Source organism: Diceros bicornis, chromosome 26, assembly GCF_020826845.1.
Source record: "Diceros bicornis minor isolate mBicDic1 chromosome 26, mDicBic1.mat.cur, whole genome shotgun sequence".
NCBI lineage: Eukaryota > Metazoa > Chordata > Mammalia > Perissodactyla > Rhinocerotidae > Diceros > Diceros bicornis.
This window is the reverse complement of record NC_080765.1, coordinates 24,872,541-25,016,719: the sequence shown is the minus strand read 5'-3', so window position 1 is coordinate 25,016,719 and position 144,179 is coordinate 24,872,541. Positions and strand designations below refer to the sequence as shown.

Here is a 144,179-nt window from a genome sequence, read left to right as displayed (position 1 = left end):
TGCGCGGCTCGGCTGAGGCGCCAACGAGCGGGCCGGTTGCTGGGCAGCCGCCGTGGGCGGTGTCGCTGAGCCGCGGCGGCGGAGCGGAGTGGCGTGTAGCCTCTCTCTGCTGCCTGCTCCCAGGCTCGCTCCTTCTCCTGGCGTCTGTCGACCCCCTCCATGTCCCCGGTGGGCACAGCACCGCGGAACCTCCACGCCCACGCCCACTAGCCTGTGGAGGCCCTCCTTCACGTCCGGTTCTTGCTCCTCGACCGACGCAGACGACGAGGGCGTGCGCGGCGCCTGCGAGGATGCTTCTGTCTGCAGGAGGTGCCTGCGGCGCGTGGGGTTGGGGGCCGCCTCCGCGGGGGGCTGGGGGCTCGGTGGGAGGCGGGCCTGTGTCTGAGGAACACGCGTGTGCGCCAGGAGGTACCTGTCAAGTCGTGCGACCGCTGTGCAGTGCACGGAGCGGGGGTTCGCTGGTTGAGCTCACGTTTACCTGACCTGTGACGTGTGCCGGGCGCGGTGCCAGCCTGGGGATGCGGTGACCCGGAGTCAGGCGCTGAACCAGCGGACGTGGTCGTGGCTCTTGGAGCTCAAGTCTTGCTGGAAGGACAGACGTGAAGCAACGATTAACGACAGTCTTGGTGGGTTATGAGAAGTGGAGGTCTCCCTCTTTTACAGGCTTGTTGAGGCACCTTCTAGTTTAGTCTTTGAATTTGTCTTTTTCTTCTTTTTTAAAAAAATTGATCAAATCTCACTGTATTTTTGTGCTATGTCCGTTTGTGTCTTAATATTTGGATTTCTAAGTCTAGGTTTTTTTTTTTAAACATCTTCAGATGCTCGTTTGGAATAATTAAATGTAGAGCGTTATGCTATAGTTTTTCTCCATGTTTTTGGAGGAGCAGAGGATAAAATTTTTATTAGCTGAAATGTTATGATTCACTTTTTCTGTTTTCTTCTTACAGAAACTTTGTAGAGAATTTGTTTTTTTTTTCTATTCCTAGGTATTTTATGGACAGGGTTCCTAGTTTGAGAGAGCCCACTTCTGTCAGTATAGTGGAGTGCAGTTTCTTTAATGGATAATGTTATTGAGAAGTGAGAGATAAATTTTGTTTGTCTTTCATTTATGCAAAATCCTTAATATTCCTTTTTTGTTTCCTTCCTTCCTTTTTCCTTCATTGCCATGTCTCTAAGGAGCACCACCTCTTTCCCATATTTCTGATGCCCCCTTGGAAGCAGTACTTCTTCAAGACTGACACCTCCAGAGCCTTTCACTTTCAAACAGCGTGCTCATGGCCAATGCTGAGAACCACCAAGTCCTAGATCTGTGTTGAGTATTTCAGCATTTAGTGATGGACTTCCTCTTTTGAGGATGGTGCTATGTGTTTTATCTGATTCCTCCTTTTATCATGAGCCTCTCCTTTTTATGGAGGCTCTTAAACCTTCTAATCCTCCACTCTCGCAAAGGCTTTCAGCAGTAGTAAGAGCTAGGTTGGAATTTGGTGTTTGTTTATGAACCTACAGGTAATTTGAAGGTTATGGTGTTGTCTTCTTGTAATGCTGCATGCTTGGTTATCTGTAGCTTTGTTTGTTCTCCTTGTCGATTCTATGATTCTTTCTCCCCAAAGAACTTCTTTTAACATTTCTTGCAAAGCAAGTCTACTGGTGACAATTCCCTCGATCCTCAATTTTTGTTTGAGAAATTCTTTATTCCCCTCACTTTTGAAGGATAAGTTCACGGAGTACAGAATTTTAGGTTGGTGGTGTCGGGGGAAGAGGGAGAATCTCCCTCTGCCCTTTCCCTTAAGGTTCTTCTGGCTGGCCAAATAATCAACAAGACAGGTTAGCAGGAGAAAATAATACCAAGTTTAATAACATGTATACATGGGAGAAAACAGGGACACTGCGTTTCTCCACAATAGCAGAAATTCTCGCCTTAAATATCATTTTCAGCCAATGACAAAGGAAGGTTTTGGGGGTGGGGGGAGTCAGTTACAGGAGATTACCACTAAAGCACAGTAAACAAGAGTAAGGTTTATTATACAGCCCCAAGGCCTCATCTTCCACATTGATAAGTTACTAGAAATGAGCTCACCCCCCCTTTTTCTCAATACAGAGAGGGAGATACCTTTACAAATGGAGACTTCCCTTGTAAATGATTGTCTGACAGCTCCTCGCAGGGCCATCCAAAGAATGTGGCCAGAGAGACAGGACTCCCGATAAGATGGGCTTGTTGGTGCCTTTTCTATTGTAACCTCTATCCTAAATTATCTTTTATAGCAGTCATGATAATAACCCCTTCCTAAAACAGATTTTTTGGTTTTAAATTCTTTAGGCAGTTTGGGAGGGGAAACTCAAATATTTTTCCTGAGCTCTCTGAGTCCTTATTGTCTTCAGCTCGAAATAATCCGCATACCAGAGTGGTGCTTCCTGGGGCAGCTTGCCCTGAGCACCATCAGTGGTTTTCTTGTTTCCACACTTCACTCCACTCTCTTGCTTGCAGGATGTTTTGGATTCAGGGAGCCGTCTTTTATCTTCCAGACCCTGAAGGCTCTCCTCGAGTTTTTACAAGTATCTATTTTCCCCTGCCTTTCCAACACATAATATTATTAGCATTTTTTTGTTTTCTCAATGTGATGGTTGAAGATGGTATTCCATTGACAATTTCATTTTTAATTAGTGAATTCTAACATTGTTGCATATTGGTCATCTGTGTATTTCTCAGTAGGTTGTTTATCCATATCTTTTGCCAGTTTATTAGTTAGGTTTTTGGAGCTCCTTCTTCAGTACTGATATTAATCATTTGTCTATTGTGTATTGCTGATGTTTTTTTCTGAGTCTGATTCATCTTTTAACTGTGTTTATAGTATTGTTGCTAAATGGAATAGTGTATATTCTGAGTCTCTGCACATTACTGTAAATCTTTTTGTTTTTTGGTCTTCACTCATGGATAAGAGATTGTCTGGCTATAGAATGCTTGTCTCACAACATTTTACCCCTCATCTCTATCCACACACATTGCTCCATTGTCTTCTAGAATTGCAGATGAACAGTCTAATGCCAATATGACCTTTTTTTCTCTTTCTTCCTAGATGCCTAGAAAATTTTATTTCTTCTCTAAATTCAAAAACTTTCTCAATATGTGTTATGGTAATATTTTTTCTCATTAATTTTTCCTAGTATATGATATGTTCCTTTTTTTGTGTGTGTGTGTGTGAGGAAGATCAGTCCTGAGCTAACATCCATGCCAATCCTCCTCTTTTTGGTGAGGAAGACTGGCTCTGAGCTAACATCTATTGCCAATCCTCCTCCTTTTTTCTCCCCAAAGCCCCAGTAGATGGTTGTATGTCATAGTTGCACATCCTTCTAGTTGCTGTATGTGGGACACGGCCTCAGCGTGGCCGGAGAAGTGGTGCATCGGTGCGTGCCCGGGATCTGAACCCGGGCCACCAGTAGCAGAGTGCGTGCACTTAACCGCTAAGCCACGGGGCCGGCCCCAGATATGTTCCTTTTGATGATTGGGGCCTTCCTTGAGTTCTGGAAAGTTTTTACTCACATGTCTTTAAATATTGTTTTTCCCATTTGCTCTGTTCTCTCCATCAGACATGCCAATGATTCTTATATTGAAAATCTGTGGAATCTTCTGACTCATTATTTTCTCTCTTTTCCTTTATCCTCTTCTTTCTGAAAGAGTTTCTCAAGAATGGCTTCAACATTATTGATTTAATTCCCAGTAGTATAAATTCTGATCTTGATTGTTTCTAAGCTGCAGTTAATCTCAAAGGAAATTTTATTCTTTTCAAAATATTTCCTCTTTATCTATCTCTATCTATTTCTGTCATGCCAGCCTCTCCCTTTACAGCTCAGTCTCTCACCTTATCATATAATTTTTCACTTCTTGTTTCTTAGGGCAAACAGTTTACTGAATTTTATAGAGAACGGAAACACAACAGAAGCTTTCTAAAGTGTGCTTCTGTTTCCTCTGATAGAACTCTTTCGAAGACTCTTATTCTGACTCTTAATAAGGACAGCAGGTGGCTCTGTCTTAGTCCAGGGAGCACTGGCTATCAGAGCCCCTCGCCCTAGCTTCCTCAGTGCACGCTGGCCTGACTTCGAGCTGCCAGCACTTCTCTGCCTGGGGACTTTCCTCACTGCTGGAGACTCCTTGGCCGCCTGTGTGACAGGCTGAAGTGTAGAGACTTGCTGTCCTCAGGAGCATCTTCAGCTAGTACCCCAGCTGCCTCACCCCTTGGGTGGGAGAGCTCTGAGGGGCGTGCTCTGCCCCGGCTGCCAGGGCTCCCTGTGGACAGAGCTCCTGTTGCCCACAGTGGTGGGTGTCCTGAGCGGGGGCCCCCGCAGTGGTGGGCAGCTTGATAGTAGCCATAACTAGCCGCCTTCTCTTCCTTCTCCCGCTTCCCAACCCCCCTTGCCTTTGCCTCCCAGATAAACTGCTTGCTCCAGAATCCTCTCCAGGTCTGCATCTGGCGCCGCACAAGCTGAGGCATCCGTGGCCTAAGCATACACACATGTCAAGCCTTGTCTTGGCTCTGGAAGACCTGCTGGAGACAGTCCCCTGGGCCGTGACTTAACAGGTGTGAGGCTGCTTCTGTGACCTCGCATCTGTTCACTGCAGTTTGGAATGTCATCCTGTTCCTGGTTCTCATCCTTGTGGGCAGGAAACCGGAGGGCTGCGGGCCACTCTCAGCTGCCCGGTGCCCCACCCATGCTGACGCCAGGACCACGTGTACATACAGGCGTCATCCACCCCAGGGTTCTGCCCAGCCCCTCTCTGCCTCTTTTCCCCACATCATTCAGGGCTCCTTCTGCTCTAGGACTGGTGATGATACTCCATAGGGTGCAAGGGCATCCTCTGAATGTGCCATCGTTGGTTTAAGTGGGACTCTGCTGTGTGTTGCTGTTAGTGTGTGAGGTTGGGGCCAGCTTTGTCGTGGGTTCACTCAACAAACGTTCCCCTGGAGCCTGCTCTGCTCAGTGCATGAGGACGCTGGCTCTGGGCCTGCAGATGCGTCATCTACAGATGGCAGCTGCCCTCGCACTGTAGGTCTGCCCTTGAGCAGTCGCCCAGCAGCCTAGCGGCAGGGAGCTCACATTCTCCTATTACACCTTCAGGCAGGCGGTGAGAGAAGCAGCTTTACTGGTCAGCTCCTCTGGGCCAGGCCTGTGCCTTGTCTCCTTACAGCATTCTTGGGGGCTAATTGTTACTATCATTCCCAATCTGCAGATGAGGAAACCAAGGCTCCTACAGGTTGAGTGACTTCTGAGGTGACTTGGGGCTAGGGCTGGGGCTGGGACCTGGAAGGTCTGACTCAGGGTCCGTGCTTGTTCCCTGGCGTGTTGCAGCCTCTCAGACACGGGACATGCCAGAATGATGGGGCTCCTGATTTGCTGCATTGCTGCACCTCAGCCATTTCACAAGGAGCCTCTGTGTTGTCTTGGCACTGGGGACCCTACAGTGAACCTAACAAATCCCTTGTCCTCACGGGGGTTTCCTCCTAACGAGGAAGACAGAGACAGTAAACAGACATCAGGAAGACGGGATCAGGTGGCCCTGAGGGAAGGCTACCAAGTGGGTGATGGAGGAGAGGCTTTGAGGAGGAGTCTGTCTATTGCTGGGTAACAAATGGCCCCAACACTTGGCAGCCCACAGCAGCAAATGGTTATTGTCTTGGCCTCTGTGGGTCAGGAACCCAGGAGCAGCGTGGCTGGGTGGTTCTGACTCAGGGCTCTCTTGAGGTCTCTGTCAGGATGTTGGCTGGGGCCACATCTTCCCAGGGGCTGGGAAATCCACCTGTCAGCTCACATGCATGGCTGCTGGCAGGAGGCATCAGGTCGTCACCATGTGGGTCTCTCCACAGGGCCACTCACAGGCAAGGTAGCTAGCTTCCCAGGGGGAGAGATGGAGATGGAGATAAAGATTGAGATACACACACGTACACGTGCACACACACACACACGTATGCACGCACGCACCGCCCCTGCCTGCTTTCCTTCCGCACGGCTGTGATGAAATGGGAAACAAAACAAGGAACAAGCACCTTCTCCTGCTGCTCCCGGGCCGCCCTTCCTCACCGTCCGTGGCTTGCTTTCCTTCAGGCTTCCTGAGAATGGCCTTGGAGAGTCGTCCAGCTGACAGAGGGCTGTCTGCACCTTCTCCCTGTCCCCCTGGGGCAAGGAGACAGCACAAGTTTCCGTTGGCCATTCTGGTCTTCTGTCACTTGCCCACAGAGGGGCAGTGTGGTGGGCACTGATACCTGCTTGGAATTGCTGGACAGGGAGTCCAGTGTCCTTCTAGAACAAGGGGTTTACGTTCAGGCAGCTGGAACACACATCGCTGGGAACTACCTGCTCGGGGTCTTATTTGCTGCTGGCGAGAGCACGGGGGAGATTGGGTGCTGCCAGGGGAGGCCGGGCAGTCCACCTGTGACAACGGGCCTGGATGTTCGAGGAGCAAAATGGGGTCTCTCTCTCCCTTTTTAAAATAATAATCCATTACTTTGTTGAACCATTGTTCATTTTTTCCATTTTAAAATTGTGACATACACACAAGACACACAAAATACACTTGCATACATATGTATGTGTGTGTGTGTATACAGTTTAAAGATTCATGTGGTATAGACATCTGTCTTCACCACAAAGTCAGTAAGTGGGACATTTCCAGAAGCACTTGTGTCCCTCCTGACAGGAGCCCCTCTCCCTGGGGGACCGATGCCCTGACTTTTGTGACGGTCAAGTCCTTGCTCAGCCTCACAGTCTCACTCTCCGGCAGGCACCTCTCCGCTGAGGCGTTGTGTTTTGCTCGTTTTTCTTCATTCATGTGGATTGTGATGCGTGCCGTCTTGGGAGACTGGCTGCCTGGGTGACTCACTCTGCTGCTGGGGGCAGCCAGGGCGCGTGCGTTCCCGTGGCTGGTTAGTCTCCCTTGTGTGCATGGGCCACATTCATCCATTCTCCTGTTGAGACATGCTGGGCCCATTCCAGCGCGGGGCTCCGGGAGCACACGGCCCCAGGCTGTGTCCCCCACTTCACTGGCCTTTATGAGTAGGAGCAGAACTTCTGGGTCAAGAGGTGCCCTTACCTTTGTGGGCAGTGCTGCTGTCTCTTCCACGGTGGAGCACTTGTGTGTGCCAGGTCCTGTGCTGAGCTCAGGGAGGGGCAGCGTTCTCCCGGGAATCTCAGCAGCAGACTGGCCTGTGCTGTGGCGGAAGGGCAGGCTGCTTAGACAGGGATGAACAGGGAGGGAGGCCTGGCCGAGTGTGTGGAGGGCGGTCAGAGATCCCCCCGCTGCGTTAGAGACACGGTTGCTGAGAGTGACCGATGGTCAGACGTTAACTACGTGGAGTGTTCCAGGCAGGAGGAGTGTGTGCAGAGGCTTTGAGGTGGGGGGTGATCCATCAGCTCGGCTGCCACAAGAAAGTGCCACGGGCTGGGCCGCATGAGCAACAGAATTCATTTTCCCACAGTTCTGGAGGCTGCAAGTCCCAGGTGAACGTCTGGCAGGGCGGCTTCCTGGTGGGACCTCTCTTCCTGGCTGGTGCCTTCTCTCCATGTCCTCACGTAGTGGAGAGAGAGGTCTCATGACTCTTCCTCTTGTGAGGGCACTAGTCCTGCCGAGTCAGGGTCCCACCCTTATGGCCGCATTTAGCCTTTAGCGCCTCCTCACAGACCCCATCTCCAGACACAGCCACACTGGGGGTTAGGGCTTCAACATATGAATTTAGGGGCCCGCAACCATTCAGTCTGTAACGGGGGTGAGGGGAATTTGAAGAACTGGAGCGTGCGTGGACCAAGGGGTCAGGTGGTGGTTTAGGTATTGGTCCTTGTGTAACAAACCACCCCTAAACTTAGTGGTTTTAAAGAGAATCGTCATTTATTTACTCAAGATTTCACAGTTTGGGCAGGGCCCAGGGGGACAGCTCCTGTCTGCCCTATGTGACGTCAGCCGAGGCCTTGCTCACAAGGGCTGGCAAGTTGGTGCTGGCTGACAGCTGGGCGCTCAGCTGGACTGGTGGCCAGGGGCCTTGGTTCTCCTCCACGTGGCTGCGTGGCCTTCCTCACAGCATGGTGGCTGGTTTCTAAGAGTGAGAAAGCAAAAGTTGCCAGTCCTTTTAATGGTTGGTCCTGATCCTGGCAGGAGTGTCATTTCTGCCATCGTAGAAGTCACAGAGTCCAGGTATAGCTACTGGTTCATATCACAGACCTCGTCTTTTTTTTTTTTTTTGAATAAAAATGATATATATTTAAGGCGTACAACATGTTTTGGTATACAGATACATAGTGAAATGGTTGCTACAATAAAGCTAATTAATATGTCTATGTCTTTACATAATTGTCTTTTTTTTGTGGTGCAAGCACCTGAAATCTCTTCTTAGCAGGTTTCCAGTATACGAAACAGCCTTGTTAGCTATAGTCGTCGTGCTGCACATTAGATCTCTAGCCTTATTTATCCTACCTAACTGCAGCTGGGTGCCCTTTGACCGCCCTCTCCCCGTTTCCTCCTGACCTGGCCCCTACTGACCACACAGACCTCGTCTTCTCTCGGCCACATGCTGCAGGAAACATGCCACCTTTTATGTTGGGCATCACCTCCTAGGCTTGAAGCACATATTGGCCAGCTCTTGCCCCAAGACAGCACAACCTCAGATAGTTAAGACACGGAGCAGGAGCACACCAAAGCTGTGAAAGTCAGGGCCAGCTGGAAGAAAAGAGAAAAGTGGATCATTCACCCTGCTCAACAGAGAAGCTTCCCTTGTCCCCCCTTCCACAGCAAACCCTCCTAAACATAGTGGGCAGAGGGGCTGCATTTGATGATTCAGAAAGGCAGTGTCTGGATTTCATTAGCTTGGCTCACTAAGGTACTGGTGGACGCCAGGAGCTGATGGTCTTTGCTAAATGTGAAGGAAATGAACCCTGAGAGTCCCGTCTGTATCCCACCCCCTACCCCGGGGGTCCCTGCTTGCTGAGGTTATTTTTCTTTAGATGCAGCTGGTAGTAGCTGCCACGTTTCTGGTTGGCTGTTTCAACCTCCCGGAGCAGCAGGGAACTGTTTTTACCGGAGAAACCTGTGTGTGAATTCGTGTGCAGTATTTTCCCCGAGGTGAGACATTTGCGAGATCCGATGTATTCATTTTCCACAAGTGAAATTGTTACTGAACCAGAAGTGGGTTCGGTCACCCATCACGCATTAAGCCAATCTCTGACAGCGGGTGTAGTGGAAGAAAGTAGGGCAAAGTGCTGAGCAAGGAGAACGGGCAGCCAACTCCCGAAATCCCTGACAAGCTACAATCAAGGGTTTTTATTTGGGGTTTTAGGTAGGGGAGGGGGAGCATCCATGTGGCCTTGAGGGCGGAAGAAGAGGGCTGGGGATGGGCTAGGAGTCTTGTCACTCCCTGTTCCTGTCCCCCGTTTTGGTTTTCTTCACACTAAGTGGCCCGATGTGTGGTCAGCCAGTGTTGCTCTCCTTGAAATCTCTCTGTGGCTCTCATTCCCTTTAGGGCAAGTCCCAGTTCGTTAGTGGGCTTTCAGGACCCTCTGTGACCTGTCCCCCTGCAGACCTTTTCACTGCCACCCCGTCCTTGCACTGTACTCACACCGAATTGTTCAGTTTCCCACAGATACTCTGCCCATAAGGTTTACTCTCTGGGAAGCCCACAAACTCCATCAGGCTCCCCGAGATGAATCAGACGTAGATCTCGCCTGAAGAGCATGGTCCAGCTGGGAAGACAAGACAGGTACCTAACGATAGTACAGTCACATTCACAACACAGCACACACCCGCTGCTGGCAGTATCAGGACAGCGTCTTGAGGGAGGTGGCGTTTAGCAGGGCCCAATGCATGGCTCTGACCACAAGAGATAGAGAGGAGGCATTCCAGACAGAAGGAAGCTGGAGTGTTAGGCACGTACCAGACAGAGGTGGGGAGCGAGGCTGGGGAGTGGGGAGTGGACCAGCACCCCTTGTTTCTAGGACCACTTCCCACTGGTGCATTTTACTCTGCGTCTCCAAACTTAAATATCCTCCAGCTCACAGCCTGGAAAGCAGTCAGCTCTGATGATAGGACGCTCTCCTATGAGACTCTCTCCTCTTCCGTGAGCTTTGGGCCTTGGCTGCCTGGGCCCGCGGCTGCCTCTGATCTCCTTCATTAGTCGAAGCTCAGTTCCACAGGAAGGGCTTTGGGTTTTGTTCTAAGGAGCAGGGGCTCCATGAGCACGGAGTGACATGATCGACTTCCATTGGAGAAGATGCTTCTGGCTGCATGTACACAGTGGGCTCTGGGGGGAAGAGAATCTGAGTTGGTAATGGAGTCTCACCAGCGATTTGCCAGCACATCTAATGAAAAGCACCCACTGGCCCATGATTTTCAGCTGGTTCCTGAATTACGAATTACTTAATGCAATTTGTCTGATGGACAATTTTTCATAAAACATGAACTCAGGGCGGGGAGTGGTTGGGTGGTGGGAGGAAACATTAAAAGGGGTGTATCAGAGAGGTCCAGGTGGCCCCCAGTCCCATTGTCCACTCCTCAGAGCAGCTGAACACATGACTTTTAGCTGGGCATGTGGCCACCCAAGACTGCAGAGCTCCCAGCCTCCTCTGCAGCTGGGCCGGGTGTGTGACCAAGCTCTCCCTCCAGGATGGGAAGGGAAACAACTTGTGCGGCTTCTAGGATATTTCCTAGGAGAGAGAAGCGGGCCCTTCTTTCTGCTTCACCCTCTGTCCTGCTGCCGGGAGCGTGAGCCCTGAGGCTGGAGCTCCGCCCTGACCCACATTGATGAGGGCAGCTCCTCTGGGATGACAGGGCAGCAGGGAGAGGAGCCTCCTGGAGCAGCCCTGCCAGACCAGCCCTGGACTGTCTGCCTCCAGACTGAGCATGGGGGAGATGCCTGTTCTGTTTGCCACTCTCCTCTGGAGGCCCTTTATTGCAGCAGCTGAACCTTATCCTGACCAGGACAGCAGGCTTGGAGGGGACTTTCTGTGGGGTTCCCTTGGATGAGGCTGCTCCCAGGGCCACAGCTGTCTGAAGTTTTCAGCCCTCCTTTCCGTGTGGTGACAGCCAAGCTCAGCTCCAACCCACTCCCCTCTCCGGGCGCTTCTCTGGAAATCTACGTGAAGGTCGATGCCCCCAAGGAAACAAGTGTGGAGCTGGTATCGCCCAGGGCATCCTCTTGTTCTGTCCTCCCACACTGTGCACCCCCCACTCTCTCCCAAAGATGCAGCTTGTTCTGAAATAGGCTGGACTGACTCTTTCCCTGCTAATATCTGCAGATTCTCATAAATAACTCAGGGAACAGGCCGTCTCACGCATGGTATAACTTGATTATTGTTAGAAAGATGAGTTTGGAACTGACGAGTTCCCTGCTAAACTTTTAAACAAGTTTAAAAGCTGAATTTGAAAAACGAACCAAATTCTAGTCACAGTGTGAGGGCAGAGACTGGGACTCCCATCAAGCCTTGGCCTGAGCCCTCAGTCTGGGGAGACAGATGTTTAGGACTTCCTAGGGGTCTCTTGTCCATGTAATTTCTGATACGCCCTCCACTCTTATGGAGCCTCCAATTTTATGGGGAAAAGGAATTCTAATGTACTAAAAAACTTGTTGAAGATATTGTAAAAGGGTGCACAGTATATTTGTTCTTCATTTGTTTACGCTAAGCGTCTGCAAATTGTCTTTTAGGGCTGGTTTAAAATAGAATGTAGGGCCGGCCCCGTGGCTTGGCAGTTAAGTGCGCCCGCTCCGCTGCTGGCGGCCCGGTTTCGGATCCCAGGCACGCACTGACGCACCGCTTCTCCGGCCGTGCTGAGGCCGCGTCCCACATACAGCAACTAGAAGGATGTGCAGCTATGACATACAACTATCTACTGGGGCTTTGGGGGAAAAAATAAATAAATAAAAATTAAAATAGAATGTATTGGGGTCAGCCCAGTGGCGTAGTGGTTAAGTTTGCACACTCCACTTTGGCAGCCCGAGGTTCACAGGTTCGGATCCCGGTGCAGACCTGTGCACTGCTCGTTAAGCCATGCTGTGCCGGCGTCCCATATAAAGTAGAGGAAGATGAGCACAGACGTTAGCCCAGGGCCAATTTTCCTCAGCAAAAAGAGGAGGATTGGCAACAGATGTTAGCTCAGTGCTAGTCTTCCTCACACACACACAAAAAACCAGAATGTATTAATGAAAAATTTGAGGTTCAGTAAGGCCAACAGATAGGAGACGACACCATTGAGAAGATAGTTTGTTACAGTTCCCAGAGGAGGGGCACGCCGCGCCACACAGGGCCTCACGGGGAAGCACTCAGGTGGTCAGGAGGCAGAGGGAGCGGGGGAACTGTGGGCAGGAGCCTTTACTGTGGGTTCTGCAGGAAGGAGCAGCCGGGCAGGGTAAACAGGCTTAGGACTGGCTGGTCTGAATAATTTCACAGGCTCAGGGGCATAGGGGCTGTCCCAGTTGTCTGGTACCTGCCCTGGGTGATAAGGGCAGGGGGATAGTGGCCCGGAGTATGAGTGTCCGATCGAGGAGGTGGTTGGGGTGTGTGTGGACACTGGATTGGTTGGTTTGTATTTGGGCTCAAGACTGGAGGATTCTTCCTGAGGGTGGGGGGAAGGAGCCACAGGGAGGCAGGAGGCCGAGTCTGGATTCAGAACAAGGAGTGTCCTGCTTATGCACGCGGGACAGATGCTAAAGCATCAGGTTTACAGAAGCTAGAAACATGGTCCAGACGAGGGCTCAGCTCAAATGTCACCTCCTCAGTGGAGCCTTCCCTGCCTACTCCATCTACAGTGACAGACTCCCCACCCTAGTCTCCCTACCATCACCCACTTCATTCCCCTCACAGCGTTCAGGGCCTGGCCCCCTGCTCAGCACCCCACCCTGACTCTCCCCACTCAGAGGAAAACTCCTCACCGGGGCCCCCAGGCCCTGCACCATCTGGGGCCCTCCACCTCTCTCGTCTCCTCCCACTACTGTCCCCCCCAGCCCCTGCATCCTGATCCCCGAGCCCTGCTATTCCTCTGTAGCACTTCTGCCTTCTAACCTGCTGTGCTCTGCTCACTCTTTGTCCCGCTCCGCGTTGTTGGCTCCATGGGGGCAGCGGGGTTTGTTTTCTCGTCTCCTTCACTGCCCTCCGTGCCTGCAGCCTAAGTCAGGGCGGGGCATAGAGCGGGGCTCCACAAACAGCGAATGAGCGAAGAACGCTCAGCACTCCTGGAAATGTGCTTGTTTGTGGTCTGCAGTGTTCACTTGCCCGGCGCACGTCACTGAGGCCCTACTGCGCGCTGGGCCGGCTTCAGACACTGGGCACAGCAGCGGACGAAGCAGGCAGAGGTCTCCATTCTCATACAGCTGACAGCCTAGTGGGGGAGACAGCGAAAAAATAAGTAAAATATGCACAAAGTCAGGCAGTGATATGTACCATGGAGAAAAATAAAGGCAGGAAGGACGTTTGAGCAGATTCCTGAAAGTGTTTAGGGAGCAAGCAATGCAGAGGGTAGAGTGTTCCAGGCTGTGAGACCAGCAAGTGCAAAGGCCCTGAGGCAACAGTGGGCTGCATGTTTGAGAGTCTTAGTTATTAGTGTGGATTCTTAGTTTTTTCTTGAGTCTGTATTTCACTTTTGTTTGTAATCCTTGGTTTCACCTTTCTAACCAATTAACCTGAGTTCAGCAAATTCTATTCTATTCTGTGATTTAAAGTAGAAACGGGTGAATTTGGGTCAAGTCAGTATGCGTTTATTGAATGGCCTCCGTGGGCTCAGCTCTGTTAGGCATCAGGAGGCTGTGAAATCAACATGGCAGTCTCTGCCTTGATGACCCCAGTTAATGAACGTCCTCGACGTCCTCCAGTCCCTTCCACTGTCCCTCTGCCCCATCTCATCTGGGTTTCAAGCTCCAACCCTGACCCTTTGTCGCACCTTCACCCCCACATCTACCTCCTCCTAGACCTCTCTGTCTGGGTGTCCCCTGAGCTTCTTGAAGTCAGCGTGTCGCAAACTGAGTTCAGCCCTTGCCCCACAACTGCCTCCTCTCCATGAAGTCCCACTTGGTGAGGGAGCCACCACCAGCAGGATCCTCAACCCCTGGGCAGGGCTCCTCCCCACCCCGCCCTGCTGATGCATGCCACCCCGTGGATCCACCACCTTGGGAACCCAGTGACCCTCTCTCTCCCGGGTTCAGCCTTGGGCTGCACACCAACCTCCCCCTTTTCACAAACCCCCAAGAGGCTGGTACAGTTACACACGGGGACACAGAGGCGACGCACGCGGTTGTGGCTGGGAATGACAAGCAGTATCCCAGAGCAGAGGGCAGACCAGGGCTCCTGAGTGGCCGGAGCACAGCTGTTGTGGCGGCAAGATGCCAATAAAGGGGGTGAGGCTGTTGCCCCACTGCAGCCCCTCCCCGTGTTCCCCAGGGTGCCCTGTGTTTCATGCCTCGGCTTGGGCTGGCTGCCCCTCCTTGCTCTCTGTTAGGTGGGTGCCTATTCATTCATTCACTCATTCGTTCCTCATGTATTTGGTTCTTGGTCGGTGCCAGACCCTGGCTAGGTGGTGGCTCATCCTTGGAGGCCCAGCTCAGATGTCACCTCCTCCATGAAGCCATTCTTGATCCCTACTCCCTCCTGCAGCCCCCTCTGGCCTCACCTGGGACCACCCCAGTGCTGTGATCACACTCTGGTGACCTCTGCAGCCTGTGAGCTCTGGGCCAGGTACAGAAAGGGGCTCAGAAAAATGTGATGATGGCGAAAACACTGAATAGATGAAAGGATTACACACAGGCCACATAGGGCTCAAGTTCACCGTCTCCCCCTCTCCCTCCAGGACCAGGGCTCCTTCATTATCAGGAGCCTGGGGGACCTTTTCTCACCCTGTGCTCATTTAGACCATTAACAGTCTGGATTTTTTTTCAATTTTAATTTTTTTTAAACTTTGAAGACATGTCATGAGGGTATCCCTCGGTAAGGAGAAACTTAATTATCGTTTCAAGGAAGGGAATCCATCTGTTGTGTCTGAGCCAAGACAGGACAATATGGAAAGCACAGGGTGTTGAGGGGGAGCCGGCTCAGGGGCTGGGCCTCAGGGCAGCAGGAGGAGGGGAGACAGAGAGATGGATGGAGGCCGAGCTGCCAGGGCCACAGGCAAGCCAGGAGGAGGGGGCGTCCAGGGGCTTCCGCCTGTGAGGGAAGTGTCCCCCTCTGTCACATACAAGCATGTTTCTCATGCTGCAGCACACCTCCAGGCCTTTTTATGACTATCAATGCCCTACATAGGTGTTGTGTGAATAAATCACTATTTATTTATCTACCCATTCTCACATATGTGGTCATTTGTCTTGTTTCCAGCCATTTACTGGAAAACTGCTGCTATGAACACATTTGTCCATGCCTCTGGTTCACAGATGCTAAAGTTGCTCTTTGGAATATATCTAGGTGTGGAATTGTTAGATCATGGGATGGGGCATTGTTCAACTTTACAAGAAAATTTAATTTATAAGTTTAAAATTTAGTTAGTAAGTTTAATTTTGCTAAAGCGTTTGTGCCAATTTACATTTCCGCAAGAATCCTAAGGGCAGGTCACCATGGTCTCTGGACACTTGTGATCCCCTTCACTGCCAGTAGGAATGTAACAGATTGGCCCTTTTGATAAAGTAACTTGATATCCAGGGCTGTGAAACTGGTCATACTGTTTGGCTCAGGAATTCCATCTTTGGGTATTCCATCTTTTCTTTCTACAAAGAAAAGAACTCAAAATGCAGGAAAATATTTGGCACACCAAGATGTTCACTGCAGCATTGTTTATAACTGAAAAATGGAGGAGAAACTCAAAATTGAAGAAATGGTTCAGTGAAGTGTAGTAGATTGACAGTCTACTAGGTGTAAAATGTTATCTCATGGTATTGTTTCCATTTCCTTGGTTACTAGTGAAGTTAAATATCTCTTCATATGTTTATTAGCCATTTCTATTCCTTCTTTTTGAAATACCTCTTCATGCCTTTGCCAACTTTTATTGAGTTGTTTGTCTTTTCTAATTGATTTACAGGAGTTCTTAATATATTCTTGATACTGATCCTTTTTTTGTTGTATCAGTTGCAAACATTTTCTCCCACTTTGTAGCTTATCTTTTCACTTTCTTGAAGGTATTTTTGTTGAATACAAGTTTTCATTTTCACATAGTCGAATCAATAAGTCATTTCTTCTTTGGTTAGTGCTTTGGTTGTCTTATCTATTAGATCATTTTCTACCCTGAGGTAGGAAATATATATTCACTTACATTTTCTTCCAACAGTTTTAAAGTTGTGCTTTTGACATTTAAGTTTCTAATCCATCTGTGGTTGATTTATGTATGGTATGAGAAAGGCATCTATTTTATTTTTTCCACATGGGTAGCCAATTTGTTGAACAAGTCTCCTTTCCCCAGTGATCTGTCCTGTCAACTTGGTCAGATATAGAAGTGTGATATATCCATAGATTAATAAGTTTGGGCACTTTCTTCTACTTAGTTGTCACTTGTTTTATCTGTGCTGGTACCAGAGAGCCTTGTCCACGAACCGTTCTCATAAGTCTTGACATCTAGTAGAGCAAGTCTCTCCTTCTCACTCAGCTTCTTTGACATGTTTAACCTATTCTTGGCCCTCTGCTCTTTCATATACATTTAGAGTCAACTTGGCAAGTTCCACACAAAATGTTTGTTAGCATTTTAATTGGGGTTGCATTAAGTCTATAGATCAATTTGGGGAGAATTAACATCTTAATGATATTAAGTTTTTCTATCTTTCCATTTATTTACATCTTCTTTAAAGTTCTGTAGAGTTTTAAGTTTTCTGTGTACATTTCTTACAGATTTTGTATTAGATTTATTGTTAGGTATTGATAGCTTAGTTTTCTCTTTTTCTCAGAATGCATTTTTTAAATTGAGGCATAATTTACATATAATAAAATGCACCTGTGTTAAATGTACAGGTCAGTGACTTCTGACAAATGTGTCTACCTGTGTAACCACCACCACAATCAAGATATGGAACATTTTTATCACCTCTAAAAGTTCCTTGTGCCCCTTTGCCCAGCCCCAAGCCCCAGGCAATTGATAAATTATTTGTTGTCACTATAGAATAATTTTGCCTTTTAAAAAAAATGACTTCATATAAATGGAATCATAAAATGTTAATGTGTGTGTGTGTCTGGTTTCTTTTACTCCATGTAGTGTCTTTGAGAGTCATCCATGTTGTTGCACATCCTCAGTCATTTGTTTCTTTTTCTTTCTGAGTAGTAGCTTTTTCTTAAAACTTTGAGAATCAGAGTTGTTTTTTCTCTTTCCTCTACCCTTGCGTTTTGGCCAGCCCCTCACTTTCTACCTTCAGTGATTCCTGAGCACACAGTATCAGTGTGTTTTTTGGTCTTAAAAACCAAGCCTGTGCCCTCCCTCCTGCATTCAACTATGCTTCCCAGGACCCCTCTAAAGATGGTAGTGGGTGGCCGTCCTTAATCATTTCCTGACAGCTTCCTTCCAGTTAAAAGAGGGAGAACTGACAAATTCACGGCTCCTTGTCCACTGGGGAATTCTGGCCACTTTGGGCTTTGGGGACTGCTGGACTTGCTGTTGAGGAAGCCCCAGCCTCCTGCATGGGGCTCCTCGGGCCCTTCCTGGGCTTTCTTTGTCTTTCGGGACAATCCTGAGAAGACGGCCGCATCAGAACGAGGGGACTTTTACATCACGGGGGACCGAGCCCACCTGGACAAGGATGGCTACTTTTGGTTCATGGGAAGAAACGACGATGTGATCGATTCCGCAAGGTCAAGCTGTCTGCTCTTTTCTTCTCCCTTCGAAGCTTCACGGGGGAGGGGAGGTCACGTGGAGGAGTTTGTTTTCCTCTTCCAGCTACCGGATCAGGCCCGTTGAAGTGGAAAGTGTCCTTGCCGAGCACCCAGATGTCCTGGAGTCTGCTGTGGTCAGCAGCCCAGACCCCATCAGAGGAGAGGTAACCAGTCCAGCCAAGAGCATTGCCTCCTGGTTCTGTGCCTATTAGCACCCAGCAGAATAATCTGGAAGGCCCAGATTCCTCCATATCTTTCCCCTATCCAGGCACCGTAAGAGTCTGAAATGCCACCATCAGACACACATTAGTTTTGGTTGAGCATTGCCCTCATGTCTTTAGAGACGTAAATACTCTCTAGAGGGACACCATGGGAAGATACCAACACTTTGGTGACAACTAGAGACAGAACTGGGTCCAAAAGAGGCTAACTGTCGGCGGGAGATGGTGGTGGTAGGTGCAGGCTTTGTCCTCTATCCTGTCCCATAAAAAGTCCTTTTCCATTTGCAGATGAGGACATAGCAAGTGCCCCAGACATAGTTACTGATGGCTCTAACCTGGGGGGAATAGCCAACTTGAGGGATGACAGAATAAGTATCCAAGGTGACCTTGATCTATCAGAAAGATGTGTCAAATTCAATAAGCTAACTTTTCTCAGGAGAAACGCCAATTCCTTCCCAGGGGTCCCAGAGGAACGGATAGAATGGGAGAAATAAGCTCATAAACTGAACTGTGTACTTTTCAGTGGCTGTAAATCCAACGTAATCCTGAAGTTCTATGTAGCTACTTTATGAAAGTTGGTGTAACATCAAGCTACGTTCTCAGAAGCACTGGGGCCAGAGGAGTGATGCTCAGTCTGGGCCCTGGACTGCTCACAGCTGCATCATCTGGGATTCTTGTTTAAGATGCAGGTTTCTAGACCTCAAGTCAGACTTGCTGAATCCGAGTGACTGGGGATGCAGCCCAAGGAAGTTTCATTTTGACCAGAAACCCCCAGCCAAGTGGTTCTGATGCCCACTAAAATTTGAGGCCACTAATGTAGAATGAGGGAGGTGAGAATCCCATCTACATGCTGGAGAAATGACACCTGGAAAAGTATGCCTAGTTCTGCATGCCGCGAATTAGCTGGGGCTGTGACGAATGGCTGTGTGCTCACAGATAATCCATGTAAAGCATTCAGAACAGAGCCTGGCACGTAGAAAGCGCTCAGTAAATGTTTGGTAGTTTTAGAAAACATAAGAGAAAGCCCTTCCTAAAAGCCAGATCTGTCTGAACATGAAATGGTGGTGAGATGCCCACCTTTGGAAGTATGCAAGGACAGTGAACACCGCTTAACAGGATGTGTTGACAGAGTTGTATGCTTGTATGAGCAAGCAACCTCCTGGCCTTTGGACTCTTCTATTCCTACCAGAAACCATGTTTTCTTGTGCCTGAGTTTGGGACTCTTCCTCCTCCTCGGAGGAAGCAGCCTGCAAAAAAGATGTGGGCAGAGAGAGCCAAGGTGCAGCATGTCCCTCAGGATGCCTGGAATAGAGGCCGTGCAGCAAAATGTTTGCTGATTGCAGACGCTCAGACATGCAGTCTCGGAAAGAGCCTCCTCCCCTTGAAAGTGGTCTGCACTGTTCCCCGATCCTGCGTCTCCAGACATATGCCTAGTTACCTTCCTAGTCAGGAAAACCTGGACATAATGGGATTTAAGGAGTTTGTGAGGCTTCTTTCTCCAAAGTATTTGCACCCTAAGAGAAGCACGTTGGCTCCTAAGGGTGTCACTTCAGGTATGGGGACTAGTTTGGGAAATAGGTAGGAGTCTGAAATCATTCCACAAAAGCCAGTGCTCCCGAGAGTTGGTCCTGGAAAGGCAGACAACAGAAAAAAGTTGGTGTTGTCCATTTCACTGGCTGAGCCCAAGGAATTGTAGAACTTTCTTGTTGGGCTGGTGAAAGTGAGCGCTTATTCACAGGCTAGGTTAAGGAGAAAAGAGTTGTTATACAAGGCCTGATTGGTTTTTTGACAGGTGGTAAAGGCGTTTGTAGTCCTTTCTCCAGCCTACTCCTCTCATGGTTCAGAGGAACTAACCCGGGAGCTCCAGGAGCTCATGAAAAGGGTGACTGCTCCGTACGAGTACCCCAGGAAGGTAAACATCGGGGGTTCTAGGACATGATGAGCTGGGGACTCAGGAGGGCACACGCTACCTGGGCTCCCCCTCCGGGCTCGGCGCTGGGGAGATGAAGGCACAAACAGGCCCAGCAGCTGCTTCTGCCTTTTTTCCCTGTCTGTTCATGGGGCCTCCCCAAAGCACATTCTGTTCCTCCTCTAAGAAGTGACTGTAAATCAGATTCAGGGGGTGATGCTGAAGCACTGTGGGAAAGATCACGTGCTCCAGGCTCTGACTGTTTTGATTGTTGTCATTTGGAGAAAACCATGACTCATGGAGGCTTTCTCACGTAGTGGCCGAGGGTAATGAGTCTTTTCGAGACAACAGTCTTTCTGGGAAACGACGATTTCAAAATGTTTTTGTTTTTGTTTTATGGGCACTAGGTGGCCTTTGTTTCGGAACTGCCCAAGATGGTTTCTGGAAAGATCCAAAGGAGTAAACTGAGAAGCCAAGAGTGGAGGAGACGAGATACAACCCCAGAAGGGCCCCACAGGCCTCTGAAGGTTCTAAGGGGAACTGGTGGGGTCACTGCTTAGTCCGTACTTGGAGCATCATTCCTTCAACCCTGTGACATCAAAGGCTCTCGGCTTCCAAATGGGCATCTGCAGAATCACTGGATGACCCTGGAAGAGAAGAACATCACTGACCCAGAGAGCATGGTCACTGCCCAGTCTAGCAAACGTTTGGTGGCTCGACTTCCCCCTCTGTCTGGAGGCGTCTTCAGCAGCTGCCCACTGGTCTTACTTCCTAAGAGCTTGCAGCTGGCCCTCCGAGGGACGGGTCACCAGAGCGTCAGAGCACTTGTGATCTCTTTCACTGTCGGTGGGAGTGTAACCACTTGAGCCTTTTGATAAAGCCATTTGCTAATCATACCCAAGGCCATAAAAAATCGGTCATACCCGTTAGCTCAGAAATTCCATCTTTGGGAATCACTACAAAAGGAAGGATTCAAGAGATGTTTACTGTAGCATTGTTTAAAACCATCAAAACAAAATAAGGAAAAAAAATCAATATCCAAACAATAGAGTTATGATTAACTAAGTTATAGTAGATTAACTCAATAAGATATCATATGGCCATTAAAAATATGCCTTCGGGAAATCTTGAGCTATCTTAATTTTAAATCAGAACAAAAATAATATGTGAATACTGGAGAGTCACGGCTTTGAAAGATAAAAGAAAAACTGTAGATGGAAAAATGATGGGAAGGAAATACACTAAAATGTTAATAGTAATTTTCCTGGGTATTGAAAATAATGGATGATGTTTTTTTCCTTTCATCTACATTTCTTATTTTCTAGGTTTTCTCAGTAAGTATATATAACTATTTTAATGAAAAAATTATTTTAAAGAAACAATCCCGCCAAACCACCCTCTGCCTTGTGTCTGGTTCTTTCTCCACATCCTAAGTCATTGTGCCCAAATGCGAGTGTTGTATGTCCTACCCAGGAAGGACAGGAGGACCTGAAGTCATGTCCCAGGCCCAGAAACAGAAAGGATGATTCTGGGCAGCTGAGACCAGCCAGGTGGAGAAGCAGCAGATGGAAACTCAGAGTCAACCCAGTGCTGCTTACCCGACCCCAGCACCTCCACTCACACACCAATCATTATTTATTGAGCACCTACTCAGTGCTGGGCTCTGCGAATACGATCATAAGCAATAGCCAGCCCAGTCCCTCCCTGTATGGTTGGCAGCTCGGGCTGCCAACCAGAGTCCCACAGACTGGGGGGCTTTAACAGCAGGGATTTATTTCCTCAGTTCTGGAGGCTGGACGTCCAAGATGAAGGTGTTGGCAGGGTTGATTTCATTCTGAGGCCTCTCTCCTTAGTTTGTAGACGGCTGTCTCCTCCTGTGTCTTCACATGGCCGGTTCTCCGTGCATGTCTGTGTCCTCATCTCCTCTTATAAGAACTACAGTCGCATTGGGTTAGGGCCCACCCTAACGACCTCATTTAACTTACTCACCTCTTTGCAGGCCCCGTCTCTGAATACAGCCACATTCTGCAGTACTGGGGGTTAGGGCTTCAGCATATGAATTTGAGGGGACACAGTTCAGCTATGACACTAGCCTTGTGGAGTTTACGGTCTAGTGGGGACGTTGATCTTATTTGTCAAAGAATAATGCAAATAATGCCTAACTGTGATAAATGCTATGAAGGAAACACTAGAGTTAAAACATAGTTGGGGGCTGATCAAGACTAGAGGGGACCCAGGGTATCAGGAGAGGCTTCCATAAGGAGGTCCCCCCTGAGCTGGGGTTGAAGGAAAGGTGGCAGTAAACCAAGAGACTGGGGCTGAGCTTTCTGAACAGAGGATACCCACGTGCAAAGGCCCTGAGGTGGGCAAGGCGGGTCAGTGTTGCTAAGAACAGCTCACACTCGGCACCAGCTATGTCCAGGCACAGCTTTAAATGTTACCTCTCAGCCATCCTGTTGGACAGGTGCTGATAACATCCTCTTTTTACAGATGGAACAGAGAGGTTAAGCAGTTTGCTGAAGTTCACACGGCTAGTATCTCCAGGGGGTCCAGCTCCAGCGTCCACACATGCTTCGCCTTTCACAACTGATTCACGATGGCCTGGTTTCGGAATTTTGTCTCTCTCCAATGAGTGCCAGGGAAATGACAGAAATGACCCCCTTAAGGTTTCGTAGCCCTTAAAAAGAAAAAAATCGTGCCAAAGTGATTTACTTATTCTTTTTTTTTTTTTTTTTGTGAGGAGATCAGCCCTGAGCTAACATCCGCCAATCCTCCTCTTTTTTTTGCCGAGGAAGATGGCCCTGGGCTAACATCGGTGCCCATCTTCCTCTACTTTATATGGGACGCCGCCACAGCATGGCTTACCAAGCAGTGCGTCGGTGCGCGCCCGGGATCCGAACCAGCGAACCCCGGGCCGCCGCAGCGGAGCGTGTGCACTTAACCGCTTGCGCCACCGGGCCGGCCCCTACTTATTCTTTTTTTTATTGAACAAATCTGACGTAACATTGTGTAAGTTTAAGGTGTACAGTGTGTTACTTTGATACATTCAAATGTTGTAATATGATTGCCGATGTAGCGATATTTATCACCTTACATCATTATGGCACAATATTGTTGTCTATGTTCATTATACTGTGCATTAGATCCCCACGGTCTATTTACTACTCCTTACAAGTTTGTACCCTTAAACGCTAAGACTCTTATCCCGCCTCATCCCTGGGTACCACCATTTTACTCTGTTTTTTACAGGTTTAACTTTTTTAGATTCCACATATAAGTGATATCATACAGTGCTTGTCTTTCTCTTGTTCTTTATGCTGTTTATCTTTATGCATTCCTGGGCTGGGCAAATTCTCATTTTAAAGGTGGAAATTCAGAAAGGGCATTTGCCCCAGGCCGGACAGGATGGGGCGCCAGAGTCTAGGAAAACAGGCAGGTCTGACTCCACATCACTAGTGCTCTTGGGCTGGGGCTTGTCCTCGTGACATGGGGCGCTGCTGGGATTCCTAATGAGCCCCCAGAATGTCAGTTCCCTGAAAGCCGTGGCTTGGGTGGAAATGACGCCTGGGGGAAGCGGCACCTGCGGTCACTGTGCTGTGGTCATAATGCTCCCGTCTCTCAGCCTCAGATGCCTTGTCTGCAGGGCAGATGCTGTCTGGATTCCCCTCCACTCCCCTCTGGGCTGAACCAGTCTGTTCTCCCGCTGCAGTCAGAGCTCTCCACCAGGGGCCTTGGATCAGACTTCAGTCAGGACAAGCCAAGGATGATAAAGGGTGGGGGAGACCCAATCACCCTCCCCCGAGGGGCCCCACTGACACACCTGACTCCCAGCCAGCTCTCCCACGGTCACTTCAGCCCAGCTCAGCTCCAAAAGGAAAAGACAAAACTCCCAGCTGCAGCCACACCACAGGAAGCCAGCACCACCACCCAGCACTTCCCAGCTGCACCCCCAGCCCCAGACGTCATCGGTAGGTAGAGCAGCACGGATGAGTGCTACCGCTATCCTTTACTGTCGGTTTATTCTGTGCCAGGCATCGTGCTGAATGCTCTGCTGAAATCCTCTCAGTTGTTCTTGATCGTCATTCATTCCCATTCTACTCTCACGATTGTAGCTCTATCCACCGACCATCCATGCTATAAATCAGCTCACTTCTAGAAGAAAATATCTTCACCCTAAGAAATAGAACATTCATTAAAGGACACATCTGGAGTTCTGTTCGCGTTTTCCTAATACACATCAAAATAACCACAAACATGAAAACTGCTCGTCTAAAATCACCTTGCAGGTCTTGGCTGTTGTGAATAATGCTGCAGTGAACACAGGGGTGCATGCATCTTTTTGAATGAGTGTTTTCATGTTCTTTGCATAAATACCCATTGGGGAGTAGCTGGATCAAACGGTAGTTCTATTTTCAATTTTTTGAGAAATATCTATATATTTTCCATAGTAGCTGCACCAGTTTGAAGCAACCTAAGTGCCCATCAGTGGATGAATGGATAAAGATGATGTGATACATATACACAATGGAATATATGTACTCAGCCATAAAGAAAGACAAAATCGTGCCATTTGCAACAACATGGATGGACCTTGAAGGTATTATGCTAAGCGAAATACATCAGACAGAGAAAGACAAATACCATATGATTTCACTCGTATGTGGAAGATAAACACACAGATATGGAGAACAGATTAGTAGTTACCAGAGGGGAAGGGTGCTAGGGGAGGGCGAAAGGGGTAAAAGGGTACATGTGTACGGTGATCCATAGAAACTAGAATATTGGTGGTAACACGATGTAGTATATACAGAAGCCGAAAGATAGTGATGTACACCTGAAATTTACACAATGTTATAAACCAGTGTGACCTCAATAAGAAATTAATAAATTAGGGGCTGGCCTGGTGGCATAGTGGTTAAGTTCACACGCTCCGCTTCGGCGGCCCAGGGTTCGCGGGTTCGGATCCTGGGTGCGGACCTACGCACTGCTTATCAAGCCATGCTGTGGCAGCGTCCCATATAAAGTAGAGGATGGTGGGCATGGATGTTAGCCCAGCGCCAATTTTCCTCAGTAAAGAGAGGAGTATTGGCAACAGATGTTAGCTCAGGGCTAATCTCCCTCACCAAAAAAAAAAATAATAATAATAATTAATTAGTTAATTAAATAAAATCACCTTGCAAAACCCACTTTGAGGAAAACTGATCTAACTGAGTTCCCACTTTAATCCTAAGAAGAAAGGAGTATTATCTCCATTGAACAGAGGAGAAGACTGACGTGGTAAACACTTTGACATTTATTTTGCATGAAATTGGGATTCACTGGTGGGTATTGAGCAGAACTGTGACATGATCTGACCTCTGATCTATAGGAGCGAGGTGTGCAATCCTTAGAGTCCTCAAAAGGGAGTATCTGCCAGGTCTCAGTGAGGAGGCCACACTGGGCAAAGGAAACGAGGCCTTTAGCACAACAAAAGTGGGGGTCTGGGGTATCTGGGAGAAGGGCGGTCAAAGGGGAATGGGAGTGGGTGGTGATCAGGGAAGGAGGCCTCTCTTAGGAGATGAGGCCAGAAGAATGAGAAAGAGCCAACCGTGGAAAGAGAAGGAGCAGCAGGAACAAAGACAATCAATATTCCTGCCCAGGAGCTGGTAAGGAAATCTTCACGCCTTGTTCTTTTGGAAAATAGGAGAGTAGGCACAAGTATCGGAGACCTTGAGCATTCTGGCTGCTGCTGCCTAGATAACAGGGAATGGAAATGCAGCCAATTGGCAGAACTCCTGGAATCAAAGGTCATTAGATTTAAATTCTGCAACCCCCATCAAGGTGCACGTGGAGGAACTCAGAGACCAGCCTGCACAGCCTTGGAACTACTTTCCCTGGAGCCAGTGCATGGATGGAAACGATAATTACAACTGTTACAATTTCTACAGTGATTCTCTGTGTTAGGTTCTCTGTGCTAGGTGCTTAGTATTCAAGATGTCTGAGTCAAGGTTCAGTTGAAGGAAATAGAGGCTACTTGTATTAGTCAGCATTTACTGTAGTAACAAACATCCCAACGTCTCAGGAGCTTATAACCATGCATGTTTTTTCCCGTGGGTCTGTGGGTTGGCCGTGGATGTGCTGGGCTCAGGTCAGCTCACATGTGCTATCATTCTTGGACCAGGCTGAAGGTAGGCACCTATCTGGGACATGCTGCTCTCACGACAGAGGGCAGAAATGCAAGAGTTCCTGGCCAACCACACAGTCGCATCCACTCATTGACCAAAGTGTATCCCATGGGCAAGCCAGAGTCAATGAGAGGTGGATATTACTCTTCCCCAGATTGCACTGGGCAAGTCACATGGAAATGAATGGGGACATATATCCTACTACAGGGAACGGGCAAATTGTTGGGAACAACAATTCAGTCTACCACACCACTGTATTTTAAGAACAAAGGGATTTATTGCATGGAATTGGGTGTTCACAAAGCTGTCAGAGGTGCTGGAGATGTAGGATCTAGACAGGGTGTTGTGTTTTTGGAGAGTGGCACACCAGAAGGAAACTGAAATGTGCCAGTTCACTCACAAGCACAACAGATTAATTTCTCGAAGAACCTCGTAAAGCTGGGATGAATCTCCTTAAGCAACTGATGACTATACAGGAAAGACTGACCTCTGTCTCCTGTTTCCTTCATAGGTCTGACCATGCACTGGCTGTGGAGACTCCAGGGGCTTTGTATCCTGTAGGGGCTCAGATGTCCAAGCTCACTGTCTGCATTCATACCAGGCAATTGGCAGCCCTGCAGTGGGGCCACCAGGAAGTCCCTGCCAAGTTCAACTTTGCTAGTAATGTGGTGGATCACGGGGCTGGCGTGGAGAAGGTAGTGGGGTGGGGACGAGGCACAGGGTTGGACAAATTGGCTGAGTTCATTAATCACCCATTCATTCAATAAATATTTATTGAGCACACACATGTCAGGCAGTAGGATGAGCTATGAAGATGTCCACTTTCCAGGAAGGCAGCGTGGGGTGGGAGCAAGAGAGCATGAACTTGGCATAAAGACGAGCCTAAGAGACTGGTGCAGAGTGGAGCGAAAACCCTGGGCAGCTGACACACAGTTTGCCTGCACATGCTGCACGTGCTCTGTTGTGACCTCCCAGAGTCAAACAAGGACTAGTGTGTTGGGGTCATAGAGGAGGTGGCTTTGGGTTTAATAAGAGAAAATCAGCACTGACCAAAGACTGCATCAGTCTTCTCAGAAAGTTATGTGTCCTTGTCATCAAGGTGTGTAAGCAGGATGGCCGCTAGGCAGGGGTTGTCAAAAGGGCTCCAACATGAGAAATCAGAGAAAGAGAGTGATGAGGAAGTTTCTGATTTTCCTTTCCCTCCCTGGAGTTCTAAAATTCCACCCCATTCACTGCTGATCCCGCCCCTGCCTTCGCTTGAAGTTCTGTGTACTTTTATGGAGGGTGGAAGGATTCATCTTGGCTGGGATGGGGAGAGAGGTGGATCTGCCAGCATGGGCTTAAAAGAAGTCATAATCACGGTGTTGTCATGACAAAGCCTTAGTGCGGAAATCGCAAATGCTGGGCCTCTAGGCTGAAGATGGCTCATGGTGCAGAGTGTTCTTAAAAAAATTTGGTCAACATTTTAAAATTGAAAAATTTCAGATAAAAATTTAGATTTCTGGCTTTTCTGTAAAAGTAAGAGCTCCTTGGAATAATGAGGAAGGCCTTTACTACCATGACTCAAAATCCTGATTCCATAAAAGAAGTAATTTAATAAATCTACTACATAAACATCATAAAAACCTCTCCTTTGACAAATAACACTATAGGCAAAATCAAAAAACTAATGACACCCAGGGGAAAAATGTTCAACTCATAGCACAGCAGAAGAGTTAATATCCTTAACACAGAAAGAGCTCCTAGAAGTCAAGAATGAAAAGACACAACCCAATGTAAAAGTGGGCAAAGTAGATGAAAGGACAGTTCACAGAAGAGTGAACTTGAATGGCCCTGAAATGTAAGAAAAAATGCCCCACCTCACTCATGCAAATTAAAACTTCGCTGAAATAAGATTTTTTACGTCTCAGTGCAGTTAAATACAAAAGTTTGACAGTATGCTCTGTGGACAGGGCTATGAGGAAATGGACACTCACACATTACTGGGCAAAGTGCAAAATGGTACAACTCTATGGAGAGGAATTTTGAAATATCTAACCCAATTACCAATACATTTTCTCTTTGACTTTGCATTATTGCTCTCAAACTATGATATGGGGACTGCTGAGGATACCAGAGACTCTGAAATCAAAACTTTACCAAAAGAAAACTAAGACAATTGGAACCCTTGTGCGTCACCAGTGGGAATGTAAAATGGTACAGCTTCCATGGAAAACAATGTGGCACTTCCTCAAAAAATTTAAAATAAATAATTTTAAAAATTAAATAATGACTGTATAATCCAGCAATTCCACTTTTAGGTATGTACCCCAAAGAATCAGAAGCAGGGTCTTGAGATATTTGTACACCCCTGCTCATCATTATTTACAATAGCTGAAAGGTAGGAACAACCCAATGTCCATCAGTGGACGAATGGATAAACAAAATCGGCATATCCATACAAAGGAATATTATTCAACCTTAAAGAAGAATGAAATTCTGATGTATGCTACAACATAGATGAACCTTGAAGACATTATGTTGTGAAATAAACCAGACACAAAAGGACAAGTATTGTGCGATTTCATTTATAAGACGTGCCTAGAGTAGTCAAATTCATAGAGACAGAAGATAGAGTGATGGTTACCAGGCTGGGGGGAGGTGAGACTGGGGAGTTGTTTTGTAATGGGTACAGAGTTTCAGTTTTGGATGATGAAAAAGTTCTGAAGAAGGATGGTGGCGATAGTTGAACAATAATGTGAATGTACTTAATGTCACTGAACTGTACACTTAAAAATAGTTAAAATGGCAAATTTTATGTGTATTTTAACACGATAAAAAAGGAAAACAAAATAAATACACAAATAGAGAAAGGAAGAGAGAAATTAAATAAATAAACAAACAAACAAAAAATACATCAATTTAAGGTAACAGTTGCCTTCTTCACTTTCACTCTCTCACAAGTGCACAGTGGCATTTTCCAGAGGCTACACATGGGTGATCCTGCAACAAAGTAAGTGCAGAAACAGAAAATAAAATCCAACTGTCTTCTATTAAGGAAGACGTTAAAGACATTTGCAAACATGTAAAATGATGCCTCTCTTATTGTTTTTTTTTTTTGTTTGGGAAAGTATACTCACCTCTGTATCAAAATGTATCTTATTTGTGGTAATGTATAATGGTTTTATTACTGTTATTTTTAAAAGCACACATTTATAAAATTTCTCAGTTTTAATTTCTAGTACAGTAAATATTGATAGATAGAATCCATATAAATAAAAATTCTTTAGGGTTTTTAATACTTCCTAAGAACCTATAGGGGTCCTGAGATTAAAAAGCCGACTAAGCATTGGTGGGGCAATCCCAAGACTGGCATTTATTCCATGTGCTCATGTACCAGCCCAGCCTGATCAGTAGGTCTTCTCTTTCTTCAGGCTGGGAAGCGGCCCCCTGGCCCAGCCCTGTGGTGGGTGAGCAGTGATGGGGATGAAGTGATGTGGAACTTCAGCGAACTGTGTTAACTCAGCCAGCAGGTGACCGATGTCCTCTTGGGGGCGTGTGGCCTGCAGCGTGGGGACCGTGTGGTGGTGGTGCTGCCCCGAGTGCCTGAGTGGTGGCTGGTGACCCTGGGCTGCATGCGAGCAGGTTGGTAATTGAGCACCTGGACTGGGCACTGTCTCCCTTATGAAAGAAACTGATGGCAGAGAAGTGCAACCATCACCCCCTCAAAGATGCCCCCTCCCCATAGTGTGCTGTCCTTCCTCGTATGGAAATATTATCCTTCTTCCATTTATTTACGCAAACTGTTTGCCAAGCACTCTGCTAGAGGTTGCTAGTATGGGGTGAACAAAACATGGTCTGTGTACTCATGGGACTTACAGGTCTTTGGAGAAAGATAGCTATTAAACTATTAATTGCACACATAATTATTTAATCACAATTTTAACAAGTGGCATGAGAATTTCATAAGGACCTATTCATAAGGACCTATTCATGTGACCTGTAGGCCACATCCAGGCCACAGCCTGTTTTTGTAAATAAAGTTTTATTGGAACAGGGCCATGCCCTGCTCACAGGTTCTCTGGTTGCCTTTGCACGATAGTGGCAGACTTGAGCAGTTGGGACAGAGAGCGTCTGGCGCACAAAGCCTAAAATATTTACTGTTTGGCCCTTTGCAGAAAAAGTTTGACAATCTTGCTATAAAAGGAGACTCAAACTGACTAATCTGAGGGGGTCACAGAAGGCTCAGTGGAAGTGAAATTTGGGCTGAGATCTGAAGGATGAGTAGGATTTGGCCAGGAGAGGAGGCAGGGAGGAGTGCTCCAAGCAGAGGGAATGCACAGAGGGGAGGGAGGCTTGAAAATGATGAGAGAAGCTGCAAGGACGTCTGTGTGCCTGGAGTCCAGGCAGTGAGGAGGAAGGAGTGGCAGATGGCCCTGGAAAGATGAGTGGGCGCTGAACTACAGACCCTAGGGGCCGTGGTAAGGGTTCTGGCCCTTATCCACTGAGGAATGGGAAACCATGGACGGATTGAATGATGTGATCATTTTCTGTTTGTACAAGGTCACTCTGGTTGGTACGTAGACAATAGGATGAAGGAGGCCAAGAATGGGGGTGAGAAACCCAGATGGGAGACGAGGGATGATGGTGGCTTCAACCCGGATGGGGTGGTGGAGGTGGAGGTGAGTGGATGAATTTAGGAGACAATGAGGAAGAAACTGATAGCAGGATTTTTTGAGGAATGACGTATGGTAGAGGAAGAAAGCCAGGGTGATGGAGAAGTCACAGACACTTAGACAACTGGGTGGATGCGGCTCTCTTTCCCTGGAGTGAGGGGCACAGGGAGAAGCAGGAATGGGGGTGTCAGGAAAGACGACTAGTTCAATTTGTTAACTGTTGTGTTGGGGGTACCCGGGTGATGTTCAAGAAGGGATGAGGAGTTCTAGTTATAAAAATAAGTCCTGGGGATGTAATGCACAGCATGAGGACTGTGGTTAACAATACTGTATCATATATTTGAAAGTTGCTAAGGGAGTAGCTCTTAAAAGTTCTCATCACAAGAAGAAAAATTTGAAATTATGTGTGGTGATGGATGTTAACCTATTGTGGTAATCATTTCACAGTGTATACATACATCAAGTTACAGACATACCTCATTTTATTGTGCCTTGCTTTATTGCGCTTCACAGATGTTGCGTTTTTTACAAGACCCTCCACCAGCACAAAGATTACAAATCACTGAAGGCTCAGATGACGGTTAGCATTTTTTAGCAATAAAGTATTTTTTATGTGGCTCCTGAAGTGTTGCGAGTGGAAAGAAAGTGAGCCAGGGCTAAGAGCTATTTAACAGGAGGAACGTGAAATCAGCTTCATAAAAGGTGAAACATAAGTCTAGTTATTCTCCAAAAGAATAAAACAAAGTCACAAGAGTTTCTTCAAGACAGAAAACAAAAACAAAGAAAGATCAAGAGCACTCTTGCCTAAGAAAATGCATTCAGTGTCCCAGGTTTGGGAAAAAAAGCCGGGACCTAGAGCACTGTGGTGCTGCAGGACCACGGACAGTTCCAGGTGCCTTTCCTTATTTTGGTGACTGTGTGAGTCTGGATACAGGAAACTCCTGCAGGGCATTTTGTGTGTGTTGGGGGCGGGGGGAGGTTGTATTGGCCTTAGACTGTCAATGGTGTAACATTAGGCAAATCAGTTTCTCTCCTTAGACCCCTTACAGCTCTGATAACACAGAGAAATCTGGGTTCAAATCACTCTGATCCTTTGTCCCCTTGTTATTGTTATTCCCCATTGGTCACCACTACCCGACCTCCCCTCCTCCATTTACTCCCCACTGGCTGTTTGCATCGGGCTTCTCTGGGGAAGAAGACAACCCTCCCTTCCAGTTCTCTCTAAGTCATTTGGCTTCTCCAGGCCTCGTCTTCATGCCTGGGACTATCCAGATGAAAGCCAAAGACGTTCTCTATAGGCTACAGCTGTCCAAGGCCAGGGCCATCACAGCTGGGGATGAAGTGACCCAGGCAGTGGACACCGTAGCGCCTGACTGCCCATCTCTGAAAACAAAGCGACTGGTGTCTGAGAAAAGCCGGGATGGGTGGGTGGACTTTCAGACACTAATACAGTGAGTACCTACACGTCTTAGCCCAGGTTTTCACGAAAAGTAGAAAGGGCACCAAGCACTTCTGTGCAGGTGCTTTATTGGGAAAGTCCAGGGAGCAGAGTGTGGGACTGGGGAGAGTGAAGCAGGGAAGAAGAAAAAGCTAATGCAAGAGTTTATTATTGAGTCACTGCAGGGATAAGTGGGGCTTGATCTGCAGGAACCTTCTGAGGAGCACACAGAATGCCTCTCAGGATTGTCCACTAAAGGACTGAATGTTGACCCATCAGAACCTGACCCCCAGTGGTGGAGAGTTGAACTGGGGGGCATTATCTACCCCATGCTTCTGGGCTGCACATGCATGCAGAGCAGGCTCAGAGTCCCGTGCCATGGTGGCAACAGAGAAGCCCTGGGGCACAAAGTGAATCACCTGTGGTCCACACTGCAAGCGACACCATATGTGTTGAAACTTGCCCAGAGTTGTTCACTGCAACCATTGCTGGAATCAGAGGTGAGGCCAAGAGTGTATGAGGCAAAACAGAAGAGCAGGCTGAATACTGAGTTTCCAGAGTCCTCCTCCCACCTTCTCTATCCCTAAGCCAGGCTGCTTCTCAATTCAGAGGACTCTATGTGTCATTCTAGCCGTCAGTAGCAGGACTGGCTGGAAGAATGCATTTCTCTGTCACATATCTGAAATCCTCCCATTAGAGACACCTACCTTAGGAAACCCCTAGGGAGAATGAAAGCTTTTCTAATGTCATGGTCTTTAAGATAACTGTCAGAGAAGTGGACAACATGAGACCAGCTTTGACACTTGAAATCGGGACACTGGAGGAGGGGTTCAGGAGATGTGCGGATGCTTCATGGGAATGGAAGAGGGTGTACTGGGAAAACTCATACTAACTGAGCACCTTCTCCTTACCTGGTGTCATGCTAGGGCTCCAAACAACAATCAGATCAACATTTATTGAGTTCTTGCTGAGCAAGTTGCTCATTTCCTTTGTGTTACAGTTAACTTTCTCGATAACTCAATGAAACAGACAGGTATTGATCCCATTTCACAGATATGGAAAGTGAGACTCAGAGAAGTTAAATAAATGGTCCAACGTTACACAGTTAACTAAGTGCCAAACCCGAGTGGTTTTCAAGCCCAAGTCTGAGTGACTCAGAATCTCATCATCTTAACCTTTCATCAGCCCCCCTCTGAAGTGGGTTGGCTGACTTGCCCTTGCCAGCGTGGGGGAAGGTGGGAAGAGATGAGTCACCAAGACATCTGGTGTCCAGGGCAGATCTGAGAAGGTGACAGTCCGTGTCTCTGTCAGAACCATCCACCCATCACTGTGTGGAGACTGGAAGCCAAGAAGCAGCTGCCATCGACTTCACCAGCGGGACCAGTGGTCTTCCCAAGATGGCACAACACTCCCACTCAAGCCTGGGCATCAAGGCCAGGATGGATGCTGGTTAAGAAGAGCTCTTTCTTTGCAGAGAACTACACGACCAGGCCTTGAGACTTGCCTGAGCACAAATCGAGTTCTACTGGGGTGGGCTACCATCTGATGCTTCTGAGATAGACGGTTGGGAAGGGGGACACGAGGGAGCAGGGCTTAGCAAGCTGGGTATCCAGTGACCTCTGGTGGGACATTTCTGTTTCAGATAACATGGTATCTCAACACCTCTTCAGTGGTTTGAGCCACATGTCTACTAGACTGAATGATGAACGTAAAGTTTATATGCGTTTCTCCCCAGACTGCTCTCTATCTTGTCCTTTGGGGTGCTAGTAATTTGCTTTGATGCTCCGGATTCCGAGAGGGCGTTTGTGTCAGCAGCAAATTGCTTTTCAAATCCATTGACGTAGAAGCTGTAACTGGGTTAGTTAGATGAACTGAGGTCTCAGAATTTCTGGATCTCAGATCTCATAATTCAGAATGTCCTTCCACTCTACACCAACACTGTCAGTGGAATCAGGAAATACTCTGCCAAGATTGTCATGCGATAATAACAAGAGCTCTTCAGGGTCTTTTTCAGTGGATCCTGCTTACCATGTTAATTTTATGATTAAAACTGGAAAAATATTTTAATACAAAAAACCCTCAAAAACTTAAATGTCCCACCTGTGAGCCAGTGGTGCCAGAAAATTAAATTATTTAATAGAAATTATTTCATGGAATAGCTATGGTAAAATGCAGTTTCTAAAAGATGAGAAGATAAATCACTTAAATGTAACTAAGATGTTAAATTCCCAGCCCCTCCAAAATTTGGTCCTAATAGTCTATGACCCAATTTCCCTACGGAGCTGAAAGCATTAATCATCTTCAGGAAGGGACACACACTATGGAGATTCCCTGCCACAAGGAAGTTCTTCATGTCTGGCCTATATCACTTTTGCTTTAAAACAGGGCTGATACCTTTTATTCTGGCCTGAAGAAAGGGAACAAGTTTTGCCCTGTACCAGACCCTCAGCTGTGCTCAGGAAATTCATGATTCTTCAAAGAAAGAGAACCAAAGGTTTACCCAGCCAAACTTGAACTTAGCAAGGCTCTTGTTAGAATATTCACTTAGATGTCTTCCATTAGTAAACGTTTCCTGGATGGTTACCACACGCCAAAACTGTACTACATTCTGGGGATAAAGTGAATGAGACCCAATTACCTGTTAAGTCATGGGAGCTGGGGTCACACCTTCTGAATACTTGCTCTTTCTTGATACAAGGATGTGTGGATAGAAGACCTCTCCTTCCCCCTGCCTGCTCACACTTACACACACTGCTACGAGCATACACAAACACACTCAGGTCCACACAGACCTGTGTACACACACCTACCCCTCCCGACACGTATGCAAACACTCATGCTCTACTCACCCCAGCTTGCAGTCACGTATATGTACGTGTGTTTCCTCCATGTTCTCAGCATGTGGACAGACCTGAAAGCCTCTGACATAATATGGACCATCTGAGACACAGCTTGGATATTGAACCTCTTGGCCTCATTTCTGGAACCCTGGCTGTCAGGAGCATGCACATTGATCCACTCTTACCAAAGTTTGACCCACTGGTCCTTCTAAAGGTAAGAGAGGATCCAGTTTGCACCAAATGGTCAGAGTGAACCCAAGGTTTGCACACTCCAATTTATTGCAGTTTCTTTCAGTTCACCTAATTTTGACTAATCCTTGTCACACAGATGGACAGTGTTCAGTAAGCGAGATGGAAATGGTCCATGCCCTCATAGAGCTCATGGTCCAGGGAAGGAGACAGACCCATATACAGATAAAAGGAATATATTCAGGAGACAGGCATCATGGGTCATTTATTTACTCAACACGCATTTAATGGGCTCTTGCTCTGTTGTCAAGTATCAGATAGATGGTGGTGAACCAAGTGTAAAAGAGAAGAATGGAATATTGGAGGTGGTGCCATCTGTATGTGTATGTGTGTTTGTGCGTGTGTGTGTATAGAGTGCAGTCATCTTCAGTGTACAGGTTGAAAATAATTTACATATGTTAGACACTTTAGTAGTCAGCTCAGGCTCCTATAAAAAAATAGCATAGACTGGCTGGCTTAAACAACAGACATTTATTTCTTACAGTTCTGGAGGCTGGGAGTCTGAGTTCAGGGTGCCAGCATGGTTGGGTTCCTGGTGACAACTGTCTTCTTTGCTTACAGAAGGCTGCCTTTTCCCTGTGTCCCCACATGGTGGAGAGAGTGAGCTCTGGTGTCTCTTCCTCTTCTTATAAGGACGGTAATCCCATCATAGAAGCCCCACTCTCGTGACCTCATCTAAACCTAATTATCGCCCAAAGGCCCCACCTCCAAATATCACATGGGGAGTTGGGCTTCAACATGGATAGCGGGGGACACAACATTCAGTCAATAACAGACACCCATGTAACCCCCACCATCTCAAGACGTAAAACATTCCCACCACTGCAGATAGTGCTCATCCCCCTTCAGGCCATTGTCCACACCTGTTCATAAGTTATTCACTCTTTTGGCCTCTACCACCATAGATTAATTTAGCCTCTTCTTAAACTTCATAGAAGTGGAATCCTACAATATGTAATCTTTTGTGTCTGGCTTCTTTGACTCAACATTCCCTGTGAATACTGTCCATATTGTTGCACATATTAGAAGTTTGGGCTCTTCATTGCTGTATAGTATTCCATTCTGTGGCCCTATCACAATTTCGTTTTCCATCCTATTGTTGATGGACATCAGGGTGACTTCCAATTTGGGGCTATTATCTGTGAGAAGTTTTGAAGAATAAATGTGAGTTTTTCTAGTGGAACTTGATGCGGTAGCCATTAAATGAAATCTATAAACTACGTTACCCTGGGGCAACAAAGCAATGGAAATGGGCTCATTTTGCCTGCGAAGTCATGCCCTACGTTGGACTCTATTTGTGATGGGGAGTTGGGTCACTGGCATCCTGGGGCCTCCAGGTCTCTGTAGCAGTTGATGGCCCACCCCGACTTGTGTTTCGCTGGCAAAAGAGACCCCAGGAGCAAACTGAGGCGTGGATGATATCCTTAAAGGTCAAAAGGTCAGGCTTGGTCTGGGTTCTCTCAGGAGATTCTCTTCAGGTGATTCTGTCATTCTCTGTTTTAAACAAATTCTTACTCTGCCTCCTTCCAAAAAAGGATTTGAAGTGGCTTTCAAGTGTCACAAATAGAAAAAAAAAACATGAAAACAATGTAAAATTATAAAGCCTATTAGGAAAATACAGGGTGGAGATAGGGAAGAGGGGAAACTAAAGACAGTAAGGAGAAGTACAGCAAATAAGTGGATAATTACATGTTGAGCTTCCTGTAAGGCAACGCAGTAAGGGAAATGGGATGATCTTCATAACTTATACCAGTTCATCAAGGGCACTCAGAGGAAACAATTACATCATGCACTAATGTTAATCATTTTTTCTATATATTTTTGCCTAAACCATCTTTGTAATAAATTCTGCCCAAAGCAAAGCATGGATGGAGGTGGTATTGCATAACAGTTGAGAGTACAGGGTGCAAATGCTGGTTCCACTACTTGCTGGTTGTGTGACCTTGGGCAAGTTACTTAACTCTCTGAGTCAGTTTTCCCCTCTTTAAAATGGGAGTGATAATGCGAACTCTGTGAGGTTGTTGTGAGAATTCAGTGAGATAGCACAGGGCCTGGCAAGTATTCAGTACTGGCTATTTTTTAGTAGCACTTCTTCTGAATTGTCTGTAGGCAATTTTAACTTTTCAAAGCACTTTTCTACGTGAATTGTATCCCAAAAATATTTTTGGGAAATAGGGCTGGAATTAATCTATTATAAAGCTAGTCCCAGCAAGTTAAAGACTTAACCAAGACCACATAGCTGATTTGTTACAGTGGCTGATGTCTTTTCCTTGGTGACTGGAGGTTTATGTAATTCTAGAAGTGTGTTTATGGGGGCAAGTCATTACATTGGCAGGAATAGACTGCCAGGATTTGACAAAAATGTTCCAAATTTGTCCTGGACCTTTTCCCTATAATGATAGGTGGTCATTTCTCTGTCATTTTTGGCTTGAGGGTGCATGAGAATTGGGGCTCATGTGGCCTGAAATAGACACAGCAAAGAAGCTAGGATTTAAATCCGGAGCCCACCTCCACAGCTCATGCTCATAACCACTGTGCCTACCAGTTAGTTTGGCATCTGACCTGATGGGCAGTGTCAGCTGGCTCTCTCCTTCCAGGCCCTGCCCAGCTACCCAGTCAACAATGTGGTAGGAGCCCCCATCATTTCCTGGATGTTGGTTCAACAGGATCTTTCCAGGAGATGGGGCTTTAGGGATTGGAAAGAGCCTCTGGTCTATTGGCGCCTCCTCCTGCCTCCCCCACATACACACGTGCTCATCTATCTGGCCCTCTGAGCACGGTTAGCCCCATGAAGCTAACTTCATTGTCAAAGCACCTAGAATCCAGCTCTAGGCAGAGTTTGGTTCCAGGGAGGCTCAGAGGAACAATGACCTCTCTTTTCAGTTACAAGTTCCCACATCTACAGAACTGCTTCAGCAGAGGGGGGACCCTCCTTCCAGACACTCTGGAGCGCTGGAGGGCCCAGACAGGACTGGACATCTGAGAATTCTATGGCCAGACAGAAATGGTACCTGCTCCTAGAACCATGGGCTGGTGAATGTGGTGGGCTTCAAAAGGCTCTTTAATAATAAAAACATGAGCCACCATTTATCATGCACTTATTCAGTGAATATTTATTGGGCACCTACCACGGAATAGGTATTGACAATTCAGCAGAAACAAAACAGGCATAGCTCCTGCTCTCACGGAGATGACATTCTAGCAGGAGTCGGGAGAGAGACATAAGCTACTAAATATATGACATGGCAGATGGTGAGAAGGTCTGTGGAGAGAAGTCAAGCTGGTGAGAAGGGGTGAGGTGGGATGAGGGGCTGCTGTTTCAGATATGGTGGTCAGGAAAGTCCCCTGCAACGGGGTAGCGTTTCTGCAGAGACCTGAGTTTATTGAACATGCAGGCACTGTACTAAGCTGCTCAGATTGAAGTGAGGGGTGGGGAGAGGAACCCACTAGGACCCCACCTCACCTGCTGAGATACCTTCTTGGAACTCTTGGGGCCCTGTGAGCACGATGTGGATTCCCGTCGCTCTACACTATGCCACTTACCCAAACTACCTGGGGAATCCTTCCCCCCAACTCTTTTCCCCAGTGCTGCTTCTTGGGACTCTCAGGACTTCTCGCCTCCTCTCTCCAGTCTTTTACCTTACATCCTTCTATGGCTAATGGGTCCCCTGGCAGAACTCCCGAGAAGGCTCATGGCAGGGCTGTGATGTGGAAGAACTTTGCACATGTGGGGAAGGACAATGGAGTCATGGCAAGGGCTTCCAGCCTTTCAGAGGAGGCCATGTTTAGGGACTGCTCCTTTGGACACCAGCCTCTCTGTAGGATTCATTTCAGGATTCAAGCAGAGCTGGTCCTCTTATGGCAGATAATTTAATCCCATATTATTTTAAAGGACTTTTGGTGTCTGTGGTCACTTGTTAAAGTATGGCTCCTTCTAAAGGGATTATAATGTGGTTTTTAGTTCCTCTTCCCTGGGGAGTGGTCAATCAGATTGCTTTCCACTGTAGGGCAACCCCTAGGATGAGGGTTCCAGTAAAGGGGGAGCCAGGGAAAGGGGAGGGAGGGAGCCACCAAATGAGAGGCCACTTCAGGACTGTGTCAGGACCTGCTCTGCTGAGTCTGTCTTTCTTTTTCTGTGAGCTGTGAGCCTCCTGAGGTTTGCTGATCCACCCACGACTTCCCACAGGGAATCACCTGCAGAGTTTCCAAGACAATGAGAATCAGACCTGGCCACCTGGGACCCGCCATTCCCCATTATGATGTGCAGGTTTGTTAGGGGCACTAAGGAGGGAAGGAAAACACCAATTTTTCAGTAATTTAGTTATTACATTTCTCATTGAGGAAAAATAACAGAAAGTAAAGATATTAAAAGGAGGGAGGGAGAAAGAGAGGAAGGAAGACAGAAAGGAAGAGAAAAGAGAAAATTATTCATATTCTTATCATCCAGAGAAAAGTACTTTGAATAGCCAGCAAATTAGCTAGCTCATTAGTTATATAAATATATACATTTATTTATTTATTTTTATTTATTTATTTTTTTGTGAGGAAGACCAGCCCTGAGCTAACATCCATGCCAATCCTCCTCTTTTTTGCTGAGGAAGACTGGCCCTGGGCTAACATCGTGCCCATCTTCCTCTACTTTATATGGGATGCCGCCATAGCATGGCTTAACAAGTGGCGCGTCGGTGCGAGCACGGGATCTGAACTGGCGAACCCCGGGCTGCCGCAGCAGAGCGCACGCACCCAACTGCTTGCACCACTGGGTCGGACCCCTAAATATATACATTAAAAAAGAAATAGGGGTGAATCTTAACATATCATTTTGTAGCTCACTTTTATCATTGAAGAATCTTGGGTGACCCTCTTTCCGGGTCAGTTAGCACCAATCTACAGCGTGATTTTTCATGACTGCATAGTGGATAGTCTGTCTCTACCGCTCTTTATGCCTTGTGTTGGTCAATAGGTGATTTCCAAATTTTTCGCTAGTAAAAACAACACTATAACCAATATGCTGTAGCTAAAATATTGCTCCTTTCCTCTATTTCTTCAGGCTAAATCCCAAGAAATAGAATGTGTGTATGTGTATCTATGGTTATGTGTATGGGTGTATGTATCTAAAGGGTAACAATTTTTATTCAGTGTTATGTGTAATTGTCTGCTCTCCCACCCTTGACTGTGATAACCATTTACGGAGCCCTTTTTTTAGTATCTTATTTCATTCTCGTACAATCCTGTGAAATAAGCTGTCATTATCTGTCTTATAGAGGAAGGCCCTGAGATGTAGAGTTTAAGTAGCTCAAAGACAACTAACTAGTAAGGCAGCAGAGTCATCATTTGAGTTTTGATCTGTGATGTCCAGGGACGTAGGCCTCAAAGATAATGGGAGGCTATTATATTTCCTGAGCTCCTAAGGCCAGAAGAATCTTCCCAAGCTCCTCTGGTCCAGTCTCAATAAGGGGCTTCTCCTAAACCATCCCAGGCTGGTGGACTGGAAATCTGGGTTTAAAACTCTTGTCTTCCCTTGGTTTCTGGTTCTTGTTTTCAGTGACCACTAGAGTGAGAGGGTCTTCCATTTGACCAACTCAGCCCTTCCATGCTGCCATTCAAGCCATTTCCTGTTACGCAGATCAATCTGCTTCTTCCTCCAGGTCATAGATGACGAGGGCAATGTCCTGCCCCTGGTGCAGAAGGAGACTTGGGCATCAGGGTCAAGCCCATCAGGCCTGTAGGCATCTTCTCTGGCTATGTGGTGAGGAACCCCCTCTCCTCTCTCTGTCCCCTGCTGGGGATAAGGGGTTCTGAGAGGGATGAGAGGGGTCCCAAAGTTATGAACTTCCCAAGAGAGATTGGCAAGACATAGGGACAAGGGGTGTCCAGTGTCCAAGAATGGGCACTTTGCCAAGAGAAAAGATTGGCCATTCATCCCTGTCATCCTTAGCCCATCACTAAGACCCCATTTGAAGAATCATCTTTCTCCAGACACCCCTTTCCACCCCAAGAAGTGCTTCATGCCAGAAAGCTTATTGCCTGTCAACTCTATACAGCAGTGTTTTCCCAAGGGCAGCCCTGCCCCCACCCCCAACGATTGTCCCTGCTCCATGCCATTGATCTCCTTCAAAGCTGTGCTAGATGCCACATTGAAGCCACCACACAGTTGGAGGCACCCCTACCTTCGGACCTTGCAGCGTTAGAAACAGATGATTCTTGAGGCTAACTGGCTCGATTTACAGGTGAGGATGGTGAAGACAGAGATTACAAAACTCATCCAAGCCCGTTATCATTGAAAAATGGACAGGGAGGACCTCAAACACGTTAAATAATAAATTAAATAATAAATCCAGTAATAATCGTTGCTACCATTTATTGAGTGCTTACTATGTGATAAGCCCTGTCTCAAAGCACTTCACGTACGTTAAACACATTGGATCCTCCCAAAGACCCTATGAAGTCCTTGGAGACAAATTGCTTGAGTTCAGAACCCCGCTCCACTACTTACTGTATGATCTTGGGCAAGTTACTGGTCTCTCATGCCTCAGTTTCCTCACCTGTAAAACATGTATCATAATATCTCTCAGCGTTATTATGGATATCGAGAGGCATTAATGTTTGTGAAACACTTAGAACAGTGCTATGTAAGAGTGTGTTAAATAAAAGAATTGCTGTAGACCCACATGATCACTACCACTGTACAGAGGAGGAAAACCGAGCCCCAGAGAAGAGGGCACAGCCGCACTGTGTGCTTCTCCAAGCATTTCCTGTGCGCTGTCCCCTCTATCCTCACGCGCCGGAATTCTCCCCACTCGACAGATGGGAAACAGACTCAGGAGTTGGTGGGTTGACTCAAGGCTGCAGAGTTAACGCCAGCAGGGGCTGCATGGTGACCAGGAGAAAGAGTCAAGCTGGTGGCCAAGAGATTTGGCTTCTGGTCTCAGCTCTGCCAGCTGTGATGGCTGTTTGGCCTCCGACAGGCCTCTTGATCTCTCTGATCTTCAGTACCCCTATTTTCCAAATGAGGAGGCTAGGCTGTGAATTCCCTATTCTGCCTTCTAACCCAGTGACTGAACATCCAACCTGGAGCCCACACCTCAACGCTTGAACAAACACTTGATATAAAGATGCGCTAACAAGGGGCAAACCTCAGACTTTCTCACTGCTCATGAAAAAGTGCCTCAGCTGAATGAGGGGCCCGGCCACTGTAGAAATATGCACAATGCCTGGGGCCCTGGTGGCTTGCTGATGTGTCTCTAGAACTTTCAGATCTAACAGAGGAGCCAAAAAGAATGTCTAATAAACTTTGGTGCCCTTGAACAGGGTCATGGAGTGGAGCTGGGGTTGGGCTGACCATTGAAGGGAAGGCGGAATCGGTCGGGGAAAGTGCCCTAGAGCTTGGGTGAGTGAAGCATCAATATGACCCGTCAGACTGAACCCCGGGGAGCAGGTGAGAGACCCTGGGGGAATAACTGAAATACAGAGGGAAGTCCAGTTCCACCTGGGGTCTGGGGTTGACAGGTTCAGGACAAGCCCACTGTGTTTAGTTGTTCAAGTTGTAAAAGTACAACCTGCCATCTGTTCTTGGCAGCCCTGCGGCAGAGAACATAGGCTTTGCAGGCACAATGACTCTGTCTACTCACTAGGACAATCTTGAGAAGACAGCAGCCAACATTCAAGGAGACTTTTGGCTCCTGGGAGACTGGGGAATCAAGGATGAAGATGGGTATTTCCAGTTCATGGGGCAGGCAGATGGTATCATTAACTCCAGTGGTGATCTTGGCTTCTGGGCTGGAAAGGGTAACCTAGATCTTTATTCTGGCTGGTTCTAGACTTTGGGGCTGGCCTAGAGGTTGTGTCCAGTCTTCTCTGAAGGACAGGTTCTCCTACAGATACCAGATTGGAGCCTCAGAGGTGGAGAGTGCATTGATGGAGCACCCCGCTGTGGTGGAAGAGGCTGTAGTCAGCAGCCCGGACCCCATCCGAGGAGAGGTGATGGGCGAGCAGCAGCTTGCGGGTCTGCAGATTTGGGAGACAAGGGCAGTATAGAATGGTGGTTAAGAGCATGGACTCTGGAGGCTGGGCTGCCTGGGTCCAAATCTTGGCCTTGTTGGTTACCAGCTGTGTGACCGTGGACAAGTTACTTAGCCTCTCTGAGCCTCAGTTTCTCATCTGTAAGATGAGAGGTTGTTGTGATGATTAAATGTGTTAATATTTGCAAAGTGCTTGGAATAAGGCCTGGCACATAGCAAGCACCACATAAGGTCTATTATTACGGGGCTGCAGGGATTCCACTGCTGTCTGTCATTTGAATGAGAATCTGATCCCTGACGAGAGGAATGAGGAGGAATTTGAAGCAAGAGATAGAACCCCTGAGCCATGGGGTCTACAGTGAGAATAGGGGGAAGAAGAAAGACCTCCTATAATGCCAGGGTTATAGGAATAGGCCAGACGGAGTCTAACAGAGCCTGATGTGTGTGTAGGGAAAGGTTAAGGTGCAGACGTGTGGGTCAATGTCCAAGGACATTTCTGTAAGAAGTTAACCATGTCATTCTCTGGCAGGTTAGGGATGTATGGAAATCATGGGAGCCACTAGGCAAATGGGGCCCGAAGGGGATCCTCTACTGAGAAAACCCTGTGTGCCAAGCACTGAGCTAAGCTGTGCTGCATATGACTTCATTTCATTTCCCGTGAAGTGTGACAATTGGGTCTCCATTTTATAGACATGCAAACTGTAGTTTGGAGAGGTTAAACAAGTCATTTAGGCTGATGGTCCCTAGTCTTTATTTTCCTCTCTTCTCCAATATCGAATTTCTCCCCTTCACTCTCTATTGTCCTGGGGATACGAGGTGAGCCTGGTCTCAATCTGCAGTCCTACCTGTGCATCCAATAAGCCGCTTGAGAGAGAGGTGGGATCTTGGCTGTTATTATCCTTAGTTTCTCCCTTTGCCCTGCCCCGGATATCTGGAGGAGTAATTGGGGGATATATAGGTGGTGGCTGTGGTGGAAGTCTTAACACTGATTTTGCACTGTCCCAGGAGATGACGACACACTCTGACCCCTTCTCTCTTGGCCCTCATCCTCGCTGCAGGTAGTGAAGGCATTTGTGGTCCTGGGCCCACGGTTTCTGTCCCATTACCTGGACCAGCTCACCAAGGAGCTGCAGCAGCACGTGAAGTCAGTGATGGCCCCGTACAAGTACCCGAGGAAGGTGAGGCCTCTGGGCTCCCGAACTTGAGGAAGGAGGGATGGTTCTCCTCTTGTATTTCTCTCCTTCAGTCAGAGGATGAAGCCTCTAATTCCAAAGTTCTGCCTGACTATGACCAAGAAAGCCCAACTGTCCAGATTCCTGAAAATTGTCCTTAGCCTTTAAGTCACTCTGAATTGCAAGTCAGTTGCTCCTGTGGGAACAAGTTCTAGCCAATACCTGGCCTACATTCCCACTCTCTGCACTGAGGTCTTGCCATATTATTCAGGATTCTCTCAGTTGTAAGTGACAGAAATCCAACTTGAACTTTATTGCTCAACTGAAAAGTCCAGGGGTGGGTGAAGCTTTAGTCACGGCTGGTAACAGGCGTTCAAATGATGTGGTCAGGGATGTCTCTTTCAACACTTGACTTTCCTTCTTTCTGTATTGGCTTCATTTCTTGAAATTCTCTACCTTAGTAATGGCCCCCAGAAGCTCCAAACATACATTTTTAGCAGCTTAGCAAATCCCAGTAGACAAAGAGCATCTTTGGGGCCGGCCTGGTGGCATAGTGGTCAAGTTTGTGCACTACACTTCGGCAGCCCAGGGTTCGTGGGTTCAGATCCTGGGTGTGGACCTATGCACCACTCATCAAGCCATGCTGCGGCGGCATCTCATGTACAAAATAGAGGAAGATGGGCACAGATGTTAGCTCAGGGCCAATCTTCCTCACCAAAAAAAAAAAAGCATCTTTTTCCTCAAAGGCACCAGCAAAAGTCTTCAAGTTGATTCTGTTTGGACCAATTCAGGTCATGTGTTCATCTTAAACCAATCCCTGCAACCAGGGGATGGGACACTCTGACTGGCCAGTTCTGGGTCATGTGATCACCCCTGGAGCTAGCACAGGAAGGATGGGAGAGAGAGCTGCCCTGAACCCATGACATGGACTGAGCGAGGGAGGGGTGGCTCCCTGCAGGAAAATGGAAGTTCTCCTACCCGAAAAGGCAAAAAGCATAGGCTCTACCGTACCTGTTTTCAACTGTTTTCACTCTGAGGCAGAGAATTAAAGCATGGAGCTTGACACAGAAGGAGGACCTAGTTTTTGGAGCCGGGTACAAAATAGGAGCTTGCCCCAGGGAACGAAGAAAAATTTACTTTTTTGAGTCTGGGGTAGAAGGTGAGAGCAAGCACATTAAGCCTCAAGCCCCTCAGATCCTCATGTAACCCGGATGCTCTCTGATGCTTTGTCAGCACAGGCTGATTGTCACAGGTGGTTTCTGAGAAGCAGACTCTGGGAAGGAGACTATCCTGCAGAGATTTATCAGGGAGTGCTTTGGATCAAGACCTGCAGAAGGAGATGGACGGGAAGGGAGCAGGATTGGGCAGAAGGTGAAGTTGCACTATGACATAGTTTCAGTGGGGGCCTCAGCCGACCCCATGGGGAGGCCTGAAGCTAGGACAACCTTTCAGGGTCTCCTGAGGGGGTGGAGGGGATAAGGGGAGGGCCTTTATAGCCCCGTGTGGTTCAGGCGTGGATGCAGGCTGCCCTGGGAAGGGGGCGTGGCCCTGGGAGAGAGAGCTCTCCTCAGCTGTGCACTCTCCAAAGAGGCCTGGCAGTGGGGGAGTAAGCCTTTTGTTCCCGCAGGGGGATCTGGGCAGCACATTAAAGAGTCCACCATGCAGACTTTCAGCCTGAAACTGATAGAGAGGCAGGATAGCATAGTCTCGGAATCAGACTGTTGCATTCAAAATCCATATCATCACTTACTCAACAATCTCTCTGTGCCTCAGTTTCCTTATCTGTAAAATGGCGATAATGGTGTTACTGTTTCACAGGTTGTTAAGAAGAAGAATTAATATTTGTAAGGCATAAGGCACTTAGAAGAGTGACTGGCACATAATAAGCATTTAATAAGTATTTTAAAAGGAAACTAGAAATCCAATAACACCAAACATATCAAGAATTTAGAATTTGGAATTGAAACTGAGTATTTGGGGAGATTCAGTGGAAGGGTCCTATCACACAGTATAACAGTGTATTACTCAGTAGACGTGTCTCTTTTTACATTCTCTCCTCTAGAATGCCCTGGGCAGCAGGTTCCTTCCACCTCCTCCCTCATTCCAGTGACCATACTCCCTTCTTTTTATTGATTGATTGATCTTCTTGAGGTCATATTAGTTTATAACATTGTGTAGTTTCAGGTGTACATTATTATATATCAGTTTCTGTATAGACTGCATCTTGCTAACCACCAATAGTCTAGTTTTTGTCCGTCACCATACGTATGTGCCCCTTTACCCCTTTTGCCCTCCCCCCACCCCCTTCCCCTCTGGTAACCACTAATCTGTTCTCCTTATCCACATGTTTTTTTATCTTCAATATATGAGTGAAATCATAGAGTGTTTGTCTTTCCCCGTCTGACTTATTTTAACATGATACCCTCAAGGTCCGTCCATGTTGGTGCAAATGGGATGATTTTGTCTTTTTTATGGCTGAGTAGTATTCTATTGTGTGTGTGTGTGTGTGTGTGTGTGTGTATATATGTATATATATATGTATGTATATGTATGTATATATATACATACATATACACACCACGTCTTCTTTATCCATTCATCAGTTGATGGGCTCTTGGGTTGCTTCCACATCTTGGTTATTGTGAATAATGCTACAATGAACATAGGGGTGCATAAACCTCTATGGATTGTTGATTTCATGTTCTTTGTGATATGCAGAGTAGCTTTCGTCTTAGCATTAAACGTGGATCTCCCTTATGGCTTCCTTCTACCTTCTATCTACTCTCCAGGGGCCAAATAGTAAATATTTTAGGTTATACTGTCTTTGTTGCAACTGCTCAATTCTGCCCTTGTAGTGTGAAAGCAGCCAGAGACTATTGTAAATGAATGGGAGTGGCTGTGTTTCAGTAAAACTTTATTTACAAAAACAGGAGGAGGGCTAGATTTTGCCCATAGGGTGTAGTTTGCCAAGCCCTGCTCTACCCCACTGTGATCTTAACAAACTCCTTCCTCAACAAAGTCAGTCTTGCCCTGTGGAAGATTCCCACATCAGCTGCTAAGATAGTTTTTTCGTATCTGTATCCCTATTGTTATTATTTTTATTAAATCCGAGACCATCTGATTCCTAGACTGATGCCCTGGCAAGCTGAACCATGGGAAGCCTCAATGAACTGTCATCATCATCCACATATTAGGATTCAAGAGTGTTAGAGATGGTGAGGTCCTTGATATCAGACCTTCCTTTTCACGGGTGAGAAGAGTGAAATTGGAGAGATTTTATAGTTTTGCCAAGGACACACCAACAGGAAATGACTGAGATGGAATTGAAAACCAGGCTTCCTAACTCTTAGATGTCTGTTCTCTCCAGTCGAGCTTAATAACCACAGCTAATATTTTTGGGTGTTTACCCCATGCTAAGAATTTAGCCTTGGAATCTCATTTAGTCCTCACAACAACTCAACAAATTTGTTGTTATCCTCCGGCTTATTCAGTGGGGAAACCGAGTCTCCTAAAAGCCAGATGACCCGACCAAAGCCAGGCGAGTGGTAGAGGAAAGACTGGAGCCCAGAGAGTCTGGCATCAAAGCTCAGGTGTCTGATGTGTCGTGTTGTGTTCACGTACTGCTTCTCGCCTGGTCTAGAGTATGTCAGAGACCAGCTGACCGACTTTATGTCCAGTTCCAGCCATTCTCCTCTTGTCCTTGTCCCCGAGCACTTTCTGAAGCTTCTTATTGCACAGCGGGCTGCCCTGGGTGTTTTCCAGGCTCAGTCCTCACTCACCTGGAGCCTCCAGCCTCAAGAGCTTCCCTTCACCCTGTAGCAGTTCCTCTGAAATAGCCAACCCCATTGGGGTCATGGACAGCCCACCCTGCACTGATTTTTCCCAACAGATGGAGTTTGTCTTGGACCTGCCCAAGACTGTCACGGGGAAAATCCAGCAACAAGGACTGCAAGAGGTCTGGGCAGGCCGGGGCTCAGTGAGACCTGCAGGGGCCTTTCCTGTGCTTCCTGCCCTTTTCCCCCTTCCATTTCCCTTTGGGTCTTCTGTCTTCCCCTGGGGATATGAGATTCTTTATGGCAAGACATGCGTGTGATTTTTGTCTTTCCTTGGTTATGAGCTCAAAATCTTTCCATGTTGGATATTGAAAGAAGAAAAGGAGGGAATGCGAGAGAGGAAAGGAGAGGGGAACAAAGGAAAAGGAAAGAGAAAAAGAGTGAAACAGCAAGATAGAGCAACTGAGAAAGAAAAGGAGGGAGGGAAGGTAGAATGGAGGGAGAGAGGAAAGACAGAAAGAATTAGAGGGACGGAAAAGAAAGAGAAGGAAAGAAGGAAGGAAGGAAAGAAGGAAGGGAGGAAGGAAGGAAGGATAGAAGGAAGAGAGGAAGGGAGGGAGAAAGGGAGGGAGGAAGGAAGGATGAAAAAGAAAAGAAAGCTGGATAAACAGAGTCAAGCAGAAAACTGTATCCTAGGAAGGAAATGAAAAGCCAGGGCGCCCTTATCACCACTTGGACAAGACCTCCATACAGAGAGGCTTGTGTATGTGGTTGGGACAGTGGCGTCATCCCCATGTCACCCCATACGTTAGGGCATTCATGTCCAGTGGAGGGGAACCACCATGTACTGAGCATTTGCCACATGCCAGTCACTGTCCTAGCCATTTTATAAATCCTGTCACGTTTCATCTCGGTGTGGCATCTGCAGACCTCAGGTCATAGTTGTGAGAACAGTGTGATAAACTGAAACAGGTGTCCCTTCCCCTACAGCTCATGTTTGTGGTGTTGTCTGCTCTTCCTAGAATCAAGTAATAAAATCATTTTTAAATCAAGACCCTCTGGGGAAAACAAAGAAGGAGAGAGTGGCATTGGTGAAAGACAAACCACAGACTCAGTTCCTGGGGCCTCTGGGACCCCAGAGCCAGGAGTCCACGAGAGGGAGGGAGGTGAGGACCATGACGGCTTCACCACAACCCAGAGGCAGAAGGTGAACCTTCCTAGCAGACTCAAGTGAGCTGGAGAAGAAAGCAAAGGATTTCTGAGGCTCCATGACTCTTCTTAAGAATACTGAGTAATAACTACAACGATGGTAATAATAATGTCAAGCACTTGCCAAGTATCAGGCACTGTGCGAAGCAAACACGTATATTAATCCCGCTTAATGTTCACAGTCACCCTTTGATTCAGGTACTATTATTTTTCCCCTTTGACAGAGGAGGAGACTAAGACTTGGAGAGATTAAGTGATATTCCCCGAGGTCACACAGCGTCAGGTTCCCACACAGGCCTGTCTGCATACAATGCTCATGCACCCCTTCAATCTGCTTGCCTGCTCTTCTGGCCCTTGACAAAGCACTTCTCTTACAGTCCTCATTTTCAACATCCAATAGAATGTGGATATACTGTGATATATTCCTCCAGGAGTCCACTAAAATGCATCAGAGTTTTGTTTGGCCTAGTAGAGAAATGCAGTCTGCTAATCAAATAGCAAAACTTTGCTTTTAACCGACAGCTTCCAAGAATTAAAATCTGGCAGATGCTCATCCTGACACTTGCACTGCTATCTTTATCCTATAGCGAGAATGTCTTGGGTCATATCCCTTTACTCAGTGCCCAGTCCACACTCTCCTCACCTCTTCCAGGCTCAGGAATGATTGATGATGGGAACGCACACCTTTAGGGGAAGTCTGTGACCTACCTGAAGAATAGGATCTGGCTCTCCTCCCTCCGCTCCATCCCCTTCTCCAAATGGCTTGTATAAAGCTATCACAGTATTCAGCCGGTACCTTTCAGATTGGCTGAAAGGTGGCTTACTGTGACTACAATGAAATCACCACCTCTTGTCTTTTTCAGGATGAGATAAAGATAGACCACCTCATCCTGCCTGTCCTTGTCTAGTAAAAGCCTTTCTAGTCTAGGGAAAGTCCCAAGCTGGCTGCAATTATCCACAGATAGAAGGAGAAACTTCCACTGGAGAAGGGGGGTCACCTCACTTACATTCAATATTATTTCAACATCAGGTTCAAGTTGTGAAATGACAGAAGGGCTGGCCATTATATCACATGTTAAAGAGTTGAGACTTCATCTGGAGAGTAATGAACTCAGTCAACAATGCATTTCTAAATGATTACCTTGGTAGCTGAGTGGTGAATGTATTAAAGGAGAATTTGAGAAATGCTTGGAAGAATTCCTTTTCCTTGGAACCTGATGACTTGGAACTAAATAAGGCAGATGGGGTTAAGAGTAAGAAGGCACTGAAGGATGATATCTTGGTTTTTTATTAGGTAAACTGGGGTAGGTGGTTATAGTACTTTCTGAGAGGAATGGATTTGGAGGCAGGAACATTGAATTCAGTTGTGGTCATGTTTATCTATGTTATCTATGGAGTATCGAGGTTAGCATATATTTAGTAATCAGTTGGATATTTAAGTTTGAACTCAGGGGAGAGGTCAATATTTTAAATGTGGTTTAGGAAATTATCGAGAGAAATAGAGAGAGAGAGGAGAGAGAGAGAGATGGACAGAGTGCATATGGAATGAGAGGAATTGTTGGCTGAGGATGAGTTCTTGGAGAACAATATTTAAAGAGAAGAAAAAGGAAGAGAATTCCATGGACAATGTTGAGAAAGAAGACTCAGAAAAGGCAGGGTATGAGAACAGAAAGATGAAAGAGAGCGATTCAAGAGTTGGTTATCATTGCCAAGAACGACCAAGAGTCAGAACTGAAAAGGACCCATTGCATTTGGCAGCAAGAACATTAGAGAACTTGCTTCCAAAAACAAAGATTCAATAGAGTAATTAAGAGTAGAAAACTGATGACTGTGGGTTATCAGTGAGGGATGGAAAGAGATGGAGACAGCTAACGTAGTCTATTCTTTTTAATAAGCATTAATTGAAAGGGGAAGGAACAAAAGAAAATATACAGAATCAAGGAAGCAACTTTTGGAGGAGGGAGGAGTTATGTGGCAAACATTGTTTTTCTCCTACTGTCATGGAGTGAATTGTGTCCCCCAAATTTCATATGTTGAAGCTCTAACTCCTAGTACCTCAGAATGTGACTGTATTTGAAGATAGGGCCATTAAAGAGGTGATTAAGTTAAAATGAGGCCATTAGGGTGGGCTCTAATCCAATCTGATGGTGTCCTTATAAGAAGAGATTGGGACACACAGAGAGACACCAGGGGTGTGTGCACAGAGGGACAGTCATATGAAGAAGCAGCAAGAGGATGGCCATCTGCAAGCCAAGAGGAAACCAACCCTGCCAGCACCTTGATCTTGGACTTCCAGCCTCCAGAACTGTGAGAAAGTAAATTTCTGTTGTTTAAGCCACTGGTGTGTGGTATTTTGTTACAGCAGCCTTAGCAGACAAATACACCTACCCAATGGCCATTCCCCACCACCACCTCCACACCACCTTGTTCCTTGCTAAAAGAACCCAGATTTTGTTCAGAATCAGAGTGAGCGCACTGCTAGGACATGAATTATGATTGGATTAACCCAGTCCTTTTCCAGTTCTCTTCAATTAAGTCAATTAGAAAGTTTCAGTTTGCTCCTTCTGTGTCTTCCACTCCTTTGTGGTGGAGTTTATTTGTGACTCAGCAAATATTGACTCTCTGCTCATCCCTCTCCACCCCTACTCAAGGGAGGAATACACTTCTCTGAGCCATGAGGTTGAGCTTGGTGGTGTAGCTTGTCTTGGCCAATGGAATACTAGCAGGCATGATGCAAGCAGAGGTTTTGAGTGTGCTTACCTGGTTTGCCTTGATTTTTGGTGCATCTGCCACCCACCATGAGAAGAGCATGCCCTAGAGAGCCACCAGTCTCAGAAGGAAAGCCTCGTGGGGCAGACATAACCCCACCCCACAGCTGAAGCTGAGCCTCCCAGACCACCTACAGGCTTGTGAGAAATAAATGTGTGTTGGTGTAAACCGTTGAGACTTGAGGATTGTTTGTTAGGCAACTTTGCCATAGCAACAAATAACTGATAAAACCTTAATTCCTCTTTTTAATAAAAAGAGAACAGACTAGTCTCAAATATTTGGCAGGCAACTGTATCCCAATGGGATTTAATAACAATAACAATGTATACTTCCATTGTATTCATTTTTAGTTTCCTCCGTTGTGGCAGATAAAATTAATTTCTTAATGATAGTAGTGATACAGAGTTTCGTTTGGATTGATAAATTTTTTGTGCTTTAAGTTTTTAAGAGAATCAATGTAAAGGAAAATATTGAGTAAATAAGACTAGAGATAATAGCGCATGGTTATAGCACAACAGAAAGAGACAATGGAGGTGAGGCATGAATGACCGAAGTTTGAGAAACATTTGAGTAAGAATGGGCCGGGATTACAGAGGAGAAGAGAACGAACGGGACCAAAATGAAAACTCAAAAGGAAGTGCAAGTAGTGTCATCTTTCCTAAAAGGAAGTAGCCAAGGATGAGTGGGGAATGTAGTTACCTTTTAGAGTTGAAGGTTGTGAGTTTGAGGTCTTGTTCTGTTCGAGGAATGCCCTGTCCACTCTCAGCCTCAGTCTCCTCATCTGATAAATGGGAGGGATCCAACATCACCACAAGGATGCAGTAGAGATTCGTGGAGATCATGCCTGAGGAAGCATCTCACAGGGTTCAGGTAAACCACCGGGCAGGGATTAACGTTTGAGAGGTGCAGGTGCGAGGGGAAGAGACGGGGGCCCAGAGAATGAGTGCTGCCTCAGCAAGCAAGGGTGCAGTCAGGCTGGGCACAGCAGCCCAGCTGCATGAACTCTGATCGGAGGTAACCTCTTATTTAATTTTAGTTACCTTTAACTAAACCCTCAGTCCACCAAGAGAGCCAGTCTGCCCACAGAAGGAGAGAGAGGGGAACGAGTGAGCAGAGAAAGGGCATTTGCTTGGAAGAGCAGGATGTTTATGGAAAAAAGATCCAGCTTTTTGATGGAGTCGTGATTTTTTCGGTCCTTCCAGGGTCCGGGTGCTCTAAAAAGAAGAGAGCGCTGGCATAAGACAAACAGATCCCTGGGGCTGTGAGCTGGATAAAGAGCCCATCCCCGCAATGCTTTGGGAGGTCCAGATATCCCAGCAGGCCCCGCAGAAGATGAGAGAACGCAATATCTGAAAGCTGTCCTGCAGAAAGAGCCCTACAGAGGTGACAGCACCATCCTGAAAGAACCTTTGTTGTTTTCTTCTATCATTTTAATATTACTTACCTTTGCAAATTGGTAATGCCTGAAAGATATTCTGAAAAATCCGGTAAAAACCACCCCCCACTGCCATCACAGTTTTCCTCCCCAGAGGTAAATGATGCCCCTTTTTTGTGAATCCTTCCAATGGTATCTGGGGGGAAATTTGGAGGGAGCCAGACGGTAGAAGCTTAGTTGGTTTTCTCCCTCTTTACTCAGATTGTGCTGTGATTTGCACCCCATTGCAGTTCCCTCTAGCCTCCCCCTACAGGAGAGAACTCACTCTCTCGCAGATCCTTTCTTCATCTCCCCAGCAGTGTGGGTGGAACAGGGAAAGCCCCAGGCACCTCCATCACCGTGGTCCTGCCTTGTGCACGTGGGTCAGCATTTCAGCCAACATTACCCTAGAAGCCGGATGCTGTGCTGGTGTTCAGGGGCTGGTCCTCCTGCCTGGGCATGGTCACTCAGGAGGGCAAAGGCCCAGGGGCATTCCCTTCCCAAGGAGCCTAGATGGGTTCAGAAGAGCCTGGACAGCAAGCTGGTTCTGTGTGGCTCCAGAACCAATCTAGGAATAGGGAGGGTACATGGCATGAAGGCAGATCTCAGCTTGAACAACCTCAGAATTTCCTGAAAATGCAATCTTTCCGCCAGCGCTCTGGGCTGCCTTAGGAAGTAGTGAGTTCCCTCTCACTATAGAGCTTCTTGTTTGCATCAGACTAGCTGATTTCCACGTTCTCCATTTCCTCCTGGGGTTGGCACCAGTGCGATTGAACTTCTTGGGCAGAGCCAGACTTGATAATTGTGGCTCACTTGTCAGGGCAAGGGTGTGGCCTAGTTCTTACCGGCACCATCCTCTGAGATTCCCAGGCACACCAAACCAAGAAGGATGCAAAAGGAAAACAAGAGCTCAGTTGCATGTGGATAACAGCAGGTCTGTCCACCAGGTGGCTCCCAAAGCCTTGCATTCATTTGCTCAACAAATAGCTAGTAAGTGGTTGCTAGTGCTAGTATTTTACCCAGGGAGGATACTGCTTTAAAAGGAAAGTTCCTTCCCTCGTGGAACTCATATCTAGTTGTTGTGGGAGGGGGAAGGGAGAAGCAGACAATAATTAAGATAAATAAGCAAATATGGAAAATAGGGATTAGGATGGGTAGTGGTAATTGGTATGGAGAAAATTAAGCAGGTGAGAATCTAAGAGAGTGATTGCATTTTTTTTCTATTTTTATGGATAGAAAATATCTGGAGTGAAGTAAATAGAGCTTTACTGCTACTTTTGGCAGATTTTTTTTCTGACAGACTTACAACAAAATTCCACCACCATTCCTACCTGCTTGCAGACGGTTGAGTGGGCCACTGGGATGTCACGTCGGGTCATTGAGAGGCACAGAAAGGGGCCCATTTCTTGTCCACCCACACTGACTTATGGAAAGGGGTGTTTCTGTTAGGCTTACTTTCTGGTTTCCTTCATTTTTGCCCAAACAAACCAGTAATGATCCAGAAGTTACCTGACATTCACAACGAATATTCATTAATTGTGAGACATGGGGGAGGAGTGAGCAGAAAAAGAGCATTTGCTTGGAAGAGCAGGCTGTTTATGGAAATGAAGATCCAGCTTTGGATTTTCGGAAGTTTTCTCCTTTTTTTGTTGTGAGTAAGATCAGCCCTGAGCTAACATCCATGCCAATCATCCTCTTTTCGCTGAGGAAGACCGGCTCTGAGCTAACATCTATTGCCAATCCTCCTTTTTTTCCCCAAAGCCCCAGTAGATGTATGTCATGGTTGCACATCCTTCTAGTTGCTGTATGTGGGATGCCACCTCAGCATGGCCAGAGAAGCGGTGCATCGGTGCGCGCTCGGGATCTGAACCAGGGCCGCCAGCAGCGGAGCACGCACTTAACCGCTAAGCCACAGGGCCGGCCCTGGAAGTTTTCTCCTTTTTTTCATCTGCCCACAGTTTTTCTCATTGAGGCTGTTGCCTAGCGTTAAAGAGGTCACGCCCAGCAGAAGTGCATCCTCCCAGGGGGTCACCTTTTTAAAATTCTCACCAGGGCACCATAAGGGCTTAGCAGGGACCTTGCTTGTCAAGTGGGAATTTGTTGTTCTGCTGAGGTTGAAATTTGTCTTGGCCACCAGGCTGGTGCTGGAGTTTTAACAGAAACATCTGGCCTCCCATCCCAGTCTAGGAAGGCAGAGGGTTGAAGGAGATAGTTCAGAGTGAAAGCCAAGTGACTTTCATTGAGAACCTACCATATGCTGGATATTTTGACAAATATTATCTCATTTGATGCTTCAGCGTAAGCCTGCAAGAAGCAGGCATTATTATTAAGTCCATTTTGCTGCTGAGGAAACTGAGGATTGCAGATATTAAATTAAAAAGCTACCCAGTCAGCCATCTGGTAAGTGTTGGAGCAAGGATTCCAATCCAGGTCTATCTCACTCCAAAGCCTGTGATCTTTCACTAAGAACCACTGGAGCCGGAGACAAAAAAAGTGAAGTCTCGAGAAAGCAAGCCACCACTGCTTTTGCTTCCAATGATAAGTAGAGTTCAAAGTTCAAGAAGCCAGGGAAAGTGTTATGGAGTCATCAGATCAATGAAATGGCCTCACCAGCATGGGTAAGACTCCTGGTGGTAGGGCCGAGCTTGTCTGCAGTCTGACCTACTATATGCAACCCCCCCATCTACCATCACTAGCCACACACCTTTCAGTGCCGCTGGCCATTGCCTGTCACCAGGACGACTGTCTGTCTCCTACCTGCTCTCCTTTCCCACTCGCTCACCTCCCCAGAGTATTCCCCACGCGGCAGCCAGGCTGATCCTCTCAAAACATGTATCAACTGATGCTATTCCCCTACCTCCACCTGCCAACGGCTTCCGCTCTCTTAGAATAAATTCCGAACTCTTCTCCATGGCCTTCAAGGTCCTACGTGATTTGGCCTCTACCTGACTCTCTGACTCCTTGTGCTGCCTCTTTCTCCCTTCTGCTTGACACTAGACCACTAACCTTCCTTGATCCTCAAACGGACCTTCTCCTGTCTCAGGGTGCCAGGTGCTCCACTGCTTGGCGTGCTCCTCTCCCCACTTCTTCACCCGGCTGCTGCTTCTTGTCATCTAGGTCTGGGCTCAAATGTCCCTTCCACAAACAGTTCTTCCCTGATCACCCTACGATAGTAGCAGCCCTCGCCCCGTCACTCCCCATTACATCAGCTCTTTCATCTTCTTCATAGCACTTCTCACCAACTAAAAGTATCTTGCCTACTTGTCTCCTTATTTATTCTCTGTATCTCTCTGGTCAGCATGTAGGAAGCACCTACAGTTGCAAGTTTTATGAATAAATGGATGAGAACAAGAGATTCTAAGGTGGCCGATACAGTGATCTCGCTAACCTTCCGAGTTAGATAGGAGGAGTTATGTCAGTGACACAGGTGAGGAAACAAGTGACTTGCCATCAAGTGGCAGAGGATAAGCTTGCAGCTCATCCTTTGTCTCCAAAGCCCAATTCCTTCTAACCACATGGCATTATTGCCTCTGAGTACTCTTCTAGGAAAACTGAAGACATCAACTTGCCAGCCATTAGCAACAAAACCCACCTTACTAAATGTAGTATTAGTATCAATCCCTTATAAAGTATGTTAACCTTCTACTGTGGTATGGTGAGTATCTTTGTCCAAGCTCATCAGTTCATGTAGACATGTGAAGGACAGAGACCAGGTCTTATTCATGCCTGCACCCCTACGGGCCTGCCACCATTCCTGTCAGATAGGACAGGCTCAATACATGTTTGCTGGATGAATGGATGGAGTTTGTAGGCACTTAATGATTTACAAAGTACTTCTACACCCTTCATCTTATGTAACTTCCAAAAAGCCCCGGAACATAAAGGTAAACTGATATCATTAACAGCATTTAACAGATGATGATATGCAGGTCACACCCAAACTGCTGTTGTTTTCTTTCTTTAAGAATTATAATGGGGGGCCAGCCCCATGGCCTAGTGGTTAAGTTTGGCACGCTCCACCTTGGCGGTCTGGTTTCGGTTCCCAGGTGTGGACCTACACCACTCATTGGTGGCCATGCTGTGGTGGCAACCCACATACGAAATAGAGGAAGATTGGCCACAGATGTTAGCTCACAGTGAATCTTCCTCAGCAAGGAAAAAAAAAGAATTATAATGGACTCATATTCCCTGTTGGAGCAGAACCCAGCTGAACTGCACACACTGCTGTTGCCCAGCACACGTCTGCTTAAAAGCCAAGATAGACACTTTTTTTTATTATCTTTCACATCTTACAAAATACATCAAATTCTGAAAAACTCTGTGATAATTAGACAAAAAAAAAGCTGAAGCTGAACCATTCAACCTGGGATAATTATTACATTCTGATTCTTTCCCTTTCTCACCTCCTTTTGGTCTCCATTGTCTATAGCATGGAGTGTTCATTCATCTTCCTCCACAAAGAGACTCCACTTCCGACGGAAATGAATTGTCAGGGTTGTGGGAGCCTTGCTCTCCTTGTTAACCCTCCTGTTGGATTTTACAGCACACAGCTTTGCCTGAATGGCCTCCTCCACTAGTCTCTCCTCTAGCGCTCTGTGGGTTCTTCCCAAAAATGGAGGTCCGGAGATACCAGTTCCTTACACCAGGACCCCTGGCCTTTCCCCCCAAAATACTGCACACATTTCTTAACCTGGTTCTCGGTACCCCAAATCTGTATCTTACTCAGCTGTGCAGCCTTGTCTCCAAGATGTCCTCTCCACGTGCCCTGCATTCTACCAGACCAGAACAGTCAATGATTCCTTGAACAACTTCTCTGCATTTCCCCACACCATTCCCGCTCCATCACCACTACCAGGGATGAAGGCTCCACTTATAAACACCATCCCCATCCTTCACGGGCTTTCCCTTGAAACCTCCCCTAGATCCCTTCAGCAATTCATTCAATAAAATATTTAGTAAGAATCGCCTTTATGCCCAACAAACCCTATCCTCAAGGAGCTTCATATTTACTGAACAAGAGACCCAGCTAACAAACTCAACACAATGAGGGTGCTGTAATGGTGTCGTTGCAAAGCAATGGACCAGCATTGGAAGGAAAGCAAGAGAGTCCATTCCAATGCTCACTGACACTACAATCTAGGCAGAAGGTTAGGAGGGGGAAAACACAGCACCAGACTGGGCTTGAAACAGAAGTCCTGTGGCATGCAGTTCTTCATTCATTCATTCATTCCTTCATTTGACAGACATTTACCAAGCCTGAATATGTGCACAGCACTCTTCCAGGAATGCAGAAATGATGTTATGTGGTTCCTACCTTCAGGAGTTTACAGTCTAGTAGGAGAGACAGAGATATACACACAGGGCTCTACCACAGGTAAGAAGCACTGTACCAAGTGCCAGGGGACCAGAGGAGGGTGGCTGGCTCTGCCTAGCAGAGTCCAAGAAAGCTCCAGAAAAGGATGGTATTTGTCAGGGCTCTAAAAGGGAGTAGAAGTTTACCAGGTGGAGAAGAAGAAAAGAAGGGAAGGGAAAGGAAGAGAAGGGAGGGGGAGGGAAAAAGAACACTGCGTCAGTCGAGTCAGGAGTCAGTTATTATTATTATTATTTTTCTGGGTGAGGAAGATTGGCCCTGAGCTAACATCCATCGCCAAATTTCCTCTTTTTGCTTGAGAAAGATTGGCCGTGAGCCAACGTCTGTGCCAATCTTCTACTTTATATGGGACACTGCCACAGCATGGCTTGATGAACAGTGCACAGGTCCGCGTCAGGGATCCGAACTTGTGAATCCCAGGCCGCTGAAGTGGAGTGTGCAAACTTAACCACTCTGCCACCAGGCCGGCCCAGGAGTCAGTTATTTTAACATAAAAAAGTGTTTAGTTACAAAATCATTAACTAAGTGACTGAGAGATTAAAAGGAACTCTAAGGCATCATGAAGGTAGCAGTTGCAAGCAGCAGCTACAACTCCTATAGCTGAAGAAACAAGGGAGAAAACTTAGAAACTCAGAGGAGGAAGCCCATTGGTGGGCAGATGTGTGAACTCAGATCTCCAAGGAGGGGCACTGCTCAGCTGGGCTGGTGTCTCTGAGCTCAGGGGAGGGGCCCTGTGGGCTGGCCCAGACTTCTGAGGACGGGCACAGGCCAGCTGTGCTAGTGTCTCCTAGTTGAGGCATGACTTGCAGCTGCGTCTGCAAGTGCTGGGACGAGGGCAGCCTGGATTCAGCTGCAGCTACGGGAAGGAATTGCAGGTGCCAAAGGGAAGAAGTGTCTGTACCTAGACTGTAGGTCAGTGGTACTAAACCAGGGTGATTTTGCCCTCTAGGGGACATTGGCAATGTCTGGAGACATTCTTAATTGTCACAACTGGGGAGTTGCTACTGGAATTTAGTAGATGGAGGGCAGGGATGCTGCTAAACATCCTACAATGCACAAGACAGCACCCCCTGCACAAAGAATTACCAAGTCCAAAATGTCAATAATGCCAAAGTTGAGGAACCTGTTCTAGGTTACCACTGATGTCGGTTCCTGCCTTCCTTCCTCCTCTCTCCAGGGTAAGTTTCTCTGGCTTAGTCCAATATTTACTTGAACAACTGGGTTGTCAGCAAAGGCTAGATGTGCTCTTGCAGGCAAGACCTGGAATGTTCCAGTATTTGGAATTCCCATTAGCCCACTGTGTTACTTTAAGTTTTTAGCAGTAAAATTCCAGTTCAGGGAGCTCAGAAGCTGAAAAAACTTAGTATCTTTTTAGAGGAACTTGATTTCACATCAGAGTTTGAGTAGGGGAACTCCAATAGGAAAAGCATTCTGCCAAGGTGGAGCTGTGTGTGTGTGTGTGTGTGTGTGTGTGTAGGTACATATAATGTATGTACAATTATAGTATATTAATGTACATATAATATATATTATATGTTCTGTATATAATATTTTATATATTAAAATATGCATGTGAAAATACATATATTTTATATATATACAGTTATTTATTATCTATATATATATACGGTTCACTGAGGCTCTGTTGATTCTTTTTCAATATTCTTCTCTTACTTCTTCAGACTGGATCCTTTCTTTTGATCTAACTTCAGTTCACTGACTTTCTTCAGTGATCTCCAATCTGCTTTAAAGGCCATTCAGTGAATTTTTAATTTAAAGTAATGTATTTTTCAGTTAGAGATTCTCAATTTAAAAAAATAATTTCTATTTCTCTGCTAAATTTTTTTATTTGTTCATTATGAGTATATTTTACTTTAATCCTTGAGCATGGTTATTAAAGCTATAGCATAGTTATTAAAATCCTCATCTACTAATTCCAATATCTGGGTCATCAGTTTTCTCTATTGATGTCCTTTTTCTCTTGAGAATGGGTCATGTTTTCCTGTTTCTTTGTAAGTCTAGTAATTTTGAATTTTATGCTGAACATTTTCTATAATATGTTTTAGAGATTCTGGACTTTGTTATATTTTTCTGAAGTGTGATTATTTTGTTTGTTTGTTTTAGCGGGGAGTTAACTTGGCCATACCCAAACGCCAAACTCCATCCCCCTGCAGTGTCCACCAACTGAAAACTCTGTTCAGTTCTTTTAGCCTGAAACTGAAAAGATTCTGTGTAGTTCAGGGATCAGCCAGAAATTTGGGCAAAATATATACACAGAATTGGGGCATCTCCTCCTCTGGTTCTCTCTTTCTTGAATTTTCTCCATAAAAATGGGAACTCGTTCGTTTCCTCCAGTCTCCTCCCTCCATTTTCTGACTGCTTTTGGTTGCTTTCTAGTACATTCTGGTATTGTTTTTTATATTGTTTCCAGAGTTTGTAGTTTATATCCGTCAGAAAATTGGTCTTATGGAAGATACTACTCTATACTCGAAGTGTAAGTTCTGTTATTACGTTCGTAGTTGTGAATGATTTGATTAATCTCTTCCTCCCACCCACGCTTATTGTGAGTACATACATTTTAATTCAATTAAAAACGTTAACCACCCCCCCCACAATGCTCTTTATTATAATATGCCTTAGGAGTTCCCAGGACAGTGCAGGGGAGCATTTTGGATTGTAATCAGTATACAAGCTTCAAGCTAAGCTTTGTTCTGCCTCAGGGTGTTTGCAGTTGGAATCAAGAACAGGTTAACTCCAAAAATCAAAGCAAAGCAAAGAACTGTGTGTTCTTTCAGTTAGAAGTTATCCCCAGGATCAACATGGTGAACGAACATGGTGACTAAGAGTCAAAAGATTTAGTGCCAGGTAGATCTAGATTCAAATGCTGTTTCTGCCATTCCTGGCTGTGTGACATGGGGCAAGTAGCTTAAATTCTCTGAGCATCAATATTCTCATTAGTAAAATGGTGGCAATTATAGTACCTACCACATAATGTTTTATCCTCTTGTCTATTTAATTGATATTTTGCTTCTTGTCTTTGCCTCCCTATTATGGCAATGTAAACTGCTTGAGAGCAGTAACCTTGTCTGACATGAACAAAGCTATATTCACACCTAGAGGGTGCTCATTAATTATCTATTGAATGAATGAATGAATGTACTATAGGTTTTTTATAAGATTAAAGAGATTAATGGATGTAAAATAGTCAAATTGACAGGATACTTGACTACACAAAGTCATTCAGAGAACTAGGCTGAGAGAATCCCTGCCATATTTTGATGTTACTATCTCCACACATGGTTTCCCAGACTACTAAGTCAGGGGAAGAGAGAGAACTCCTACCTGTTCTTAAATGCCCTAGACCAGAAGTGACTTGTGTCACTTTCACCTGGAGTTCATTGTCCAGAACTGAAATTTAGTGGCTTCACCCTAACTACAAGAGAGGCTTGGAAATGAAAGAGAAGTGTGTGTGGAATCTTCAGAGAGTCCTACTAGAGACAAGAACACTGAGTACAATGGGATAAGAAACCTGCTCAATGTCACAGAGCTGGTAACTGGTGAAAGCTAGACTGAAACCCAGGCGGCCCGGCCTCAGAGCCTGTCTTCTTGACCACAACACTGGTGTTACAGTTCCATGCGAGAGATCTACTGAGATCCAGAGGGTGTCTCGTGGACTCTTCCTCCTGTCCCCATTCTTTTCTCAAAGTGACTGCCTCTTCTGCTTGAGCAAAAGTGTTTTCTGTACTTTGAGTGTTTTTTTTTTTAATTAATATATTTATTTAGTGTGTTTGTGTGTGTGTGAGGAAGATCAGCCCTGAGCTAACATCCATGCCAATCCTCCTCTTTTTGCTGAGGAAGGCTGGCCCTGGGCTAACACCCCTGCCGATCTTCCTCCACTTTATGTGGGACGCCACCACGGCATGGCCTGACAAGCGGTGCGTCGCTGCACGGCCGGGATCCGAACCCAGGATGCCAGCAGCGGAGCACGCGCACTTATCTGCTGAGCCACAGGGCCGGCCCCGATAATTTGGGTGTTTAATCGTTAGCTTACTGAGGCCAGGCAACTATCCCTTACTCACTGCACTCCATAAAATAAAAGCCTGTCCTGAGCTGAAAGTTTATCTTGAATGAATCAGCCAGGAAGAGCAAGACCCACCCCTCAGAAGCCAGGCTTGCCAACCTCAGTCCTGGCAGGGGTGTTCTAGGTGTCTCCAGCAATCTCTGGTGGTGACTTTGAGCAGAGAGAGGTAAATTTCTCCCTGCTTCCATGGAGGTTGGGAGGGAAAAGGTACTGGGAAAGTTGGGCCAGGATTTTGGAGATTCCCCATCACTCAATGATACCCCCATAAAGGCTCTAGCCATTGTAAAAACTACCAGTACAAGCCACTATCTATGACAGTCTGGGCTTATCCGATGCAACATCAGTATGAACCCAGCATCCACATGCCTGGGCCAGGTACCCTACAGACTTTACATCACGTAATCCTTTCAAAGATCACATGGGACAAATCTTATTAACAACCCCCCACTCCGCCATTTTTCAGATGAGAAGACCAAGGTTAAAAGAAGTAAATGGCTTGCCCATGGGCCATCTTGTAAGTGGCTGAGTCAAGATTTAAGCTCAAGACTTTGGGATTCCAAAGACCCTGCATTTTGCTAGTATACCAAACTTTTTCTTAGAATCCCAAATTAATAAAAACAGCCAAGACTGATTATGCCAAGCACTATGCTATGTGCTTTTCACGAACTGTTTCATCTAATCCTAACAATGACAACAACAACAAAATAACCAAGGAGATAGGTGTCACTATTAACATTCCCATTTTACAAATAAGGAAACTGAAGCTTAGAGAAAGGAGGCCAGTGAAGGTCAAAGAGATGGTAAGTGGCAGACCTGAGGCTGAAACCCAAATCTTTGTGCCTCCAGAGCACAGGCTTTACTACTAAGCCACACTGCCACTTGGCTGTCATTTAAATGAAAACATTGGAGGTAAAGGGCTGGGCAAAGGGAGCAGGTTAGCCACAGAGTACTAGTCCAAGTGCTCCATTTGACTTTATTTGTTCATTCACACTGAAGTCATCCCACAAGAATTGGAGGTAACTTCATATAGTTTGTTTTTCTAACCAATTGGCTTTCCATGGAGCCCTGTAATTACTTTCTGTCCTATCCTACCTGAGTATCTCCTCCTGCTTCTGGAACATCCAATTCCTGCCAATTTCTCCACCCCACCTGGGGCCAGGAGGCAAGTTCTTATGTGTGTACGATCCCAGGAAGTTCTGGTCAGAGAGAACTGAACATGCAAATTCCCCTTTTCTACACCAATCCAAGACCTAAGCCAACTGTTTCCTAGACAGTACCATGTAGAACTGAGGTAAGTGACAGCTTCTTTGAGTTGTGTGTGTGGGTATGTGTGTATGTGTGTTTATCTGCCACAGGGCAGTAAAGGATATACAGAGCCCTGAACTTAAAATCTGAAGACCCTGTTTCAAGTTCTGGCAATGCCGCTTACTGGTTAGCTGACCTTGGGCAAGTCTCTTAACTTCTCTGACACTTTTTTTCCTTAATTGCAAAATGAGGATGGTGATAGTGAGTGAGAGGGAAAAATGAGAATATACGTGTGATATGGCCAGGACAGTGGCTGGCACATAAAAGGTGATTGATTTCATGTTAGGCAGCTTTGAATGTGGCAGGCTGAGGGAGGAGGGTGCAGGGAGGAGCACAAGAGAGCCAGAAGGGAATACTTGAAAGAAAACTCCATTATGCAGAAGTTGGTTCACATTATATAAAGTGAATGCCTTTCACTAAAAAAAAATTTTTTTTGAATATCTAACTGCGAGGGTTTGGCTTCAGAATTTGCTGGGAGTAGAGAGCACCTCAACATTTATTGAGCCCTTACTGTGAATTAGACCCAGGGCTGGCAAAGTGATTTATGTAGATTATCTCACTAATCCTTGTGGAAAGCTGGGCTGTAGGTATTATTATTGTGTCCTCAAGTTCAGAGACATAAACAGTGGCCAAGATCACCAAGCTGGTAGGCGATGGAGCCTAACCTGGCTCTATAACTCTTGGATCCTTTATCACACTAAGTATGTTGCCTCATAAAACAAAGAGCTTTTTCAGTGTGAATTCTTGTGAAATCAGAGCTCTGTTGCAGGAACTCTTCAAGGCACTATGTACCTGGGCACATAGTGGTGAGCCTAGCCACCTCTCAAAGCCACAATGCCAAATTGATTACAAAATGCACTTTAAAGCACTTCAAAAGATTGTTCTTTATTTCATAGGATATCCTTAGACTATAAACTCCAAAAGCATAGAAACGCCTGCAGTCTAATTAATCTCTGATGATCTTAAACCATATTTGGCATATTACTAGGTCCTCAATAAATATCTGATGAAGGAAAAATATATTTTTCTATAATTCTCACATTCTATAGGCACACTGGCTCTTCTCTCCCCAACTTTCATCTTCTAGTTTTCTGAATTATGACCAAAAGGGAAGAATCTAACATTTGGTTGAGTATCTATCATGTGTCAGGTATTGTGAGGAACAGATATAGATACAGATGTAGCTATAAATATAGTTATAAATATCGATATAGTTATATAAAGTGATATACAGATATTGATATAGTTATAAATACAGACGTAGATGTAGTTATAGATATAGTTATAGATACAGTGACAGATATTGATTAGCTATAGATATTGGCATAGTTATAGACAAAGATACAGAAATATAGTTATAAAGATAGATATACATAGGATAGACATATAGATACAGGTATCTCTGACTTTTAGTCCTCTTGACACACTGTGAGATTAGGTTCTTACTTATTAGTGCAGAAGTTGGACCCTGCAGTGTCCATGTTCGGGAATTTATTCCTGATCCTTCTCTTTAGATTCTAATTCCAAGGGTTAAGCAGCCATTTCTTTTTGTGAGGCCTAATTGTTCAATGGCAGTTTCCCCAGAGAGAGTGGTAAGTGACAGTAGCTCCCATTTCTGGAGCACTTATCTGTGCTGTCTGTGCCGAATGCTTTATACAGGATGTCATTCATTCATCACCACAGCTCTAGGAGATAGGTGCTGCCTGTATGTTCGTATTTCAGAGAGAGGTTAGAGAATTGCCCAAAGTTACGTAGGTGGTGACTGGAGGGGCTGGAACTGGGACCTGTGCTGTGTGACTCCCAAGGGCAGGCTCTCAGCTACCACAGTGCTCAGCGGGGCACTGTGTTGGGCCCTCTCATGTGATGGGGGTTAAATTAGAATTGCAAACACATTTGTAAGACGATGCCAAAGTCATTTCTTTTTTATTTGATTAAACCAATGTGACCTCAATAAAATAAATTTTAAAAAGGCGGTGGGTATTAGTTTGCTAGGGCTGCCGTAACAAAATACCACAGACTGGGGGGCTTAAACAACAGAAATTTATTTTCTCACCATTCTGTAGGTGAAAAGTCTGAGATCAAGGTGTCGGCAGGGCTGGTTTCTTCTGAGGCCTCGCTCCTTGGCTTGTGGATAGCTGTCTTCATGTTCACATGGCATTCTCTCTCTGTGGGTGTCTGTGTCCTAATCTTTTCTTATAAAGACACCTGTTATATTGGATTAGGATCCATCTAATGATCTCATTTTAACTTTATCTCTGTAAAGATGCTATCTCCAAATACAGTCACATTCTGAGGTACTGGGGGGTTAGGACTTCAACATATAAATTTTGAAGGAATGTAATTCAGCTCATAATAAAGGATTAATTAATTTCCTCATTATTTCTCCCCTTTTGTTTTGGTCGTTAGCCACTTATTAAGGGGTTGTTTGCACTGTCTTTGGGTATTTTAAGGAAGATCCTGAGGTCATTTATACACCTATGTGTAAAAATGGCAACTGAGGCTGGTATTCTTGCTCTAAATTGCCTCCTGCCTGTAAAGGGAGGTATGTATTGGAAAAAAAATAGCAGAGAAGGTGGGCTTCTAGAAACCAGCCCTGCTACTAAACTTGCCTTGCAACCTTGGAGAAATCCGTTTCTCTCCTGGGATGTTCGCTTGGATCAGGGATTTTAAGTTCAAATGTCCAAAGGAGCTAGACAAGTGTAGTAAGTGGAGAAGCAGACAGGTGTGACAAAATAAGGAGTGGTGGAGGCAGTGTCAAATTGGAGAACATCCCGTTTAAATGAAGCAGAAATTCTCAGCTCCAGCCAGTTGGTACTAGCTTGAACTAAAGGTGCCGTGTTGCTAGACCTCCTAAGTTTTCAAGAGAAACCTTCATTCAAGACTTTTAAATGAAGTCTCCCACATTTTAAATGTTGGCAGTTCAAATTTTATTTCCAAAGACTGAGGGCCAAAAGGAATATGTCCAAGGGCCGGGTCTGGGCCAGCTGATATCTTAGAGTCTTCTTGCCCAAAAGTGCTGACAAAACCAAAGATGGTAGGTACTGTTGATTGATTGACAGGCACTAAAAGAAAAGAGGGCATACTTTAGTTCATGTGGCCCAAGGATCCATGCTGAGAAGCAAACTCTAAGGGGTGAACTTTTCATATATCTGTCCTCTTTTCTGCAGACAGTAACCCAATTGCATATTTAGCATTGCCTCCTCTACCAGAAATACTTAACGAGTTTTTGGGGGCAGCATCCAAATTAGTTGGAGTTAGGTATTATAGGTCTAAACTACCTAAAAATAAATTGATTCAAGTTGATCTTGAATCTATGGGTCTGTTGTCAAACAGGATTATCTTATTGCTGAAACTGAGGAGGAGGGGGTTAATTGTTTGCAGTAATAAAGTACTTGAATCTCAAAGATGTTTGCAAAGTGGCTTTCTTCAGGCAATGTTCTCATGGAAAGATAGTTCTAGCTTGAGGCAATTTGCACAATCAAACTTCAAGAAGGACCCTATAAGGGAGGGTTATAAATGAGGGTTCTGTTCCCATGTTAGGGGCGTTGGGATCTGGAGCGGCACAGAAGCTTCATTTCATGTGTCAGTTCTAATGGATTGGTAATAGCCGCCCGGAAGCTGTCCTGGGGAAGACCCTGAAGCCAGATCCCAGTCCAACGGAGAAGGTGCTGTGATGTTAACCTGGTCTGTCCTGAGTATGGTGGTGTATATTTGTCAACACTCTTATTTATAGTCTCAAGTGACAGAAACCTAATCTCAGGCAGGAAAATTGGTTGGCTTATAGAATCCAGGACAGGATATTAACAAGAGAGGAGTAGAGATGTAGATGGGCCTCAGGAACAATGTGAACCAGTGACTTGAACTCCTCTGAGATACTCTCTGCCCCTCGTCTCCACGTCTCTGCACATCAATTTTCTTCTGTCATGTAGAGTGGATACCTCCACATGACAGAAATAATAACCACAGACAGTTCCCAAAATGTGCATTTTATGGCTTCCACCAGAGAGAGACTGCCTGATAGCCTCTTCGGTAACAAGCACATACACAAAAATTTTGGAGAGGGATTATGATTAGCCCAGTTTGGATTTGAAAATTGTGGGAAATGACTGCTAAACCCTGAACCAATCAACTTTAGACAGGAGTTGGAATCATCTAAAAACATGACAGCTGGGCTGGCCCCGTGGCTTAGCAGTTAAGTGCGCGTGCTCTGGTACTGGCAGCCCAGGTTTGGAACCCCGGGCGCGCACCGACGCACCGCTTCTCCGGCCATGCTGAGGCTGTGTCCCACATACAGCAACTAGAAGGATGTGCAACTATGACATACAACTATCTACTGGGACTTGGGGGACAGGGGAAAGGAGGAGGATTGGCGATAGATGTTAGCTCAGAGCTGGTCTTCCTCAGAAAAAAGAGGAGGATTAGTGTGGATGTTAGCTCAGGGCTGATCTTCCTCACTAAAAAAAAAAAAAAAAAATGACAGCTTCTATGAGAACCATATTTTTGTTGGGCTCAGCGGGAAGACAGGTCTCCAGAGCAAGGATAGCATGGGATATAGGACTTTCAGAATGGTGAGTTTCTACCACAAAGAAGATGTCCACACGGCTGCCATCTTCAGCTTAAATCCCAGGGGGTGAAGGAGAAGACCCTCAGGAACGAGTACCAACCTCATCTAGTATCTACAGCTTCTCCCTGTCATTTTCTGCCCTGTGCTTCCTCAGCTGGGAAGAACATCCCCACCTAAATCAACAAGTTGTGCCCTCCAAATTCCAGTGAGCTGAAACAAAGCCATAACTCTCGCAGTTAACCAGGAACGTGCCTCCTATTTTGTGGAGGAAATTCCTGCTCCATGACCAATCTATTAGCCATCTCTTGCCAAGGCAGATGGTGACCTGAGAATTCTGTGCCTGCTTCCTGAGGACTGCCCACCATGCAGTGGCTGATGAGGTTCCGGGTCCTCTGGGGCATCCACAAATCCTGCCATGGGGGCTTCGTCCCTGCCCCTTGGCACCTGCGCTGCCAACCTTTATCAGGAGGTGAATCCCCAAGATGGAATGACCATGACACACCCGAGGAATTTAACTTTGCAAGTGATATACTGGATTATTGGACTCAAATGGAGAAGGTGAAGAGGCATCTGTGATCGGAGGTGAGAACAGGAGTGGCCTCACTGGCCTTATCTTGCTCCTAGTAGGCTGAGGGGCACAGAACCAAGAATAGCTTCTGCCTCAGCTTACCAGTGTCATAGATGAAACTTATGTTTTGGGGTTCAATTCTCAGCCTAGTGACTTCTTCACTTCTCTGATCCTCAGTGGTTTCATCTGTGAAATGGGGATAATCTCATTTAAGAAACAAGACAGCAGGTACACAGTCAGTGCTCCATAATTGTGAACAAGTACAAAGTTCTAATCACAAGGTCAACAAATTGATGTTAGTGTGAGTCTGTTAGTCTTCAACGAATGGGATTGTGAATCTAACTGGAATTCATCTCATCAAACTTGGGCTTGACTTCAGGCTACACTCAGAGGGAGGGGACAGACCACCTCATTGTGCACATGAGCATCTGACACATGTAGGTAAGTCATGTCATCCATCTTCCTGTGAGGATGGCATGTCCAACTGGCGTCCTCCCTATCAACTACCTATGGGAACATGGCTTTAGGGTATGTCCAGAGAAACCTGTCCCTGTGGCCTCTAAAGTTTACATATCTCTGCAGAAAAACTCAATTTCTTGGTTTGCCTTTTCCCCAGAGACAGACCGGGAGAGCAGCAGTGGTAACACTAGGACTTAGGGTAGACGATGGGTGGTGTTCCGGCTACTAAGTTCCAGCTGGTGATGTCCACCACCCAACACTGTCTTTGTACAGAAGAGAGAATTCGCCTGAGATGGAGTCAGAGATTTGGTATAATTTTTAAGTTTCCTATGAACGTGTTTTCATATGTTAGTACTCAAAGCTTATATGCCTTTCATGGGGGCTTCCTCCCCACCTCCTTTTTTTCCCTTCCTCTGAATTTCTGTAATAACCCCAAGGAAAATAGAGAGCATCTTTTATTTGCCGTGTCAACACTTTACATTTAATACTCTGATTAGATGAGTGCTTTTTTTTTTTTTATTTTTTTTTTATTTTTCCCCCAAAGCCCCAGTAGATAGTTGTATGTCATAACTGCACATCCTTCTAGTTGCTGTATGTGGGATGCGGCCTCAGCATGGCCAGAGAAGCGGTGCGTCGGTTCGCGCCCGGGATCCGAACCCGGGCCCCCAACAGCAGAGCGTGCGCACTTAACCGCTAAGGCACGGGGCCGGCCCAGATGAGTGCTTTTATTACCCCAGTTTCCAGATGAGGAAACTGAGGTTCCTAGGGTTTAAATAGCCTATAGAAATCACATACCTAATAAGTGAAGGAGCAGAATTTGGGTCCAGGCTGTCTGATTCTGTAATCCATTACAATTATGCACTGCATAAGGACATTTTGGTCAATGACAGACCGCATATACAACGGTGGTCCTGTAAGATTAGTACCATATAGCCTAGGGATATAGTGGGCTATACCATCTAGGTTTGTTTAAATATACTCTATGATGTTTGCACAATGATGAAACCGCCTAACGGTGCATTTCTCAGAACTCAGAATAGTATGCTCATCGTTAAGCGATGGATGACTGTTTAACCTAGTCTCACAACTGATTATGCCAAAACATCTCTGCCTTCAGACGATAAACTGAGTTTCATTGCTGCCCAGACCAGAAATCTGGTTAAGACCTTTGGAATCATGGTATAGGCTAGAGAGGGAGAAGGTAGAGAGGAGGAAGTGATGCCATCACTTTTCCCTCATTTATCTTCATAAAGTCCTTATTAGTTAGTTCATGCATCAACCCATTTAGATAACCATCAAGTAAATTCCCCCAGAGAATGCCAGTTTTTGTTGGGTTTTATATCTCATTATCAGTCATGGTCAATTCCTCCATGTATCCAAATTTCTCCCACCCCCAGGATCCCCATCCCAATAATTTTCATTCTCACAACACTTCTGATCTGTCTGCTTCCATTTTTCCAATTGCCTTGATCATGGTCAGTGTCTTGCTAATGATACATGATGCCTGACACCTAGCAGTCCCTTGATAAATGTTTGTAGAATAAATTAATTTTGAAACTTACATTATAAGCACCATAGGTTTTATTGCTGCTCCTATGAAAGACCCCCCAGAGGGCATGCCACCACAGTCCACTCTGGCTTCCTGGACCTCCCCTTACAACTTAATGAACATCACCCAGAAGCTGATCCATGGCTAACACATTACAGCCCAACAACACAGCCCAAACCATAACAGATTGACAGAATTTATTTTGACTCACTTTTCAACACATTTTACCTGTAAAATGTAAGTTAGAAATCCAACATTTTTATGTGAAATCTTCTGATTATTTTTTTAGTGTTTCCAAAGAATTCATTATAAAACAAAAGAAAATGCATTGTAGACTAGACAACATAGGTCCATGGGTGGAATACAGTTGCTCATTCAGGCCACCAATTTATAACCCCTGACTGTCCTTGTAAATTAAACCCTATGTTACTCTGGGTTCCTAGAGGGAAATTAAACCCTATGTTACTCAACTTCAATTGATTCCTGGAGCAGCCTCTCAGATCTATTCAGGAGAGGTCACATTCATGTCCAGATTCATTCATTCTGTCTCCTTGATACTGTATTCATTCATTCAGCTAAGAATTGGTGAGCACCTCACATGTGCCAAGCATTATTGTAGATAATAGGAATAGAAAAGTAAGCAAAACATAGAACTCTTCATTTTCACTCTTTAGATAATGTACTTCCCCACTTCATGTCTTAGGAAAGATGAGTACAGCATCTGTGACACTAACTTCTGTTTGTTTTGGCAAAAAATCATGACATAAGCAAATTCTTCCTGCCAGTCTCTGATGCAATTTAACATTAAACATTGCTCAATAAATATAGTCAAATATGTATTAACCACAAAGATTAAAAAAAAAAAAACAGCTGAATGTCATGACCACATAATGTCTGGCTCTTTGTCCTATAATGTTTGCTCAAGGAAATTAACTTATATGCTGCCACACATTCCAAATGCCTTACTATTCAATATTCGTGTCTGCCTAGATTTCTTTGAGCCAATCAGTCTGTGTTCTGTGGCTCCTGAATTTAATTCTGTAATTTTACGTAAATAATTAGTAACAGTCCTAGGACCTGTACAATTTTAAAGGGTCCTCATATTCCTCTGAAACTATTAGACTTTTGTCCCAACATCCCATAAAGGACTCCTCCATGGTATTCACAAAGAGTCTAAATCTTTTGTAATTCTTATACACATGTAGTGTCATTGGCACTACAATGTAAGCTCCATGAGGTCATGGAACTCTTGCTGTTTTGTTCACTGTTGTATCCCCAGAGTACAGAACATGCCTGGCACATTAACTATATGTTGAAAGAATCTAAATGCATGCAGACCCTGGACAGCAACACAAACAGCACAAGAAACACAACATGGGGGCCTGGCCATGACTTGGTTGTATTTTGGCAAAGGGCTGTTTACTTTCTCATGGATGTATTGTAAACGTGCACGGGAAAATACAGGAAGCTTTGGCACAGGCAGCCCTGATGCAGAGAAGGCAACAGAGTTCAGGAACCAGAATTGGGCTTTGGGGCTTCTTATGTAAAAATCACGTCTCAAAGTGAACATTCATTCCTGTATGGCAGCAGTTGGTAGAGCTAAATGGTTGCTGCCCCCTTGGAAGATGTGTGGCTCTCCAGTTTGCCCCAGAGGAACCTGGCAGGCTTCTCTCATTTATGTTACTTGCCTGGTCCCTGTAGGCTCTGGGTTTCCGACCTCTGGTATAAAAACAATATTATCCCAACTTATCTAAATATTAATGGAATAATACATATTATTTCCCAATTAAACATAATGCAAAAAGTTTTAACTTCCAGACCTTTAGAGTAATCTTCCTTGGTAAATTCTTTTAAAGTCTGGGTATCAGTTAATTACTGGTTCATCCATGTGAGTTGATTCTCCATGACTGTGTCTCCCAGTTTGACATATTATACTACATATTAGTCATTTGGTGAGCCTGTAAGGAGTTCATCCATTTTTTATCAATGGCAATCTACAAAGGAATAGCATGCCATTTATCATTTTAAATTACATTTAAACTACTTTCTTTGTAAGTTAAATTACAATCAATCTTATATGTGGCCATATTTAAAATGAATAGTTTGGTCGTAATCTACATCCAGAAAATTTGATCGCTGCCCAATTTAGAAAAACAAATCATTCCCTTTATCCAAAGAAATAAAAGCCTCATCTCATCTTTAGATTTAATTTAACCCAGAAGTTCCTTATCATTCCTTATTTGTATCCCAGAGTTGTTTTTTATTTATTCATTCAATAAATATTGACCGAACATTTACAGTGTGCCAGGTGCTCTTCTAAGTGCTTTCGTAAAGAATTTAGAAGTTTATTATTATTTTCTTTTGTTGTTGTTTTATTGAGAAATAATTGACATATATCACTTTTCTTAAAAAACCAAAAAACATCAATTTTTCAAGTCAAACTCAACACACTTGTATGCATACCAAAAATTTTAGAAATAAAATCTAGGGTTTTCATTGTAGGAAAGCTTTTAGTAATAGACTTACTTTCTTGAATAGATACAAGGTTATTAAGATTTCAATTCTATCAGATTTGACAAGTTGTATTTTTTTTTAACCATAGTCATCTTATTTTTTTTCATTCTTTTTTTTTCTTTCTTGTGAAATTTTTGTTGTACATCAGTGTTTGTCAGTCACCATATAAATGCATCCCTTCACCCCTTGTGCCCGCCCCCCACCCCATTGCCCCTGGTAACCACCAAGCAGTTCTCTCTGTCTGTGTGTTGGTTTTTCTTCCACTTATGGGAGAAATCATGCGGTGTTTGTCTTTCTCTTTCTGGCTTATTTCGCTTAACAAAATACCCTCCAGGTCCATCCATGTTGTTGCAAATGGGACGATTTTGTCTTTTTTTATGGCTGAGTAGCATTCCACTGTGTGTGTGTGTGTGTGTGTGTGTGTGTGTGTACATATATACATTCATATACCACATCTTCTTTAGCCACTCATCCATTGAAGGACATCTGGGTTGCTTCCATGTTTGGCTATAGTGAATAATGCTGCAATGAACATAGGGGTGGGTAAGCCTCTTAGGATTGTTGATTTCAGATTCGTTGGGTAGATACCCAGCAGTGGGATAACTGGATCGTAAGCTATTTCTATTTTTAATTTTTTGAGGAATCTCCATACTGATTTCCAAAGAGGCTGCACCAGTTTGCATTCCCACCAGCAATGAATTATGGTTCCCATTTCTAAACAGCTTCTCCAGCATTTGTTTTTTTTGTCTCGGTGATTATAGCCATTCTAATGGGTGTCAAGTGATATATTAGCATGGTTTCGATTTACATTTCCCTGATGATTAGTGATGTTGAACATATTTTCATGTGTCTATTGGCCATCTGTATATCTTCTTTGGAGAAGTGTCTGTTCGTTGCCTCTTTCCATTTTTTGATCAGGTTGTTTGTTTTTTTGTTGTTGAGTTGTGTGAGTTCGTTATATATTATGGATATTAGTCCCTTTTTGGATATATAGTTTGCAAATATTTTTTTCCCAGCTGGTAGGCTGCCTATTCATGTTGGTCCTGGTTTCATTTCCCTTGTAGAAGCTCTTTAATCTGATGAAGTCCCACTTGTTTATTTTTTCTTTTGTTTCCCTTGGCCAAGTAGACATGGAATTCGAAAAGATCCCTTTATGACCAATGATGAATAGTGTACTGCCTATATTTTCTTCCAGGAGTTTTATAGTTTCAGGTCTCACTTTCAGGTCTTTGATCCATGTTGAGTTAATTTTTGCATATGGCAAAAGAAGATGGTCTACTTTCATTCTTTTGTAAGTGGCTGTCCAGTTTTCCCAGCACCATTTATTGAAGAGACTTTCCTTTCTCCACTCCTTTGTCGAAGATTAGCTGTCCATAGATGTGAGGTTTTATTTCCGGTCTTTCAATTCTATTCCATTGATCGGTGTATCTGTTTTTGTACCAGTATGATGCTGTTTTAATTACTGTCACTTTCCAGGATGTTTTGAAGTCAGGTATTGTGATGCCTCCAGCTTTGTTCTTTTTTTCTCATGATTGCTTTAGCTATTCGGCGTCTTTTGTTGCCCCATATGAATTTTAGTATTTTTTGTTCTATTTCCGTGAAGAATGTCCTTGGGATTCTGGTTGGGATTGCATTGAATCTGTAGATTGCGTTAGGTAGTATGGGCATTTCAACTATGTTTATTCTTCCAATCCAAGTGCATGGAATATTTTTCCATTTCTTTATGTCATCATTGATTTCACTCAATAATGTCTTATAGTTTTCATTGTACACGTCTTTCACTTCCTTGGTTAAATTTACTCCTAGATATTTTATTCTTTTTGTTGCAATTGTAAATGGGATTGTCTTCTTGAGTTCTCTTTCTGTTAGTTTGTTATTAGAGTATAGAAATGCAACTGATTTCTGTAAGTTGATTTTGTACCCTGCAACTTTGCTGTAGTTGTTGATTATTTCTAATAGGTTTCCAATGGATTCTTTAGGGTTTTCTATATATAATATCATGTCACCTGCAAACAACAAGAGTTTTACTGCTTCGTTGCCTATTTGGATTCCTTTTATTCCTTTTTCTTGCCTAATTGCTCTGGCCAGAAGCTCCAGTACTATGTTGAATAAGAGTGGGGAGAGTGGGCACCCTTGTCTTGTTCCTGTTTTCAGAGAGAGAGCTTTCAGTGTTTCCCCATTGAGTATGATGTTGGCTGTGGGTTTATCATATACAGCCTTTATTATACTAAGGTACTTTCCTTCTATACCCATTTTTTGAGAGTTTTTATCATGAATGGATGTTGGATCTTGTCAAATGTCTTCTCTTCATCTATAGAGATGATCATATGGTTTTTATTCCTTGTTTTGTTAGTGTGGTGTATCACATTGATTGATTTGCAGATGTTGAACCATCCCTGTGTCTGTGGTATCAATCCCACTTGATCATGGTGTATGATGTTTTTAATGTATTACTGTATTTGGTTTGCCAATATTTTGTTGAGGATTCTTTCATCTATGTTCATCAGGGATAATTGTCTGTAGTTTTCCTTCCTAGTATTGTCTTTGTCTGGCTTTGGTATCAGGGTGATGTTGGCCTTGTAGAATGTGTTGGGAAGTGTTCCATCTTCCTCTGTTTTTTGGAATAGTTTGAGAGGAATAGGTATTAAATCTTTGAATTTGGTAAAATTCTCCAGAGAAGCCATCTGGTCCTGGACTTTTATTTTTGGGGAGGTTTTTGATTACTGTTTCAATCTCTTTACTTGTGATTGGTCTATTCAGGTTCTCTATTTCTTTTTGATTCAGTTTTGGGAGGTTGTATGAGTCTAAGAATTTATCTGTTCCTTCTAGATTGTCCAATTTGTTGGCATATGGTTTTTCATAGTATTCTCTTATAATCTTTGATATTTCTGTAGTATCTGTGGTAATTTCTCCTGTTTCATTTCTAATTTTACTTATTTGAGCCTTCTCTTTTTTCTTGGTGAGTCTGGCTAAGGGTTTGTCAATTTTGTTTATCTTCTCAAAGAACCAGCTCTTTGTTTCATTTATCCTTTCTATGGTTTTGGTTTTGATTTCATTTATTTCTGCTCTGATATTTATTATTTCCCTCCTTCTGCTGACTTTGGGCTTTGTTTGTTCTTCTTTTTCTAATTCTCTTAGGTATAGTTTGAGGTTGCTTATTTGAGCTTTCTCTTGTTTGTTAAGGTGGGCATGTATTGCTATGAGTTTCCCTCTCAGGACTGCTTTTGCTGCATCCCATATGAGTTGGTACAATGTATTTTCATTTTCATTTGTCTCCAGATATGATTTTATTTCTCCTTTCATTTCATCAATGATCCATTTGTTGTTCAGTAGCATGTTGTTTAGTCTCCACATCTTTGTCACTTTCCCGGTGTTTTTCTTGTGGTTGATTTCTAGCTTCATGGTGTTATGGTCAGAAAAGATGCTTTTTATGATTTCAATTTTCTTAAATTTATGGAGGCATGCCTTGTTTCCCAGCATGTGGTCTATTCTTGAGAATGTTCCATGTGTGCTTGAGAAGAATGTGTAATCTGCTGTGTTTGGATAGAGTGCTCTATCTACATGTATTAAGTCTATCTCGTCAAGTTTTTCAGTTAAGTCCATCATTTCCTTGTTGACTTTCTGTCTGGATGATCTATCCATCGATGTAAGTGGAGTGTTAAGATCCTCTACTATTATTATGTTGTTATTAGTATCTCCTTTTAGGTTTGTTAATAGTTGCTTTATGTACTTTGGGGCTCCTGTGTTGGGTGCATATATATTTATAAGTGATATGTCTTCTTGGTGGAGTGTCCTCTTTTATCATTATATAGTGCCCCTCTTTGTCTCTCATGACCTGTTTTATCTTAACAGTCAACTTTGTCTGATATAAATATGGCAACACCTGCTCTCTTTTGTTTGCCATTAGCTTGGAGTATTGTCTTCTATTCGTTTACTCTGAGCCTGTATTTGTCTTTAGAGCTGAGATGTGTTTCCTGGAGGCAGCATATGGTTGGATCTTGTTTTTTAATCCACCACACCACTCTATGTCTTTTGACTGGAGAGTTCAGTCCATTTACATTTAGGGTAATTATTGATATATGAAGGCTTAATGTTGCTATTTTATGGCTCATTTTCTGGTTCTTTTGCATTTCCTTTGTTTCTCTCCCCATGTGTTTCAGAATACCAATTCAGTTTTGTAGTTCTCCTAGTTTTCTCTTTATTTATTGTGTGTGACTCTGTTCTGATTATTTGGTTAGTGGTTACCACAAGGTTTGTATAAAAAATCTCATGGATGTGATAGTCCATTTTTTGATGGCTTTTTTTTTCTCTTAGACTAAGTAGATTCAATCCTCTTCCTCGTCCCCTTCTAAGTTATTGTTGTCATGTCTTATTCCATCTTGCGTTGTGAGTTAGTCTTTAAAGTGATGAGATTATAAGTTATTTTTGGTGTCTCCCTTCCCTTGATCCTTGGTTTTGTAATTAACTCTTTGCTAATCTATTCTGATAGAGAGCTGCAATTTTTTTGGTTTTGTTGCCCTATCTTCCTTCTTATTCAAAACTTTGTATCCTCTTTCTCTTTTTTTTCTCAAACATGAGGGCCTTCTTGAGTATTTCTTGTAGTGGGGGTCTTGTGGCAATGAATTCCCTTAGCTTTTGTTTATCAGGGATAGTTTATTATTTCTCCATCATATCTGAAGGATATTTTCTCCTATGTCATTCCACTCTCTCCTAGCCTGTAAAGTTTCTGTTGAGAAATCGTCTGTAAGCCTGATAGGAATTCCTCTGTACGTTATTTATTTGTTTTTTTGTCTAGCTGCCCTTAGTACTTTTTCTTTGTTGTTGACTTTTGCCAGCTTTACTACTATATGCCTTGGAGAGGGTCTTTTCATGTTGATATATTTAGGAGATCTATTGATTTCATTCACTGGTATTTCCAGCTCCTTCCCCAGGTTTGGGAAGTTCTCAGCTATTATTTCTTTGAACAAGCTCTCTGCTCCTTTTTCCCTTTCTTCTCCTTTTGGAATACCTATAATCCTTGTATTGGATTTCCTAATTGAGTCGGATATTTCTTGGGGAGTTTCTTCATTTCCTTTTAGTCTTAGTTCTCTCTCCTCCTCCATCTGGAGCATTTCTGCATTGCTGTCCTCAGTATTGCTAATTCTTTCCTCCTTATTGTCAGCTCTGTTGCTTAAGGCTTCTAGATTTGTGTTTAGCTCCTCTATTGTGTTTTTCATTTCTAAGATTTCTGATTGGTTTTTCTTTATTGTTTTAATCTCTTTTGGGAAGAAATTCCTGATTTCATTGAATTGTCTATCTGTGTTTGATTGTATTTCATTTAGCTTTTTTATGATAGCTGTTTTGAATTCTCTGTCATTAAGGTTATACATTTCTGTGCTTTCAGAGTTGATTTCTGGGTGCTTGTCATTTTCCTTTTGGTCTGGAGATTTAATATATGTTTGCATAGTGCCTGTCAGTATTAACTTATTTTTCCTCATAGTGAAAATATCTGGTTGCAGTTTCCTCTTGTCGCCGCTGGCTGGGGGTTAAGACCTGTGTATTCTGTGCCCAAGTCCATCCATGGATGTTCTGGTTGGCCTGCAGCTGAGCTGGGGCATGGCGGAGCTGGGGCATGGCGGAGCTGGGGCATGGCGGACCTGAAGCATGGCTGAGCTGAAGTGCGGCTGAGCAGAGGCTGCTGGGGCTAGAGTGCAGGAACAACTGGAGTTGAAGTGTGGGAACAGCTGAGACTGGAGCATAGCTAGGCTGAAGCACCTGGGGCTCAGATGTGGGTGTGCTGAAGAAGCTGGAGCTGAAAGGTGGCCCAGCTTCAGTGCGGTTGAGCAGAAGCAGCTGGAGCTGGAGTGCAGGAAATGCTGGAGCTGGGGTGTGGCTGGGTTGATGCAGCTAGAGTTGGAGTATGGCTGGGTTGAGGCAGCTGCAACTGAAGTGCAGCTGGGCCGAAGAAGCAGGAGCTGGAGCACTGCTGGGCTGAACAAGCTGTGACTGGAGTGCAGCTGGGCTGAAGTAGCTGGCACCAAGTCAGCTGGAGCCTGAGCATGGCCACACCAAAGCAGCTGGAGCTGGGGGGTGGTCGAGCTGAAGGAGCTAGGAGCAGGGCATGGTTGAGCTGAAGGAGCTGTGGCCAGGGCGCCATTGAGCCCATGCAGCTGGGGCCATGGTGCAGTTGAGCTGGGGCAGCTGGGGCCTGGGCACAGTCAGGCCTGAGTCACTGGGGCTGGGGCGCCAAGGAGCCAGAGCTGTTGTGGCCGGGGCATAGGCACACTGGAGCCGCTGTGGCCAGGGTGCAGGCGGGCTGCTGCCGTTGGTGCCTGGGCACCAGGGTCCACCACCTCTGGGGCCAGGGCTCTGGGGAGCCACTGCCTCTGGTGCTGGGGACGGGCACCCTGCTGCTGCTGGGGGGACTGGGGCACTGGGTGGTCACCACTGCTAGGGCCGGGGTGTGGGTGTGCCACCGCCACTGGTGCCTGGATGCTGGGGGGCTGCTACCTCTGGGGCTGAGGCACCCGCTAGGGCCAGGGTGCAGGTGCGCCACTGCCACTGGTGCCAGGGCTCCGGGAAGCCACGGCCTCTAGTGCCGGGGTGTGGGAGCACTGGTGCCACTGGTGGCACCAGGGTGCTGGGGGCTTGCTGCTGATATGGCCAGGGCATAGGCGCACCACCACCACTGGTGCCTGGGCACATGGGGACCGCTGCCTCTGGGGTCTGGGTGTGGGCACGCCACCTCCACTGGCACGGGGGCTGGAGTTGAGCTGAAGCTCTGCTGAGCTGAGGCTTCAGGGCCGCTGTGCTGAAGCACCAGGCGGGCAGGGTGGAGGGACGCTTACTTTGCCTCCCCAATCCCAGATGTTTCTCGCTTCACTGTCACTCTCTGCTCTCCTGAAGGGCTAGTTTGTCGAAAGTACCCTCACGACAAGGGGGAAGCAATTCCCCACGGGCTGTGAGGGATCTTGGAGAGCACTGGTTTTCTTGTGGAGGGCTGCCCCTCCCCCCTCCCTGAGAGCTGCGTGGTCTCAGTCTCAGGTTTGCTGTCCTTTGGGAGTGAGGGGAGCTCCTCTTACCTCCTTCCACTTCCTCTGGGGATTCCAGCACCTCAGTCCTCGGGTGTACAGCTGCGTGAGTGCCTCAGACGTCCCTTGTGTTGTGTTAATAACTTCTGTTGGAATGTGAATGTCCTTTTTGTTGTGTCTTAGACAGGGAGAGTTCAATAGGGGAAGCTCACTCAGCCATGATGCCGACATCACTCTTCAAGTTGTATTTTTTTCCTTTGAACAATTTGTCCATTTCATCCAAATTGTCAGATTTAATGACATAAAGTTATTTATAATTTTGTCTTATTGCTGTTTTAATGTCTGTAAGAATTGTAATAATGTATACTTTTCATTCCTGATATTGTTAATATGTTTGTTCCCTATTTTTCTCTTGATATGTCTTTCTAAGAGTTTATCAATTTTATTAATCTTTTCAAAACCAGCTTTTACTGGTATTCTCTATTGTGTATTTGTTTTCCATTTCATTGATGCATGCTCTTATCTTTATTATTTCTTTTCTTCTACTTTCCTTGGATTTGATTTGTTGGTATTTTTTTAGCTTCTCGAGATGGAAGCTTACATGCTTACCCTTCAGCCTTCCTTCTTTTCTAATAGATGCATTTAAAAATTTAAATTTCCCACTAAGCACTTCTTTCAGGTGCATTACACAAATTTTGATGTCATATTTTAGTAACACTCAGTTCAAAATATTTTCGATTTGCCTTTTTGATTCTTCTCTGACCCATAGATTATATAGAAGTATATTGATTAGTTTCCAGACAGTGGGGGTGCATTTCTCGTTGTCTTATTGTTGATGATTTCTAGCTTAATTTCATTATGGTCAGAAAACATACTCTATTTTAATCTTTTGAGATTGGTAAATGTTCCAAATGCAACGGAAAATAATGTGAATTATATCACAGTTGGGGAAAAGTGTTTTATCTATGTCAACTAGGACTTAAATTTTCTCAGTCTGTCATATTCTATCATTAATTTACAGAAATCATGAAATTTCAACTTGTGTTTCATTTTAATTAATACTGAGGCAAACTCTTTCTATAGACAATAAACTCTTGTGTGTTTTAATATTCAGAAAGAATCTTCTCACTCATGAATCACCGAAGTATTTGATAAGCCTTTCAATTTTCCTTTTTCAAAGTATATTTTAGTTAGAGATTAGCAAGGAGTAGCTATGTAGGTTTTTGTTTATTTAAATCAACTATATTGATGTATGACTTACATAGAATAAAATGCACACATTTTAAGTGTAAAGTTTAATGAGTTTTAGAACATTTTATCACCTCAAAAGTTTCGTTTTGTCCTTTCCCAGTCAGTACCCACCCATCCCCACCCCGAGTCTGAGGCAACGACTGATTTGCTGTCACTAGAAATTATATTTCTCTCCCCTGAGTTTCATGGAAATGAAATAACACAGGATGCATCCTTTTGTGTCTGGTTTCTTTTACTCAGAATCTCAGCATAGTGTTTTTGAGATTCATCCACGTTGCTTTGTGTATTAGTTGGTCATTTATTTTTATTGCTGAGTTGCTTACTCAACATTTTATCTTTTAAAATGATTTCTTGATTTTCCTTGGCTTCAAATCTCACTGCATGAAACTTTAAATTTCAAATCCAGTGTAAGGGTTGTATTTTTTCTTCCACCCTTCTCTTAATATCACATTATCAGATTACTCCTTAGCACAAAAGTCCATAACTGCTTAAACAATATCTTCTTTAAGTTGTGAAAGTTAAGGGCTAAAATACTGTCTGAATTTTGAGCAATAACAGTTGTTTTCTACCTTGATATGCCGGCTCTTCCATCATTTTTTAAACTCCTACAGGAACATTCCCTGCTCTGCTCCCCTTATAGAAACAGTGCACACCAGTCATTTACACTTGCTAATATTCTTTAATCTGTTGGGCAAGGATTTTTTTCATAGCACTGATGTTTTCATAGATATGAATACATATATATGTATATACATATATATTAATCTTATCTCAAATGATACTTTCTTTTGTTCCAATCATCTGAGTCAAAGGTAGTAGGGTCATGTTTGTACATATGCAGAAAACATTCCTGGAAGAATATGCACCAAACAGTTTTCAGTGTTAACATTCAGGGAGTGAAGATGTGATGAGAAATTTGAAGAAATTTTTCTGTTTCTAAGAAATTTTCCGCTCATAAGCCTCTGCATTGCCTGAATTTTTACTCTGAACATGTTTTGTTTTGGGAATAAAAAAAAATGAAATCTTTAAAAAAAAAACATGCTCATTATAGAAAATGTGGGGAAAATAAGAAAGTTGATTTAAACAAGAAAACAAAAATTGACCATAAATATTAAAAACCATTTACATATGTGTGTATATGTGTGTCTTGTTCACCATTACATCCTTTTGGTCTAAGAACATGATGGCCTCTAAAAACATTTGGCCTCAGAAATAATGAGAACTTGGAAATGTTTAATGAAGGAATGAATATTACTATATACTTGGATTATAATGTAAATATGGTTTTGCTTTTTTTTCTTTTCTTTTTTGGTGAGGAAGATTGGCCCTGAGCTAACATCCACTGCCAATCTTCCTATATTTGCTGAGGAAGATTAGCCCTGAGCCAACGTCTGTGCCTGTCTTCCTCCACTTTGTGTGTGGGACGCTGCCACAGCATCACCCGATGAACAGTGTGTAGGTCCGCACCCAGGATGATAAACCTGCAAATCCCGGTTCTGCCAAAGTGGAGTGTGCAAACCCAACTACCACGCCACCGGGCCTGCCCTGGTCTTGCTTTTTAAAAATTGATATTATATTCTGGGCGTTTTTTATTGCAGGAACATTTCTGAGAGTTTTTTTTTATGGGTTTTATCATATTCTATCATTTTGTAGACAGCATACAATTTGATCCTGTTCTTTTTATTGATTCTGCCAATATTTGTATTTTGATTGGGAAATTTAGTCCACTTACATTTAAAGTAGTTACTGATAGGGAAGGACTTACTATTGCCATATTATTAATTGTTTTCTTGATGTCATAGCTTTTTTTTGTCTCTTATTCCCTCTTTTACTGCCTTCTTTTGTGCTTGGTTGATTTTTTGTAGTGATATGTTTTGATGCTCTTCTCATTTCCTTTTGTATTGTATATATTACATATAATATCCTAAAGTTATAACAATCTACTTTAAGCTAATAACAACTTAACTTCATCCACATACAAAAATCTATTCCTTTCCAGTTCCATCTCACCTCTCCACTTCATGTTATTGGTGTCACAGATTACATCTTTATATATTGTGTACCCATTAACATAGATTTATAATTATTTTTATGCTTTCATCTTTTAAATTTTGTTACAGAATAAAAACCAGAGTTATGCCTAAAAATTACAATAATAGTGGTTTTTATATTTGTCCATGTTTTTACTTTTATCCAAGAACTTCCTATTTTCACATTTGAGTTACTCTGTACTGTCCTTTCATTTCAACTTGAGGACTCCTTTTAGCATTTCTTACAGAGAAAGTCTAGTGGAAATGAACTCCCTTAATTTGGTTATCTGGGAATGTCCTAATTTCTCCCTTATCTTCAAAGGATAAGTTTGCTGGATATAAAATTCTTGGTTAACAGTTTTTTTCCCCCTCAGCACTTTAAATATATCATCCCACTGCCTTCTGGTCTGCAATCCACTGATAATCTTATTAAGCATTTCTTATACATGACTTTTCTCTTGCTGCTGTCAAGAGCCTCTCTTTGGCTTTGGCTTTTATCATTTGATTATAATGTGTCTCTGTGTGGATCTGTTTGTGTCTTCCTACTTAGAGTTCATTGAGACTCTTGTATGTGTATATCCAGGTCTTTACTCAAATTTGGGAAGGTTTCAGCCATCATTTCTTCAGATAAGCTCTATGTCCCTCTTTCTATCTTTCTTCTTCCTCTTTGACTCTCATAATGTGTATATTTGTCTACTTGCGATTGTTCCGTAAATCCCGTAGGCTCTATTCACTTTTCTTCATTTGTTTTCTTTTTGCTCCTCAGACTCCATAATTTCAAATGACTTGTTTTAAAGTTTACTGATTCTTTCTTCTGCCAATTTGAGTCTGCTGTGGAACCCCTCTAGTAAGGTTTTTTATTTCAGTTACTGTATTTTTCAGCATTTCTGTTTGGTTCTTTTCTGTAATTTCCATCTCTTTGTTCATCATCTCATTTTGTTCATATATCATTTTCCTGATTTGCTTTAGTTCTTTGTTGGTGTTTTCCTTTAGGTCTTTCAGCATATATAAGATGGTCATTTAAAAGTCTTTGTCTAGTAACTGAGGGCTGTGTTTCTTTAGGGTCAGTTTCTAGAGATTTATTTTGTTCCTTTGAATGGGCCATATTTTCATGTTTCTTTGTAGGCCTTGTGATCTTTTGTTGAAAATTGGACGTCTGAAAAAAGGAGCCCCCTCTCTCAGTCTGTGAAGATTGGCTCCATGTGGGGGAAGACCTTCAGTAGTTTTCTCAGTGTGAAAACTTAAGGCCTTCTCAGGTCTTTTCTGGCATGTTTCTTTCCTGGGCCTGTGCGTGTTCTTTTTTCCAATTTTCCCGTACACATGGCTGATCTTATATACCTTAATTTCCATAAAAGTCTCATCCTTGCTTCTTCTTGGGGCCTTAGATGTTCTATTGTATTCCTCTGCCTGCAGTTTGTTGCCCCTAAGTGGCTACAGGTCTACAGTCTTCACACACCATGGCATCTGCCAGTGCTTCCAGAGACCTTCAACCTGATATTCAAACTATGCCACCCTTCCCATCTGAGCACCAAGTCAGACGAGACAGAAACCAGTCCCTCAGGCAGCCCCCAGACAAGCCGGAATGTTGCAAACAAGTTACACAATTTTCCTTCTGTCCCAGGGAGGGGCTTGGAATTGGGTGGCTTCCTCCTGACTGTGCTGTGCCACATCAGAGAGGGGGTGGTGCAAGAGTAGGCAAAAACATCACAAAATGTCCTACCATTTTGAGTATGGCTCTTATTGTTTGGGCATTTGTTGGTTGCTGCAGACCCTCGACTATTTCAAGAGCTCCCATAAAACCATTTTAGTCTGTTGTTTACTTGATGTTTCTCTGAAGGAATGAGGGCCTGGAGCTTCCTAGTCTGCCTTCTTGCTGACTTCACCTCTAGAAGTAATTTATTTAAAAATATTCCCCCAAATATTCAGGAACTAAATGAGCCTATTTTATTTTATTGTGTAGCAATAATAATAATAGTAATATTTATTGAGCACCTACTTGATCCAGGCACTGCTTTGTACACTTTATTCATTTAAATAGCTCATTTAAACTTTACTACCTTCTAGGTAGTATTATTGTTGCCATTTCATAGATGAGAAAACTGAGGCATAGAGGGGAACCCACTGTCTATATGGAACTAAGACAGACACATGGGGGAATGGAGCTTTAAGTCTTCAATAGGAGACATGAAGGTTATTCATGGTTTTATGTGACTTGAGAGGAGGTGGCTACAGTAGGCCAGAAGAACTTGGTTGCATCACACCCACTCCTAACTTCTCTTGGCTCTTTAGTTGCTTTAAAATTGGGTCTCAGTGCTTGAGCTGTGCTCATACTGGAATATGACTATGGCAGTGGATTGGCCAAATAAGTGCCCTTTTCCTTTGAAGCAGGAAGTAACACATGGTGTATGATCTTGACCAGGAGGGCAAGAGAGGTCCAAACCCAGCCCTGTGGTGAGTGAATAACCAAGGGGATGAAGTGAAGTGGAGTTTCAGAGAGATGGCAGACTTAACCCGCCATGCGGCCAACGTCTTCACGCAGACCTGTGGCCTGCAGCAGGGAGACCGTCTAGCCTTGATTCTGCCTCGAGTGCCTGAGTGGTGGCTGGTGACTGTGGGCTGCATCCGAACAGGTCAGTGACTCAGAGAGACCCCAATAGACCTTAGGGCTGGCCTAGAGTCAAGTGGTCCTGGAATATTAGGTGCTTTCTCTTCCCCTACCTTCTTTCTTCTTCACAGTCTTTCTCTTTCTCAGACTCCCTCATGTATTCTTTTGTCCTTTGTCACTCACTCTCCCTCACACTCATCCACTCTCAAACACAATGTCGTAATTCTCTCCCATTCACACACACACACACACACACACACACACACACACACACACACACTTTCTTTTGTACAGTCTCAGACATTACTACTTTCTTTTAAAGATTCATCAATTGTTAACATTTTGTCATATTTAAGCCCCCTTCCTCACTGAATCATGTAAGAATCAGTTGCAGACATTGTGATATCCATAAATACCAGAAAAATACCCATAAGCACTGGAGTATGTATCTGCTAAGGTCCAAGACATTCCCCTCACGTAAACACAACAGAGTTATCACACAAGAAGTTTAACACTGATACAATATAGTTACTGATATACATGCATAGTCAAAATTCCTCAATTGTCCCAGTAATGCCCTTTATAGCCTTTTTTTTCTTTAAATCCAAAATCTAATCAAGGATCATGCATTGCATTTAGTTGTCATGTCTCTTCAGTCTCTAATATAGAATGGTTCCCTAGCCTTTGCTGCATGACAATGACATTTTTGAAATATCTAAGCCAGCTGTTTTACAGAATGTCTCTCAGAATTTGTATTTCTGACTCTTCCTTTATGATTATATTCAGGATAAGCATTTTTAGCAGAAATAGTAGATGGGCAATCTTGTGTCTTTCTCAGTGCATCACATCAGGGGGTATATGAGTTGGTTTGTCCCACCACCAGTGATATCGTTGTATCACTCTGGTAAGGTGGTACCCACTTTTGTAAAGGCAATTTTCCCCTTGCAATTTCCCCTTGCGATTAATAAGTAATCTGTGGTGTAATACTTAGGAGACTGTGTGAATATCTCTTTCCCCAACAGTCTTTCACCCTGTGGTGTGAGTATCCATTGATGATTCTTGACGGAATTGACTATTATTATGGTGGTTTTATATGAGGATTTTCTATTTATATCATTCCCTCTACATTTTTTAGTTAGCATTTTTCTGTCGAGATTTTCTTTCCCCTTTTAAATACCTATCAATTTAGCTATATAATTTGGAATCAGTCTGGGATTCATGGATTTTTTAAATCACTTCGGTTATTCTATGCATGCTCATACAACAATCCATCATGCTCCTGCTCATATTTGTCTCTCTCTCTCTCTCACTCATATTCTCTCACAAATAAAATAGTTGGTTAATCAATCAAGGTCATGTGGAATCAAGAACTTGTAGCAACGACAGAGGGAGCATAGAGAAACCGTGTCATCTGTAGATCTAAGAGAAGGCCCATGGGAAATCCAAGACATGAGCAGAGCACCCTGGGATGTGCAGAATTACAGAGGAGTAGAAGCAAAGGAAGGGAATTCCGTGAATGGGCATCGCACATGCAAAAGCTTAGAGTCAGGCGTAGCCTAGGTGAGAATGGCCATTTTGAAATAGAGATTAGAGTTGTGGGAGAGAAAGGTGGAGAGTGGGCAGCACCTTCAATGTCAGGAAGGAGAGTGTGGTGCTTTCCTGGAGAGAGGGCACAGGTGTTAGTGCAGAGAAGTGTGGTGGGGAAAAGTCAGTGCTCTGTGGAACTTAAGCAGGTAATAATATGAAAGATGGGTGGCTGGAAGATTCAGGACAGGGCATCTGGTGGAGAGATTAGAATCCAATAGGAGCACACAAAGGCTTGACCTAATTGTTGGTGATGGAAGATGGAGAGGAAGAGAGGAAAGTTCAAAGGACAATGAGGTTAAATTTGGATATGAGAAATGAAGGAAAGAGAAGAGATTCAAGATGACAACAGGGAACTGACAGAGAGGGAAGTGAGAGGAGAAAGACGGGGATGGGGATGTGCTAGTCCTGATGTCAGGGACACTGTCCTACTTGCACCTGTATTCCCAGATCCCATGTGAAATTGTGTAAAGTAGGGTCCATCTGTCTACCAGCTGGATCCATCTAGTGTAGGAAAGGTGAGGGCAGCATTTTCACACTTTAATGTGCATGGGAATCACTTGGGCATCTTGTTAAAATGCAGATTCTAATTCAATAGGTTTGAGGTGGGGTGTGAGATTCTGTGTATCAGTTGGTGGTCTGCAGACTGTACTTTGCAAGCAAGAGGTTAGGGGATTTCTATGCAGACAATGCAGACCTGAAGCCCATGGTTGTGAAAGAGAAACTAAGACAAACTTTTCCTTTCTCATCCCCAGGGATTGTCTTCATGCCAGGGACCACCCTACTGAAGGCCAAGGACATTCTCTACCGACTACAAGTGTCTAAAGCCAAGGGCATCGTAACCACTGATACCCTTGCCCCAGAGGTGGACTCTATGGCTTCTGAGTGTCCCACCCTGCAAATCAAGTTCCTGGTGTCTGACCACAGCCGTAAAGGGTGGCTGGACTTCCGATCACTGATTGAGTGAGTTTCTGGTCTGATGAATGTGCTTTCTGAGGAATGGCGGGAGAAGGCCCTCCACTCCCAAGTGCTGGTAGACGAGCAGCCAGTGGTGGGAAGCTCACCAGGTCTAAGGCCAGAAAACTTCTCTTCCCGGCTATGCCACTGCCTTGCTGTGTGACCCTGGGCTGGTTCCTTCTCCTCTCTTGGCTGTGGTTGCTTTATCTGTAATATAAGGAAATTGAACTTCTGTGCTTCTCTCACTAAAGTATAATCACCCTGGGACTGTGCAAAGGAGATGTCTAAAGTCGGATGGTTATTGTGTTACATCTTCCTTGTAGATAGGAAATCTAAAATATTTTTTTATATAAGAAATAAATATATGAAGAAGTTGGATGAAAGATTAAAATGAATTTTTAAGATGAAACTGGAGACTGCAAGGAAAATTGAGGCTGTGGCTGGCAGGAAGCTTTGGGAGCAAACACTCCATCTCCCAGGGGCTGAGTGCCTTTAGGGACATTGCAGGAAAAGTTAGGGAAGTGTTGGCAGTTAGGAAGACTCCCTTCCACCTCCAAAACTCTGATTCTGTGAGCCTTCCGGCACTTTTCATATCACACACACAAACCACACTGGGTCTGCTTTCCTGAGGCAACCCCTCAGTTTTTAAAGCTCTTTACTTCAACTCCCAAAGGCAAACATTACAGTGAATTCACATCTTATTCTAGATTCTGAAGTCAAAGAATTAAATGAAATAGTTAAATAGAGAATACTTTTTGAAAATTCCTTAAATTGACCAGTCAGTATGGTCTTGCCTTCTCAGCAAGACCAGTGGAGCTATTGTTTCCTCCAGCACTGGGATGATTTGCAGTTCTTTGACTGAACACCGTAGGAGGCTGGGATTTACCCTCATAGATGCCCCAAGAGACTCCCAGTCTAGGAGAAGAGCCCGGGAATCCAGGCTGACTGCAGGAACTGCAGGTTCTATCTGTCATCTCAGGCTCATGCCAGGGCAGATGCACAGATGTGTTTCTTTCACTCTCACTCTCCCTCACGTTCTCTTCCCACCCCTCATCACCATGGTTATGGAGTTAAATTTTTTGATTTCTCCTTTGATTTCTTCATTCATTCAATTGTTGTTCAGTAGCATTTTGTTTAATGTCCACATATTTGTGACTTTTCCAGGTTTCTTCTTGTAGTTGATTTTTAGCTTCATACAATTGTGGTAAGAAAAGATGCTTGGTATTATTTCAGTCTTCTTAAATTTATTGAGACTGGTTTTGTGGCCTAGTATGTGATCTATCCTGGAGAATGTTCCATGTGCATTTGAAAAGAATGTGTATCCTGCGGTTTTTGGATGGAATATTCTGTATATATCTACTAAGTCCATCTGGTCTAATGTGTCATTTAAGGCCACTGATTCTTTATTAATCTTCTGTATGGATTATCTATCCATTGATATAAGTGGAGTGTTAAAGTCCCCTACTATTATGTGTTACTGTCTATTTCTCCTTTTATGTCTGTTAATAATTACTTTATATATTTAGGGGCTCCTGTGTTGGTTGCATGGATATTTACAGGTCTTATATCCTATTGTTGGATTGTTCCCTTTATTATTATGTAGTGCCCTTCTTTGTCTCTTGTTACAGTTTTTATTTTAAAGTCTATTTTGTCTGATGTAAGTATCGCTACCCCAGCTTTCTCTTCATTGCCAGTTGCATGGAGTATCTCTTTCCATCCCTTCACTTTCAGTTTGTGAGTGTCTTTAGGTCTGAAGTGAATCTCTTTTATGCAGCATATATATGGGCCTTGTTTTTTTATCCAATCAGCCACCCTATGTCTTTTGATTGGAGCATTTACTCCATTGGCATTTGCAGTAGCTGTTGATAAGTATATACTTATTTCCACTTTGTTACTTTTTTTCTGGGTGTTTTAGTAGTTCTTCTCTGTTCCTTTCTTCTTCTCTTGCTCTCTTTCCTTGTGATTTCATGGCTTTCTTTAGTAATATATTTGGGTTTCTTTCTCTTAATTTTTTTTGTATTTATTATAGGTTTCTGGTTTGTGATCATCGTGAGGTTCGTGTATAATAACCTATGTAAATAGCAATCTATATTAAGTTGATGATCTCTTATATTGGCCTCTTACTAAAAGCCCTATGCTTTTACTCCCTCCTCCCACATTTTATGTTTCTGATATCATATTTCACCTCTTGTGTGTGTGTGTGTGTGTGTATATGTGTGTGTGTAACCTCTTATCATTGGAAATAGATAATTTTAGTACTTTCATCTTTCGACCTTCCTATTAGTTTTATATGATCTGCTACATTTGCTGTGTATTTGCCTTTACCAGTGATTGTTTTTCTTTGATAATTTTCTTATTGCTATTTGTGGTCTTTTCTTTTCCACTTAAATAAGTCCTTTTAACATTTCTTGTAAGGCTGGTTTATTGATGATAACCTTCTTTAGTTTTTGCTTGTCTGGAAAACTCTTTATCTTTCCTTCCATTTTGAATGATAACCTTGCTGGGTAGAGTATTCTTGGCTTTAGGTTTTTTCTTTTCAGCACTTTGAATATATGGTGCCACTCCCTTATAGCCCGTAAGGTTTCTGCTTAGAAGTCAGCTGATAGCCTTATGGGGATTCCTTTGTATGTAACTTGTTGCCTTTCTCTTGCAGCTTTTAGGATTCTCTCTTTATCTTTAATTCTTGATATTTTAATTAAAATGTGTCTTGGTGTGAGCCTCTTTGGGTTCATCTTGTGTGGTGCTCTCTTTACTTCCTGTACCTGGATATCTGTTTCCTTCCTTTGGTTAGGAAAGTTTTCAGCTACTGTTTCTTCAAATAGGTTCTCTGCCCTTTTGTCTCTCTCTTCTCCTTCTGGGACACCTATAATATGGATGTTAGTACACTTGATGTTGTCCCAGAGATCCCTTAGACTGTCCTCATTCTTTTTAATTCTTTTTTTCTGTTCAGCTTGGGTGATTTCATTTATTCTTTCCTCCAGCTCGCTGATCCATTCTTCTGTGTCGTCTGCTCTGCTGTTGACTCCCTCTAGTGAATTTTTCATTTCTATTATTGTATTCTTCAGTTTTGATTAGTTCTTTTTTATATTTTCCAATTCTCTGTTGAAGTTCTCACTGTGTTCACCTATTCTTCCAAAATCAGTGAGCCTCTTTATGACTATTAGTTTGTACTCTTTATCAGGTAGACTGTTTATCTCTGTTTTGTTTAGTTCTTTTTCTGAGGATCTGTCCTGTTCCCTTATTTGGAACATATTCGTTTGTCTCCTCATTTTGCTTACTTCTTTGTGCCTATATCTATGTATTAGGTAGATCAGCTACATCTCCCAATTTTGGATATATGGCCTTGTGTAACAGGTGCCTCATGGGGCCCAGCAATGTGCTTCCCTCTCCTCACCAGTTTCAAATGTTCCAGGAGTGTCACCTGTATGGGCTACATGTTCCCTTCTGTTGTGGCAGGATTGCTCTTGCTGCAGGTGCATAGGTAGGCTAGGCTGACCCCCAGGCCAGCTGGTTGTAAGGCTCAGCTGTGTGCAGCTACTACAGTCACTTTAGTCACTTTATTGGGCACGAGGAACCCCAGCACAGCTGGCTGCAAGGTCTAATAGCACACACCTGCTGCTGATTTGCTGTTAAGTGAGTCAGGCCCCCAATGTGGCTGGTTGCTAGGCTCAGGGGCTCACAATTGCTCTAGGCCTCCAGAATGTGAGCCTGTTGTCAGCTTTCTTGGGGGTGCAGCTGAGTGGGGCTGGCCCCAGGCATGGCAGCATACAATCGTTTCAGGCATTGGAAGGTGGGACAGATTTCCTGTGTGGTTGTGTAAAGAGGCCAGTGGCACAAGTCTGCTGCAGCTTACAAGCCCCACCACCCACCGACCCACACACCTGGCCAATGCAGTCTTGTCCCATGTGCACACCTGTCCCACTGAAGCAGACCCACTTGCTCCGCTGAAGAAGTCCCACACACTCCGCCAACACAGGCCCACCCCTCCTGCATGCACTACCCCACAAAGGCGGACCCACTCACCCCACTGCAGAGGTCCCACACACCCCACCTATGCAGGCCCACAAGTTCTCTGGGCTTGCTGGTGGGTGGGGCCAGTCCCTAGGGCAGACTGCCTGCTCTGGCTGAGCTGGATTAAATCAGAGCTCTAGTGGGTGGGGCAAACCCTTGGGCTAACAGGCCGGGGGAAGAACTCCAATGGCATCTGCCAGCATCTGTGTCAGCATGCCTGTACTAGGTCTCAGCGATGGCTGCCCCCAGTGACTCAGTCCCTGGGGAGGTGGGCCTAGCTGCCTTCTGCCTCTCTGAGACAGCTTTTCAAGTGAGTCTCTGTTACCAAAGGACTATGCACCTTTCTTTCTGATGATTTTTTGTTGGTTTCTGGAACGGATGAATTTGTGTGTGGGCCTTTTAAGGGAAAGCTTTTCTTTCTCTTATGTTTGATAGCTTTTCTGGGGGTATTCCCCATTGGTTTTAATAGCCAGCAAAGCCAGGTATTATGACAGGCATCTCCGTTGTGCTGAATTCAAAGACTGCTTATTGTGGCGTAGCTCTCCTGCACAAACCCCCTGTTCCTCCAGGAAAAGCTTTGTACCTTATGATTGTTCCTGGCTGTGAGGCACTGCAGCTAGAATGGGTTTTTTTCTGCAGCAGAAGGGTATTTCTGCCTCTTCCACTTCTGTCAGTGTTGTCCCTTGTTGTTGGGGTTCTTTTTATCCAGTTTCCAGATCTCTCTCAGAGGTGATTGTTCCACAGGTAGTTGTAAATTTGTTGTGTCCGTGGGACGAGGTGAATTCAGAGTCCTCCTATGCCACCATATTCACAGCAATCCCCTCAGCTAATGTTTTGTCAGAGATTTCCTTGAGTGCCAGGAGCTCAAACAAGCAAACACAAACAGCAACAGCAACGACAACAGAGAACGACCCCTGTGCAGACTGGCTCTGTGTGAGGAACTCCCCACAACTTGGCCAGCCTTGCTCTGAGCCTAGGGATCAGCCTGAGGTGGAAGCTTCAGGTCCTCTCAGGACGTTCTGAGCATGCATTGCCTGGGTGTGTGATGGCTTTCTAAATCCCGCATGTTCATAGCTGTCTTGGATATCTCAATTTCCTGGAAAGTCTACCCTAGCTTCTCCCCCAGACCTTGAGGGTCTACTGTATATCTCCCCCATAGTCTCTCATCTCAGGCGTCTTTAGTTGTAGTCCACCGTGTGGCTTTTACGAGCAGTGCCTGCTGCTCTTCCCGTCTGCATTCTGAGTCGTGTGAAATGAGGGCCTTGCATCAGCCCTTCAGGTGTCCCCAGAGAGGTTAGAACAGATTACACAATAATTTGCAAATAAGATCTGCTCTGCTCCCTCTGGTTGGAGCAGGGGTACTGGGAACCGGGCTGCTGTCTACTCAAGACCAAATCTGCCATGCTGGGGAAAGGTGAGGCAAGGTTCCAATGTTTTTTTCTGGAACCTCTTAAAATCATGTCATGTCCCACAACAGGGAAGATCCCAATGCATTGCTTGGTGGTCAAGTGCATGGGCTGTAGAGCAAAAATGACATGAAATGTGAGTAAAAATGGCATGAAACTTCCCTACCGTTTTGAAGGTGGCTTTTCTTGATTGGGTATTTCCACGGTTGTTGTAGACCTTTGACTCTTCTAGAGCTCCTACAAAGTCAGCTCAGACAGCTCCTGGTAGTTTGTTTGTTTGCTTGTTTGTTTTTGATGTTTTGTAGCGGAACAAGAGCTTACAGCTTTCTAGTAGGCCATTTTCTTTATATCACTCCCTAGTAGCACTTTTGAAAAGCAGTCAAGGTTGAGAACCCACTTGGGTGTCTTTGTGGACTCTGCCCACGTCTGTGTGGTAGATAGGATACTGTGCCCCTACCATTAAGGAGCTTTTCTTTGGCCCTGGGAGCATGATTCCTTCCCTGGATGTGTGAATCCCATCATCCAGGTTCCAGTCTCTGATGATTGTCATCAAGAAAGTTCATTTCCTCCTGGAAGTCGTGTCCACAAGGGTGTGTCAGGCCAACTGTACCAACACACAGTACACTGAGCTGGACAGCAGTTCAAGTGGTGCATGAATGGGGGTGGGACTTTGCTGTACCCCTTGATACAATATTTCCTAAATTTGAGTCATCCATGTCCACATCCACTATTTTTTACCTTATCTGTGTGCACCATCTATATTATCACTTACTTAATTTTTCTCTCTAAATCCACTTATTATTTTACTTTAAAACATTCCCTTTTTAAAAAAGTTGATGTGGTATCACAAGTGGAAAACAGTAGCACTTGCCAAAAGCAAAAGGCAGTTGTAACCATAACTATAATACAAACCAAACAACTTTGTTAAATTTTAGCTACATCCTGTTCCCACTAAAAGCTCTGATCTTGAAACTTACCTTCCTCTTGGTAGTTCCAGAGCTTTTAAAAATATGTCGGAGCCAAATCAGAACAATTGGAAGGGAATCTAAAAAGGAATGTGATCCGATGTTTTTTTCTGGAACCTCTTAAAATCATGTCATGTCCCACAACAGGGAAGATCCCAACACATTGCTTGGTGGTCAAGTGCATGGGCTGTAGAGCAAGAATTAAATTCAAATACCAGCCCTTCCACCAACCAGCTGAGTGGCTTTGAGCAAGTGATTGTGCCTCTCTGAGCATCAGTTTCCTCTTCTGTAACATGGGCTATGAAAAATGCCAGCCTCACACAAAACCTGTGCATGAATATTCATAGTGGCATTATTCCTAATAGCTAAAAACTGGATGGGGCCGGTCCCATGGCATAGTGGTTAAGTTAGGCATGCTCCACTTCGGATTTGCGGGTTTGGATCCCAGGTGCAGACCTACACCACTCATCAGCCATGCTGTGGTGGTGACGCACATACAAAACAGAGGAAGATGGGCACAGATGTTAGCTCAGGGAGAATCTTCCTCAGCAAAACAAAACAAAACAAAACAAAACAAAACTGGAAACAACCCAGATGCCCTTCAATGGGTGAATGGGTAAACAAACTGTGATTCATTCATAACATGAAATACTGTTCCGCAATAAATAGGATTGAACTATTGATGAACACACCAACCTTGATGAATCTTCAGAGAATTACACTGAATTAAAAAATAAAAAGAGCCATTCCCAAATGTTACATTCTATATGATTCCACTTATGTGACATTCTTAAAATGACAAAATTATGAAAATGGAGAATAGATTAGGCATTGCCAAGGGGTTAGGGATGGAGAGGGAGGGAGAGAAGGAGGAGGAGGGAGGTGGACGTGGGTATAAAAGCAACATGAGAGCTCCTGGTAATGACGGGACTGTTCTGTCTCTTGACTGGTGGTTGATATACACATGTGATAAAATTGCATTGTGCTAAATACACTTACACACACACACACACACACACACACACACACACACACACACAAATGAGTACAAGTGAAAAACTGTGGAAATCTGGGTAAGATTGGTGGATTGCATCAATGTCGGTATCCTGGTTGTGATGTTGAACTATATAGTGTTGGAAGATGTTACCGTTGGGAGAAACTGGGTAAAGGGTACATGGGATCTCTTTGTATTATTTCTTACAGTGTGCATGTGAATCTATCATTATCTTAAAATAAGTTTAATTAAAGTAATACCAACCTCACAGGCTTTCTGTGAGGATCAAATGAGGTAGTGTTTTGGGAAGAAAATTCGTTCAGCAAATATTTATTGACACCTCCCATCTGTCCAGTTACTGTGTGAACGCTGAGCTTCTCACAGTGAATCAAATACACGGAGTTCATGGTGTAGGAAATCGTATTCTACTGGAGAGCCACACAAAAGCGAGGTGTTATTTTAAAAAATTATCCTTAAAATTGGTGTAATATTGCCCACTGAATCAGCAGTAGAGTGCATTGAGTGTTTGCATGTAAAGAAAATAGACTTGGAGAGATGACAAAACTTGCCCAGGTGCCAGGTGGAGTGACAAGGAGGATTCGGACCCAGATCTGAGCCCCAGGTTGTGGCTCTTCATCTCTAGACTCGCTGCCTTCTCCACAGAGGGGTGCTGTTCTCTTTACAGGATGACCCGGTGAGGACAGCCGAAGCGGAGTGTGGGGACTTTTACAGCACTGGGGACAGAGCAACCATGGATGCAGAGGGCCACATCTGGTTCCTGGGGAGGGGCGATGATGTCATCAATGCCTCTGTGTAGGTGTGGCTGACCCTGAGCCGGGAGGTGTCACCCTCACACGCCTGGTGGGATCTAGCTGGCCCAGACGTTCCTCCATGCATTGGTCATGGGACCCTCAGCCTAATTCTGAACAGAGCCATGTCTATGGGGCCCTGGCCCGGGGGTGTCTGTGAACCTCCCCCAACCCCTGCATCCAGAAGAAATAGTCAAAATGAAGTTCAGGAAGGTCTGGAAGAACAATCATAATAAGACACCGTGCAATTTAAAGAGGAAGGGAGACCTTGCTTTGATCCCTATTGATGGGAGGAAATTATTCTCTGTGCTCCTCTGATGGGGCACAACATGTCACAGAAAATAATAATAATAATAATAGCTAACCTTTATGGAGTGCTTACTAGGTGAAAGCACTCTCCTTGGTGCTTTGTATAACCCAGTAGATGTTATCATTATGCCCATTTTACTCATGAGAAAACTGAGTCACTGACCAGTGAAGTAAGTTTCCTAAAGTTTCAAAGACAGTACAGGTTGCAGCCCAGATTCAAACCAAGGTGGTGAGGCTCCCAACCCGTTGTCCCTAACCCTTACGTGATTTAGGGGGAAAAAATGACACAAGTAACAAGTTCTCTTGGTTATTTCAGGGAAATTGAGTTTGTTTTATTTTGTAATTTCTAAAACAAATGCTGACGTAGTGGGGAATAGGATGGAGAATTTTCATGAATGTTTAAGATCAAGTTTGGGGCTTCCAAAAGGTTCCATGCTGGAGGAAGCTCCTGAAGCCAGGCCGCAGAGCTCTGGGAGGACAGAGCTCTCTCTCTCCTCCTACCAGAGGCAGTGAGTGAGAAGAGAGCACCTGTGCCTTGTATTTCTTAGCATGGAGCGTCCAGGTCTTCCTGCAGTGGTCCCACTACACAGCCTGTCACAGGCCTCTGACCCCCTGTGACAGTTTCCCTCTGTCAAGTGCCAAGGGAAAATACGATCCTCCAGAACATGAGATCTGAGGGCTTGGTCGCCCCAGCCCTGGTATCTGCTCAGAACCAGAGAAGGAACCTTTGATCCTGCAGGTATCACATCGGGCCGGCAGAGGTGGAAAATGCCCTGGCCGAGCATCCAGCAGTGGCTGAGTCAGCTGTGGTGAGCAGCCCGGACCCGATTCGAGGGGAGGTGAGGAAGAGGACACGGAGGTCATCGTGTCTGTGTGTGGGCACTGGGGAGGCAGGTGCAGGGGAAACTTCGAGGCCATGTCTACCCAGGACCTAGGGTGGAGAGAGGGCGCAGTTGGTGTGTGTGTGCACTTACACGATGGGGTCACCAGGGGACACTGTGGCCTCATCTGTGGCTGAAAATGCTGCTGCTGACATCTAACATTTAATGAGCTCTTATTATGTGCCTGCTCATTTTTCCCCCCAGTAACCTAATGAGTTCAGGACTCTCATTATACCCTTTTATAGATAAGGAAACAGGGGCCTAAAGAAGTTATTAAGTTGCCCAGATGACACAGTGGTGGAGCCAGAACGGGAATCTAAGCAATCTGGCTCCAGAGCATGCATTCATTGATTCAACAGGTGTTTTCTGAGCACCTACTATGTGCAAGGCCCTGTGCAATTAAGTGGAGACATAAATAATAACATAAGAATTATAAATTACCAACAATTATTAAATGCCCAAAGGTTCCAGGCACAGAAGTATACATACAACAATAGTAAAAATGATGAAGATAACGCTGATGATAAGAATAATAATAAAGTTAAACTAGCTTCATGTTTTACATGTATTATCTCGTGAAATCTTTACCTAAACCCAGTGAGGAATGAACCTGTACTGTCCCCGTTTTGCAGGGAAGGAAATTGAGGGTGAGAGAGGTTGAGTAACTTTCCAATCATAGAGTGGAGACTGGAGTATTGGGACTAGAACCTGGTGTGTCCTTTTCCAAAGGCTCAAGTGTCAGCTTGGTGTTTTCGCTCATTAAATAAATATTCACTTTGTAAACTAGACAATTCACTGGCGCTCACCCTGAGCCTCCGCTCTGGTTCTGCACGGCAGGTGGTGAAGGCGTTTATTGTCCTGGCCCCACAGTTTCTGTCCTGGGACAGGGACCAGCTCACCAAGGAGCTGCAGCACGTGAAGTCAGTGACGGCCCCGTACAAGTACCCGAGGAAGGTGAGTGAGGCGAGTGGATGAGGCTGGTTCCCCCCGAGCCGTCCTGGCACTCCGCGGCCCCGAGTCTCGTCGGGTGGCTGGGCTGAAGCTTAAACAGCCAGTAGAACTAGCATTTTTCTCTTCAGAAGAAAGAATTGGGGTAGGGGTAGGGTGGAGCCAACTGAGACGGAACCTGTGGCAGAAACCCAAAAGGAATCCATTGCTGGCACGTTAACCTAAAGAAAAAAAATCAGACAAGTGCCCAAAGATATCCAAGAAGGGTATTTAATATCTTTCAAAATTTGAGAAGGAAATCCAAATCAGCAGCTTCCAAACTGTTTTTAAAAATAATTCATGCTTGGAAATACATTCTATATTGCAACTCAATACATATATACATGCGTAACAAACAAAAATTAACAAAATGATATTTATCCTTATAACATGCCATATATTCCGATATTTTTATTCTACTTCATTTGTTTTAAATGCTGTGTGCAAACTACAAAAATGTCCAACAATAGAGAAATGATTAAGTTGTTCATGAAATGTAATATTATCCTGTATTTTAAAATGATATTGCAGATCTTTTATTTTTAATGTAAAAAGATCACAATATATTATTAAGAGAAAAAGCAGGCAATGAAAGAATGTACATGATATTATCCTATTAGTTTAAAAGCAGAGTTTGAGCGGATACATGTGCCGAAAGTGCGCATTTCCTTCTTTTGTGATAGTGCTTTGCTCCGTCATCTGAGTGCTGACGGTCCATCCAGATAGAAAGCTGCAGAGCTCACGTCTAGTGAACATGCGCCATGTGGGTCGGGCCCTGGACTCAGTGCTGCACACGCGTTACTATTTCATTTCATCGTCCCCACAGCCTGAGATGGTCTCATCACTCTGCTTCATAGAGAGGAGCTGAGGCTCAGAGACTCCCAGTAAATTGCCTGAGATTAGAGTTAATAAAAAGCAGAGCAGGAACTCAAACCCGTGTGTATCTGACAACAGAGTTCCTGCTTCTAACATCAGTCTCTGTGGCCTCACAGAGAGGAGAACAGAGGGCACGTAGCAGGCAGGATGGGCTAGATGTTACTGTGGGTAACAAAGACCCCCCAAAGTCTTAGCGGCTTATAACAAGGAAGGTATCTTCCTTGCTCATGTTACATGTTCACCATGTCCAGGCTCTCCTGGGGCCTCTGCTCCACACCCCCTCATCTCGGGACCAGGATAACGGAGCAGCCACCATACAGGTATCTGCCAGGTGCCGTAAGAGATGGACAGAGCTGGCGGCCAGGCTCACTGGTTCCCAGCTCTTCTGTTAGAGGTGGCACGCTTCACTGCCACTCACATTTCACTGGTCAAAGCCTGTCCCAAGGCTGCATCCAACTTCAGGGGGTCAGGAGGAGAACCTGGCATCCTTGGTGGGCCCCATTAAGGCCACCACATGGTGCCAGCCTGTCTGGGGGACTGTGCAGGGGCAAAGGAGGAGAGGGGGCACTGGTAGGAAGTGACGGTGGGACTAAGTCAGGATGGATTTGCTTTCGCCTCAACCAGGTGGAATTTGTCCCAGAGCTGCCCAAAACCATCACTGGCAAGATTAAAAGGAGTGAACTTCGGAAAAAGGAGTTTGGTCAGATGTGATCGTCAATAAACTCAGAAACCACTGTGTGACTTTGGGTAAATCCCTGGCCACCTCAGTTTCCCCATATGGCGAGGGTGAGGATGGGGGTGTTGAGAGAGTTGATTTGGAAGGATATCAGGAGTGCCAATATTTCAGCATTTTTGTTTCTTTCAGATTAATATCAGTCACTCTTCTTCCTCCGAGTCTCCTCCTCCTTCTGGATTGCCCAGATGAGCACACAGATTGGGGCTGGAGGTAATAAAGTACGAATAGAACATCAACGGTGCCCCTGTGTCGTGCATTAATTCTGTGGATGAACCTGTGCTAAATGTGGTTCCTCCGTAATTCTCCCCAATCCCCACTGGAGAGAGCCCAGGGCCTGATTCTCCCTGCTGGCCCCAGCTTCCTTCGTGGCCCTGTGGACCCGGTAGATGGCCAGGACTCAGAGGCCCAAGAGAGATGCTCCGAGCAGCCCCAGGCACCAGCCTGTCCTAGGTCCCAGCCTAGGTCCCGCATGAGTGAGTGAGGGACCTACTCTCTGGGAACCCAGGAGTCCCGTAGGACTCTTGCAGACCTCTCCAGAGGTACCCGGTCCCTCATTCATACCCAGAGGCTTTCACCCCTCAGCTTTCCCCCACATGAGCCCACCCGCTCATCTCTCCCCAGGGCCCAGGACTCCCCCAGCCCTTTCCCAGGCGCCCAGTGTCCTCGCCACACACCCCTCCCCCACACTCTATTACCCCTTCCTGCTATCCAGAGCCCCCCTGACCCCCTGGTCTCGGGTCCTGTGAACTGATCCTTTACTCCATCTGTCCTTGGGGCCTGAATGGGACCACTGTGGGGAAAACCAGAGGCTGGGAGGAGCAGGGGCAGAGGGGCCGAGCCTGGGGGTGGGAGAAACACATATTTTCTCCTTCTCACCCACCGCTGGGTCACCCTTGAAGAGATCCCCTCTGCGGCTGCCCATTTCTGGGGTTCACAGACACACACATTCACAGAGAAATAAGACACCACAAGCACAGAGACACACAGGCACATAATCACCCCCATCCTCACCTGGGGACTCAGGCATAGGGCTCATGGACAGGCTCACACACAGACCCACACTGCAGACACAGGCAACGACCCCTGAGAACACAGACACACACACTCAGGGCCACATGAGACAGCCCCACAGGGCAGACCCTACACGCAGTGGACATACACATACACACAGAGATACAATCAGGAACACCCAAAGGGGCAGCAAATTCACACACACAACCAACACACGCAGCGATATAAAACACAGACACACACACATGCTCCAGCAGGGACACACATGCCCCGAGACAGATTTGCACAACCAGCATACACTCATTCACAGATATCAGACACAGACACACAAATGCACACAGAGACACACAGAGAGTGCCACACAGTGGAAAACTCACGTCCACGATCAATACTCACACAGAGAAACTCAGACTCGCAGGTCCATAATGCAAAATTACACAACCAAACACACGTGCACACACACACACTCCCAGACCCTCACTTCCCTACCCCAGCCCACAGTGCAAACAGAGAGCTCTGGCACTCAGTGGAGGCCACCACAGGCAGACAGGATGAATAGACCCTGGCATGACCTGCCCCACCTAAGCTGTCAACGAAGGAGGTGTTTTCCTGGTTCCAACCCGAGTGCTTGACATCTGCCCCATGCCAGGGCCTCCTGGAAGGCTATACGTGGGTGCTGAGATGCCAGAGAATGACCAGGGTAGGGTTGCTCTGGGGACAAGGGCCCAGGGTAGGGACAGGGACACTGACAGGGCGCACTTAGAGTGGAGGTGTTGCATGGAGCTTAGCAGATCCCCAGGAGAAGAGAGAGAGAGAGGCGAGCCTCCCCAGGACCCTGCCATGTGTCAGAGTGGGCTTCACCCTCTCCCACAATAACAACCACAATAACACATCAGCAGGACTATCATATGACAATATTATCATCAGCACAGCAATGACTGACCATTGGTCCCACGTCGAGGAGCAAGGGGTGTGACCATGGCTGCCAGGTTTGGCCTCATCTTTAGAGCAGGGCAGACCCCAAGCACAGCTGGGCCCTGGGCAAAGCTTCTCTCTGGCCACTTCTCCCTCTGGAGGCTCCAGGCGTCAGCCTCCCCCTCTCCCAACATCCTCTCCCAGACCCAAGTCACCTCTGACCTTTTTCTCAGCCTGGGTACAGCCCTGTCCCTGACCACTCTGAACCTGACTCCCCATCAGGGGATAGAGATGGTACTGACCTCAGGACCCCATGACATGATGTCTGCATAGTGCTGTGTTTAGCACAGGCCCGTAACAGGAGGGGCCTTTGGTTGTATCATTGTTCCCTTTAATGGCTGCACACCTTCTAAGACACCAGGTCTAGGAGGACAGGTGCCCCTGGGAGATGATGCTGCTGATGTGCTCAGGGGCTCAGCACGTGGCTGCTGCTTGTCCTTGTGACAGTCTTTGGACACAGGCATGGACACTCCCATTTTAATGAAGGAAACCTGCTCAGGGTCACACAGCTGGGAAGCAGCACAGCTGGGCTTTGAGCCCAAGGCTCCTGGCCTGGCCTCGAGTGGCCACGAAGGGCTCCCCGGCATGAGGCTGACACTGGCTTTGGGGAACAAGCGCTTCCTTGGCTACATGAATGACCTGTTCCAGGCCCCCAAGCTCTGTCACTTCTCCTTCTTTCCCTCCTCCCTGCTGGAGCCGTGATCAGGGTGACCCTGGCACCCTTCCTGGAAGCCCCCAGTCCCTGACAGGCTGGGCCTCTCTCCCATTCACTTCTGGGCTAGTCTGACTTCCGCCCCTTCTGTACTGGTCTCTCCTTGTATAACCAGGACAGGCCCCCTCTGGGGCTCTTCAGGCAGGCAACAGCATCTCACCAGAATTTAGTATGCACTGTTGTTTTGTTGTCCTTGTTTTGTTTTTGTTTTGCTTGCTTTTTTTTTAATGGTTTCTTTATATTTATGGTAAAAGACATTGATTTTCCATTACAACAGTGGTAGAATGTTTCCTGTTTAGTATAAATTTACATAATAATAAAAAGTAGTGAGATTTAAAGCAATGATTTTAAGCTACCATGGGCCTGAATGAGTTGGGGAAACACTGTGTGCAGTCATGCAGAACAGCACCTTAGGAAGCTCAGGATGGGGCCCAGGAGAGAGGATCACCAGTGGGGTTTGTCCCAGTCACCTGGGTCCCTGGGCCCCTACCCACTTACTTGGCTCTCCCCGCCCATCACTCCTGGTGCTGCCAAGTGCTCTGGATGTTGTCCCCAGGTCCCCCAGGAGAGAAGATGATGAACTTTTTCTCTTAAAATGCTGACTTGCCTGGAGATCCCGGGAGATTAATCATGAGAGTCAGCTTGGATTTTCCCCACTGAGGTTCATAACGTAAAGCCTGTGCTAACAGGTAGCAGGGTGACATAGATAAGTGACATATTCGCCATTGTTTCAGGTGTGAAAATGTCTGGTTAATTAGGAATGATTTTGAAATCATACAGTCTTGTCACACTAAGTGGAATATCCCGCCTAAAAGAAGAAATATTTTATCACCATTTAATCATGATCCTATCATTCAGTTCAAATGTAGCCTCTTTTCCTTTGGGATTTCTTCTTATACTCAGATTTCATTTATAAAGGTACTTCTCAGTTTCCAAACATATGGGAATTTCTAGTTAGCTTTCTGTCAGTGACTTCTAACACAATTACATTACCAGAAATGTGCTGGGTGTGATTTCATTCCTCTGAAATATAATAAAATTTGCTGTATGGACAAAATAAAAATAGTTAATTTAGTAAATGTATCATATCTTAAATTAATGGGCCCTCAACAGTTGTTTTATGGGTATAGGTGGATATATGGATACATCTACATGATTAAGATGGTTTGCTGTTAAGATCTTCTGCATCTTACAGATGGTCTGTCTGCTTATGGTATGAGTTGCTGAGAGGGGGGTGAGAACCTCCCACTCTGCTTGTGTATCTGATTCTTCTCTCACTTCGCTCATCTTTTGCTTTGTATGCTTTTCACCCAATGGCCATTGGAAACCTTGGGAGGTCAGAAAGGAAGGAGGGAGTGCCAGAAGTGCGGGACAGGGGACGGACCAGAAACCAGAAGATCTGTGAACGTTCCAGAGAGGACCTGTCATTGGGATGGCTCTTGGTTGGGCACCAGTGGGGAAAAGGCATTCAAAAAATGAGGTCACATGGGGTGTCCTCTGTGATGACCCAGGGGTGAAGGCAGGGGATTGGACAAAGGCGAGTATAAAGCATCACGGTTGCTAAGGCAGCGCCCAGACAGGAGAAGACTCGGAGGAAGACGAAGCCCTCGTCCCCTCCAACTGCTCCTGAGAGTCCACTTCACTGCTCCTTGTGTCCTGCTGACCTACTGACCTGTCTGAACCCTCCTCCTTCCCCTCTAGGACTTGATCTGACCCAATCCTTTCCCTGACTCAGGCGTGACACCCCTCTTCTCCTCCCAGGTGCCCAAAACTCCCCTTCCTGCCACACCCCTTCCTGAATCCCACCCCCAATTCCAACCTGTCCCCATGACCCACTCCCCACCTCTCCCCTCACCCCCTTCCTCCCCCACCCCTCCCCTCACGCCTTTTGCATCCCTCCCTCCACACCTCCTTCCTCATGAGCACAGGTCCCCTGAGACGACCAGGACGCAGAGGCGCAGAGGTTGATCTTCTGGCTCCTCCTGCTCGGGTTTCCCGGTTACCCAGACACAAACGTGAGTAAACATGGCATCAGATGTTTCCTCCTTTTTATTGGGCTCTTCCACATGGTGGTTAAAAAACAGCTTTTTCATGGGTTCCTGGATGGGAACTCAGACATTCTTGAAGACTAAGAACCTCAGGCCAGGTTGCTTGACCAGCCTGAATGGGTTCTGGCCACAGCTGTCCACATCAAGTTCTGGGTCCTGTCAGCATTGCTTGGACCAAACACAGCAGGGTCGACAGGATGGAAACCTGAAAATAGTAACTTTATAGTGTCAAGAAGGAAGGATTTGTGAATATACTGAAAGCCATTGAGTTGTAAGTCTTCAATAGGAGAATTGTAAGATATGTGAATTATAGCTCAATAAAGTTGTTTTTAAAAATGTAAGGAACTCTTATTTAATAGGAGTCATGGGAGTTAGACTCCTGGAAGCCTTGTCAAGATCCTGCTTCAAGCTCTGCAGGTGTAGGGTCCATCTTTTGTGTAGTTTGTTTCCCTATAAGTACATGATTCATGTATGTGAAGGCTGGCAGCCCTGGGAACAGTGGTATCTAAGCATTGGTGTTGGTGCTAGTCTGCTAAAAAGTGGAATGTCATTTGTGCTCTGCGCTTTCTGACTTGTTGACTTTTAGCAACTTCTGAGTCGTCCCTTCCTTTCTGCTCTTGGAAGCTGCCCCCAAGAACTCTGTGTCCAACCAGGTTGATGGGAGCCCTGAGAAATCCATCAGAAAATAAGTGGCTGCATCCTGCTGGGATGTTTATAATGGGGAAATCATTAGGAGTGACATGACCAGGAGGTGAATGAGTTATCCTTTCCTTCGTAAAGTGTTCATGTCCAGAGTGTTGATTTACACAAAGCAAAAAGGGTCCTTAATGTCCTTAGGATTGTCCAAATATAAAGAAATTACAGATTCCTTCTGTGAAAGTTTTCCTATTCTCTCATTAAAAAACACCTCTACCCTCAGAGGAGAGAGAGAGAAAGACTCAGAACAGCTCTTCGAGATAAGTAGATTTGTTTTGATTGGCATGCACCAGATTCTTAGGGATCTGGAAAGATCCAGTGGTCAGGAATCATCCCAAAGAATACCTCCCATCAAAGAAGAATCTGTTCTGTTTCCTTTGAGTCTATGAAGGCGGAAATTCCTTGATAGTCTTTGTTGGAATTCCCCCCCGCCCCACTACCTAGGCTGCATTCTCATAGATGAGTTAAGCTCTCTCTCCTACCTCATCTTGGAGCACCTGGATAAACTCACTTGTCTTGCATTTCCCACATCCACCCATGCTCCTCGTCATTGAATATCAGAAACTCAGCTTATGGACCCCATTGGATCGAATCTAGGTAGGAGTGAACTACTGATATCAGCTCCTGACAGTTGCCAGATGTAACAAGAGTGCCCATGACTGAGGATGTTTTACCAGGTAGTGACAAAATGATCTTTGTCTTTTTTGTGCATTTGATCCACATGTCTAACCATTGTGCTGAGCTACTGCTCCCTCAGACAGTGGTGACTTCAAAGACAGTGTATGTTTCCCACGAGCACACATTTGACTGACCCCAGCTGTGAGGGCTGAAGATGAAAATGTTATTGGTTTCAGAGTCCACTTTCTAGGGAGGTTTTATTTGCACAAAACTGAATCTTGGTATATGGATTAGTATGAATTACATCATGAGTTTATTTTCTTCTAAAATACTTACAGATCTAGGTTTTGTAAAACAATGTTTGCCTTTTGTTTCAATGAACATACATCCTAAAAATTTTATATTCCTTTACAAATTAATTTTCATGATTGCTATTGATTGATTTCGGTGCAATATTGTAAAATACGAATGTGAATTCTTTTTATTGGCTAATTGGAAGTGTGTTTTTAACTAACTTCAATTCTCATAGTTTTAATTATAATATGCAAGATCACACTGTTATGCAAATGTTTATGTATTTCAGAAATCTGACATTATGTGCTCTGGTTCAGAATCAAAGTGAACATTGAAAGAAAACCTCAATAGTTTTAGAAACTTGGACTAAACAAAAATCTGGAATGAATTAATTTTTGTGGGAGTAATAATCCCAGTGTTATTATAATAGTAGCTGCCCATGTCTCTCAGTTATGTGCATTTCTATAGACATCTCTCTCTCTATTATTCTCATTTGTATCTTTAACACACATTTTTGATTGTTATTTTTCCCATTCATCCATACATTTCAGTGTATTTTTGGAGGCGTTCCCCAATAATTTTATCCAGGTACTTCATGAATATACAATAGAAGACCTAGGCTTCCCATCCACTCTAAGTTTGATTTTAATTATTTTTCAATTTTAATTGGCTTATAAATTCATAGTCTAAGTTCTGTTAACTGTTTTAAAAAAGATTTGCAATGTGTTTGTCAGCAAAATAAAATCTCTAACAGTATGCGTATTAGATTTTTTTCCTATTGCTTAAGTGTGGTAGTAATTTAAGTATAATAATAATTTGTTGATGTTTCATATATGTATGCAGCAATGAAACCATCACCACATTAAGACAGTAAACACACTCATCACTCCCAAAAGTTTCCTCCTGCTCCTTTTAATCTATCTGTCCTCCCTCTCCTCCAAGGGGAGATATTTGAGGGTATGGGTACCTCCTGGAGGGCTGGTTTAGGGTTTCTAAAGATGACTCTTTGTGACAGATGGATTGCAAATGCCTTTGAGGTTCCTCATGATCTCCAATATTATTTTAGCCAGTCCATATTCTGCCTGACCATTTCCATCTTGGGCCTGATGTTTTTGGAATTCTGTGGAAGTTGACCATTATTATTACTTCTTTGGGAATTTCTGCATTTTTAATTTTCCTCTGGAGAACTGTTCTTGCTGTGAGTATGCTAAAGTACTTTAAGGATAGACTTTTAATCATAAATGAGTATGAATTTTGACAGTCACTGGACCTTTTATTACATGCAGTACTACAAATTTCCCTCTAAGTACTACTTTCACTGCATCCCACAAATTTTAATAAGTCCTATTTTCATTATCATTTAGATTGAATTATTTTTAAATTTCTGTTGAGATGTCTTCTTTGACCCATGTGTTCTTCAGAAGTGTGTTATTTAGTCTCTAAATTTTTTGTAGTTTTCCAGCCATCTTTCTTTTATTGATTTCTAGTTTAAATCCATAATGGTCTGAGAACAGAGTTTCTATGATTTCTAGTAGTTTAAATTTGTTAAGTTGTATTTTTTGGCTCTGTGTCTGGTGTATCTGAATGAATATGTTCTATGTGAACTTGAGAAGAATGTATATTGTGCTGTTGGATGAAGTCTTCTACAGATGTCAATAGATCCAGTTGATTGAAGATGCTGTTCAGTTCAACTGTATTCTTACTGAATTTCTGTAAGCTGGATCTGTCAGTGACTGACAGAAGGTGTTGAAGTCTCCAGCTGTAATAATGGATTCATCTCTTTCTCCTAGGAATTCTACCAGTTTTTGCCTGCTGTATTTTGACACTATTATTAATACATACATATTAGGGATTGCTATGTCTTCTTGGAGAATTGACCCCTTTACCGTTAAAGTTCTTCATTATCCATGACAATTTTCCTTACTCTGTAGTGTTGTTTTGAAGGATAAGTTCACTGGCTTACAGAAACTGGTTGATGGTTCCTTTCTTTCAACATTTTAAATATTTTATTCTACTTTCTTGTTTATTGTACTGTTTCTGAAGAGAAGTCAGATGTATTTCTTATGCTTGTTCCTCTACGGGTAAAATGTTATACCGCCTACCCCTGCCCCACCCTTGGCTTCTTTCAAATCTTTGCTTTGCCTTTGCTTTTCTGTAGTTTGAATATTATGTGTCTAGGTGTACATTTTTTTCTTATTTGGTGTTTATCCTCTTTGGAATTCTTTGAACTGCCTGGATCTATGGTTTGGTGGCTATCATTAATTTTGGAAAATCATCAGTCATTATAGCTTCAAATATTTCTTCCTTTTCTTTCTTCTCCTGATAGTCCCATAATGTATATGTTACATCTTTTGTAATTATCCCACTGGTCTTGGATTTTGTGTGCTGTATTTTGGGTATTTTTCTTTGCATTTCTTTCTGTTTTGGAAGTTTCTACCGGCATTTCTCAAGCTCATTGATTCTTTGCTCAGCTATGTCGAGTCTGTTAATGAAAACATCAAAAGCATTCCTCATTTCTGTTATGGTGTTTTTGATTTCTAGAATTGCTTTTGGATCCTTATAATTTTCATCTCTTCTTATGTTCACCATCTCTTCTTGCATGTTGTCCACTTTTTTCGCTAGAGCCCTTAGCATGTTAATCATCACGGTTTTCGATTCTTAGCCTGATAATTCCATCATCTCTGGCATACTGGGTGTGATTCTATTGCTTGCCCTCTGTGTTCAACCTGTGTGGTTTTTTCTTTTAGTCTGCCTTTTAAGGTTTTTTTGAAAGCTGGATGTCATGTCCTGGTTTAAAAGAACAATTGAGGTAAATAGGCCTGTAGACTGAGGATTTATATTTATCTGGCTAGGGGTTAGGCTGAGTTTACTCTTAGGTGAGACAGGAAGAAGAGAGAGCTCTGGAGTTGGGTATTTCCCTTCACGTAGGTCACTTAGTCTTTGGAAAAACACCAGTAAGTCTCTGCTAAAGTAGTTTCTCTTGTGGGCAGGTCTTTTTAAGAATAACAGAATACTATGAATTTATTTCTAAATGACTATTTTTCCCCTGTCCCTGCCAATAGCATGCGGGGATTTTTCTCCAGTATTTACTGTAAGAGCCTGTTAGGATTCCTGGAGATAAAACTCACACAAGTATGGGAACCCCTCAAGATTGGGCACTCTGGCATTTTTAAGTCTCTTGCTTATCTACAATGAGCCTCCAGGAATTCATCACTTACAGTATAAGTTTTCCTACCATGGCGTTCTTGTTCCCACAGAGATTTCTGACCTTGGGCTTCTGCTCCAATAAGTGGTGACTGTCTGTACCTGCCAGTGTGGTTCTCTAATTCTGCAGGCAAGAGTTGGCCCTCTCACATCAGTTCTCTGATACATCTATGAAGAGTTTTTGACCTTCAGTTTGTTCGCTTTTTTCTTGTTATGTGGACAGGAGTGACAACTTCCAAGCACCTTACAAGCGAAACTTGAATCTAGGAGTCTTGTTGTTTTATTTATTTCCTTTAGATTACTAGCTTGAACATAAAAATGTTTGAAATGGAAGTTAACCTTGTAAAATACTCTAAAAAGAACTCAGTGAGTAAGACAACAATATATTCTTAATGATAAAACATCAATTTATAAACCCTGCCCTTTAAAAAGAAAACATAAATATTAACTATTTTAGGAACCCATCCCTCGTTCCACTTGCCCCTGCTGTTGGGTTGGGTGACAAGGGACAGGGAAGCTCATTGTTTCCTTAGCATCATGTGAAGTTGAAGGAATATCCATGATTTCCATTTGCCCTCCATGGATGCATTGTCCTATAACAACATTATTATGCATGACTTTTGACACTGTAATGATATTCCAATATCTTGGCAAGTTTTTTGGACTGGCCTCAGCATCTGATCATCATTTAAAACTTTTTAAAGGGAAAATATGTTTTAGGGGTCAAGAAAATGAATCTTTCCATGGTATTAAAATGGGATTCTTTTTTTTTTTTTTAAAGAGTTAATTTTTTTTTTTTTTTTTTGTATGTGAGATCAGTCCTGAGCTAACATCCACGCTAATCCTCCTCTTTTTGCTGAGGAAGACCGGCTCTGAGCTAACATCTATTGCCAATGCTCTTCCTTTTTTTATTTCCCCAAAGCCCCAGTAGATAGTTGTATGTCATAGTTGCACATCCTTCTGGTTGCTGTATGTGGGACGTGGCCTCAGCATGGCCGGAGAAGCGGTGTGACGGTGCGTGCCCAGGATCTGAACCCAGGCCGCCAGTAGCAGAGCGCGTGCACTTAACCGCTAAGCCGCCGGGCCGGCCCTGAAATGGGATTCTGTCTGGATTTATTGAGCTATAATTCCACAGGGGATGACTCCTATCTGGGAAGAACTTTTTGCCCTTTCTTGAAATCTTAGCTGTCATTTCTGTTGTTGATTGTGCTTGTTCTCTAGCCATCTCCCACTCCATTTCTCATTTGATGACCCTCTATTTTTAGTGGCCTGAGAAAATCATAGGACCTGATGTGCTGTAATTCTTTTTCAATTCAGCAAATAGCCAACTCTGTAAGATTTCAGAAAAGCTTTCTAGTGAGTGAAAGAGGCATATCTTAGTACAAAGATTTTGCCTCTCTTTTTCATTTGATTTTTTTTGGATGCTTTTAAAACAATCCCAGGTTCTGGACTTCAGTGTGGATATTGGGGTTGACAAAAAAATTCGAGTAAATGATGCATTGGTGTGTGTATAAAAATGCCTACCACGTTCATTATGAAAATGAAATGATCAGTGTTCATTTAGCAGAAGGTAAACAGATCTTTTGATCAACAATAAGTTAGTTGCTTTGTGCTCTTTATCAAGAGCACAAACTTTGTGAAGTTTCATGACTTAAACAGGAAATTATAATTTCTTCTTATTTTTAATCCTATGAATTATTATGCTGAACAAAATGATAATTATAATTTCATTGGGTTATTATTTTGATATTCTATCAGGAACCATACATTTTTACTACTAATAATAGTTTTGACATCAAATTTAATTTTGTTTCTTCTCTTAGATAAAGCCTCAAGTATATCAAGGTAAGATTTTAGGCTTTAGTTTTCTTTGTAACATTTTCTCAGTGCTGGTGTTTGATGTAGATTTAATTCAATTGGGAGTAAATACAGTGACTTCTGATGTCTAATTGACTTTTTAAACCTTGAAAATTTTACTCTTCCCTGGTAGGAGTCTAAATGACAATGTAGAGGGAGTTGCCATCTATTGAGATAAGAGACCAGCAGGAGGAACAGATCATGGGAGTAAGGAGAATAGGATGAGTTTAAGTTTGCATAGAAAGGTTTAGGAAGCAAGTGATGGCATGAGGCTGAAGTTTGCAGTGAGTACGTTGACATGACAAGGCTCTTGGTGAAATGTAGAGATGATGAAACACTATTGGAGCCGATCAAGAAGCTTAATGCTTAGAGAAGAACCAGGTATTGCCAGGCAAAGCATGGGTTATGAGTCTGAAGCGGAGGGAGCCACTCATGCCAGTGGAGAATGGGTGGAAATGAACCTGATGCAAAATAGGGATAAGACATTCTGTACGGGCTTCCCAGACTGTGATGATTAAGTGGTGCTGTCTGTTGAGAGCCAGGGTGGCTGCCTGACACTTAGTAGGCCCTCAGCTGCTGGTGTTTGTCACAGCGAATGCAGCAGTGCTGGTGGTGAGAAGAGTGACCAGGGTATCAGAGCTCTCATGCTGGGCAAATAGAAGATAAGTTTGCACTTTGTGGTCAGGTGAGAGAATTAAATGCCTCTGAGAGGAGTGTGGAATTGTGGGCTATGTTCTGGAGCTTTCCATGTGTTATCCATCTGTTACTGGGTGCTTTACGTGTGCTGTATTCCTGTAATGGTGGATCGTAACATTCTCACCTTGGGGCTGAAGGATATTGTCTTATAGGGATTGTGAGTTATCCAGGTCCTCTAGCGACTAAGTGGTAAAGCCAAGTTGTACCCAAGTGTGTTTGGTTCCAAAGACCTTGTCCTCCTGAGCCTCCCACCCTGGCTCTCATGAAGGGGAATCTGCTGGGCAGCAGGAAGGCGTGAGAGACTTTTCAGTAGCCTGTCCAGTGACATTTAGAGGAATCTCTCTGGGTAATATTAAAGGGTGGGAAAACCAGGAAGAAATCAGGTGTTTTGTATTTTTCTTTCTTTTTCCTTTTGATTTTTGTTTTATAAAGCAGTTGCACTGATCTGTTCATTTGATTTGATATTTGCAGGACAGAATATAAGTACACAGGTTGCTTAAATTTTCTCTATTTCCCCTCTGGTGATGACAGGGCTATTTGAACTGTTCACATTTATAAGAATATTGCCTAACGATGGGATGTTAGGCTAAGACATTGTTTCCCCATCTTTGAAAAAACATTAAATGGGAATCTCATTGAAATAGGGTTCTTCTTTCTAAATTTGTTTCCTGCATTTAAAATGCCACTAACTGAAACTTGCTTTCTTCAGGGATCATAGTCGTGCTAAAAAGTTATTTACGCTCATGGTGCCAATAATGTGCCTTTGCTGTTGACACATTGGGGTAATTTGATTTTATTGGTTTTGGTAATAATCTGAGAAATAGTTTTTTCTCTTTTTAGTTAATTTACATCAAATTTCCGAGAAGATGAGGAATTACTTGAAAGAAAACTCACAACTTGTCAAAACAATATCCATTTGTGAACAGAAGGTATAATCCTCCTTTAATGTTTATTTTCTTGGCTTCACCTTGAAGTACTTCCTCTTTCTTCTAGTTGACTTAGTTTGCTGTCTTTTCTGTCATCCTAGTGTCCCATTTCATTACATTGTGTAACAGTCTAAATTCAAAGCAAGCCTTTTATATATAAAGTACGTCTTTTTTTTATTTCTGTAAGGACTTACTCATGGCAGATATGTTTTGCTATCACTGTAATTAATATTTTTGAATTCTGAATCTTTTATTACATATGCGTAGCTCAAGGAAGCAAAGAAATGTGCTCAAGAAAAAAGAGGCAAAATAGGATAATCTGTGATGAAGCACATAAATTTAAGATAAAAATCCCTTCTTTTTCCTAGTTTACACTCTGAAAACGGAAGTAAAAGTAAGGAGTAAATATTACTAATCTCTATATGTTTTGTTAAAGAATAGCATCAAAAGAGTGGCATCAAAACACTTGAAAGCACTAACGAAATCATTAATAACATTGTTCAAAGTATACAGGTTAAGTTGCAATCCGAGAGAAATCGGAATGTCAAGAACCATGACTGGGTGCAAGTTTTGCTACTAAGTTATTACTGTAATTTGACTTTTGAACCTTTTTGTTCATTGGGTGAATTGAGCCTTGCGTTATTCCCTGCTGTTCCCTGCTTTTTCAACTAGTAATACCACAATGCCATTTTTAATTTAAGGATTTAGGAATATTTTTGTTTTTATACCATGGGTTAATTTTTTATATCATTCAGCACTCCCTCCCCTCCAAGAAATGTAGAACTGAGAAATTGTAGAACAGATTTCTAGCTATGTTGGACAGTCCTGTCCCTCATAGTACAGAGCACAGAATTTCCAAGGTGAATCTGGGGACAATATTTACCGTTCACTAAGAAAAGCTGTTCATTTGAGCTGTTTGGCTTCAAGATTTTAGGTCGTCTTTGCTTTTGCCTTGTCACCCAGTCAGGTATCTCAGTCTTGAATGTAGGAAAGTCAGAGTGCCTATGAAACATTTCTGACTTCAACTATTCTCTTAGTTCCTCATTTCTTTATGTGTTTGACTTTTCTCCTTGGCTCAAACCGGATCTACTGCTTTTAATGATACAGGGGCTGATGTGGGACATGTTTTTTTGGCATTTCTTCTTTTTAGCATGTCGTCCAGTGTTTCTATTGAAATCCAGTACATGTTTTATTTCTATCCTACGTGCAAATATCAGAATAGAAAAATCTACAGAGAACTTAAGAGGTGATATTTCAATGAACACCTCAGGAATTTCAGAAGTAAACTACCTATATTTGCTGCAAGAATTTCATTATACACACCTTATCTTTGGTGGAGAACAAATGTGTGGTGTCTTAGAATATTAAATTTATATGTTATCTATTAGGGATTTTTCTTCTTGAGAACTAAGTCATTAGTGAGAATGTTTTGCTTTACGTTCGAATTCCCCTTAGTGAAGTTCATGTCAATGAAGCAAAGTTGAAGTGTGAAGAACAACATGTAGAGAAGGAAAATGCTCAGCTTAAGATCAAGAGGCGGATCAAATAGCAGAAAGTTACTCCCATAGATTACATAAATCAGAGAACTAAACATCATTACTTCTTTTTTAATTTTCTTGTTTTTAAGTATGGTTAAATACACATAACATAAAATTTACCATTTAACCATCTTTAAGTGTACCTTTTAGTAGTGTTAAGTACATTCACATTGTTGCACAATCATTACTTCTTGAATACCTTTTCTCAAATCTGTCTTAAAGTCAGGAGATATGAGTTGAGGATTCAAGGATTCGAAGCAGAGAGGCTTGACATCTGAAAAATGTAACCTGGAAGGTATGTTGCTTGTTGGGATGAAAACCCCATATGGTAAAAATGTGTTTGCAGTGGGAAGGTAAAAAATGGCTTCTTACCTTCTGGATTCTCTCCTTTCTGCTCTCCCCACCACAACCAAGTTCTTTGGAACACGTGCACACACACAAAGAAAATTGTTTTAAGCTGTACAGAAAGGAGAAAGAAACTAGAAGACAACTGTGAGGCATTGAGATCTGTTAAAGGGGCAAAGGAAGCAGAATTAAAAGTGCTAAAGAAGAACATAGTCATTCTTGATGAAATCTGTGGACAAAGAAGGTGGTCACAGAAGAGTAAGATATTCATGTGTTGATAGTTACAAATACGGTTGTATTAGTGAATGTGTAGATCAATGTAGATAATTATTATTTTTTGAGAATATTGACCACCATTTTTTTGCGATATTCAGTCAGTACAGAATGGTGTTTCTCCTTTCTGCCTTGATTTTTGTAATCTGCATCTTCCTTTCCATTCTAACTGGTTGTTAGAAATTCTTATTTGTAATTAATTTAAGATTGGAGGGCGTACTGGTACCAGCTTTAATCACTTCATTATCTGGAACCCTCTGGGTTCATTTACACTGTACTCTAGGTTTCAATCCCATTGTATTGTCCTGACCTGCCATATGTCTATCATTTCTTACTAAATTCTAGACATTGGGTAGAAAATATTTAGAGAAAAATTGAGGCCTAGTCTGATGTCATCTTGCTGCAGAAAAGATGGGAGTTTACACCTGGCATATGATCAGGGACGCCAGCAGTACTGAATCCTATTAATCCAGTTAGCGACTGAGACCACTCACTGCAGGCTTAGTCCCTCCTAAGGCCATTGTGTTTTCTGTCTGCCTTTATTCTCAGTGTGTAAATCTCCTGGGACCCCACTGAGGCCCGCAGGATTTTCTAGGGTGACCTTCGCTGACTGACCATGAAGTCCAGTTGTTTGACTTCTGTGCCCAGGCATGTGTGCAAATGCAGCTCAGCGTCTTTGCATCTCAGAAGTCTCCTCTGGGATTAGTTGATGAACCTTGGGGAAAGTGGCCCCAAAAGCCAGGCTGATCTTAATCCTGGGCATCCTTCTTCTCCATCTTGGCCTCAGTTTCTTTACTGGCTTGTTAGCAGTCTGGTGTATTCTATCATGAATTTCATATTTTGGCCAATGTTTCCTATGGTTCTCAGGGGGAGATGAGGGACTTCAGACCCACTCATCCATGTTCAAAGGCAAAACTTTTCTTATATTCCCTCAAGAGCCAGGTTTGTGTTCTCCCTGCCCAGGGCTGGGGTAGGGTTGCTCTGTCCTCACTGGCATCTTGTTTGCATTAAACTGTGAGATGTTTTAGGGTGGGGATAGTGCCCTACTTCTCTCTATATCCCCATCACCTTACAATGCACCCACTCTGTTCCAGCCAGTCCAGAAAGCATTTGCTGAAAGATTGGCTGGGTGGCCAGAAACAAATGCGTGAACTTTGTCTCTTTAGTGTTTTTGTCCCTGTTTCCTAGAGCTCTTTTAATTTTGTGTGTGATCCCTAGCAAATCCAATGTCAAGTTGAGAATCTTTTGAATCAGAACCTTGAACAAAGTAGTTTGAAGGCAACACAACACATCTGCCTTAAGCCATTGCCCTTTGCAGCCTTCACTGTCAATGAAATCAAGGTACTTGTTAATGAAATCAATCTACCTGTTATTGATATCCTCAATTTGAAAGTTTTCCATTTTCAGGACATACCCTGATTATGGGGCGATTCAGATAATTTTTCATTCAGCATGGTTTCCATTCTCAACTAGGATCTTTGAAGTAGGTGGCAGGAGTTCCATTCTTGAACTGTAGAAGTGTCTAGTAGTTAATTGTCCGATGTTATGACCCCATGTCCAGCAAGGATCTATGGCTGTGTCATGGCCTCAGGTCTCTCCCTGGGAGAAATCAGACAAGTCATGAACCTCTACTTAATCCTAATGTGCTTACTTGTGATGAGCTGAAAGAAAATGAGCTTATGCTGTCCCAGTGACAAGAGCCTGAGCCTGGGAGGGCACATGGTGCGTCTCAAATGTGCTTTTTATATTTGTTTAGTTCATTTACTAATGACTAGGAACACAGAGCTGTGAAGAGAAGCTCAGAATTGCCAAAGACTTGCCAGCAGGATGGAGTTTGATTTTTCTTTGTGCTCTAATGGGGGGCTTAAATGCTTTCCTCTGATTATGTTTGTCCATCTATGCATTTGTGGGGTAGGATCGGAGGGGACATTTGAATCTTGCCGTTTGGATTTCTGGGAGGGGAGAAAGGCAGAATTTCACATGGACTACGGATAATGCATGTGTCTTTCCTCTCTTAGGAAGCTGAGAATGAAAGACCGTGAGCGGGTGGAAAAGGAGCAGCAGCTGTCAGCGGCAGAGAAGAGACTGAAACTGGCTGCAGAAGAAACGCAGAACTGCAGGTGAGTTCAGCTCCTGAATACCAGCGGCTCGTAAAACCTTTGTTAAATTTTTTTTTTTTAACTTTTGTACAAGGTTTAGACCCAATCCATACACCAATATAAACAAATGTTCAGAAGACATTTATATAGAGATTTCACACAAGAAAGAAAAATGTTAAGTTTTACAAATGTCACATTAAAATATTAACTTAAAAAAAGTAAAAATTGCTAAAAATTTCCTGATCTTCAATGTTGACCAGACTATGTGGAAACAGTGTTCACAAAAGTGTTCCTGGAGTAGGCAAAAAACTGTTGTCAACCTTAGGGAAGCAGTTTGGTGTCAGATGGATCACATCAACAGATATGAGCACTTTTGAAAGGGCTGTGCCTGGGTCCTGATGCCAGACAGTGACCAGGGTAGGGATGCTCTGGGGACAAGGGCCCAGGGTAGGGACAGGGACCCTGACAGGGTGCACTTAGAGTGGAGGTGTTGCGTGGAGCTTAGCAGATCCTGAGGAGAAGAGAGAGAGAGAGGCGAGCCTCCCCAGGACCCTGCCATGTGTCAGAGTGGCTTCACCCTCTCCCACAATAACACCAATAACAATAATACATCAGCAGGACTATCATATGACAATATTATCATCACCACAGCAATGACTGACCATTGGTCCCAGGTCAAGGAGCAAGGGGTGTGACCATGGCCAGCTGGTTTGACCTCATCTTCTGAGCAGGGCACACCCCAAGCAAAGTTGGTCCCTGGGCAAAGCTTCTTTCTGGACCCTTTTCCCTCTGGAGTCTCTTAGCCTCAACCTCCCCTCTCCCAACATCCCCTCCCAGACCCAAGTCCCCTGTGACCCTTTTCTCAGCCTGAGTACACTCTACTTGTGTATTTGATTCTTCTTTTCACTTCACTTGAAAGTCACGCTGTGCTTTGTCTGTTTTTCAGTCAATGGCCATGGGAAACCTTGGGATGTCAGAAAGGAAGAAGGGAGTGCCAGAGTCGGGGAGAGCGGACCTGGGTTGGGAAGGACCAGAAACCAGAAGGTCTGTGAAGGTTCCAGAAAGGACCTGCTGTTGGGGTGGCTCCTGGTGAGGGTGGGGGAGGGGCATTCTAAAAGTGAGGTCACACGGTGTCCACGGTGATGAACCAGGGGTGAAGGCAGGGGATTGGTCAAAGGTGAGTATAAAGCATCGCGGTTGCTAAGGCAGCGCCCAGACAGGAGAAGACCCGGAGGAAGACGAAGCCCTCGTCCCCTCCAACTGCTCCTGAGAGTCCACTTCACTGCTCCTTGTGTCCTGCTGACCTACTGACCTACTGACCTGTCTGAACCCTCCTCCTTCCCCTCTAGGACTTGATCTGACCCAGTACTTTCCCTGACACCCCTCTTCTCCTCCTCCCCGGTGACCAAAACCACCCTTCCTGCCACACCCCCTCCCCAATCCCACCCCCAATTCCAACCTCTCCCCCCAACACACTCCCCACCTCTCCCCTCACTCCCTTCTTCCTCCACCCCTCTCCTCACGCCCTTTGCATCCCTCCCTCCACACCTCCTTCCTCCTGACCACAATCCCCTGAGAGGACCAGGACATGGGGGCACAGAGGTTGATCTTCTGGCTCCTCCTGCTCGGGTTTGCCGGTTACCCAGACACAAACGTGAGTAGACATTGGACATCAGATCTTTCCTCCTTCTTATTGGGCTCTTTCACATGGTGGGTAAATAAATTTTTCATGGGTTCCTGGCTGGGAACTCAGACATTCCTAAGACTGAGGACCTCAGGCCAGGTTGCTTGACCCGCCTGAATGGGTTCTGGCCACAGCTGTCCACATCAAGTTCTGGGTCCTGTCAGCATTGCTTGGACCAAACACAGCAGGGTCGACAGGATGGAAACCTGAAAGTAGTAACTTTATAGCATCAAGAAGGAAGGATTTGTGAATATGTTAAAAGTCATTGAGTTGTAAGTCTTCAATGGGAGAATTGTATGATATATGAATTATATCTCAATAAAGTTGTTTTTAAATATGTAAGGAATTCTTATTTAATGGGAGTCATGAGAGTTAGACAAGCTCCTGGAAGCCTTGTCAAGATCCTGCTTCAAGCTCTGCAGGTGTAGGGTCCATCTCTTGTGTAGTTTGTTTCCCTGTGAGTACGTGATTCATATATGTGAAGGCTGGCAGCCCTGGGAAGAGTGGTATCTAAGCATTGGTGTTGGTGCTAGTTTGTTAAAAAGTGGAATGTCTTTTGTGCTCGGTGCTTTCTGGCTTGTTGACTTTTAGCAACTTCTGAGTCGTCCCTTCCTTTCTGCTCTTGGAAGCTGCCCCCAGGGACTCTGTGTCCAACCAGGTTGATGGGAACCCTGAGAAGTCCATCAGAAAATAAGTGGCTGCATCCTGCTGGGATGTTTATAATGGGGAAATCATTAGGAGTGACATGACCAGAAGGTGAATGAGTTATCCTTTCCTTAGTAAAGTGTTCATGTCCAGAGTGTTGATTTACACAAAGCAAAAAGGACATTAAGGACGTCCTTAATGTCCTTAAGATTGTCCACAGTTAAAGAAATTCCAGATTCCCACTGTGCAAGTTTTCACTCTCTCATTAAAAAACACTTCTACCCTGAGAGGAGAGAGAGAGACTGAGAACAGCCCTTAGAGATAAGTAGATTTGTTTTGACTGGCATGCATCAGATTCTTAGGGATCTGGAAAGGTCCAGTGGTCAGGAACAACCCTCACGTTGAGGCAGAATCATCCCAATGAATACCTCCAACCAAAGGAGAATCTATTCTGTTTCCTTTGAGTCTATGAAGGCAGAAATTTCTTGATAGTCTTTATTAGAATTTTCCCCCTTCTGCTTAGGCTGCATTCTCAGAGATGAGATAACCTCTCTTTCCCTACCTCATCTTTGAGTACCTGGATAAACTCACTTGTCTTGTGTTTCCACCTCCTCCCTTGCCCATGGCCATTGAGTATCAGAACCTCAGGTTTATTGGCCCCATTGGATCGAATCTAGGTAGGATTGAACTACTGATATCAGCTCCCAACAGTTGCCAGATGTAACAAGAGTGCCCATGACTGGGGATGTTTTACCAGGTAGTGACCAGATGGTCTTTGTCTTTTTTGTGCATTTGATCCACATGTTTAACCATTGTGCTGAGCTACTGCTCTCTCAGACGGTGGCGACTCAAAGACAGTGTATGTTTCCCATGAGCACACATTTGACTGACCCCAGCTGTGAGGGCTGAAGATGAAAACATTATAGATTTCAGAGGCCACTTTCTAGAGAAGTTTTATTTGCACAAAACTAAAGCTTGGTATGTAGATTAGTGTGAATTACATTGTGAGTCTATTTTCTTCTAAAATACATATAGGTCTAGTTTTTGTAAAAGGACATTTGCCTTTTGTTTTGATGAACATACATCCTAGAAATTTTGTATTCCTTTACAAATTAATTTTCATGATTGCTATTGATTGATTTAGGTGCAATACTGTAAAATAGGAATGTGAATTCTTTTTATTGGCTATTTGGAAGTGTGTTTTTAACTAACTACAGTTCTCTTAGTTTTAATCATAATATACAAGATTACACTGTTATGAAAATCTTTATGTACTTCAGAAATCTGACATTATGTGCTCTGGTTCAGAATCAAAGTGAACATTGAAAGAAAACCCCAATAGGTTTAGAAATTGGGGCTAAACAAAAATTTGGAATTAATTTTTGTGGGAGTAATAATCCCAGTGTTATTATAATAGCAGCTGCCCATGTCTCTCAGTTATGTACATTTCTATAAACATCTCTCTCTATATTATTCTCATTTGTATCTTTAGCACACATTTTTCATTGTTATTTTTTCCCATTCTTCCATACATTTGGGTATATTTTTGGTGATGTTCCAAATAATTTTATCCAGGTACTTCATGAATATACAACAGAAGACTGAGGCTTCCCATCCACTCTAAGTTTGATTTTACTTATTTTTCAATTTAATTGGTTTATAAGTTCATAGTTCATGTTCTGTTGACTATTTAAAAAATATTTGCAATGTGTTTGTCAGCAAAATAAAATCTCCAAGTGTGCGTATTAGATTTTTTCCTATAGCTTAAGTGCGGTATAATTTTTGTATAATAACAGCACCATTTTAGTGAATACAATTTGTTGATATTTAACATATGTTTGCAGCAATGAAACCATCACCCCATTAAGATAGTAAACACACTCTTCACTCCCAAAAGTTTCCTCCTGCTCCTTTTAATCCATCTGTCTTCCCTCTCCTCCATGAGGAGATATTTGAGAGGTTTGGTTACCTCCTGGAGGCTGGTTTAGGGTTTCTAAAGGTGACTCTTTGTGACAGATGTATTGTAAATGTCTTTGAGGTTCCTCATGATCTCCATTATTATTTCAGCCAGTCCATATTCTGCCTGACCATTTCCGTCTTGGGCCTGATGTTTTTGGAATTCTGTGGAAGTTGACCATTATTATTACTTCTTTGGGAATTTCTGCATTTTTAATTTTCCTCTGGAGAACCGTCCTTGCTGTGAGTATACTAAAGTAATTAATGGATAGACTTTTAATCATCAATAAGTAGGAATTTTGGTAGTCACTGAAACTTTTATTTACATTCAGTACCACAAATTTCCCTCTAAGTACTGCTTTCACTGCATCCCACAAATTTTAATGTCCTATTTTCATTATCATTTAGATTGAATTATTTTTAAATTTCTGTTGAGATGTCTTCTTTGACTCGTGTGTTCTTTAGAAATGTGTTGTTTAGTCTCCAAATTTTTTGTAGTTTTCCAGCTATCTTTCTGTTACTGATTTCTAGTTTGAATCCATTGTGGTCTAAGAACATAGTTTCTATGATTTCTTTTACTTTAAATTTGTTAGGATGTATTTTATGGCCCCGAATATGGTGTATCTGAGTGAATGTTTTATGTGAGCTTGAGAAGAAGGTATATTGTGCTGTTGGATGAAGTCTTCTACAGATGTCAATAGATCCATTTGATTGAAGATGCTGATCAGTTCAACTGTATTCTTATTGAATTTCTGTAAGCTGGATCTGCCAATGATAGAGGGTTTTGAAGTCTCCAGCTATAATAATGGATTCATCTATTTCTCCTAGCAATTCTGTCAGTTTTTGCCTCATGAATTTTGCCGCTTTGTTGTTAATGCACACGTGTTAGGGATTGCTATGTCTTCTTGGAGAATTGACCCTTTACCGTTAAAGTGATGCCCCTCATTATCCCTGATAATTTTCCTTACTCTGTAGTCTTGTTTTGAAGGATAAGTTCACTGGCTACAGAAATCTAGGTTGATGGTTCCTTTCTTTTAATACTTTAAATATTTCATTCTACTTTCTTGTCGATTTCTGAAGAGAAGTTGAATGTACTTCTTATCCTTGTTCCTCTATGGGTAAAACGCTATACCCCCCGCCCCTGCCCTGCCCCTTGCTTCTTTTACAATTTTTTGTCTTTGCTTTTCTGTAGTTTGAATATTATGTGTCTAGATGTACATTTTTTCTTGTTTTGTATTTATCCTGCTTGGAATTCTTTGAGCTTCCTGGATCTATGGTTTCACAACTATCAGTAATTTTGGAAACTTCTCAGTCATTATTGCTTCAAATATTTCCTCCTTTCCTTTATTCTGCTGGTATTCCCATTATGTATATGTTACATCTTTTGTAATCGTCTCACTGGTCTTGGATTTTGTGTGCTGTATTTTGGGTATTTTTTTTTCTTTGCATTTCTGTTTTGAAAGTTTCTACTGACATTTCTTCAAACTGGTTGATTCTTTCCTCAGCTATGTCGAGTCTGTTAATGAATGCATCAAAGGCATTCTTCATTTCTGTTATGGGGATTTTGATTTCTAGAATTTCTTTTGGATCCTTATAATTTTCATCACTGCTTATATTCACCATCTCTTCTTGCATGTTGTCCGCTTTTTTTGCTAGAGCCCTTAGCATGTTAATCATCATGGTTTTCGATTCTTAGCCTGATAATTCCATCCTCTCTGCCATACTGAGTGTGATTCTAATGCTTTCTCGCTGTGTTCAACCTGTGTGGTTTTTTCTTTTAGTTTGCCTTGTAAGGTTTTGTTGAAAGCTGGATGTCGTGTCCTGGTTTAAAGGAACAATTGAGGTAAACAGGCCTTTAGTCTGAGGATTTATATTTATCTGGCTAGTGGTTAGGCTGAGTTTACTCTTAGGTGAGACAGGAAGAAGAGAGAGCTCTGGAATTGGGTATTTCCCTTCACCTAGGTCACTTAGTCTTTGGAAAAACACCAGTAAGTCTCTGCTAAAGTAGTTTCTCTTGTGGGCAAGTCTTTTTAAGAAGAACAGAATACTGTGAGTTTATTTCTAAATAGCTATTTTTCCCCTGTCCCTGCCAATAGCACGAGGGGATTTTTCTCCAGTATTTACTGTGAGAAACTGTTAGGATTCCTGGGGATAAAACTCACACAAGTATGGGAAACCTTCCAGATTGGGCACCCTGGCATTTTTAAATCTCTTGCTTGTCCACACTGAGCATCCAGGAATTCATCAATTACAGTAAATGTTTTCCTACCATGATGTTCTGGTTTCTGCAGAGATTTCTGACCTTGGGCTTCTGCTCCAATAAGGGGTGATTTTCTGTATTGCCCAGTCTGGGTCTCTGATTCTGCAGGCGGCGTTTGTGACATCAGTTCTCTGATAGATCTATGAAGAGTTTTTGACTTTCAATTTGTTCAGCTTGTATCTTGTTATGTGGACAGGAGTGACAGCTTCCAAGCTCCTTACAAGCTGGATCAGAATCCAGGAGTCCAGCTCTCTTATTTCCTTTAGATCACTAACTTAAACACAAATTAACGTTTGAAATGGAAGTTAACTTTGTAAAATATTCTAATCTTTTTAGTAAAGAACTCATTGAGCAAGACAACGATATATTTTCAATGAGAAAACTACAATTTATAAACCCTTCCCTTCAAAAGGAAACCCCGATATTAAGTATTTCTTGAGCCCATCCCACTTCCCACTTGTCCCTGCCTGTGGGGTTGGGTAACAAGGGACAGGGAAGTTCACTGTTTCCTGAGCATCATGTGAAGTTAAAGGAATATCTGAGATTTTCTGTTTGTCCTCCGTGGATGCATTGTCCTATGACATTGTTATTATGACTGGCTTTTGATACTGTAATGATATCCTGGTACCTTGGCATGTTTTTTGGGCTGACCTCAGTGTCTGAGCATCATTTAAAACTCTTGAATGGGAAAATATGTTTTAGGGGTCAAGAAAATGTGTCTTTCCGTGGTATTAAAATGGGGTCCTGCCTGGATTTTATTGAGCTGTAATTCCACAGGGGATGCCTCCGGGCTGGGAAGCACTTTTTGCCCTTTCTTGAAATGTTAGCTGTCATTTCTGTTGTTTATTGTGCTTGTTCTCCAGCCATCTCCCACTCTCTTTCTCATTTGATGACCCTCTGTTTTTAGTGGTCTGGGAAAATCATAGGACCTGATGTGCTGTAATTGTTTATTAATTCAGCAATCAGCCAACTCTGTAAGATTTCAGACAGGCTTTCTATTGATTGAAAGAGGTATATCTTAGTACAAAGATTTTGCCTTTTCTTTTTAAGTTTTTTTGGAGGCTTTTAAAACAATCCCAGGTTCTGGACGTCAGTGTGGATATTGGGTTTGACAAAAAAAATCAGGGAAATGATGCATTAGAGTGTTTATAAAAATGTTTGCCATATCCATTATCAAAATTAAATAGTGTTCACTTAATAGAGCATAAACAGATCTTTTGATCAAAAATAAGTAATTTACTTTTGTGCTCTTTATCAGTGATGGTTGTGAAGTTTTATGACTTAAACAGGAAATTATAATTTTCCCTTATTTTTAATCCTATAATTAATCATTATGCTGAACAAAATGATGATTTTAATTTCATTGGATTATTATTTTGATATTTTGTCAGAATGATAGATTTTCACTAATAATATGTTTTGACATCATATTTAATTTTGTTTCTTCCTCTCCTAGGTAAAGCCTCGAGTATATCAAGGTAAGAGTTTAGGCTTTAGTTTCCTTTGTAATATTTTCTCAGTTCTAGTGTTTGATGTGGGTTTTAATTCAATTGGGAGTAAATACAGTGACTTCTGATGTCTAATTGACTTTTTTGTGTGTGTGTGAGGAAGATGGGCCCTGAGCTAACATCTGCCAGTCCTCCTCTTTTTGGTGAGGAAGATGGGCCCTGGGCTAATATCCATGTCCATCTTCCTCCACTTTTCATGGGACGCCGCCACAGCATGGCTTGACAAGTGGTGCGTCGATGCGCGCCCGGGATCCGAACCGTCGAACCCCGGGGCCGCCGCAGCAGCGCACGCGCACTTAACCTCTTGCGCCACTGGGCCGGCCCCGCTATTTGACTTTTTGACGCTTGAAAATTTTACTCTTCTGGGGTTGGAAACTAAATGACAACATAAGGGGAGTTGCCATCTATTGAGATAAGAGACCCGCAGGAGGAATGGATCATGGGAGTGGGACGATAGGGTGAGTTTAATTTTGCATAGAAATGTTTAGGAAGCAAGTGATGGCATGAGGCTGAAGTTTGGAGTGAATATGTTGACATGACCTGGCTCTTGGTGAAATGTAGAGATGATAAAACACTACTAGAGCCTATCAAGAAGTTTATGGCTGAGAGAAGAACCAGGTATTGCCAGGCAAAGTGTGTGTCACGACCCTGGGTTATGAGTCTGAAGCGGAGGGAGCCACTCATGCCAGTGGAGAATGGGTGGAAATGAACCCAATGCAAAATAGGGATAAGACATTCTGTACGGGCTTCCCAGACTGTGATGATTAAGTGGTGCTGTCTGTTGAGAGCCAGGGTGGCTGCCTGACACTTAGTAGGCCCTCAGCTGCTGGAGTTTGTCACAGCGAATGCAGCAGTGCTGGTGGTGAGAAGAGTGACCAGGGTATCAGAGCTCTCATGCTGGGCAAATAGAAGATAAGTTTGCACTTTGTGGTCAGGTGAGAGAATTAAACACCTCTGAGAGGAGTGTGGAATTGTGGGCTATGTTCTGGAGCTTTCCATGTGTTATCCATCTGTTACTGGGTGCTTTACGTGTGCTGTATTCCTGTAATGGTGGATCGTAACATTCTCACCTTGGGGCTGAAGGATATTGTCTTATAGGGATTGTGAGTTATCCAGGTCCTCTAGCGACTAAGTGGTAAAGCCAAGGTTGTACCCAAGTGTGTTTGATTCCAAAGACCTTGTCCTCCTGAGCCTCCCACCCTGGCTCTCATGAAGGGGAATCTGCTGGGCAGCAGGAAGGCGTGAGAGACTTTTCAGTAGCTGGTCAAGTGACATTTAGAGGAATCTCTCTGGGTAATATTAAAGGGTGGGGAAAACCTGGAAGAAGTCAGGTGTTTTTTTTTTTCTTTTTTCCTTTTGATTTTTGTTTTTTAAAGCAATTGCACTGATCTGTTTATTTTATGTGATAATTGGAGGACAGAATATAAGTACAAGGGTTGCTTGAATTTTCTCTGTTTCCCCTCTGGTGATGACAGGGCTGTGTGAACTGTTCACATTTTCTAAAAATATTGCCTAACGATGGGATGTTAGGCTAAGACATTGTTTCCCCATCTTTGAAAAAAGATTAAATGGGAATCTCATTGAAATAGGGTTCTTCTTTCTATATTTGTTTCCCGCATTTAAAATGCCACTAACTGAAACTTGCTTTCTTCAGGGATCGTAGTCGTGCTAAAAAGTTATTTACTCTCATAGTGCCAATAATGTGCCTTTGCTGTTGACACATTGGGGTAATTCCATTTTATTGGTTTTGGTAATAATCTGAGAAATAATTTTTATCTCTTTTTAGTTAATTTACATCAAATTTCTGAGAAGAAGAAGAATTACTTGAAAGAAAACTCAGAACTGGCCGAAAAAATATCTGTTTGTGAAAAGAAGGTATAATCATCCTTTAATTTTTATTTTCATGGCTTGACCTTGAAGTATACTTCCTCTTTCTTCTAGTTCACTTATTTTGCTGTCTCTTCTTTCATCCTAGTGTCCCATTTCATTACCATGTATAACAGTCTAAATTCAAAACAAGCCTCTTATATGTAAACTACCACTTTTTTTATATCTGTAAGGACTTACCCATGTGAGATAGGTTTCACTATCACTATAATTAATGTTTTTGAATTCTGAATCCATTATTACGTATTTGTATAGATCAATGAAGCAAAGAAATGTGCTCAAGAAAATAAGAGGCAGAACAAGATTCTTGGCGACGAAGCACATAAATTGGAGGTAAAAATCCCTCCTTTTTCCTAGATTACACTCTAAAAACAGAAATAAAAATAATGAATAAATGTTACTAATATCTATATGTTTTGTTTAAGAAAAACATCAAAATGCTTGGAAGCATTAATGACATGATTGAAAGTATATTTGCTGAACTGGCATCTGACGGAGATCGAAACAGCGAGAATCGGGACTTGGTGAGAGTTTGGCTACTAAGTTATTACCATAATTTGACTTTTGAGCCTTTTTTTCACTGGGTTAATTGAGCCCTGCATTCTTCCATGCTGTTCACTGCTGTTTCAAATACTAATACCACAGAGCCTTTTTAAATATAAGGACTTAGGAAGAATTTTTTTCTGTTTTTACAACCTTGAGTAATTTTTTTTATATCATTCAGCACTCCCTCCTCTCCAAGAAAGGTAGAACTGAGAAATTGTACTAGAGATTTCTAGCCATGTTGGACAGTCCTGTCCCTCTTAGTACAGAGCAGAGAATTTTCAAAGTGAATCTGGTGACAATATTTACTTTTCACTAAGAAGAGCTGTTCATTTGAGCTGTTTGGCTTCAAGATTTTAGGCCTTCTTTGCTTTTGCCTTGTCACCCAGTCAAGTATCCCATTGTCTTGAATGTAGGAAAGTCAGAGTGCCCATGAAACATTTCTGACTTCAACTATTCTCTTAGTTCCTCATTTCTTTATGTGTTTGACTTTTCTCCTTGGCTCAAACCGGATCTACCGCTTTTAGTGGTACAGGGGCTGATGTGGGGTATGTTTTGTTGGCATGTCTTCTTTTTAGCATGTCGCCCAGTGTTTCTATTGAAATCCAGTACATGTTTTATTTCTATCCTACGTGCAAATATCAGAAAAGAAAAATCTACAGAAAACTTAAAAGTTGATATTTCAGTGAACAACTCAGGAATTTCAGAAGTAAACTACCTATATTTGCTTCAAGAATTTCATTGTAGACCTTAGCTTTGGTGAAGAACAAATGTGTCATGTCTTAGAATATTAAATTTATATGTTATTGATTTAGGGATTTTTCTTCTTGGGAACTAAGTCATTAGTGAGGATATTTTGCTTTGGGTTTGAATCCCCCTGAATGAAATTCGTGTCAGTGAACTGAAATTGAAGTCTGAAGAACAGCATGTACAGAAGGAAGATGCTCAGCTTAAGATCAAAAAGGAGCAAATAACAAAAAGTTACTCCCATAGATTATATAAATCAGAGAACTAAATATCATTACTTCCTTTTTAATTTTCTTATTTTTAATTGAGACTAAATACACGTAAAATTTACCATCTAACCATTTTTAAGTCTACATTTTAGTAGTGTTAAGTACATTCACATTGTCGTACAATCATTACTTCTTGAATACCTTTTCTCAAACCTCTCTTAAAGTCAGGAGATGTGAGTGGAGAATTCAAGGATTCGAAGCAGACAGCCTCAACGTCTAATAAACGTAATCTGGAAGGTATGTTGCTTGTTGGGAAGAAACCCCATATAATAAAAATGAGGTTGCAGTGAGAAGGTAAAAAATGACTTCTTGCCTTCAGGATTCTCTCCTTTCTTCTCTCCCCATCACAACCAAGTATTTGGAACATGTGCACACACACAAAGAAAATGGTTTTATGCTTTACAGAAAGGAGAAAGAAACTAGAAGACAGCTGTGAGGCACTGAGATCTGTTAAAGAGACAAAGGAAGCCGAATTAGAAATGCTAAAGAAGAACACACGTATGGTTGATGAAATCTGTGGACAAAGAAAGTGGGTCACAGAACAGTAAGCTATTCATGTGTTGATTGTTACAAATACTGTTGTATTAGTGAATGTGTAGACCAATGTAGAGAATTATAATTTTTTTTAGAATATTTATCACCGTATTTTTGCCATATTCAGTCAGTACAGAATTGTTTCTCCTTTCTGCCTTGATTTTTGTAATCTGCATCTTCCTTTCCATTCTAACTGGTTGTCAGAGATTCTTATTTGCAATTAATTTAAGATTGGATGGCGTACAGGTACCAGCTTTAATCACTTCATTATCTGGAACCCTCTGGGTTCATTTACATTGTACTCTAGGTTTCAATCCCATCATATTGTCCTGACCTGCCATATGTCTGTCATTTCCTATTAAATTCTAGACATTGGGTAGATAATATTTAGAGAAAAATTGAGGCCTCGTCTGATGTCATCTTGCTGCAGAAAAGATGGGAGTTTACATCTGGCAGGTGATCAGGGACGCCAGCAGTACTGAATCCTATTAATCCACTTAGTGACTGAGACCACTCACTGCAGGCTTAGTCCCTCCTAAGGCCAGTGTGTTTTCTGTCTGCCTTTATTCTTAGTGTGTAAGTCTCCTGGGACCCAGCTAAGGCCCGCAGGATTTTCTAGGGTGACCTTCGCTGACTGACCATGAAGTCCAGTTGTTTGACTTTTGTGCCCAGGGATGTGTGCAAACGCAGCTCAGCGTCTTTGCATCTCAGAAGTCTCCTCTGGGATTAGTTGATGAACCTTGGGGAAAGTGGCCCCAAATGCCAGGCTGACCTTAATCCTGGGCATCCTTCTTCTCCGTCTTGGCCTCATGTCTCTTTGCTGGTTTGATAGCAATTTGGTGCATTCTATCATGAATTTCATATTTTGGCCAATGTTTCCTATGGTTCTCAGGGGGAGATGAGGGACTTCAGACCCACTCATCCATGTTCAAAGGCAAAACTTTTCTTATATTCCCACAAGTGCCAGGTTTGTGTTCTCCCTGCCCCGGACTGGGGTAGGGTGGCTCTGTCCTCACTGGCATCTTATTTGCATTAAACTATGAGATGTTTTAGGGTGGGGATAGTGCCCTACCTCTCGCTGTATCCCCATCACCTTACAATGCACCCACTCTGTTCCAGCCAGTCCAGAAAGCATTTGCTGAAAGATTGGCTGGGTGGCCAGAAACAAATGCGTGAACTTTGTCTCTTTAGTGTTTTTGTCCCTGTTTCCTAGAGCTCTTTTAATTTTGTGTGTGATCCCTAGCAAATCCAATGTCAAGTTGAGAATCTTTTGAATCAGAACCTTGAACAAAGTAGTTTGAAGGCAACACAACACATCTGCCTTAAGCCATTGCCCTTTGCAGCCTTCACTGTCAATGAAATCAAGGTACTTGTTAATGAAATCAATCTACCTGTTATTGATATCCTCAATTTGAAAGTTTTCCATTTTCAGGACATACCCTGATTATGGGGCGATTCAGATAATTTTTCATTCAGCATGGTTTCCATTCTCCTCAACTAGGATCTTTGAAGTAGGTGGCAGGAGTTCCATTCTCGAACTGTAGAAGTGTCTAGTAGTTAATTGTCCGATGTTATGACCCCATGTCCAGCAAGGATCTATGGCTGTGTCATGGCCTCAGGTCTCTCCCTGGGAGAAATCAGACAAGTCATGAAGCTCTGCTTCATCCTAATGTGCTTACTTGTGATGAGCTGAAAGAAAATGAGCTTGTGCTGTCCCAGTCCCAAGAGCCTGAGCCTGGGAGGGCACATGGTGCGTCTCATATGTGCTTTTTTTGTTTGTTTAGTTCATTTACTAATGACTAGGAACACAGAGCTGTGAAGAGAAGCTCAGAATTGCCAAAGACTTGCCAGCAGGAGGGAGTTTGATTTTTCTTTGTGCTCTAATGGGGGGCTTAAATGCTTTCCTCTGATTAGATTTGTCCATCTATGCATTTGTGGGGTAGGATCGGAGGGGACATTTGAATCTTGCCCTTTAGATTTCTGGGAGGAAAGAAAGGCAGAATTTCACATGGGCTACGGATAATGCATATGTCTTTCCCCTCTTAGGAAGCTGAGAATGAAAGACCGTGAGCGGGGGGAAAAGGAGCAGCAGCTGTCAGCGGCAGAGAAGAGACTGAAACTGGCTGCAGAAGAAACGCAGAACTACAGGTGAGTTCAGCTCCTAAATAACAGCGGCTCATAAAACCTTTGTTGGATTTTTTTTTTAACTTTTGTACAATGTTTAGACCCAATTCATACACCAATATAAGCAAATGTTCAGAAGACATTTATATAGAGATTTCACACAAGAAAGAAAAATGTTAAGTTTCACAAATGTCAAGTTAAAATATTAACTTAAAAAAAGTAGGCGCCAGCCCCGTGGTGCGGCAGTTGGCTGCGCGCGCTCTCCTTCGGCGGCCCGGAGTTCGCAGGTTCGGATCCCGGGCGTGCATCAATGCACCTCTTGTCAGGCCGTGCTGTGGCAGTGTCCCACGGAAGGAGAAGGGGATGGGCACGGATGTTAGCCCAGGGCCAATCTTCCTCAGCAAACAAGAGGAGAATTGGCATCGGATGTTAGCTGGGGTGATCTTCCTCACAAAAAAATAAATAAATAAATAAATTTGCTAAAAACTTCCTGATTCTCAATGTTGACCAGACTATGTCGAAATGTGGTTCACAAAAATGTTCCTGGAGGAGGTAAAAACTGTTGTAAATCTTAGGGAATCAGTTTGGTGTGGGATGAATCACATCAGTAGATACGAGCATGCCATTTTAGAGACCCAGTGTTGTAGCCCTGAGAATATGATCAGGGTGTAAGGAAAAGAAGCAGCGAGCTGTATGATGAAAGACGCTCATTGCAGGATAAATTAGGGAGCTATTGAGAATAGGTAAGGGAATTATATCAACTCAGAAGCTGGCGGGCATTCGATAATAAGGAAACAATGTAGCAATAGCTTTGATCATACTATACTTTTATAATCATGTGAAGTGTGTCTTATAGTATTGGATAATGTGTATAAGGGTACAGTTCAGACAATGGAAACATGGGAAGACTATTTAAAATCATCCTCAATATTGTGCTTTATCTGACGAAAGCAATTGTCACTCATAGGCACCAAATTGATCAAATGCGGCAACAAGTGCAGCAAGCAGAGTTCACCTTCAGACACCAGGTAACCTGCATTCTGCCCAAAGTTCCTGCCTCCTTCAGCACCCAATGCAGAGGGTCATAGCGGCCTTGGAAGCCCTCAACATAGGGTTTATGACGTGTTGGCTTTTTCAGATGGCTGTGTATGAGAAGAATGCTCACGACAATTGGGTACGTTTTGCTTTCTTTCCTTCCCTTTGCGCACAGTCTGCCACAACTGAAGGTGGATGTGTTTTTCTCCCACAGATCAAGGCTCGGATTTGGGAGAGGGAGATAGCAGAGCAGAGCAGGGAAGCCGCCCACTTGAAACACAGGTATGGGATGTTGACATACATTTTTTACGGGTGTTTTTGAGGTATTAAGGCAAAGCTGTTTCGTGCCTAGTAAAGGACTTGGTGTTGTAATTCTTATTGAAGTCCATTCTTTTTCTACGTTCAAGATTGGAGATAATGTCCAAAAAGAGGCTGCCCGAGGGATACAGGCTGCACAAACCAACGTCGGGAAGACCTGGGATGCAGAACCCTCCACAGAGAGGTAGGGAGCACATTGTGAAGTGCAGCCACTTAATTTCTGCTGCAAAACCACTCCGTGTCCTACCTGTTCCTGTGGGGGATCACGTGTTGCCTGGAACCAATCCCAAGCACGACCTAAAGACAACAGGTTATCTCGAGGGGTGACAGGAAGATGTTTTCCTCAGGTGCCCCAGCCAGACTGGCTTTCTGGGCCTGCGCCCTGTGACTGGTGGAGCTCATGCCCCGCCACTGACTGTGGACCCTCTCTGCCCCCAACACCCGCCTCGCGTGCTCTTGGATTGCTCTCAACTGGAGAGACGTGCCTGGAGGGGAAGTGGGTGCATGCTTCCTTCCCAACTGGAGTGAATGCTGAAGACTTGATTTTTCTTTGAGTTGAGAAAAAGGCATTTATTTACTATGCTGGAGGTTCCCTTATTCTTCCTGTTTAACTTTTGCTTGTGGACTTTAGTATTCCATTCATAAATTAAATTTCTATGTAATTTTACTCCTGACATTGTCAGTGTAACGCTACAGCTTTGCTGTTAAATCCCCGTATCTTCCATTTTCTCATTACTATAATATTAGTCTAAGTCCATTTCTGTTCATAAATATTCATATAATGTCGGTCACATGTGGAAGGCAGCTTATGTGTAGAGTGAGAGATTGAAAAGTCCACCTGCGGCCTGAAGAAAAGGACCTGTGCTGTTCATGTTGAGGGGTTGTTGCTATTATCCCATCTGAGGTGATTCTCATTTTAATTTTACTCTATGATGAAATGGTGGTTTCCCCTGATGTGTTTTGGGAAACCCCTGTTTCAGTGTTGATTTCCAGCTAGTTGAGCCCGGACCTGACCACAGGTGGTTGATGAGTTATGAAAACCCCTGAACCAGGGCCCTGTGGTGTCTTCCTCAAGGGCCAGGGGACGGGTCTCCCCTTCTCCTCGGGGGTCACCTGAGGTGTGTGGGGAGCCCTCTGCCATTGGTAAGGGCCCAGAAGTGGGAAAGAATGTCAGATGGTGGAGGAAGGCGCGGAGGGTTTGTTTTCCTTCCTCACAGTCTATGCAAGTCTGACTAAACCCCCATCCCTCCTCTCTGGCCTCTTTCAGATCCGGGACCTGTTTCTGCGGCTGTGAGGAGCAGCAGCTCCGGGGGCAAGGTAAGTGCTGTGGTCATTTTCAGTCGTAACCGTCTCTGGAAACGTTGACGTGTGTGTGCAGCAGCCTCTCTTGGCCTCATGTCTGGTTTGTGTGTTCCGTGGCACGTCTACTGTGTCATTTCCTTCCCTGAAAGCACAGTCTTCCCCAGGAGCCTTTGGGCTTCTCCACTCTCAGCTCTCATCTTTGGTGGCGCCTCCAGAAGCCTTCAGTGCTTCTGGGCTGAGGACTGCAGGGCTCTCACAGTGTGTTTCTGGAAGTAGCACTTGGAGGGTTACCTTAAGCCCACACTGAAGTCTCCTAGCAGAGCCGACTCCTTCCTGAATTCCTTGACATAGGATTGTTGTTGTGGTGGTTCCTTTGCTCCATACCTGGTTTGGGTTTGGTGAGGAGCCTATTGGGAACATCTGCCATCATCCTCATGGGAGAGGAACAGGAGAGGCCGTCCTTCCAACTTCATGTTGGGTGCTTCGTGCGATTTGGAATGTTCTTGGATCCAGCCGATGTCACAGTTCCTCAGGGTCCCCTCTCTGTGGGTCAGTGTACTCTCCGGGATCCCTCAGGTGGTAGCCTAGGTCAGAATAGTCTGAATGATCACAAATGGCCTATTTGCAGTAGGAACTGGGCACGGACACCAAAGGAGTGAAGAGTGAACATCAGAACTGCACTGCAGGACCCATTGCCCCCAGAGGCCATCACTAGTGTTGACATGAGGGGGGTCCTGTGGTGTCCGGTGGTGCCGTTAGAGCCAGGACGTTCCCTCATCCCCCCCGTCACGGGGTTTTACGGCTGGAATCCAAACACGTCTGTGTTCATTCTGTCCTTTAGAATCCCCTCCTCACATTTCCGTTGGACACAAATTAGTCCGCGTCTCACGGAGGGCTTAGAAATCTGCCTTCCCTGTGGGTGACGATAGATAGAGCTGAGCCTAACCGAGTCCTGTCGGTCACACCGTTCCCCTCAGAAAACGCAGGCCCCCGGGGGTGCCCAGCGCCCCAGAGGTCCTGGTGCCCGTGGGCAGACCCCGAGCGGAGGAGAAGACCCCTTTGTCGGGGAGGGAAACTGAGGCGGGGGACGGGCAGGGCAGGGGCCTGCAGGCAGAGCTTTTCCCCAGGAGCAGCTCGGCTTCCAGAGGTGGGGAGCGGGCTTTTCCGTCCCTCTCGGGCGCTGTCTTCTGAATAGAGAGCCAACAAGCTTCTGTGGTGCTGGGGGTGGTGAGGAGGGTGGAGGCCGGTCCTGGACCGTGATGCCGGTCTGCCTGGAGTCGGCTCCTTTCTCAGTCTGGTGTTGCCTCGTCCAGCGCTCTAGGACAGGACCCCTTGCTCTTGTGCTTTCGCAGACACGGGTGGTGACGTGTGGTGACAGTGGTTCATCCCCGTGGTGTTTGTTCCTCCCCAAGCTGGGCGGGCCCCAGTGGTGGGGGTAGAGCGGTCTGGCACGGATGCTGCTCTCTTGGCACCTGGGGGCGGGGAGGGTGCCAAGTGCTTCCCCGGGTTCACTGGGTTTCAGCTTTGGTTGGTGCTGGCGCTTGTGTCTGCCACATCCACCTGACTTTAAACTTCTGTTCCGCAGGTCAATGTTGAGGCAAGAGGGCCTCCTCCTTTTGCAGCACCACCCTGCACAACCAACCCTGTAGGCTCTGGGCCACATCTGTCTCCTCCATCCTGGAGGCCTCTAGGCCCTCACCCACTGCCTCCACGTGTCCCACTCGGTAAGATGATCTGAAGAGTATGAGTTGACTGTAAAGCATATTCATCTCTTTTCCTATGGAGTTTTTGGAGGAAAGGTAGATATGGTACTGAGGGCTTTGCAATGCAAGGGTAAACCTGGCTGAGGACATTGTAACGTTCCTCAAGTTTCTCAGGACATACGTACAATGGGCCGTGAATTGCCCCATCCTGAGCTGGGCAGCAGGTGTCTCATAGAGAAGGAAAGAGGCTGTCTACAGAAAGGCAGAAAGAGCAGTTCTGCAGATGCACATTGTACACAGACCATGTGCCGGGCTCTGTGGGGGATGAGGCGCACCCCTAACTTCAGGGGCTTAAGGTGTCCTATAGCAGAGGGAGATTTCCATTCGAGATCCTGTGATCACATAATGGAAGCAGCAGTGAAGGGACCCAGAGAACAAAAGAGGGCGATGTGAATCTCACCAGAGTGAAGCGGGAGGTTGTGAAGAGAAGGAAAAGTTGAGGAGGTGCCCAGCGGGGGTGGGTTGGGTTCCTTAGATGGAGCTGGAAGGCCATTCCCAGCCGGGCAGGCAGCTTGAGCAGGGAGTGTGAAGGCAGTGCGAGGTCCACGCAGAGCTGCTGCGTGTTTTCAAATCACACAGTGTGGGCATGTGATTATCCTTATCAAAATGTTGCTGTTGCCCTAAAGCCCTTAGTTCATAATCGAAATCAAGATTCTTGTTTCCCTTGGATTTCTGAAAGTTCTGGATCTGTACGATGGAAAAATCTCTGGAGGTTTGGGAATGTAACTTGGCTCTTTGAGGATCCTTTGTCTGCCTGAGTTTATTGTGCCCCAGTGAGACTAAACGTGAAGACAGGGTCTAGATCAGCAGAGCAGAGGCCTTGGCCTTCAGTACGAGTCAGACTCTTCCTGGTATATTCAAGGTTGATCAGGAGCCGCCCCTGCTGGACCCCTCTCACCACATCCCTGCATCCTCTAGTCACCACCCCTAACTGTCAGCTTTGCATCTCCCCAAACTTACCACACAGTATCCCGATTCTTGGCCTGTGTACCTGCTGTCTCGGCCCCTAATACCAACTCTCAGTGGGGCGTACTCAGAGCCTCAGCCCCGTTGTGTGTGTAAGGGGGTGATACTGGTTTCTGAGGTCATTGTGAGGAAGACGAGATTAAGTGCATAATGAAAGTGTCTGCAAAATGGCTGGGACATGTTGGCACTCACCATTCTCACTGTTTAAATGAAAATATCTCCACACAGAAGATTATCAGAAGATAGTCATTGAAGTACATTCCATTAAACTAAGGATGTAAGAGCTCAGGCCTAGAGATTCACAATCCCTGTTTCAAAAGATAAGGAAAAGACCCTCCTTTTTTCTATTGAAATTCAGATCCCACCAGTTAAAGATGGAAAAGATAATTTTGAGAATGTGTGAGTTCAGAGATCTATACCTGAGACCTGAAGACAATTATTTTCCATTCACTATAAACACACAGATGCAGCCACACACTAAAGTGTTCATCAGAAGCCAGAGATATGTTATAGAAGACAAATGTAGATAGGAGGAATAGCCTATCATTGAAATAACCCCAAATCTCTTTGCCTTACAGGACACTCATTTTGAAGGAGGACACTGAGCGGTGATAAACTGGCTGTGGCAAATTATTATGGTTTTTCTTGCCCAATCCTGCCCCCTCCACTTTTATCTTTCCTGTTGTCACCCCTAATACACTCTTTACAGTTCTAACTCAGTATCAGCGTCTGCTTTTTGGAGGACCATCCAACTCACCCCAGGGAGTGTATACAGTGTGATTCTTGTACACACAGTTCAAAAACAGGCAGAAACCACGGGGATGGGGCAGAAGCAAGGTTATTCCTTGGGGGTACTCTTGACTGCAAGGGGCCTGAGAGATCCTTCGGGTGGTGGGCACATCCTACATCTAGATCTGGCCGTGGTTATGTTTATTCAGTCAATAAATACTCAGCACATGGTGCCTGCCAGTCCCAGGGGTGTCTGGTGATCAGAGAGACAGCTCTCTTTCCCCAGGAAGTGGCCAATTTCTGATGGTGGCGAATAGATAAGGGGCCAGGAGTGGCTCCAGGAGGCCAGTGAGGAGGCTCTGCAGTAATCCAGGTTTTGCGCCCTTCACTCAACTTGCCAGCAGGCCCCCAATAGCACCAAGTCCAGGCAGTCTTTGTGGGGGCTGATGGCAGCAGAGTTTTTTGGTAAGTCCCACGAGCTCCCATAATCCTCCCACAGGTTCCTTATTGAAGGATGGGCAAGGCAGAGGTCAATGGCATGGGACCTCCCCCGCCCCCCACACACACACCAAGGAGAAGGTGCTGGGGTGGAAATATCTGGCTCCATCCAGGTCCCCCAATCCAATCCATTCTGCCCTGGCAGCTCCTGGAGCCTGAAGGGCCCTCCCTCCTGCCAAGTCGGGGGAAGCAGCCAGCCCGCCAGCAGCTCTGGGGACACCAAGCTGAAACCGGTAAACAGTTAGCTATTGATGATTAGGTAGCTAGCAACTAAGGTGTTTTTCTTTTTCTGCAGTTACTAATTATAGCGTTTAGTCGTTCACCTACCCATTGTTAACTGTGCTGCTTAGGCAATATACTGACTCCCACTAGGTTCCTATAGATAACATCTCCCTCATGCCTGGGTCACCATGGTAATGGATGTTTGAGCTGTTTCTCAGGAATTAGGAGCCCCTTGTCCAGTTCAGACCAGTTGAGACCACCAACCCATCAACTGGGCCTGTACACATGCCTGATAAGTGACCTTTTGACATCAAGAAGCTAAAACTCCACCCTCAGATCATGCTAATGCCACCATTTTGTGAACATGTGTCCTATGGAGAGGCGTGAAGTGTGACTACACTTGCACAGATCATCAATTACCTCACCTCTCCTTACCTCCAATCATCTATCTATCTACCCCGCTACCCTATAAATATCCTTGAGGCCCTGTTTTTGAGGAGGCAGATCTGAGACTAGTTCTCCTGCTTCGTCACTTGGCTGCCTTGTGATTAAAACACTTTCTCTGCTGCAATCTTGTCATCTCAGTGATTGGCTTTCAGGGCAATGGGCAAAAATGAACCTGGTTTGGTAACGGCACAATCATCACAATGAATTGCTGTTATGAAGGAGTGAAAGGAGCAGGGAAGCGGGTACTGCAGCTCTCAAGAATGAGGCGGGACTTCTGGGGAGAGGAGATGACTGGAGACTGGCAGCCAGCCTGTTAGAATCCACTGTGGGCTGTTGGCGCCTGCTGGGCTAGTCTGGCTGTCCCTAGTGCTGCACACACCTTGGGCTCCAGCACCCCTAAACTCAAGGAGGTCCTGGCTTCTTTGGACCCTGTGTGCCCTGGCACAGACTCTAAAGCTCCTGCTTTTCTTTCTGTTTGCTGCCCATCTTTGCCACTAGAAATGCAGCCCAGCTCTGAAGTGCAGCCTGACTAGTTGGGACTGCCAATCCCTACCCAGTGGACCCCACACCTTCCCCAGGGATCAGACTCAGGCCCTCAGCCTCCAAACCTTGGGCCAGACCTTCTTCTCAAAGGACAGTTAGATGAGGAGCCTCCTGGCCTATTCAGCGGGAGCAAAAATTCTTTCTAACAATATTCAGGGTGATTCCATACACATTTACTTTTTTCTCCTTGAAGAGAAAGAAGCAGGCATCCTCAGAGACTGGCATGTGCCTCTGACACCCTTTTTCTTATAACAACCCACTGAGGCCCCTGCACTCACATAGGAGCAACCCGTACATACACATTCACACAACACTTCCACACTTTGGAAACTAACACAGCTTTACACAGCCTCCAAACAAACATACAACACTTCCACACCCATGAAGCCTGAAACTACACCCTCCACAAATACCAGTGCCAATAAACACCTGAAATAGACACAGATCTCTCAACCCCTGCCCACATGCACACATACACAAACCCTGAACATATACTCTCCACTCTGCTCTTCTATCATTATAAACAAACACTCTTCCATCTCTTAGCCCCAGCACCTCCTCCAGGCCCCTCAGAGAACCTTTTGAAATTGCTGGAAAAATTGGGATTCTGATGTAGGTGACTGTTAAATAGTTGGGCAAGTTTACCATGCATCTCCCACTACCGCTCCCTCACCACGTCATAGCCACACACACACACACACACACACACACACACACACCTCACAATGACCATACACCCTATAACCACATGCAAATACAACACACACACAGATTTTCCAAATGTCTATATACCTTGTGACTACACATAAACACTGATACAAAACACCTACTCTGACCACATATGCACATCCTGACCACACATTCTCAGGTCTTACAATATTAATCCACCTTCTTACCACACACAAACATTGACCACACTTATGTATTTATTTCACATTCATCCAGATCTCACACAACCATAAACTCTCAAACCATAACAAACATCAGTACACACACATACACACACACACACACAGAAATGAATGACTGTATAGCTTCTGATGATAAACTCTAAAAACATGTGCACACACAACCTAGCAACATACCCACCACACACACAGATCACACGATAACTGAAGACGCTCCCTGAATACACACACAGTCACACTAAGAGACCTCTGACTATGTGTGTGTGGACTTTGATCAGAGGACATCTAATACCTCAGCCTCTACACAGATACCCAGGATGAGAGTGGGAGGCATGTGTCAGAGGGACAAAATGCGAGGTGCGTTAGGTTGCACTTAGATAAAGTGCATCAGAGCCTTGGAGATCTGGTTGCTACAAGGACACATGAAACAAGAGAGGAGAGGCAAAGAGGATCTAAAACATAAGAGATGTCTGTTATAAACCTGTCTCCACAAAGAGATTAGAGATATTATAACTAGTCTTGAAGGAGAATGCATCAGGGATTTCATACGATTCATTTTAATGTGATGATGTAGAATTGCTCCTGAAAGACAGTCAATATTTCTGGTAAAATTCCTAAATGTTTCTCTTTGTAAAAATAATATACATCTATTTTTCAGATCAAAACAACAGGGTAAAATCATTCCAGTTTTATCTATGACAGAGTATCTTGTATTAGACAAACTGTCTAAAAACAAACAGCTGTAAAAGCTGAAAAAATACATAAAACCAGAGTGAAGGCAGTGGAGAAAAACCAGCCCAAACAGGGCTTGAAGGGCTGCCCTCCTACCTGGAGGGTATTAGGCTCAGCGAAATAAGCCAGACAGAGAAAGACAAATACCACATGATTTCACCTATATGTGGAAGATAAACTAACACAGGGACAGAGAACAGTTTGGTAGTTAGCAGGGGGAAGGGGGTTAGGGGGTAGGCACAAGGCGTGAAGGGACACATTTATATGGTGACTGACAAACAATAATGGACAACTCAAATTTTCCAATGTTATAAACTATTATGACATGAATTAAAAAAAGAGGAAGATTGGCAACAGATGTTAGCACAGGACAAATCTTCCTCAGCAAAAGAAAAATACATGAGTAAATTAAGATATGGCATTAATATTTTCTTACTGACACTTAAGATCTGCTAGAATAGGTACAACTGGCAATATTCAAATTATCTGCTTATATGTCTACCTCCTCACTCAAGTCCCTAGGAATTCCATATATCTTTAAGCCCAGCCCCTAGTGTTTGACAAGTTCTCATTAGATAATTGTTGAACTGAATTGGTAATTGAAGAATGAAATTGACAACTGAACATTAATTCCATGGCAATTAAATAAACACATACACATGCAGAAAACTTACAGAAGGCAATACAAATATAGAGACTTCATTTCAACCTTAGTGGAAATAAAATTAAATAGGTAGCAAATTTTATAAAAGACGATGTCCAGTGCTACTGAGGTGATGGTGAAACATGACATCCATCACGTCGTGCACAATGACGTGCATTGCGTGCAACGTTACTTCTGCACGGTACACTACATGACAGCACTATCACTTCAGAAGGCAATTTGGTAATCCTATGACTACATAAAGATTAATTTCCTACAAATGTAGTGATTCTAAACTCCAGAGAATTCATCAGAAAAAAATAATACAGACAAGAACGGCTATAATCCTTGAAATGGTGACTGGCCATGTCAAAGTAAAGTGGAGGCCTACATATCCCTCAAAAGGGATAAACCAGCTCAAGCCAGCAGAGGCCAGCTGGAAGACAATAGCGAGTCCAGGTGAACAGAAATGAGAGCTTGAACTAAGGTAACTGGAGGAATGGCCATCGAGAGGCAGACACAAAATCAAAAGACACTAAGGAGGCAGAATTGCCAGATCCTAGTGAGAGCCCGGATATAAAGAACATGGAGGAGAGGGGTGACAGGTGACCCAGTAGGTGTGGTGGCATTCAGTGCACTAGGGCAGGTGTGGGCAACTCCTTCAGTAAGGGCCAGACGGTACACAGCGTAGGCTCTGTGGCCACACAGTCAGTGTTACCACTACTCCATTCTGCTGCTGCAGTGCGGGGCTGGGCGCCAATAACCTTTCTCACAGAACTGGCAGCGGGCCAACGTCAGCCGACCTATAGACTAGAGAATACAGGGAAAGGAGGCCAACTTGAGAATGAAGTTGTTGAGTCAGTTTTAGCAGGACATTTACAGGAGACGTTCAAGACAGAGGTCAACGTAGGGATGAAGAGATGCCAGGGCTGGAGGCATGAAATGGGGAGTCATCAGCCACGAGGTGGTGTTACGGGGCTGAGGTCACCTAGGGGTGTGGTCTGAGAACAGTTGACACTAAGGCCGCTTCCCTGTCCAATACAAGGGCAGATACGGAATGTCACTTCTGATCACGAAGGCCCTGGAAAGGGAGGGACATTATAGCCTAACATCCCTGAACTCAAACTTTGTGAAAAGAGGCTCCCCTTTTAACTTGGGCTTTCATTCCCTTT

At 44.3% G+C, this 144,179-nt stretch overlaps 1 protein-coding gene, 1 long non-coding RNA gene and 2 pseudogenes across 3 annotated transcripts; all 4 read left to right on the top strand.

Annotated features, from left to right (window-relative positions):
* Positions 1-26,201: 26,201 nt before the first annotated feature.
* On the top strand, positions 26,202-101,586 carry LOC131421983 (acyl-coenzyme A synthetase ACSM2A, mitochondrial-like; annotated as a pseudogene).
* On the top strand, positions 69,315-89,530 carry LOC131422496 (acyl-coenzyme A synthetase ACSM1, mitochondrial-like; annotated as a pseudogene).
* Positions 101,587-118,669: 17,083 nt separating the features above from the next.
* On the top strand, positions 118,670-128,655 carry LOC131422502 (uncharacterized). 2 transcript variants are annotated; one of them, XR_009224089.1, is made up of 4 exons: positions 118,670-118,765; positions 123,141-123,272; positions 126,746-126,767; positions 128,584-128,655. It is a non-coding gene; the product is annotated as an uncharacterized LOC131422502 (long non-coding RNA). The 2 variants fall into 2 exon arrangements; XR_009224088.1 differs by lacking the exon at positions 118,670-118,765 and adding an exon at positions 120,321-120,398.
* Positions 128,656-133,878: 5,223 nt separating this feature from the next.
* LOC131422499 (transport and Golgi organization protein 1 homolog) lies at positions 133,879-139,435 on the top strand. The gene is made up of 7 exons (XM_058569818.1): positions 133,879-133,929; positions 134,040-134,075; positions 134,151-134,218; positions 134,344-134,438; positions 135,522-135,571; positions 137,142-137,280; positions 138,864-139,435. Exons 1-7 carry the CDS (start codon positions 133,885-133,887, stop codon positions 138,875-138,877), a joined length of 447 nt encoding a protein of 148 aa, XP_058425801.1. The 5' UTR covers positions 133,879-133,884; the 3' UTR covers positions 138,878-139,435.
* The last annotated feature ends 4,744 nt before the right edge of the window (positions 139,436-144,179 follow it).

Excerpts from the sequence above, each read along its gene's own strand:
- LOC131422499 (XM_058569818.1), top strand. The coding sequence starts at position 133,885 with ATGCGGCAACAAGTGCAGCAAGCAGAGTTCACCTTCAGACACCAG. Across the intron at positions 134,439-135,521 it reads GCAGAACCCTCCACAGAGAG|ATCCGGGACCTGTTTCTGCG; the intron begins GTAGGGAGCACA and ends GGCCTCTTTCAG. Across the intron at positions 135,572-137,141 it reads GCAGCAGCTCCGGGGGCAAG|GTCAATGTTGAGGCAAGAGG; the intron begins GTAAGTGCTGTG and ends TCTGTTCCGCAG.